The 124,117-nt window shown below is 39.2% G+C and overlaps 9 protein-coding genes and 1 non-coding gene across 12 annotated transcripts; 4 read left to right on the top strand and 6 right to left on the bottom strand.

The window, feature by feature from the left end:
• Nucleotides 1–2,861: 2,861 nt before the first annotated feature.
• On the bottom strand, nucleotides 2,862–49,507 carry kcnh1a (potassium voltage-gated channel, subfamily H (eag-related), member 1a). Of its 2 annotated transcripts, XM_058651813.1 has the most exons (13): nucleotides 49,240–49,507; nucleotides 45,376–45,402; nucleotides 42,381–42,504; nucleotides 36,662–36,768; nucleotides 36,203–36,331; nucleotides 34,731–34,849; nucleotides 33,224–33,616; nucleotides 22,888–23,045; nucleotides 19,984–20,255; nucleotides 14,693–14,892; nucleotides 11,922–12,174; nucleotides 7,676–7,872; nucleotides 2,862–5,320 (listed from the first exon to the last, which is right to left on the bottom strand). In XM_058651813.1, the coding sequence occupies exons 1-13, from the start codon at nucleotides 49,310–49,312 to the stop codon at nucleotides 4,451–4,453; spliced, it is 2,922 nt and encodes a 973-aa protein (XP_058507796.1). In that variant the 5' UTR covers nucleotides 49,313–49,507; the 3' UTR covers nucleotides 2,862–4,450. The 2 variants fall into 2 exon arrangements, with proteins under 2 accessions (XP_058507796.1, XP_058507797.1); XM_058651814.1 differs by lacking the exon at nucleotides 45,376–45,402.
• Nucleotides 30,602–33,289, top strand: LOC131474079 (centrosomal protein of 41 kDa-like). Its single transcript, XM_058651819.1, has one exon. It carries the CDS (start codon nucleotides 30,623–30,625, stop codon nucleotides 31,814–31,816), a length of 1,194 nt encoding a protein of 397 aa, XP_058507802.1. The 5' UTR covers nucleotides 30,602–30,622; the 3' UTR covers nucleotides 31,817–33,289.
• Nucleotides 49,508–52,853: 3,346 nt separating the features above from the next.
• mrpl57 (mitochondrial ribosomal protein L57) lies at nucleotides 52,854–55,205 on the bottom strand. Its single transcript, XM_058651821.1, has 2 exons — nucleotides 55,070–55,205; nucleotides 52,854–53,618 (listed from the first exon to the last, which is right to left on the bottom strand). The coding sequence occupies exon 2, from the start codon at nucleotides 53,600–53,602 to the stop codon at nucleotides 53,291–53,293; it is 312 nt and encodes a 103-aa protein (XP_058507804.1). The 5' UTR covers nucleotides 53,603–53,618; nucleotides 55,070–55,205; the 3' UTR covers nucleotides 52,854–53,290.
• Nucleotides 55,206–55,628: 423 nt separating this feature from the next.
• Nucleotides 55,629–62,613, top strand: LOC131474077 (cytochrome P450 3A27-like). Its single transcript, XM_058651817.1, has 13 exons — nucleotides 55,629–55,773; nucleotides 55,865–55,958; nucleotides 56,236–56,288; nucleotides 56,814–56,913; nucleotides 57,144–57,257; nucleotides 58,662–58,747; nucleotides 58,827–58,966; nucleotides 59,048–59,172; nucleotides 59,790–59,874; nucleotides 60,835–60,995; nucleotides 61,299–61,525; nucleotides 61,952–62,114; nucleotides 62,207–62,613. The coding sequence occupies exons 1-13, from the start codon at nucleotides 55,700–55,702 to the stop codon at nucleotides 62,279–62,281; spliced, it is 1,497 nt and encodes a 498-aa protein (XP_058507800.1). The 5' UTR covers nucleotides 55,629–55,699; the 3' UTR covers nucleotides 62,282–62,613.
• A 138-nt stretch (nucleotides 62,614–62,751) lies between these two features.
• On the top strand, nucleotides 62,752–69,899 carry LOC131474076 (cytochrome P450 3A56-like). Of its 2 annotated transcripts, none has more exons than XM_058651816.1 (13): nucleotides 62,752–63,143; nucleotides 63,251–63,344; nucleotides 63,483–63,535; nucleotides 63,762–63,861; nucleotides 64,895–65,008; nucleotides 65,766–65,851; nucleotides 65,951–66,093; nucleotides 66,649–66,773; nucleotides 67,075–67,159; nucleotides 67,968–68,128; nucleotides 68,230–68,456; nucleotides 68,966–69,128; nucleotides 69,218–69,899. In XM_058651816.1, the coding sequence occupies exons 1-13, from the start codon at nucleotides 62,962–62,964 to the stop codon at nucleotides 69,233–69,235; spliced, it is 1,551 nt and encodes a 516-aa protein (XP_058507799.1). In that variant the 5' UTR covers nucleotides 62,752–62,961; the 3' UTR covers nucleotides 69,236–69,899. The 2 variants fall into 2 exon arrangements, with proteins under 2 accessions (XP_058507799.1, XP_058507798.1); XM_058651815.1 differs by having other exon boundaries at nucleotides 69,236–69,899.
• Nucleotides 69,900–70,350: 451 nt separating this feature from the next.
• Nucleotides 70,351–85,255, bottom strand: desi2 (desumoylating isopeptidase 2). Its single transcript, XM_058651820.1, has 5 exons — nucleotides 84,662–85,255; nucleotides 77,123–77,195; nucleotides 76,640–76,733; nucleotides 75,255–75,396; nucleotides 70,351–73,500 (listed from the first exon to the last, which is right to left on the bottom strand). The coding sequence occupies exons 1-5, from the start codon at nucleotides 84,698–84,700 to the stop codon at nucleotides 73,225–73,227; spliced, it is 624 nt and encodes a 207-aa protein (XP_058507803.1). The 5' UTR covers nucleotides 84,701–85,255; the 3' UTR covers nucleotides 70,351–73,224.
• Nucleotides 85,256–85,614: 359 nt separating this feature from the next.
• On the bottom strand, nucleotides 85,615–91,117 carry mtrf1l (mitochondrial translational release factor 1-like). The gene is made up of 8 exons (XM_058651818.1): nucleotides 90,168–91,117; nucleotides 89,925–90,004; nucleotides 89,683–89,787; nucleotides 89,385–89,463; nucleotides 88,272–88,432; nucleotides 87,898–88,015; nucleotides 86,765–86,901; nucleotides 85,615–86,078 (listed from the first exon to the last, which is right to left on the bottom strand). The coding sequence occupies exons 1-8, from the start codon at nucleotides 90,643–90,645 to the stop codon at nucleotides 85,866–85,868; spliced, it is 1,371 nt and encodes a 456-aa protein (XP_058507801.1). The 5' UTR covers nucleotides 90,646–91,117; the 3' UTR covers nucleotides 85,615–85,865.
• A 2,365-nt stretch (nucleotides 91,118–93,482) lies between these two features.
• fbxo5 (F-box protein 5) lies at nucleotides 93,483–97,891 on the top strand. Its single transcript, XM_058650849.1, has 6 exons — nucleotides 93,483–93,639; nucleotides 94,347–94,988; nucleotides 95,589–95,759; nucleotides 95,947–96,037; nucleotides 96,582–96,803; nucleotides 97,177–97,891. The coding sequence occupies exons 2-6, from the start codon at nucleotides 94,378–94,380 to the stop codon at nucleotides 97,432–97,434; spliced, it is 1,353 nt and encodes a 450-aa protein (XP_058506832.1). The 5' UTR covers nucleotides 93,483–93,639; nucleotides 94,347–94,377; the 3' UTR covers nucleotides 97,435–97,891.
• Nucleotides 97,892–107,246: 9,355 nt separating this feature from the next.
• On the bottom strand, nucleotides 107,247–112,853 carry vip (vasoactive intestinal peptide). The gene is made up of 6 exons (XM_058651860.1): nucleotides 112,354–112,853; nucleotides 111,279–111,383; nucleotides 110,885–110,989; nucleotides 110,040–110,165; nucleotides 109,079–109,190; nucleotides 107,247–108,945 (listed from the first exon to the last, which is right to left on the bottom strand). Coding segments are annotated over exons 1-6 (459 nt in total). The 5' UTR covers nucleotides 112,356–112,853; the 3' UTR covers nucleotides 107,247–108,936.
• A 9,446-nt stretch (nucleotides 112,854–122,299) lies between these two features.
• Nucleotides 122,300–122,372, bottom strand: trnar-ccg (transfer RNA arginine (anticodon CCG)). The gene has a single exon. It is a non-coding gene; the product is annotated as a tRNA-Arg (tRNA).
• Between the last annotated feature and the right edge of the window lie 1,745 nt (nucleotides 122,373–124,117).

Consider the following 124,117-nt stretch of genomic DNA (forward strand, 5'->3'; position numbering starts at 1 on the left):
TGTAAACGTATAATTACCACATGTGTTTACGTCTAGGTCAGAATTAAAGACAGACTCATGTGTTAACATACAAAAATGTTTATTATGAAGAGCACAGTATGTCACAGTTCATAACAAAGACTTGTTCATTGTGCTTGACGTTTCTCATCACGTGACGTGTGAACATGGCGGCGAGTGCATATCACATACAAAATGTCCTAAACGCTGCGATGATCGTCTGTGCATATACAGTGGCGTCTGCTGGTGTGAGACCACCACGGGAGTCAGCTGAGACTGCGTTACATTTACAGTGAACCACCGAACTGCTTTTGTGAGGTTGGGACACAATCATTTGCAGATGCAACAGTGGGAAATATCCGTCCCTACCTGCTCTACTGACACAAGTCCACTGTGTGTGTGTGTGTGTGGATGATTGCAGGTATGTCATGTCATGTGAGTGGAGAGCGATGCTTTTTCTTGAAAAGGAGACTTTATTTTATCAGAACATGTTTGTTGTTGAAAGCTGTTTTACGATGTTTCGAACACACACACAGGAATATAATGAAGGCACAGTGTTTGCATGCTTCTCAGTAGCAATTAAAAGTAATGACTGTAAATGAAGTGGAAGTGCAGTACAGTTTCTTTTCTTCTTCTTCATATTTCTATCTGCCCTTGCTGATTAATATTACAGCACATCACCACATATTGCTTTCAAAGACCTCGTTTCTGAATGTTAGAGTGCACCTTTATCCTGCGTTAGTCACTGTATTTATGGCATTGGTTAAAAGTGTAAGTAAGTTTAAGTGCAATCCACCTGCTTTATCTTTGTTGTTGGACATAAATGTTAGATTTGTATGCTGGAAACAGATTTGATTTTGACCTTTTATTGCTTTTTAGTATGAAAATACTCTTATCTGGATCTGTTCCTGTTGGATATTGAGAAAATATTATATTTATTTTAAAATAAAACTCATAATAATACAGTACCACTGACATAGAAGACGTTATAATTTAAACCATAGAGTCTAAGATTGTGTCATTCACGTGCCATTGAAGTGGGACAGCGCTTTATTGTGGATAACATGAAAATACGATAATTGACATTTTTCCCAATGAATCAGTGAGTCACTAAAGAAAATCATCTGCTGTGTGGGATTAGTGGAAGTGAATTTATGCCGATAATGGGACTGACATTTTTTAGTTTTATCACTGTAGTGTGTAACCTTTCAACATCAATAAATAAACAAATGTCAAATGACTAAACCTGCTCCACACCACTCTCTGGTCCTCAGTAAACCATCTCCACTGACAAAGCTAATAAAGTGAGACAGAAACAGGCTCTGGTTCAGGAATGAACCCTGGTTCTCTGAAGCACGGCTGAGGTAGTGAGATACTGACACAAGAGTTGAATGAAAACATTTGGAACATGGACCTAGAGTGGTGTTTTTTTCACAAAGCTCAGCAGCCTGACCTGAGGCGTGGGGTAAGTTTCGAATATGGGTTAATAACGCTACCGTCAGTGTTTAGTGTCAACAGAAGTTACACACTGCAGATATAGTTAACACTTACTTCACCTCCATAGTAGAGCTGAAACAATGACTTGATTATTAATCAATCACTAAATTAATTAATTGTGAAAGATACAATCTGTCAATAAAACCATTCATATTCCCACACTAAAGTTCAAAATCTATCAATGTATTCACTTCCTGATTAAGAGTTAGATCTGAAGAGGATGGTTAGTTGTGTCCAAAGCTCAGAGATACCTTAAATATCACATAACTGGCTTTTTATTGACAAATAAAACCCTGAAATTGAAGTTTTCATTTGCATTTTCATCAGTACACATTTAGATAAGCGCTAAATATGTGTTGTTTACTTGTTGTACATGCTGTCAATGTCAAGCTACTACAAAGAGCTCAACACTATCATCTCCCGTTATAAACTAAGTAACTTCCCTTTTTTCTGTTTTGTTAATTTACCCGTGGAAAAATAAAAATTAATTTTAATATTTTGTTTCAAGAGTAGGCGACTGGATGTGTAATTTGACATTCGTCATCTTTGTGTGAACCTTTTGTCAGCCTCAATCATAAAGAGAAAGCATGAATAAATGAGTATTAGAAATTCTTTTCAGTTTTAAAAATGTCAAATATTTAAAGAGTGATTGTGTCGCTTTGATAAAAAAAAAAGACATTTTAGATCCGTCTTTCACTCTGTGTCACTGTCACGCCGGTTTCCTCCCTCATGAATTCATTCAAACATGCATGAGCAGCCTCTTTCTGCATTCTCTGGGACAGAGATGGTTTTAGTGCTCTCTAAGATCTGAATTCTCCATAAAAGCAAACCCATAAAGAGCCACAAACACCGGCTGTGACCCAAACGGGTTCTCACTTCTGTTATGACATGCCCATTTATTTTTAGAAGGCTGAATCTTTGATGGAAATGGGGGCTACATAAGAACTGAGTGTCTTCTCCTCTCTGCTTTTCCTTTGTCCTGATAAGAAAGATGGCATGCAAGGAACATAAATTACCTATATGAATAATAAATAATATAGAATAGTGGCTATTGGTTTTTGCAGGAGCAGTGAAGCTGCTGCTTCCACCGCACATGCTTTCAATTCTGTGATCAGTTTAAAACAAATGTTTGTTGTAGGAATACAAAAAATTAAGTTTATTGAATGTTAGTTGAATTTTGTGGTTTGTGTAACAGAATAATGTGCAAAGTTATTGCTAAATATCACATTTAATGGCTTTGCTTTACTTAAAGTGTGATGTAGCTTTCATGAAGGACTTCATTTTGTTGCCATTCCAATATTACAATTTCATTTTGGTTAAAAATATAATTTTAGACGTAAAATTGTTTGGTATTACATATCTTATATCTGAAACAAGCTTTATGTCAGAGGAACACTTATTTTCTTTAAACTGGACTAAGTTCTTGTGTCATTTGGTTTTCTACATGTAAATAATATTACTCAATTACATCTTTGTTTTCCCCTTTCCTTTATGGAAGGTCTCAATTTAAAATAAAGCAATAACAATCAGTGTTTATATAAATTAAACGTGTGAAAATAAAGCATGTTTTTTTTCAGTTGGTGTTCAGACCAATGTCATAAATATAAATAGTAGTTAGATGCAGCATTCATTGTCAGATGTTGGTCATTCACTGTGTCGTGGAGTCCAGGCGGTAATGTTGTCTTTCAATTTCAGCCAAATTTAGGGAACACACATCAGTCATCTTGTGTCCTGTGTCTAGATGGGAGGATGTGTGTGTGTGTGTGTGTGTGTGAGTTTAAACAGACACAATAAATCATGCATGCTAACTGGTGTAAGAATCTACTTCAGTGACCATGAGAGGAAAAAAGCGTCCTCTCTAAAACAGTGGCTCAGTCCACATATGTAAGTTTGCCCTCAAGAACAAACCTGCTTTCATTTTACATAAATAAATAAATAAATAAATAAATTCTATTTCAGAAATATCATTATTATGCAAAACAGCATTCCGTACTATGTTCATGTCAGTTTCAAACACGTGAAGGGGTACGGCCATAATCAGCACCACCGGCATCATCAAAGCTAAAATGCACGACTGTCATACAGTCAACACACAGTTGTGCTGTAGACACAGTATTCAGGGTTGTAGTGTTTATATATGTGAGAATAACAAATATTAGATTGGAAGAGAGAGTGATAACTAAGTCACTGCTGCCACATTAGTTAAAATTGCCTTCCATTTTTCATCACGCACATACATCCATGGGTTATGGAAATAATGCACTCTGTTGAAAGATGTCTTTGAAAATCCGATTGCTTGGCCAGAGTTATCTGTTGTATAATTCATAACAATCCTGGCAGATGATATAATAAAAGAATTCATCAGTCGCTGAAGGAAACGACTCAGAGGCCGCTTCAACAACTGCAAATGCAGGTTCTTTTTTACTGTCACTGTGAAATAATGCAAGTAGCGTGACGTGCGGCCTCAATTAATAAAATATGCACCATCTGCAGTTTGAGGCGCACGTCTGTTTTATGTGACATGCAAAGAATCTCATACAAACGATTCAATAACAAACCTGTGGATCATGCCGTTTCTACTGGAGCTTTCCGACAGGAACACGACTCCGTTCCTCTACAGATTCTGGACTGGAGAGAAAGTCAAACCGCTGGAGCTCAGTTTTCCATCATAGTGCAATGAAAAAATACATCCAACTTATGTACAAACATAGAGCTGTCATTTAGAAACCTCCGACACCGAATCTGAGCTGTGACCTGCACTTTCTAACACGACTTTCCCTTTATTACTGACAGGTTCACCGCTACAGCAAAGGCTGGTGTGTCTTAAAGACCACACACTGTTGCCTAAATCTAAATGGTGCGCCCGTTGCAGCCTCAGCAATCCAAGTAATGTGGTATATCACAGGATTCTCGCTGAGTTCTGAGATAACTTGTTGCCTGACGACTATTGCTGACTTCAAGAGAAGATATCCTCTTTGTCTAGTTCTGGTGAAGCAGGTCTAGAAATGTCAAACAGATGCTGTGGAGAGCCAGAGCTGGATTTCCTGGCTTTGAGGAGTTGAAGTGCTTCTGTCAGTTGCGCCTCCAGGACAGACATTCGAACATTCAGGCTGTTGATGTCGTCCTTCAACTCCAGCTTCAGCTCCTGAAGTGAGGCCTGGAGTGTTTGTTCGGGGATGGGGTAGAACGTGTGCCTGGTGTCCGGGGGCTGAACTGGACTACGGTCCTGGGGCGTCAAGCGGAAGTCGCCCACTTTGTCCAGACGCAGTTCACTTTTGGTTATGCCGCTGTCACACGAGTCGGTCTTTTTCAGAGAGGTTTGTGATTCGTGCGTCTTTGTCCGTTCAGGTAAAACCTCCATGGACTCAGCTTTGGACACTTGGTTCCAGTTGTCTCCTTTGGCCATAGACTCCTTGAAGCGACCCCAGCCTTTGGCTTTAACTGGTTCCGCAGGTCGACATCCTATCAGAGATATTGAAGACGGCACCTGCAGCTTTGCCGTGTCTGACGGAGAACACTTTGGAGGTGTAGAAGATGAAGGAGTCGAGGATGAAGGCGTTGCCGGGCTTTCAGTTACTGTGACAATGCTGGTCGTCGTGATGGCTGTTTTAGCCATGGGGACGTCCACATACATGGGGCCCTTCTCAATGTCCTGCTCATCGAGCTGCGGTTTCCCGGTCGCCATACGCGCTTCCTTCTGCTGCCGAAAGCGCTGGAAGAGTTTTCGCACCGGGTGATCTGGCGGCAGGTTCAGCGGGGCTTCGTTCTTACGCCTCCGTCTCTCCTCTTCCTCACGTTTCACATCGCTGATCTTTCGGAAGACGATCTACAAGACAATTTAAAGTTTGGATGACTTAAACGCCGTTATAATGAAAATGAGTTCGAGTTGAATGATCACAAACACTGTTAGAAGCAGAGCAGTGAAAGTGATTCTGAGATTTCAGCAAGTGTGTGCTTTGTAAATGTCACCTTAACGAGCTGATTCCACAACACAGAGACACATCACGCACATCATACCTCCGGCTTCAGCGCGTGAACATAAAGTGTTAACTCGCCAATGCAGCTGCTGACGGACAGTTGGGCTCGTTGCGATGCATCGTTCATGCTTTCTCCGTGTTGGAAATAATTCAACAAACTGTCCAAACTCAAGGTCCAATTACTGGAATTTGCTGGAGCTGTTGACGGCCCCGTCGCGACTTGCAAGAATGTGTGATACTTGATTGTCCAATTGACAAGACTTAAGGGTGAAATCAACACTGCAGCTACAGCCTGTCAGAGAGGCTTAGACCATGTCATCACTGTGAAGCTATTGGAAAAGTAGATGTTGAGTTTAGACTCAAGTATAATTGTTTTTGATCCTCAAGGTTTTTATTTGTCGAAGCAATGCATGGATAGATAAATAAAGTTGAGAAATTTCAAGAAATAACTTCATTTGGCTTATTGCTGAGAGTAAGAGGATCAATATAACTGTAGTGTGTTAGCTTAGCTTAGCATAGTGACAGGAACTTTTTTGTTGATAACAATCCATATAAAAATAAACAACCACAAACAAAAATAACTCAAAGTGTAGTTGTACATTCTGGGATTACTATGCTGCAATGTGTTACTTTAGAGCCAGTGCAGATATACAGTACCAGCAAAAGGTTTAACTCAAATTTTTTTTTTTTTTTAAAGTCAAAGATCTGCACAAAAATGTATCATGTTTCAGGTTTTCAGACCAAAAATATTAAAGGTTCCTCAAAAAAAGTGGGATTGGGTCATTTTTAACTGTCGTGTAAAGAGTCTGCAATCTGGAAAACCAAATGACGTCGTGTTTGTCCTTATTGTTTTTCTTTGATCACATTTCGTCATCCACCGTTTTTCCAGTTCCCAGCCATGACACGTAAAAAGCATTTATCATAAAAGGTGGGACGTACCATTTTTCTTCTCAGTCTCATTGCGGCACAGTTATTACAACTTAAGCCACTTGGAAGCTGAACACATCGTGCTGGTTGAAAACCTCACCGTGCTGCTTCATTTCTGAAGGCAGCGCTGGGCTCAATATTCTGCGCCTCTCTGAATTTCCCTGTTGTGTAACATTCACAAAGTATGGGACCCTGGTGAATAGTGAGTTTAAAGCAGCAGATGAGATCGCCTCTTCATATGCAGCAGGCAATTCAATCTCACTTGTGCTCTCCAGGGCAGACTAACCTTATGATGAATGAGGTAATGATTGGTCGCTACATCACAGCTGTTCATTTCTGAATGAGAAATGTGAGAGTGGCTTTAATATATGGCGACTCCTTAATGCAACTATGGTTTGGGATGAAGTGGGCTGTGTGTTGTTTTGCATACGTGAGCTCTGGCTGTAGGTGTCTGCCAAATCCACGCTTGTGTTGCAAATAATCCAGACATCATTTCACATTTTTTATCAGGGAATGAAGAAACTGGGTAGTTATGGAAATTATTTAGAGAAAAATGGTAGAGGAGAAGATGAAAGCAGTCCTCAGATCCTTTACTTATTTGAAAGAACTGAGACAAAATCCATTTCAAACTAAGTTTGAAGTATTAAATGTATCTGTTCAAGAGAAAAGACTTACTCTGGAGGAAGATAAATCAGTGGGGTCACGATGCGGGGACATTTTTCAAAAGGTTAAGAAGAGAAATATCTCTTCAGTGTCTTTTGAAAGATGAGCGTAATTTCTCAAAATGTGTGATACAACCTTTTTTTTTAATAATGTTTTATTTAAAAAACAGAACAAGCTCAAAATATCCTCCGCTTGCGTCAGTGTTTGTGTAAGCTACACTAACCAGACATAAGACTTATGGCTATCAGTGGACTCATCTAACTCTCAGCAAGAAGGAAAACGGAGTTCATTTCAAAGAAGCCTACAGTGTCTCTCTGACAAGATCACACGTTCACAAACACCACAGCAATGGTGACAAGACAACAACACAACAACTGTTCATTTTAAGTCCAGCCTCTTATTAAAAATAATGTTAAAAAAAAGAAAAAAAAAAAAAGAGTGGAGAATCCAATTAATCATAATTCAAGAATCAGATATTATGATGAAGAAAAAGATGTTCTGCAATAAATCTCAATGAAGGTTGAAATGTGTTTAACTATCCTTAATTTAATGGGCTGAGCAAAGTGAAAAAGCGTCATTAAGAGTATAATGTTCATATTGAAATAGTCACTCACTCTTTTCCGCAGGTTGTAGGTGAGCAGCAGATTTCTGGAGAAGTGGTTGGAAAAAGCCGTGTAAAACTCCAGCACCTTCTGCAGAGCGTCGCGTTTTATCACGTGGAGGTCGCAGTAAGTCAGAGCTCGGACGTTAGCGCACGCTTGAGCCAGCGTCACCTCTTTCCAGAAAACATCCCCGAATACATCACCTTTACCTGCACACAGAGAAGACATGATGAAGACAGGCTAAGACTTCAGATAAAGAATGTTCTTTTTACTTTACTTTTGTTGTTGTTGATGTTGTGAATCTGCGTCTGTTTAGTATTTGTGAACAAAAATTATGTAACCATATATATGTATGTATATATATATATATATATATATATATATACATATATATATATATACATATATATATATATGTACTGAGAAACACAGAGTTGATAGGATTAATCAGCCATGTTTGAACTCATAACAATGGTTTCCATTTAAAAGTTATGTACCACTGCTTTAATTCACTATCCAAGATGTAACCTGTGAATCACTTCAGGCTCTATTAGGGCTCCATCCAGGTCAGTGATATCCACTGGATTCTATTACTAATCTACTAAGTGATGCCAAGAGAAAGCAGTAGTTGGATATTGATGAACAGCCCAGATGGCATCACATCCATTATTTACTAAAGTCAATCATGTGGAAAATTAAAGGCATCAAATAAGAAAAAAAAGCTCCTGGGACCAAGAGCCTCTTGTGCCAGTGGTGCGAGGACAGCGATTTGTTTTTATCGGATCTGGATAAATATGTTCAGCTCTTGGTGCAATGAACGGCATCTGGTTTCCCTGTTATCCACAGGAAATCTAACAACCTGTCCTCCAACTGAAACGTACATATAGGTCGTTTTAGGGTGGAAGTGGTTGCTGTTATGTATACAACCGCTAGGGGCGCTAGTTTTGAAAACGTAAACATAGGTCGTAATTCCTTCATACGACCTATATGTACGTTTCATTGGAGGACAGTCTGAAATCTAATGAGAGTGTGTTCCTGTGTCTTTTCTCAATTGTCTAGATGCACCAACTGTTTCTTGCTGAGCAGGTAACAATAAGTAAGTAAGTACAGTGTGATGTTGATGTTGTTGTTTACAACATGCTGCAGTCAAAAATGACACGATGAGACAACTGAGAGACTGAATACAAACAAGAAACTTTGGCCAAACAGAAAAGCCAGTGAGTTTAAACTCCCTGAGCGCTGAGGTGATCACATTAGATTGGGGCCGCCATTCCCTTTAGTAGCTCTTCTGTTTTCACGTTGTCATTTGATACATTGTTGTTATGAAAATATTCATTATAGCCAGTTTTAATTAGAAAATCATCTTGTGTTTATTGCCCTGCAGAGGCAGAAGAAGAAAGTAGGATTATTACATTATTTCTAAAAGCATAAACTCATTTTCACACAAGTTTCTGAAACTTTTTAGGACGTCATTATTATTATTATTATTATTATCATTATTATTATTGTTATTATCATCCAGACAAAGCTACCTAAGCAGTTGGTGAAGAATAGGATGCAACCAGACACAGTAAACATTTTTCTTCAAACAGCAAAGCTGAGAAAAGTGGAGCTGATAATCACTTGTATTTGTTTTGATTTCTTTTTCTTGATTTCTTTGAGTTATTCAGTCATGTCAGCAGCTCCCAGGGTTTGGTTGCTTAGAAATGGTGTGCACATCAGAAGCGCAACTCCTTCTTAGATACATGTTTCAAGTGTTCATAGATGCTGCATGTGAACGGCCTGTTAAGATCTTTATGTTGTTCCTGCAGTGTGTGAGTAAAAGTTAACAGTAACATAAACACATTCAGGGTTGTTTGGATTACTGATGGTCAACAATGGTGACGTGGACTAAGATATTTAAACCGTTCACCAGCCTGGTCATGAATTACTGGTGGAGAGATGACCGTAGAATTTGTCCTGAAATCTAATTCCATGTCTTTAGTGTTTGACATGATGAAGGAGCATCGCTCCCTGCTGCTGCTGTTGCTGCTGCTGCTGCTGCTGTTGCTGCTGCTGCTGCTGCTGCTGCTGCTGTTGCTGCTGCTGTTGTTGCTGCTGCTGCTGCTGCTGCTGCTGTTGTTGCTGCTGCTGCTGCTGCTGAGGTTGGTTTACTCTGATACTTTCTGTCCAGATCTAATTATCCTCAGGTCTATGTGGGTCGGGTCTCAAATTAATTTATGCACATTGGCTCTGGGTGTTTTTCCCCACAGTGTTGATATAAGGGCAGAAGTTTGTAATTTCTTTTTGCAATATAAGCTCCAGGTTTATACACAATCTAAATGTATAAATATTCAAACCCATCCACATCCTCTATTCTAAAAGACAAAATGATCAAATTAATAATGTAACTCTTTTCCTCCGAGAGATGTCCCAATATCAGGTTGAAAACATAAAGTCATTGTATAACCCACTTAAAAAACAGTGTGACATGGGGAAGGTTTGTTGAAGCAGAAGCCTGGAATTTATTAATTATTAAAATTAGATTTTTTTAGTTAACAAAGTTTCCTGTGCTTGAGTGCTAACCAAACATATATACATTTGTGTAATGATGTGCAATAGGTTTGTGTGCAGTTCCACCAGAGTGCAATATTTTAAGGGACTGTGTGCAATCAAGAAATTATGCAACAATGTGCTTTATATTTTCTATAAAATAAATATTTTCTATGACACTTTACTATCATCCAATGCCACTTATTACCAGCTGTGTATGTATGAGTATGTATGTGCGTACATGCGTGGTTATGTGAGTATGTACGTACATGTATTTCCTCCGTTATGGAACGTTTGTATTTCAGTGAGCTGTTTTTGTTTCCCTGAATGTCTTTTCATTTTTATCTCTTATAACATCAGCCTGCCAAGGGACTACAGGTGGAAATCAGCCTCAGGCTCTAACCTGGCATATTTACATTTCAATGTTTTTTAATATACATTGTGCCTTTCTTTAAAGAACTTTTCATTGTGTTTTGTGATGTTTTGTATCTATTTTGCTGTAGAGTGTTATGTGTGTTTTTTTTAAGACACTGAAAAATATCTTAGCCTATTGTTTAGTCATGTGATAGGGCTCCACAGTGCGACTAAATGCTTTTTTTTTGAGGTACACGTTTTCTATCTGCAAATGCAGGAAATGTAGGTACAGCTGAATTTTGTGCTGGTGCACTGGTGATACATGATTCTTATTAAAATAAATAAGAAAACATGTTTGCCTTTTGTACATCACAAATCCTAATGTGTTTAATGCAAAAACTTTCTTCTACCTGTACTTTTTCCCCCATTTCCTTAATCTATGGAAGGTTAGAGCTACAATGTGTTTTTGATTAAAGCTGCAATCAGTAAAATACTTTATACAGTCCAGAGCTGGAACTGCACAAAGAGCTGAGATTACCACCACAGCCACTTAACAACTTTATAAAACTAACAATTGATCAGAATAACATCTTTCATCATCACATTTAGACAAAGCAACAAAAAAACTGAACATATTGTAAAGGTGGGATAATCTGAGTAAGATTAACGGTGTTAAAAATCAAACACAAGTAACTAAAACATGCGATACTCAAATTCACTGAATGAGAGTTGTAGTTTGAAAGGGCCCGACTAAACAGACCAGTGAGGATCCTGTATCTGTGACAAACTCTTTCACAAATCCTCAGTTTATGACTCAGCTGAAATTGATCTCCACACACGCAGCTCAGCTTTCACTGCAGTCAGACAGAGAGTTTATAAAATGCTGCTGTACAGGAGGAGAGGGGGGGGGAGGAGGATTTACTCACTCTGATATTTACTCTGACTTTGATAAAACACCACGATGCTGGACACCAGTTTTCATATCAGCTACTCAGATTGCTAATTCCTGACATTTTAAATGTAATATTTGTCAGCTCTTTGGTGAAAGATGAAACTTATCTTAAAATGATCAACATCATTTGTTAGAACTGACTGCACACTGTAATCATTCCCTTCCAAAAATTAGTTTTATTCTTGTTGTTTCAAATGCAAAGAAATATCTTTAGATGGATCTTCATCGTCAGCACTTGTCAGTGTGTCAATAAATTATAAATTATATGATGTGCTAAGTTTCTGTTATGATTCTATTTCAGCCAATTATCTTGCATGGTTTCTGTCTGATGGTCCCTGGTTTCTTCATAAAATGTTAAAATGTTAATTTAAATTTCTTCGTACTTATGATCAGGATGTTATTTCAAAGCATTTAACTCACCTAAAATGGCCACTACCTCGTCGTCCTGGATGACCTCCAGTGACCCGGAAACCACAAAACAGAGGCTGTCCACACTTTCCCCGGCGTGGTAGACCAGGTCTCCGGGAGCACAGTGGATGGCCTGGAACTCCATGGCCAGGGCTCGGAGACACCCGTCACTGGCCAGCCGGAAAGCTGGGTGCTCTTTGAAAACCTTCCGGTTGAGATGGACGCAAATGTCCGCCCTCATGTCCTTTGGACAAATCTGCAAAACCTGGAGACAAAGAAGATTATGAACAAAATTATGAATTATATTGTTTTTTTTCGTCAACATATACTGACGCTGTCTTTTCAAAAGGTCACTCTCTCTATTAGGTTTGGCAGACGCAGATTCGTGTGTTGCTATTGTTTCTGACCGAGGTTGAAGTATTACAGATTTACTTACTACAGTCAAATACAACAGTATTTGCCATGAATTACCTTTCTGATCTGAAAGTTATTTCATATTTCTCGTGATAACGTGGAGGAAAAACCCTCAAAAACCCAAGGCGGCTGCTGCTACAATTTAAATTGATCTCTGTGGGGAAACAGTGTAACATCATTTCTTTCTCATTTTGCCTTGTTTACAGCTGTGCACAGAAAGGAGGTTATGGAGAAATATAGCCTGCAGCTTGCTGCTGAATTAAAGTCCAATATTCATTCTCTTTTGGTTTCCTACCAATTTTAGCTGCTGAACACCACGTTCCCCAGCCAATCGCTAACTTGTTCTGTCTGCTGCGTAGTGCTGAGCAGGTTGTCGTCGGTGAGGAATTTTACCTTTTTTACCTACCTATGATTTTAAATGTTGGCAAAAACTCCTTGTGTGAAGTTGTATGCAGCTCAAAATTTGATATTTGTCTCTGGCAGACATGAGATTATTGTCAATTGAAGACAAAATAATTTTATATAGACTTTTATATTTACATCAGGATCTGGGTCAGCTCTACAGTGGCTGCTATTTTTAACAATATCCCACAATAGACAAACTAAACATCCTCGGAGTTTTGGTGCTAACTGAAGGCTACATAGTTTCTCCAACACACTTGTAAGGGAACAGTTATTTTCCCTGTGTTTTCTGCATCATCAGTGGACGTTCAAGGCTCTGTTTAACCCTTCTATCGCCGACATGATTTCATGTCTTTGATTCCAAAGCTAGGGACTGGCGATCTGTCCAGGGTGTACTGCGCCTTTTGCCCTATGTCAGCGGTAGAAGATGGATGGAAGGATACCCTGAAAGCAGAGAAATACAGCTTTGCACCCTTTTACTTGTAATTACGGTAGCCCTCAAGACTTCTGCGGAGCAACCGTTCCCATCACAGTTTGTGACGTCGAAAGTTAAAGTTATTTTAGAAACATTGAACATTTTTTGACAATTCTACAGCCATAAAATCAAAATTAATGCAGGCGGCCTGAATATCATGATGGTCATAAGAGGGTTAATGAGCTTTAATGAGCTCAAAACCATAGAAATGCACTCTAACCTCCAATTAAATTAAAAAAGTATGTCACTTTTTTAAAAATACATTTCTGTTGTTTTAGTTTCTGTCATGAACAAACATGTTTTTTTTTCCACAGAAAACACATTTGGAGCTTCACACTTTTTAATTAGCTTTGGAAATAATATGTCACTATGTCTAATTATTCCTCAGATGGAGCATATACGTCCATATGTGTGTGTGTGTGTGACAAACAATATGTTTCACAGCTGATTTTCACGTGAAGGTCGTGTCAAAGTCCACCTGTGTGTCTGCTGAGTGTCACTGTGAGGCAGCATGTTGTTCAAGAATGTCTCATCCACAGGAAGCCAAAGCCATCGCATGGACTCTTTGAAGATCAATGTCAAGAAGACGGATTATATGTGCAATTTTTTGCCTCTTTGCTGTGACCTGAAGCCAGACACATCAATGATACAAGGATTTCATGTGTTCTTAGTGAAGAGGACACAAACAACTGTGTCTCTGTTTTGATTTGATTACAGATGAACAATTATTGCACGTTAAAACATTAATAGCAGTAATTCTACTTCAAAGGGAAATTATAATTTTTTTACAGTTTTAGATACTTTCTGGATCTAAATCAACTGGGGAGTCACCAGCAAAGTTTTTATTTTTTTTCTGCTTTCAGCTTTAAATCTTTCATTTTCACACAAATAAATCATTTCAGCATCTTCTGAATTAAGCAGGAAGAAAATGGACTGCTTTTATATTCAATATGATATGTAATTCATTCTTATTTCACAAATGATGCTACATTTGTACAAAATAAAACACTTATATCATGTTTTAAATAACAGCTTTATAAGTAAAAATCTGTTTTCTTGTTAGATACAACAATTCATCTTTTTGTCGAGTGAAAGAAATTGCAGCACATGGTTAGTTTGGTTTGTTTAGGGTACAATTTGGACACAGGGAAACTGTGTGGCCCCGTACAAAGGTGGTAATAATAATAATAATAGTACTGATGAAAAAAAACACCACTTAGCACATTTATCAGCACTTATTATTATCATAGCTGCTTGGTTTAATTCATACAAATACCAAAGAGTGAAAAACAAAGGCTTGTGTATGGGGTCAAGAGGTTTTTGTAGAAGACTTTATTTACATTTGATTAAATCATGTGGATTCCAGCCACTTAACAGAGTGTGTGTGTGTTTCAGTAATTGCAGTGAATTTCCATCACCAAAGGACATAACACCCTCAAGGAGGACGGTTTAAAAAAACATTAACCCTTAAAGGTGATAAAGTTGAACGCACCTTTTCCGTGTCTATTCCCCGCGACATGGACCAGGTGGAGGCGATGTAGTCCATCACTCTTTCACTCAGGCCCTTGGGCACCTGGTAAAGTTTGAGGAAGTCCCGGACACTGTTGAGCATCTCATGGTAACGATTTGTGTTGGCGTACATCTGCTGGAAGATGGTGGTCACGTTACCAAAGATGGTGGCATAAAGCAGGGCTGTGGGAAGGACGAAAAGAAAGAAGATTTACTTTGAAAACTCATATGACGTACATGTAGATCATGTTTTCTTGCTGCTTAAATGGGGACTTGACCTTTTTGTGGTTTAAAATGATGCCATTTGTTTTTGGGATTGGGTGTTTTTTTTATTTCTCAGATCCTCCTGCAGGTTTTTCAATGATTTGCTCAAACTGCAGAGTTTAAATTAAACATGAACATCTATACAGTTGTTTGTACTCATCAGGACTTTCAAGGACATAAAAAAACCTTTAAAGGGCACAAAAAAACATGAAAAGACTAATATTGTGTCATGTGTTGAGATACTACTATAATAATATATAATTACAACTTCTTTTCGCATGTCTGTGTGTCAGAATCCATTCCCGTACAGTCGTATTGTACTACACAAGGACATTTTTCCTTTGATAGAAGAATGAGAGGAGAAGGAAAAGGATCTAGCATTCTATCTCTGACGTGGATGGGTGGTTGAAGCGGTGAAACAGCTGGCATGTGTGTGGATCAAAGCCATCAGATGTCTACTCTGTATATGAGTAGCGTTCTCTTGGCAATAGAGCCCTAATTAGCCCCGCTAGAATGGATGGAGAGGAAACACGCCAGCCACACATTTCAATTATCCTCAGATGATGACAGTAACCTGTGCATGCAGTTGTGTGTGTGTGTGTGTGTGTGTGTTTGTTTATTTCACAGTGCACAATCTTGAATCAAAGTGTTAAAAAACTGCACTGGGAATAATGCTAATTAAAAAGAGCTCAGAATTCCCTCAAGGACGAGGAGAAGCACAACTTCCATCGCCACTGCTCACTTGTATGGAAATGCTGTCAAGCATTGTTGCACAGAATGAATTCCTCCATCACCTGTTTGTTGCAGCTTTTGCACATTCGAAGGCATCAAAATCAGCGAGTCGACACATCAAGAAAGCTTGTTAAGAGGCCTGAGCCTATTAAATCTAAAATGTTTTTTAGAAGTTGCCAAAGTTTTGGGATGACTAAGAGTGTTTCAAACCTGAGTGCAGATGGTGACAAATGCTGCAACAGAGGAAACTCAATCGTTCTCAGGGGACCGAAGCGTCACCGAAGTCCCCCAACATTCCTATTTAGTTGCTGATGTGCACAACTTTGTAGCTGCATTGCTTAGCATCCAACAGCTGGCTTGTTCGAAAGTAGTTAAAAGACAGTTGTCAGGAAACTCAAGCCCCAGGCCAACAGTTGCTATAGAAACAGGACATACTGTACGTATAGTGCCCCCCTTCTCTTCCCCATGCCAACCCCCGAATCCCTCGTCACACTGTGATCTTCTACTGCCAGCACCGATCCAGTGCTGATGGTAAAAATAGAACAGTTTCAGGGCATCAATATTTCATAGAGAACAACCATGGACTACAGTAGATTTCATCAACAACGGAATTCTCCCGAGGCTGTTTTCAGATATTTACACTTTAGGATGATTTGTATCTCACAATAGCAGATTTTAAGCAGACTGAGGTGTGCGGATGACTTTTTGCCAGCTCCCCCGAGATTGTATTCATAAAGCAAAACTGCCAAAAAGGTAGAGGGGATGGGGGGGAGGCGGAGCGGTAATCATCCTCTCGATGCAGGGTTGAGATTGTGGATGAAATAAAAGTACAAGGCAGGTGAGGAGTGATTGCAGAGGGAGCACTGTGCTAAATTGATCTGGCAGTGTCAGTTATTGCTCCGAGGTGTTGCTCTCTGTGTGCAGTCACACATAATGGCACCATGCTGTACTCTCCATTATGACACACAAGATACTGTATAAATGTTTAATACCGAGATGTGGGATGAGGAGCGTGCTGTGAGAAATCTGCCTCCTTCAAAATAAAATAGATGTCGACCGCAAAACCGCCAATTCTGTCACATTCACAGACAACGTTTACACGCTTAGTCATTTTTTTAATAATGTTTTTCAGATTTTTTTACTGTTTTTCTGTGGATTTATGACTCATGTGTTTCGGTGCCAGTGGCCACAAACGCCCGTTAAAAGGCCTTTTCTGAGGTACTTCACAACACACTAGACACTTGCGTGAGTGACGCATCTCAATTATTCAGCACAAAATCCCACAGCAGACAGACACACTGGTGAGAATAACAGCTTCTACTGTACTATGTCACTGTATTTAAAGGGGGATGACAATGTGCTGAAAAAGACTGAAAGGAAAATGGATGAAAGCTGTAAAATAAACAAATAGAGTTCTCTAATATTTACAGGGATCTACTCGTGCTTTACCGACCGAGCTGTTGGTGTTGCCTGACATCTGCTTTCCCATGTATAACAAAAGTGCAATGAACCAACAACAGCAGGTACAATTTGGGAACTTCAAATCTGAAGTAAAAACAAATGCACTTTCAGGCCAGCTGGAGTACACACACAGCCAGATTTAGCAGATGCCAATTTGTCCTGTCCCATTTACTGGCATTAAAAAAAACAACTATTGATGCTCCAATTAGTAGCTAATGGGTAATTGTGAAAAACTACAGTAACCAAGCTTTCACTGCTGCCATCACTTATAATTTCATATTTTTTGGATGAAGTGATAAAAATCAGGGGTTTCAAACATGCGGCCCGCGATTTTGTAGTTCCAGATACGTGAGACTAAATGTTTTGTGACTCTGTAGGTTGTAATGCACACGTGAGAAACGGTAAACAAGCATAATATTGTTGAAATCTTAGCTTTTTCATAAAATATACTTCATTAAATATAAAACAAAGAGAAACATTTGGAGTTCTTGTTGCTTATAGGTTATTATGTTATTATTTACTTGAGATTAAATTGCACTGCATGTGGCCCCTGAACTGAAATAAGTTTGACACCCCTGACATACATACTGGTAAATGATTTTTAAATGATGTAACAGATGATGTAATAGCAATTAGAGCATAGCTTTGTTAAAGACACCTTTCTTCATTTTCTCCTCTCCAAACGGGAGTGTGTAACCTTTAAACAATAAACCGATGTCCAATTACACTCAGTACATTGACAAATGAGTTCACACAATGCTGATTAAATCCATCAGCTCCACACGACTCTCTCTGTTTCTCAGTATTGCAATTTTAGATCTCGTGTTGCCCAGCAACATTTCCACGCGGCGCACAGGAAGTGATTGGGTTTACGACAACACAGACAGCGTCACTGAAAACACAAAGAAGCGTCCATGAAAAGTTCCAAAAGAGAATTCTACTGCTCCAAAGACCCAGCAGGATGACAGGATGAATGTGTCTTGTCCCTGCACTGCTGCTGCTGCTGCTGTTGTATACACAGATAAGCTCCCTCACTCAGGTCTGATAGTTTTGCTTGACAGAGACAGTTTTTGGATGAAGGACACAGCATACATAATAATGTGAGATGGTTTCTGTTCATGAAGACCAAACCGAGACAGACTCATGACATCAACAACAACAAAAATAGCTTTAAATTCACAACATATTAGTATACGTTAGGGCTGGGCGGTATGGAAAAAAATGTTATCACGATATGTTTTTCCATATTGATCGATCTCGATTCTTATCACGATACGTAGTTTTTGCAGATGCTGCCAGTGTGAGGGACATCCTGAAGCTCAAAGAAATAAGAGATTCACTGAAACTTTATAATAAAGTTTAATAACATAAAAAACAACTTATTTAAACAACTTAAAAAACAATTATTAAATAATAATGATCTCAAATATTTATAGAGGCAGCACAAAACCAAACTAAGTTAACATGTGGGTCACACCCTCCGACACATTCAAGTGCTAAACAAAGACAAAATAAATGTCAAAACTAAACCACTATAATACTATTATATTAGTTTTTTGGAGGCATTGAAAAGTGCAAAAATAAAAGGTTGTGCACATCTTTTGTAATGTAAACATGAGTCATCTCCCTTTACACAATAATACAAGCTCTTACTTATTGAAACATTGTATATAAACTAACAGCTCTGACAACTATCACATCAAATTGCTTTGGCTGGACAGTGAACATCTCCAGTACAAAAACAGTAAACATGGCCCTGGCACAAATGCTACCTGAAAGATTAAGGTAGATCTCTAGAAATATTTTAAAAGTAGAACGAAATCTGAGCCAAAATTGCACAATATGTAGTAAACCAGTCAGTTATTCTATCATTTACCCCATTATAGGTTTTTTACAAGAAAGACAAGTCTGTCCACCACATCTGGCTTTAAAGCAGCGAGGCAATAACTAATAGCGCTTGTTGTTATATTTTTGCTTTCCGCTATCCGACTGGATAGATTTTTGTTTCACAGAACCGCTCTCGCTAGCGACGCTAACGGCAGACGTCGTGCTGGCTTGAGCCGGCAGAGTCACACTGTCAGTGTAAACACTGAGGTGGCGCCGCCACAGGCGTTGTGTTCCCCGTCCTGGCTGCTACCAACCGCCGGCATATTTTACAGACCGGCCTCGCCTGCTCCTGGTCGCTTTTGCAGTATCCAAACCACGTCCACACAATTGACGTGTCTTCGCTGTTTTCGGCATTATTTTCGCTGTCTTCGCTCATTTTTTCCTTATTTCTTCAACTTCTTTCCTGCTCTCTCTCTGGTTGGAACTTTAGCGATGCTGCTCACAATGAGAAGTGGGCGTGTCCTACTGGCATACGGCAGCCGACAGACTCTGATACTGTTGTTGTTGCGCTTACTTTTTCATGTGATATCGAATAATATGTCCCGAGCTTATTATCGAAATCGAACAAAAATGTATCGCGATCCCGAATCGAGATCGAATTATCGCTCAGCCCTAGTATACGTTACATTTTCCCCTCTCACATTTGACATTTACATGAGAACACGTGCACATTATCACGTTCATGATACAAAAGAAATCCAGCCTGAAGTTCCGGGACTAATCTTGATTCAGCGTAAACAGATTATCCTAGGTGGATACACATGTCCGGCTCAGCCAATCATTGGCGTGTATTTTCCTGGACTTCAATGGCTCTGTAATTCATTTACTCACCTCCTGGCAGTGGACTGTGGTTTTAAAGAGCACATATCAACTTCTCATGTGTCGTGAATTTGTAGCATTAGAGGGAGAAGCAAAGACTCCATCACTCACATCCGATCATCATCATGGCCACGGCAAAGATCTTCTCTCCGTCTGTCGTGGGAGCGATGTTACCGAAGCCGATACTCGTCAGGCTGGTCATGGTGAAGTACAGCGAGGTGATGTAGACGGAGTCCTTGTTTGGACCGCCCTCCCACTTCCCGGAGCCGCTGGCGTTGAAGCGGTACGGCGTGCCGACCGTCTCAGCCAGCTGGTAGAGCCAGCTGTCGCTGCGCACGATGTTGGTCTCTTCATCGATAACTTCGTAGTCGCCGATGCTGTACCTGCAGGGTACATAAGCACAGGTTAGACAGTAGTTCACTTCATTTATATCATAAGTTGAAACATTTCCATATTCTGAATGAATGAATCTTATTAAATCTGCCCCTTTTGTCACAATAGATACTTTGCAGAGAGCATCATTTATCAAACAAACAGAAAACGACAAGCAAGCAACAAAAAAAACTACAATAACTACAGGCTAACACAGCCTCTAACATTCTAGACTTAGTTACCAACTTGCAATTATCAGTCATGTTTTTAACCTGTCCTCCCAACTGGTACCAAAATTAACTAACTATATTTCCTTATCGTACTTATTTTAATTCTTTTTTATATGTAACACTGGATTTAAATTGTTCCATAAACTGACTCCTATCACAGAAATGCAGATTTTTATTTTTTTTTAAAGATCTCTGTTCCTTTTAAATGACTGTGAACATAATTTGTAAAATACTGTGATCTACTAACTCCCGACAGTACAAGACAGTACATTCCGCACTCACTGACCAAAGGATTAAACTTCTGTGAAAGTGGAAGTTTAAATCAAGACCAAGAGCCTTCCAACAATGTATACTACACCCTACTGTAGCTGGTTATTTATGAAACTCCTGAGTTCATATAAATCTGGTGAATCTGTTGAAGCAGCAAAAACTGTTGGTTCTGCTCAGGTTGAAGTGGTGAATATATTCTTACATCTGCTGTGCGCGTGGACACCTGTGCTTCTGATCAAACCATTTCTCAGCAGGAGAGAAGCTGAGAAATTCCTCTTTTTTTTTCCTCCCATCACAATTTGCTTTTAATAATTCTCGATGGCCGAGGAGGTAAAACCTGTCAGCACTTTACAAGGAAAAGGAAAAGAAAATCCAAATGTTAACGGAATTTGGTAAAACAGGATTATTATTCCGATGGTTTCAACGATTGCTCTTGTTATTTGCAGTGTAAACAGTGGCAGTGACAGGGAGACAGCGAGGCTGCTGCTGCTGTTATGAGCATGGCGCAGCTATTTACTGCTCTTGTCTGACTTGATGATGGTTCAACTTTTCTCAGCACCATGACGCGACTCAGCATGTGACCATGGCAACCACAGAAAGCACACAGGAGATGTTTTCACTGGTGTGCAAGTGTGGTTTTGGAGCAGAACTGGCTTTATTCATTCATTTTATTCAAGTGTCTGACGGTCCGGACCTCACAGGAAGCTGAGATCAAAAACACCCACTGATGTCTTGTAATCCCATTAAGGACGGGTTGTTGCTTGTGTTTGTTGGTGGTTATTTTGTACAGCAGAAACTATGTCAGTATATTAACATGAAAGGACACCAGCAAAGGCTCATTATCAACTATCAAACATGTTTTTCACACTTTAATGAATGCAGAACACTGAAGTGCCATGATGGTATCTGCAAAACACTGCGTGTGTGTGTGTGTTGTTACACACGTTCTCATAAACATAATAAACCAAACAAAACACATGATGGAAACTTAATGCTTCCACCACACTTGCCCCCTGTAGAGGAGCAGATCTGATTAGACTTTGGAGGCCCATGCTCCATAAATTTGCATATTAATGAGGAAAAACGAATTCTCTTGAAACCACTATAACTCTTTCAGGCTTTATGGTGTGAAAACATACAGGTTCCATGCTTGAAGACAAAGTTTGTTGACAAGAAATTAACTTCCACATTATTTAAACCTCGGGATTAATGTATGCCTGTAATAGCACAATGCTTTCCTCATTTACATGCATGAATAAGACAAGTCAAAGCTCAGTTGTAATCCATCTTCTACCACTTTATCCTCCACATGAGGGTCGAGGGGGGGCGCTGGTGCCAAGGTCAGCTGACAGAGCGACAGGCGGGGTTCACCATGGAAAGATCGCCAGTCCATCACAACCATCCACTCTCACACCTATGCTCAATTTAGAGCGTCCAATTTACCTAATCCTCATAATGCATGTTTTTGGACTGTGGGAGGTAACCGGAGAAAACCCACACACACACACACACACACACACACAGGGACAACATGCAAACTCCATGCACAAAGGCCCTTGTTCCGACCAGGTCGTGAACCTGGCTCCTCTAGCTAAAGGCAAGAGTGTCTTCTTCCTCTGGTGGCTTCTCCCTTTAGGGGTCTCCACAGCAGATCATGTGCCTCCATCTTGTCCTCTCCCTTGTGTCCTCCTCTGTTACACCAACTGTCCTCACGTCCTCCTTTACAACATCCACGAACCTCCTCTGTGGTCGTCCTCTTTTCCTCCTGCCTGGCAGCTCCCTCTTCAACATTCTTTTGTCCAATATAATCACTATTCCTCCAAACCATCTCAACCTTGCCTCTCTTACTTTATTTCCAAACCGATCAACCTGAGCTGTCCCTCAAATATGCTCACTTCTAATCCTGATCCTGTCCGTCCTGGTCACTCCCAATGAAAATCTCTGCCAGCTCCACCTCCACCTCCTGTCTTTTAGACGCTGCCACTGTCTCCAAGCCACACATCACAGCAGGCCTCACTACTGTCTTGCAGACCTTCCCTTTCACTTTTGCTGCAATATATTCTGTACATAGTAAAATCAACTACAGGGGGCGTCCCGGTGAAAATTAGAAAGTGAAAAGTAATAATGGATGTCATGAACGTACCAAATGCAGGCGAGCCAATGAGCAGCCAGTCCAAAAACACACACCAGCAGGACCAGCACAGCCGCCCCGTACTCGATGTAGTGATCCAGTTTACGGGCGACCCGACCCAGACGGAGAAGCCGCACCACCTTAAGTGAGCTGAAGAGACTGCTGATCCCCTACGACAAAGATGGCAGAGACAGACAGAACAAGACGACATTTTTACTTATATTATATTTTGAATACCCAGCATGTGCTACTTCAACACACAGAGCCCAGACTTCTACACATCTGGCATCTACACAATATACTAAATCACTACATGTATAAATGCATAGCTTATAACCCACTATAATGTTCTACACAGCTATGAGGACATTTATAAGTGTTTATTAATGTAATTCTCAGCAATTATAAACTCTTAAATGTATAAGTGATTGATAGAATTACGGCTGGTTCGTACTATATTTCATTTATTATCCTCACACGTTACATTAAATCTGCTTAAGCAATGCTCATATACTGCTTAAATATGCTACGATATTGTTGAATATACTTTGAGTGTGGTGCTACCTTTTGTTTTAAGTTGTTATGTTTCTATCTACCTCTTTCTGTGTTGTTTTTACTTTGACTTTGACTTGATTCTTGACGTAAAGAACTAGGTGTAAGATCTACATGTGATGTTTTTCCATTTGCAGCGCTTCTAAATATTTAAGCAAACTTCACATTAAGGCGATAGCTGACTCACATACACGAAGCTACGCCACATTTACAGCAAATTTACAGCATTGCAAACATGTTGACACACAAGTGCATGGACCCTGTTAAGTGCTCCAGTGAGTGTGATATAAAGATATATAGTAAACACACAAACACGTATCATAGTGTTAAAATGCATGAGTGGATTCCCTCTCTGTTACATAACTAGCAGCTCAGTGTCTGCTCAGCTTAACTGTGCATTCATACACCCACTCAGTGATCAAGCAGACAACTGCAGTCCCATCAGTCTGCTGCTGCTATTCTCTGCATGTGTGCTTGTGTGTGTGTGTGTGTGAGAGAGAGAGAAAGATATTGATTTTGCTAATGTGCTGCGGTCTGCAACGCGAGTCGACCTACAACTGCAGCGCCTGCTGTCACTTGATCTGGTCTGGCTGCCTGTCGGACACCTCTGCTTCTCTAAAACCACTTTACTGACCTGAGCTCTGACACAATTCAATTACAACTGCAGTGGAGCTTTCCAGTTCTGCTCCAACTCCACTCAAACACACGCTGAAACGAAGGTTACAGAGAATAACTTAAAGGAAATAAGTAAAGGAGGTTTTATGAAAAGACATTTTGCGAATGTGGCCAAAAAAAAATGTGCACAACGTAATACTTTCAAATCAGTCTCTATTGATTATTATCACAATAAATGTCAGATAAGTAAATATTGATTATTTTTTTCTCCTGGGTGAAGAATCCAGTTACTTGTGGATATAAACGTCTTAATGAGAAAATATGGGATAAAATATTCAAAGCACACATATATATGTATATATATACATACATATATATATATACACTTATATATAAACCTTGTAATATTCTAACTGCAGATAATGATAATTGTAAACGTTTCTTTTGTTAGATAATAAAGTCAGATGAGACTTTATTGTAAATGTAGAGGCTATAGCATTAATTTAGCTTAGAAACACGTCCTCAAAGTTACGACACAGTTATCAGTGCCTGAATTCATCGAGTATAAGTCATTAGTGTGCGTGCAGAAACCAACAGCAAAAGTCTTTATGCTACATTAAATGGCTCTGAATCGTGTTAGTGATGTTTGTCTGACAAGCTCTTACTTTACTTTAATGCTGCCGTGGTTCAGTCTCACATTTGTAGAAACACAACCTGATCAATGTCTCGATCTGTCGTGGATGAAAAAACCAAAAGATTTACTTTCTGTGACGTTCATTTCAAGCTCTGATGTGTCGGCTGTCGTGCTCTCGTGCAGCACGACAGCTGAAGTGTGTGTGGATGTCTTTGTCGTTTGTCAAGTGTGCATACGTGACTATCATTAAGATTAAAAAAAAACAAACAAACAAACACAAAAACTGTTCATTATCATATTCTGAAGCATAAACTGAGGCCTACTTGAGTGACAGCTCGGTGGTTCCAATTCTTCCCATCACGTCCCATGCATGAACACAGGCAGGTGTGGATTTGGGTGTGGGGGGGGGGGTTCATGCAAACAGAACAGAGGGATGAAACAAAATTCGAAGCACATGTAAGAGAGAAGACACTCAATCAGTGGTAAGAGATGAATAAACACATGAGAACGTTCAATTAAAAAGATTTTAAAATAAAATGAAACAGAAAAACAACCATACAGTATCTGTGTGTGTGTGTGTGAAGCCTCTGCACCACGAGCAAAGCATGCAAAGACGGCGCCATCACTTCTACCTAAAAAAGGTGGACAGCAACACAATGTGGATCATTTCAACACTGACAATAACCATGAATTCCAGTCAGTCTCAAGGTGACATGTGCTGCTTTAACATCGACAAGAATAACTTTGACAGCTGCCCCTTGTTAACCATTGTCCCCTCCCCTGTACCCGGCAACATCAGCCATCAAAGTTATTCATGTCAGCCGTTAAGGCCTGTAGCAACAAGACGTTTTGTCTTGTTATTTACCCGGAGCCATGCTGAGACACAGGAAGATGATTTTTTTGGAAATGGACACTCACAGCTCGGATGTGGCCAAAAACATTCAGGCAAAAGGGGCAAACAAACGCCACAGACAATACTGTACAAAGCACATATATGAAGCTGCAGCTGATGGTTATTTTCACTGTTGATTCTGTTTGCAAGTGATTCATTAGCGTTGTAAGTGCGAAAGTATGAACTCGGACTGGCTGAATGTTACAACCCCCAATTGAACCAAGTCCCCATTTGTACCGAGTCTAGCGGACTATTAGGTGTGAATACGACTTAAGATAATGAGGGAATGTGCATTTGTGAATCACCTAAAGACTTCCTAATTGCTTTTTATGGGATTTGGTGTCAGGAAATGCAAACAATGGCCATTTTTAACTTATAATGGTCCAGTGTGTAACAGTGTGAGTTAAATGGCAGAAATTAAATAAACTACCCACAAATATGCTTGTATAAGTCTAAGATCCCTTAAAATACGGTTGCCCTAGCCTTAAAATAAACATTTTATATGTACTTTAAGTCTTGTTTAAGTCTTTAAATCTTGTTTTGGTATGCAAAATCGTGGGTGGGAAAGGGAGGAGTCCTCTGTTGTTACAATTTGCATTCTCACCATTAGACCCTGGACGTTAAAATAGGTTTTGTCCATTTAATGACAAAGGAAATTGTATTGAGTCCTCAGCATTTGGCGTGAAACAGGGAATAAACTCAAATTACATTTGGTGTAAAAATACACCAATAATACCAAAAACATGGAAAAAGTGACACCAGCATTATTCTTTGAATCAGAAAAAGTGTTGTTGTTTTTCTCTCTTCTGCTGATCCCAGACTGCTGGTGCGGCAGCCACTTGGAACGTGTCAGCATTTCAGATGCTGAAGTGTTGAAAGACTAGAAAGGCCCAAAATGCTTGAGCTGCAAATACAACTCTGATCACTGTGAAACAACAAGTCTGGTTTTTTTAAGCATTATTGCAGCGTTTCATGTTGCCTCATCCTGCAAGAGCTTCACAACAGCCCGAGAGACGATGTACACACTGTGCTGCTCACTGTGTGACACACAGCATCGTTAAATGCCATCACAGCACTTAGCACAAACACACACACACACACACACATCATGAGACATGTCACATTTAAGCGCACACACACGCACCCACACCCACACACAATGATGCATTGATATAATGAAAACCGGCAAGTGCCGGACACTGAGGATCCATTTAATCAGTGAGCATGCTTGTGTGTGTGTGCTTTTCTGGCATAAACACTGACCTTGTTAGGACCTATAGTCCTCATGGAGACCAAAACCTGGTCTTAATGAGGTAGAACCTCAATTGTCAATTAATGGTAATTGGATAATGCTTTGTTTAGAAAGCACAAATGAATATAAATCGGTGTGAGTCCTAAAAGGATAGCCGTGTGTGTGTGTGTGTGTGCACAGGTATTACTAATGTTATTGTTGTTAAAAAGCAAGTCCCCATAACGTAAATTACTACATTTTAAATGTAGGTTGAGGTTAGGATTAGGATTAGGCCAGTAGTAAATATGGTTAAGGTTAGAGTAAATCTCCGGGAAATGAATTTAAATCAATGCAATGTCATGGAAACCGGGTGTGTGTGTGTGTGTTCGTGTATCTATAGCTTTTGACTGGACCTCACTTTCTGTTATGGTTGAACACCTGATTTCAGACCTTTGCGCAAATTCAATTTTTACATTATTTTTCAAACGTGCGACCAACGAACGCAGCATTGACATCAGCCTCATAATTTCGCCGAGCAAAAATTTCGACTGTTTCCCGATGGATTTCCCGGTCGATTTTCGTGAGCGATTTTCTGACGATTCCACAGCTAACCAATCAGAACAAGAACCCTGTTCTTTTAATAAATAAGAAAAAAACAAGCTTCAGCAGCAATAGTTTTCTGAGCTGCTGTCTTCGGCTGCTGCTGCGTGTGTGTGTGTGTGTGTATGTAGCCTGCTCTGATCTGATCTGCGATTTTTTCCCCCTCATAACTAATTAGTTTCTTCACATCGCTCTTGATGTGCATGGGAAGATGTGTCGTAATTTGCGGCCAAATAATACACACTTTTGTCCCTTATTTTGCAGCATGTCCAGTGTACAAAGACCTTAAGAATTAAGTTTATGTCAGGGGTGGCATTTAGTTGTAACAATTAAGGTAAGGGTAAAGGGCTAAGGAATACCTTATGTCTGTGTGTCCACTGAGATAGCTGTACAAGAATCTATGTGCGTGTGTGTGTAGTGTCAATCAGCAGCTGCGGATACAGTATGATGTGAGTAAATGTGTTCTAAAACAGGTTTCACCAGCGAAAACATCATATTTTACCACATTTTTTGTCATTAATAAAATAAAGGCATGTCAGCACAACTTCTGCACAACTGTAAAACAAAAAAAAGAACACCAGCAGCATGCAGTCTGCTTTGTCTCCTGTGTTGAGACTGTTCAAGTTGACCAGTGTTTCCTCAGTAAAATAACACATCTTAATTTGGAATCACAGCCCATGTTTTCCCATGACTCTGTCCTTTTGTCAGCCACCATGAGGTGCAAAATACAGCAGAGCTGTGGTGAGAGAAACTCAGTTTACTCATTTTCAAGCACATTCCCCAATTAAAATGTGCCAATTATCTGAGGATCCTGTGACAGTTTTCCACTCTGTGCTTAAATTCACAAGTAAACATTATCATGCTGCTCACTCAGGCTCATTTTCTTCACTGACACAACAGAAAACACCAAGTGAAGAGGACCTGATATGGACTACAGTGGTTATTAAATGTGGTCGGGTGCCGGCACGGAAACCTAATAACCTGTCAGCCCCCCTTAAAAGTGATCACATCCAGAATTTTAACTTCGCCGGCGAAGCACAAGTAAACATTTTAGAACTTATTACAAGTTACATAAGGGGGCTGTTATGAGGTAATAAGTCTCTGCTTTCATATAATGTCACACGTACTGGAAAAGTTAAATAAACAGAATAACTCTAAAGCTGAATGCTGATCCTTCAACTTTTAAATTTAGTCCTTATAAAAAACTCACTCTGAAAGCGTTGTTAAGAAATTACTAACTGTATTTGCCACAGGTAGCGGTTTAGCTTAGCATCATCTTCACCAGCCAGATGCTCCTGTTTGTTTTTCTAATATTACTTTCCTTGTCCATGATTGTAAAGTCTTTTGTTTAATTAATTTTGTTTAAAAAGTACAAAAAGTCACATTATTGTGTTAACTTAAAAAAAACATTTGGCTATGTTAACAAGTTTTCCCTGTTTAAAGAATAAATATCTACAAACAAAAGTAGTTTTTTGAATCAGTAATCTTCTTCTAATCTAATAATAAGCAGGTGATACACTGAGAGGTGTAATACTGCCTTCCACAGGGGAAAAAAAGAGTTAATATTCTTTATATTCTCACAGAAATGCTAAAACTGTCTTATACTGACAAGGTTGAAAAACACAAAAGCCTCAGGTCAGTCAGTTCAACAACCACCGTTCTCTTTTGAATTGACCACATGAAAATAAAGCATGTTCAATTGTTTCTGTCCACACTGGCAGTCTGACACAGACCATCTTGGCGTTTTCCTATCATTAATCCACACCGCTCCAATCTCAGTCTATTTAGACCGACCTCATCCCGTACCTTTAACTTCACTGAAAGGCACTTATTTCTAACGGGCTGCAGACAGCGATAATGCTGACCCTTCTGTTCTCCCGCTCCTCTGTCTCATTGCATTTTCTCCAGAGACACTAACACATTCATCCACTCCTAGACTAACCTTTGGATCTAACATTTTAGTTTATCAGACGTTTTATTTCTTTCAACTCCTTAGTGTCCAGAGACCAACATAAAAGTACAGTCCATTTCCTCAACCCTGAATAGGCAACATAGGATTTTAACAACCCGGTCAGGACGAGCCATTGATTTCCCGTCCTTCAACACCATCATAGCAGGTCTCACCTTGCCAGACGAAGCGGTCTGGACCAAAGGTGAGGAGGCAGAGACAGATGATGAGGCAAAAGCACACTGTGGGGGTTTATTTACAAATATTTTCAGTGCTAGGCAAGACATGCGTCACACACACCGGCCTCTACCAGAACAAAATATCAACTGCCCTGCTGAGGGAAAAATCAGCGCCAATAACAGTCACAAAGAACAGGGGTACATTACAGTGCCCTATATTACAAACCCTGATACAACAGGAAATACGTCGACATAAACAAAAATACTTAGACTCAGATAATCTAACTGCATAACAGTTAAATATATCCTCACACATTAACTCTCAAAAAATCTGTACTAAACCTCCCACCCCTGCACAACCTTATCCGATGGAACCCTCCTGGAATGATAAAGAGCAGTTTGTTTCCCCGGGGACTCTTTTACATGCGTTCCCTGGGAGGCTGAGAGAGGAGAACACAGGTAAGTGCATGTGTATTTCTGTAAAGTGCTTTAAATAAGGTACAAAATTACTCACAGGTGTCACTCAATCCACCCGCATAAAAAACACTTACTACAGAGCAAAACACACAAATTAACAAACACTGCAACAAACAAAAATGAAATCGTGTCATCATCATGCCTTGCTGGAAATGTATAACCTTGGTACCCAGATATACTGGGATATGAAAAATAGCTTTTCCAATTACAACTCAAAAAAAGGTATTGGAGACTAAGAGGACCTCTATCACAGACCTGACCAAAAAAACTGAATCATAATCTGAAATGCAAACCCTCTGTCTGATCAACAAACATGGAAAAGTCACCCTTAGAGAGTGGATCCTTAGACCCATCTGAGTAAATCTGATAACATTATCTATCTTCTAGGAGACATAAGCCCACTTTTGGCTCAGGAGGAAACCAGAAGAGAGACCACATAGATCCTTGACTTTGGAACACCTATGTCATCATTGTGAATGGTCTTGCCTTTGATACGATGATAAAAGCGTTCAAGTCATCAGCATGACAAAGGCAGGCAATAACGTCAATTGTCATAAATCACCAAAGAAACACAAGTCCTTTTTTGTATTACCACAGACATAACAGAATCTTTTAGATCATGACGCTCCATTCTGACAAAGAAAAAAGAATACAGAAAAACTCAAAGTATCAGCATGTGAAAACCAAGTTGGATACAGGATCTAGCCTTTCGAAATATATGGAAAGGCTAGAGGAGAGGAGAACATACTTCAAGAATCGTAACGATGAAATGTTCAAGCGGTTAAAGGAGACAACATTTGGACAAATGATACTCCAGGCACACTCTTCAGGTTCAAACCTGTTCAGTCAACAGGATGTAGGGGACACCTTGGAGATTGGGAAAATAGGGCACAGTGCTATGTCAACACAGCTTAGTGTTCTCAGCTGTGCTGGAGAGATGAGCCTGGAGAATGAGGACCTGGCCAACAGGCCCTGTCCCAACTGTCCCTACCTGCTGCTGGACGTACGGGACCAAGACGATTACGACCGCTGTCACATCATTGGTGCGCACAATTTTCCAATTATCATGCTATCTCGATTCAGGGGCATAAAAGAAATTTGGGAATATAAGAATATACCAGGAAAAATAATCATTTTGTATGATGAGGATGAGACCATTGCCAGTCGGGCGGCCACAATCATGTGCCAGAAAGGATTTGAAAATGTCTTCATGCTGTCTGGAGGTCTCGAGGTAATCGCTAAGAAATTTCCAGAAGGGATGACGACAGGCTCCATGCTAATATCACATCTGTCCTCATCCACTTCCTCATCTGTGTCCTCGGCCACCTCCTCAAAGAAGAACTCTTTGCAGCAGAGGCAGCAGCTGCCATCTCAGGCAGAAGAAAAGAAGTGGTGGTTTACACCACATGACCTCTACAAGATCCAGCAGCAGCTGGGCGAAATCAGCTCCCAATCCGGAGCAAATAGTGCTGGAAGTCAACAGAGTTCTGGTCTTCAAAGCAGTAGATCCGTGAAATTGTCCAGCCGAACATCAACCATCCACTCCCAGTCGGGACCTGGACCATCCAGAACCCAGAGTCAACAGACTTCCAAGATTTCAAGCAATTCACCCTCAGATTTGCCCAACCTCACGTCAACCACCCTCTCCCAGTCTGGACCGCCCGGTGTCGAAAGTCAACAGAGTTTGAAGCTTCAAAGCAAAAGACCCTTGAAAATGTCCAGCCACGTATCAAACACACTCTCACAGTCTGCGGCGCCCAGTGCCGAGAGTCAACAGACTTCCAAGATTCAACTAAGGGTACCCTGGAAATAACACCCCCAACCCTCAGCCACACAGATACATGCAATTATAGCATAATCATACAAATAAGTGTATAATCATAGCCTTGGAATAAGCCTTTTTTATATATGAACTTGTAGGGGCCTCACTTTACAGAGGTCGCCATCTTGCGCCGCAACGTTTCATCAACATATCTTGATTTATGTGGCCATTACCACATAAATCAATAAAAAGAAGGGAAACAGCAGCAAAATTGGGAGACTGAAAGTGAGGAGATTGTGTTGTGAAAGAGAGTTCACATCATTCTGGTCTGCAAAGGCCACCGTAGCTCCCTGACATGCTTGGGAAACGGGGGTGAGAGAGTAAGCAAGCACTTGTATTATTCCCAAGGCTTATTAGTGCCCGCAAGAGAGCTCAGGAGAATAGAGCTGTGTGTTAAGGTGGTTCTGCTCCTGACAATCCGACAGCAGCTCCATCATCTGAAATGAAATGAGCCAGTACCAACAGAGCACCCGTCTCACAATATGCAGCAGAAATATCAGACTTTCTGTCATTTTGATTTAAATTACTTACAGAGAGCTGTTATTGGACCTTTTTTTTGGTTCCCACAGCACACATCTGAAGCAGTTAATATAAGCAGTTTACTATTGTTGTTATTATTGCTTGCTTGCCAGTGCATATGTATTGGGAACACTGCACTGACCACTTTATTAAAAATATTACACTCACACTAATCACTTTACCAGGAACACAACACTGATTGGTTTATTGCAAACACTACTGACAGTGATTCCTTAATTACAAACATAATTCTGATTGCTTTAATGAACAATATACTGACACTGATCACTTAAGCACTTAAGTGGTCACATCATTAAGCAGCTTGACAGGATACAGTCTTCTTGTACCTATGCTGATGCTGTACACACACACACACACACACACTCCCTCAGTCAGGTCTGATAGTGTTGCTTGACAGCACCCATTTTGAAATGAGTGGATTTTCTTTAATAGAAAACACAATGACTCCTAATCCTGAATAAATCAAACTACTCATTACATTAGGTTTTATTATTTGTGCCTCCAATGACTTGATATGTGGTCATAACTTGTCAAAACAAATCATCAGTCATCAAAACATAATGACTTGCTGACCATTTTCTATTCAAGAATCATACTGTGGCATCCTTGAACAGAAAATGAGCTGCAAATTACCAATACCATTCATCATGAGTGGGAGAAAACGTTTTTAGATTGCTCTGCTGGTACTGGCTCATCTACATTTTATAAATTTTTTAAGACTTGAATAATAATTGAAATGCTAATAGATTATATAAGTATTGTTAGTATTTTACGATTGATCGTCTACTGAATATCTGAATGGCTTAACCTCGTGTGCGCCAAACATCCCCACAAACACACGTGACCACGGTTACTCACCTCATCGACGTTCTCAAAGGCGTTGATGACATCATAGGGCAGGCAGGACAGCAGGTCAATAACAAACCACGTCTTCAGGTAGTTCATTCGAATCAGCTTGGGGTCCGAGATGACCTCACCTGCGGGTCCAACAAATGTGGTGTGGAAGTTCAAAACGATGTCCACCAAGAAGATGACGTCGACGATGCTGTCCACCACCAGCCACGTGACGTTGTTCTGCTTAGTCTTGAATGAGACGTTGTAGGGCACCATGATGGCTGTGTAAAAGGTGAGGATGAGGATAACCCAGTCCCATGTGGTCTTGAAGAGGCAGTAGTGCAGGATGATGTGAGGGGGGGTCTTGGGGGTCTCCTGCTTGTACTGCGGTAGGATATCCGAGCCAAGCTGCAGGACCTACATGGGGAGCGTAATTGCAAACAAGAATTATGTCATACTGATGGTGAGGTGGAGGAGGTCAACTGTTCTTTAGAAGTGCTGTGTGAATATTGTTCCTGAAATTGAAATTGTTACTTTTTATCACATTTTTAACCCTCTTCCCATCCTAAAGTTGTCTATAGGAGTCTGTAGTTCTCACACATTGGGTGTGTGACCATAGTCTTCACAACAAGCCAGAAAAGCATACAATCCTGAAGCAGAAACAAGTAAGTAACCTCCACTAAAGATGATGACTTCCAGTGTTTTGTGGCGGAGCTTTGATGAGAGGACCGATGGGATATCTGTTGTTTGCATTTTGTCAAAGTGTAGCCTGCGGTTCATTTTTCCCCAGACTTAAACACCTCAGTTGGCATATGTCGGGGGAAAAGCTGCACTCGCACACAACCGACAAGCAACCAGCGTGCACGTTATGTGCCTTGGTAATTAATAATAATTATCTGGCCATGCACATGTATTTGTCTTGGTTGATCACACAGATGGTTGGACTCGTGAAAGCACAGTGACTTAATGAACAGGTGTATTCTCATCCAAATGTCCAATTTCCATGTCTCTTCCCGTCTTCTGATTGGCTGGAGCTAAACACTCTCTCATTAATAGTCCCCAACACCGATCCAACATTGTAATATCTGCTTCATCTTGTTTTATTTTAAAAACTAACATTCTTCTCCTGTCATTATTCCATGTCCACCAGCTTGAATTCATGTCCTGCTTTCATTAAGCCACACCTGTAGTATTATGTCTTCCCTCAGTCAGTCCCTGCCAGTTCATCGATTCACTCTTGCCCTGCTGCAGTTGTTACATACAAGTTGAATTGGCTGTCAAGCTGACAAGAGCTGACGGTGCTGCTCACACCAGCCTGACGAGGGCTACAGACGGTTATCGACTGTGAGTCTTTGACATGGTGAGAAAAGGTGTTCGTCTTGATAAAGGTATGCATCCTCTAAATGCTCTACTGATGTTTCCTCTTCCTCTTTACCGACAAATGACATTATTACAAAGCAACTTGAAATGATTTGGGGGGGGAAAAATCAAAGCGGTTGATAATTTTGTGGCAAATGTAGACCCTTCGTACCTCAGCTAGGCGGGAGTGCTTGTGGACGTTCTCTCCTTTGTGAACCGTGGGCTGCAGCTGTTGTAAGACTCCTCTGCTGCTCGTTAGAGCTCGTGTGAGCCGAGCAAACTTTCCCCAGCCTGAAAGATTATAAACACAGTCAGTCACCACAAACTATAAAAGTGCGATTTTCAAGATGTTTTTGTGCAACTGGATATTTTCTGAGGCTATGACAGGCTCTCTGTCACAGTCTGGCACCTGCAGTATTGCCTTGGCATCAACAACTTTGAAGAGGATGTGTATAAACTGCTGAGAAGGACTTTGTTTGTCTGAAAACTGCATCAAACAGACATTCAAAATGACCCCACAGGATTTTTAGATCTGTTCTTCCTATAATTGTATAATTGTATAATTGTATAATCTCTGGTCGGCTGTAGTATTTTGGTTCACCCTCGTAAGTGTCATTTCAATCCCGTTTTCCACTAGCGCTACTTGACTCGCCTTGGCACGGCAGTTATTTTGTGTTTCCATTGGCAATAGTATAGTTTTTTTAGTACCTGCTCTGGCAAGGTTCCAAGCAAGCTGAGCCGATACTATTCATGATGTCATCAGACTGCCGTCACGAGAAGAGGCACGAGCAAGACGTTCGACACAAGAAAAGCGAACAATGCCAAACTTTAGATCAGTTAAAAAGACTTAACAATCCTGAAAACATGGGTTCATCTCCAACAATTAGCAGGGAAATGTCTAAAATCATCATTTAACAGAGAAGTCTGGTGTATTAAGCGACAGCACTGCTGAAAGCCTGTGATCACAGACCCTGCCGCTGTATTTCAGACCAGTGACTGTGTCACACGGAGTCTGACATGGAGGAAGCACTGAACACATCTTTATAATTAACTGATTCTAATGATTCAGTTACACTGAGTCACGGCAATTTCATGCAGCCGTGCTGTGGTGACTTTGCCTACGTAGTGGAAACACAGCATATGGCTGCAAAGCACTTTATGGCAAACAATATCGGTTACTTTCTGCTCAAGGTAGTGGAACATTTGTCCAGACTTCTCGTTTCTTTGTCTTTAAGGGACTAACTACAGCCACTCTGATGTCTGATGCCTGTACCTTTACTGCCTGTTGATGCTGAAGCTTGAACTACAATCTCAAGCTCATGTCACTACTACTTGTTTGTAGCTCCTCTCCTGTACCAATTCAAACTGATGCCTATCTGACGTTGGCAGTGAAAGTCAATTCTACTTCAATGTGATTGACCTTCAAAAATCAACAGTCACATGGTCCAAGAAATCTTTTGTGTGTGTTTTCGTGAGCTCACAACCAGCATAGCGAGGTGTGTATTTGACTGACTGGGATTAGATCACGGAGGTATTTGAAAAAGTGCATTGGGGCATTTGATGGCCAAACACAGATGAAAACGTAGCGTTATCAGTTTTGATAGAGGGCATGAAGTTGAACATATTAAATGAGTTGACTCAAACCTTTGGAGGAATCATCTTCAATGGGCTGTTTAAAGGCTGTTATGTCACTGAATGTGCAAAGGAACAGGACCACTTTCTCCTGTTCATTTCGAATTGGAGCAATCTTCACAAAAAACCACACGGGCGTCCCTGAGGCAAGAAAAAGAGAAGACGTACATTCAGCTGCAACATCTGATGACATAGATTATATAATAATACATAGGAAAAATAAATCATGGTCTTTGGTGAAATGTGTTCTTCTGCAAGCAGAGCAAGGTTACACCTGTGAGTGGAAACAAACAGCGTTTGCACATTTCTCTGGTCCAGCTCTTGACCAGTTCTGTGGAGGTAGAAATGTTCTGGGCTGCCTTTGAACTTGTCTCTGTACTTTACACAGGCTCGGAGAACATTTGCATGACAAGACAATGGATCATTTGATTTCTCCCTTTTGGTAACATACGTGTCACATGTGCTACTTACTGTTCTTCTTGTACATGAGAATCTCAAACGAGTTCATCTCATAATTCTCGAATGTGAGTCGCACTTTTTCCGTGGTGTCCTTGTCTGTGAGCTCCCCGTACATGAAGCTGGAAAACACAAAAGGGAAAATAACCATTTGAATATTTTATAGATCCATTCTTACACTGCAGAGTGCAAAGGAAATCTAAAATGTTCCAATAAATTAATGAGTTTTCCGAGCATTGCCTCGTTGAATTGTGATATGGCAATCTGCTCTCGTTTGCATTGATAGCACATTTGTACATCGTCATACTGAACTTCAACCTTATACTTCTTTTTCAATAGAAATAGAAGCAATACAATGAATAAAATGTCATTTATCAATAGTTACAGCTAAATTGTGCAGACCACTTACTGATTCCCAGACCTTTAGAGGGGAGAAACAGGCTACATTAAAAATAGAGCAGCAGTGGATTAACACTCATTGAAATATATCCTGAAAGTATAAAGAAGATGAATGTGATCTGGTGTTTAATTGGCCAAATGCAAAGTACCTCTCAAAAACAAATTAAACCTGAGCATGGGTCAAAAACCATGAGCACATTTAACCACGCTGCAGAAACATTCATCTCACTTTGCTTGTTACTGCCACCCTCAGTAGCAGCGTGTTCCAGCATGATCTAAATATAACTTAGTTTGTTATGAAATACAAGAGGAGGGCTAAATTTAATGAGACTACACTCTGACGCTGCAGAGACTTTTTACACCAGTCCTTGATTAAATATCCCTGATAAATGTCCTCTCGCTTCTGCGTCTTCAAAGAAAAACGCTTGCGTACTGCGTTTCTTGGCATGCATGAAAAACTCCCACAGGTCCGTCACTGTATATTTACAGGATGTAACATAGGCGACGTATACATAATTGAAGATGAATGGTTTAAAATAAGATATGTGTCTTATCCACACACTGGGAAAACTGTTTGGTTATTATTAGACTTAGACTTAAGCATTCTGGGCCAATGAGTATACAATTAATGTTTGAGCCACAATCAATATCAAACGTCCACAGTCTGAATGATTAATGGAAGATATTTCTTATTTTGACAGAAATTAATCTACATGTCGTTGGTCCTAAACTTTAAATTCAAATATGTTTGTAAAACAAACAAAGAAAGCTTGATTGAATTCATTTATAAGAATAATGAAATAAGGCAGTAAACCACCAAGAAACAAATGTTAATAAAACTAGTATATGAGACACATTATTGCTGTTGCAGTTTTACAGCTGTAGCTAAGGTTGTGCTGGTTTTGGAGCAGTAAATACTGGACTGCACATGACTTACTTTTCTGGGGTAATGAGAGAATCTACGTAAGTGCCTTAAGGCTAAAGTTTTGCTATAATTTCTGCCTTCAATTTACGTCTGGTCTGATGAGATAAATGCTTCACTGCAAATCGCAAAAGGCTTCAAATATCAAACTACGATTTTTTTGTTATTCAAGTATGGAAAATATCTAGATGGGGATCTGTATTAAAACTATAACTAACTGAATAATAAACTGAGGCTTTACTACAGCTTGAAGCTTTAGTAAAAGATGATTTTGCAAATCAAATTGCAGTCACAAGATCTGTCAGAAAAATCGTAGTTTGATATTTTACCCAAATTGTTCAGCCTTACTGCACATATTTGTAAGTTTAGAACCACAGCTAAAGGCAAATCATATTTTCATCTATTTTCAACAATGGAAAATGGACATTTGCTGTGCACCATGGGTGCATCCAAATGTCCATCAGTGTTTCCCGAACCTCAAAATGATGATTATGTCTTGTTTTGTCCACAAACCAACATAGAGCAGCAAGGAAACCAGAAAATAGTTATGTACAAGAAGCTGAAATTCATCCATCCATCTTATCCTCCACATAAGGGTCACAATCCCAGCTGAGATAGAGCGAAAGACAGGGTTCACCCTGGACAGGTCGCCAGTCCATCACAGGGCCACACAGAGACAGACAACCATCCACTCTCACACTCACGGACAATTTAGTGTCCAATTTGCCTAATCCCTAAATCTGAATGTTTTTGGACTGTGGGAGGAAACTGGAAAAAAAAAATAACATGCAAACTCCATGGAGAAAGGACACTTGTGAGGAACCCGGGTCTTCTTGCTGCCAAGCCAAGAGCGCTAACCACTACACTACCTGTGTGACTGAAGCTGGAATCACACGTAAATAATAAACTCACTCAAACCAATAAATTGAAGACCAACATAGTTGACAATTAATGATTAATAACTGATAAATTGTTGCCACCCACACACCAGATGCACTATTATATAACAAGGTGTCGATGTGATGTGAACAAATGACATTGGTGCAACATCATCTTCAATATATGATAGTATTTATACTAAACTAATGTAATATCACAATACTATTTACATAGCATTGTGATATTACGTACATAAATTCAGATATGTACAAAAAAAAACACAATGACAACATTTTTAGATGTTCTCCTCCAATAAACAATCCACTCCATCTACCAACATAAAAATAAGCCTTGAACAAAGTGTCTCACTCACACTGTTCAATATTTGTATTGGCAAATCATCTGAAGCTTATGTCTGGGGACCTGCGAGGATAAATCAGTAATGGCTGCAGTCTTGGCTGTGACAAACACCATCTCCCACTAAAAACAAAACCTCCCACGCTTTTCAAACCTGGCAGTAACGACTGTGTCCATGTGATCTGATTAATACGGTGGCGACATACAACACACGTCCCAAAACGGTTCACTCCAACAGGAAGGCGAGTCACTTTTTATATCTCGATGCCTACTGGGGAGTTTGCCCGAGGGAGACCGTGTCCACAGTTTATTGTAACAGTCGCTGGTATGGAAGACGTTTCAGTTTTTACAACCTGATTACATCACAGATTTGATTTCCTCTGCTGAGTTGAGAGATGCACACTTCCTCTCAGTTACTGTAGGTCCAGTAGGAAAAGCAACTGATGACAACCAGAAAACGGAGCTCTTAAAAATCTGTTTCTATTCAACTTAAGTCCACTGTGGAAGTCCATGACCTTTATTCACATTTTCATTATGTATGTTAATATCTGTGATTGATCATTGAAACTGATTTTCCTTTGAGAGTCGCAGGGGAAACATTCAGTTCATCTCCACAAAGAGATAAGCTTGTCTCAGCTTGTCAGTAATGGTCATTTTCTAAATGACCTATTACATAACAGACCAAAATAACTTTTGCTGGTGGCTAGTTAGCGCCACATCGAGTGCCATTTCGTGGCTTTTTACCGCCCATAAACTCAAAATATTTTATTCTTAAAATGACAGAACATAAATTGTTTCTCCTCTTCAGAAGGTTTTGTTTTTCTTGATGTTTTCTTTCCATTTGTGGGTCAGAGCCCAGGTTTGGGGACTGTGGAACATGTGCAGAGCACCTAGGTCAGTGAAATTGTAATTGGACTCCAGACCGCATTACCTCAGTGTGATAGTCCATCCATCGTCTACCTCTTTATCCTCCACATGAGGATCCTAGGGGTTGCTGGTGCCAATCCCAGCTGACATAAGGCATAAGGCAGGGCACACACCCTGGACAGTTCATCAGTCCATCACAGGGTCACATAGAGACAAACAACCATTCACTCTTACACTCACACCTATTGTCTAAATAACCTCTGCATGTTTGGGAAACCGGAGAACGCAGATAAAACCCATGCACACATGGAAGAACATGCAAACTCCATGCAGCTCTTGTCCCCGGCTATTTTTGCTACAAAGCAACAACAGCTAACCCCTGCTCCACCGTGTGGCACATGTGCTAGTCCAACTTTGACAAATTTGGTACAAGCTGGACTAACGTGTTTGTGTATTTTCAAAGTCCTGTTTTAGTTGTCATAATTGGATTTTTTCTAACGTCATGTATTGACAACCGGGAAAGGTCACCAGCAAACGCAGAAAAAAATCAAACTCTCATTCACATCCATGGTCAATATAGAGTCTCTGTAACTGCTTTCAGACTTGCAGAGATTCTCTGCATAACACAAATGTCCCCAGAAATCACTCTAGAGCATCTCCTGCCAGCTTCCTATGGTCGCTCAGGGTTAAGGTTGCTTTCTCTGGTAATGTCCGAGGGTTTCATGTGAGAACACACCAGGAGAAACTTCTCAGCAACTCAAGAAATTCTCCTACTGTTGCAGACAGTCAATCAATAGATACGCAGGTGTCCAATGTGAACAAACAAAAAACTCCTGAGAATGCCTGGACCCAAATTGTTGAACAAGACATGAAGTTCATGTCTGCAAGTGTCTCAATTCCCTATACTGAATTAACAGTCTGCATGTTTTTGGACTGTGGGAGGAGGGAGGCGTCGCAGAGAAAACCCCCACACACACGGAGTACAGTATAAAACATGGACTCAAACCAGAAACACTCTATACACACACTTCTCTGCTCAGCCCTTTAACCAAACAGTTGAATTCCACGACCGCCTTTAAAACAGTTCACCAACCATCAGATGGACTGCTGTGAAACTGCTGTGACGCTTGGCGATTCCCTGGAGTTTCTACAATGAGGTTGACATTTATGTTACCGAGTTAAATCTCTCATCAACCATCAGACTGTCATAAAATGTGGCCAAAATTGAACTTCATAGATCCCTTAACATTTTATTTAGTGCCAGTTTATACCTGATCGGTCTCCACTTTCAGGTTAAATAGCCAATTAGGAAATGTTACCAGGCTTAAACAGCAATATATTATATTCTACCACATTCTGTCATCCCTTTAAATTAATAAGCATTACATAAAAAAGAAATCAAATCTGGAAACACTGCACACAGGGGACGTGGGGGCATTCAGTGACTATTATCGGCACAGTCCATCGTTTCCTTAACACTTGAACCGTATTACATTATCTTATATGAGCATCTTGATGGTTATCAACTGGGTGTTAGGAGGCGTAAACACGAATAACAGCAAAAGCACAGAGACATGAAAATATCTTCTACACCAGCATAAACAACATTAACTCAATTTTCAGACGCAAATACACATCAAACCTTCAATCAAAATACTGTGCAACCGTCCGTGTCGACATGATGCAAGAATCTGAGTGAGAGGCTGTTTACTGCAGGCACTAACAACATAGTAAATCTAGTGAGGTGTACACTGGGATTAGTTTCGCTTCACCACACAAAATGGAGCTCATCCAGATTAGCGAGACAGCCGTAGCCATGGTAAGTTTTTATTTTGCAGCGTCACGTTAATCTTTGGAGTTTTTGTAATCGCTGAACTTGTGTGAGAATATCGTTTGAGCAGCCGAGAACCGGGGCCACACGGTGGTGTAGTGGTTAGCACTCTCGCCTTGCAGAGTTTGAGCCCCGGTTGGAACAAGGGCCTTTCTGCATGGAGTTTGCATGTTCTCCCCGTGTGTGCGTGGGTTTTCTCTGGGTTCTCCGGCTTCCTCCCACAGTCCAAAAAACATGCAATGTGGGGATTAGGTAAAATGGACACTCTAAATTGACCATAGGTCTGAGTGTGAGAGTGAATGGTTGTTTGTCTCTATCTGTGTGTGGCCCTGCGATGGACTGGCGGACTGTCCAGGGTGTACCCCGCCTATCGCCCGATGTAGCTGAGATTGGCACAGCACCCCCTGCGACCCTCTGGCGGAGGATAAAGCGGTAGATGATGACTGACTGACATCCGAGAACCGACTCCCGTTGCCTACCTGCAGGTGCTGCTTTTCTGCATCACCTCGGCTCGGTGGTAACCCGACAACTTGCAGAAACCGTCATTGCTGTAGACAATGGGCCAGTCCACTATCTGAGCGTTTCCCAGCACAAAGTTGGTATCTGTTTGAAAGTCAATGGGAGAGAAAAGGGTGAGAGGCAACGACTGTAAACAACATCATACTCAAAATTAATAATTAAGCTGTTTACATCGGATAGAAATCGAAGACAAGGATTTGATGGAAACTAAACTAGGGGGTTTTTTCTAGAGGAATGACAAATATTAGCGTAAGAATAGTTGAAGTTAAATTATAAATGTCTGACCTGAACTATTTTAAAGCTAATTCAATGAGGAAAGATTCAGTTGACCAATGAACAAGTTTTATTTCCAGAGGAGAGAAAGTCATATTATACTGTATATAAATGTAAAAGACCCCGACATGACCCCACACAAAGGCATCGTGATTGAAAGAGATCGAGGCTGTGAAAACCCCAGGGACTAGACACTGATGGTGGGAGAGATGTGATCAAGAGGATCCTGATGATCTGAATGACGGTGATGTATGGACGGACTAGCTGGGCTCAAACAGGCCACTGATATGGAGACGAGGTGAGTGGGACGGAGGAGGCAAATGACAGCTGACGAGGGTGATGATGATGATGATGAGGAAACCGATTCAAAATTTGAACAGCAGTGACGTGATCTGACGATTAAGATCGTGGCACAATGAGACTGGGTTACAGTAAACACCCTCAGTCATGACGACGAGAAACATAAAATGATGGCGACGACTGTGAATGAATGGAGTATTAGGGCTAAACATTTAATAATTTACGAATTATTACAAATTACAATTGCAAAGGCTGCAATTTAATCATTTATTTGTTACATGTTCTGTATTCTACACCAATTAAAAAAAGCATGTAATGCTTTAATATTGTTAATTGAGCCATATTGAACTGAAGATGGACTTAAATAGCAATTGCAAAAATGTAGACATTTTCCCCACACCTTTCAGCTTTAAGGAAATTTAAAAGGTGTAAAAATGTAATTTTGTTTTCAGGAATGAATCCATGTTTTTAATGAACAAACTAACACTTTTTGGTTTTTCATGATAACTAATGGCGACCACAGACTCTCCTACATGTACATGCTTGGAAAGAAAGAGGGATATTCAGCTGCAACGTGCAACTTCACCAATAGATGTTTCTAAATCCTTCACAATATACCATTTAAGTAAAGTATCTGAGCAGTTGTCATTTAAAAAGTTACAACTTTCAGTGGCAAATATGAGAGTGGTCAAACACTCTACAATTTAATTCAGATTTTTGTGTATTTTTGTTTGAAAACTTGCAGTTGACATAAGTTCTGCTCTTATAAAGAACCACTAACTCTACCTTTGAGAGCTATTAAACACTAGATTTCCATTAGTGTACTTGATGGTCTGCGGCTCAGGATGTATACACAAATGTGACCTAAACATCAACTCTCGCTTCCTTGACATTTCTTATGAGTTGCTCATTAGCTGCCTTCATGTGCTTGTGCTGAGTATGAATTAGGCCTCATTAGCTGTTTCAGATGTGTTTGAAGGAACAACAGTAGCTGTATTTCCTCATTATATGGCCCATTAACACACAGTAGTTATTATGATAAATCATTCCTCAATGGTAAATACAGTGAACTAAAAAATTAAGGCCTGCTCTCATCACTTTTAAATGTCATGGTTTTAATAGAGTACATTAATTCTCATATTGTGTATTTGGCTTATTCAAATGTTGGCCAAACGCATTCATGTGTGTAATGGTGATAAATTTTAATTCCTCTATTTTGCTTCATCCCGTTTATGAACTTCAGTGATTTTGTAACCACGGTTCACATACAGTTATGTGGTGTCATTACGTAACCCTGAAATGGTCTTCTTGTTAGAATAAGGGATGAACACTGATATTTTTTGTTTTTTTAACTGGCTTTATGACTCAATCATGACAAATAAAATAAGCATAATCTGTCAATATATATATATAGATTTGTATACACACAAGCCAGCGGAGATCCAATAATTACGGATACATTAATACTGAATTCTTACGCCCAATATGAGGATTAATGCATTTCACATCCAGTGACATTTGACAATTAAAGACAGCCGATATGAATAATATTAATGTATTTGGCAGTAAAGAATAATTTATCATCATAATCACCCTCTGTGGAGTGAACCTTTTAATAAACGAGCCTCCACTATTGTGTCAACCAATCGATTATATGAAAACAAATGGAAAGATCCAAGTAGTTTGTCTCACTACTTTTAGCCTGTGAGCGATAAGGTGAATTAAACTGCTGCGGCAAAAGCAAAATTATTCATTTAATTCATCATTTGCTCTTCTGACTGTTTCTTTATTTTAATTGTTTATGCAAATCCATAAAATCTATTTTGATCTGGAACTGGGACCAAAAACTATGAAGATTATCACTTTTTTTGGGTGGAAAGTATTCAGTTAGGGAATATTATGGACATTTTTAAAAACTAAATAATTAAAGAAAATGTCAGTATGGAAAAACTAACAGCAAAGTACCCACTCAAATTACGACAAAGTGACAACACGGGGGTACAAAAATAAAGAAATTAAAATAAAACAAGAACACATAACGCAAAGCACGCACAGATTTCATACCACAGATGAACGCATGTCAACACTGACAGATGACACAAACATGGTCACACAGACGTTCCATGCCAACGTGTTACTTTACAATGATCACAAGGATGTTAAATATTTTCCTTAAAACTCTTTATCGGTGGATTTGTTTATTCTGTGTCGCAACACATTGTCACAAACCTTTTTATACAATCTCAAGGTGTCTAATTAGTCAAGTGCTTTGTAAATTAACAGCATTTGGTATAGAACACTCAGTGAACACATGACAAAGAAACAAAACACAATGTCAAAAGGAAAAACAGAAGCAGCACGCCAAACTAAACATCATAGTACCTGTCTGTTTATGTGACAGTGTCCAAACTGAAATGTTTTGGAAAGAAAAAGGAGGTTAAGAGATTACAGTGAAAAACATCTGTTGAATGTCAGGACAAAAACGATGGGACGTGTCAGCCAGAACAGAGAGAGACAGGTGATTACAACAACAGTGCTGCAAAACCAGCAAACCTCACCCACTATGATGTTCTAACCTGACCTGACTGTTTCTACAGGCCAAAAACAACTGTCAACATGTTTATCAGGTCTTCAATGATAACGCCATTATAACTTGATTCATACATTAATTGCAAACTATTCTGATAATTAATTAATCAATTTAGTGTTGAACTCCTTGTTAAATATGAATATGTTCTGCTTTCTTTGCTCCACTGTGACAGTAAACTGTACTTCTTTGCTTATAATATATTTAAGGATGTTCTCATTTTTCAGTTTTAGATGCACTGACTTGAAAATTCAACCATTTCCAGCATTGTATGGACAAGTTCATTCATAATAAATTATAAAATGAAAGTAATCACTAGTTGCAGCCCTATTGTTAATTATCTACCTACCACCCACCTACACCAATTATTTTGTTCAAGTTAACTTAAGCACACTTTTACCAGTAAATTATGCACTGATTAATTTTTCGCAATAATTATTCATAATCCACCCACCCACAACTCTATTGAACTCTCAAACTCAACCTGCTATTAATCTGAAATATGAATGACTAGAACTACTGCCCTATCATTACAGAATTTAAGGACAAGGCCATTTTGCCATTGAAAGGAAAATACTATAGCTATTTATTTATTTTTGTAATTATCTAATAATTTAAACTAATTAAAGCTATTTTAGAAGTTCATCTGGGGCCAAAACTACACTTTGTCCTTTTCTGGGGGAGCCACTGGCGAAATTAAAGTTTTAATATATACATTTTATACATAAAAGTTTTCGTCTTAAAGCTGTAGTGTATACATTTACATTCAAACCTTTGTCAGATGAGTTCACATGATGCTGATTAAGTCCATCAGCTGCACACTACTCTCTCCATGTTTATTTATCAAATCACAAAGTGATTCATTTCATGTCAAGGCAAAAGGAAAGTTTTGAAAGTGAATTCTACTGCTGCTGTATACACACTAATGCTCCCTCAGTCTGGTCTGATTGTATTGCTTCAGATGAAGGACGCAGCAGCATAATGTCACATCATCTCTGTTCACTGAGACCGAACAGAATAATAACATCAAAATCAACCAAAACTTACACACTGTAGCTTGAAATATTAATCTGTAATGTTATGTAATTAACAATGAAAAGACATGGGACAATGCTCAAGACCCAACAAAAATGAATTTGTCAGATGTTGGCTCTGATGTGTGAGTTAATATTTTGCATATTAGCTACATTTAGATGGTCCAGTTCTCGGGTGCTGGCATTGTGCATGTATCTTCATGTTAAAAGACTCTAGGGGACAGGATGCTATTAGTCGCAGCCACAGACTTTACAAAAAGCTGCACATCGTGATAACAGCTCCCCAAAAGTGAGGTCAAAGCATCTCAGTCTCCGCCTGGTGACTCAGATCTGACACAAAAATCTGATTTTAAAATCAGTTTTTACACAACACACACAAACTAGTGACTAGTGACTTGATAAAGCAGCTGCAGAATCAAGTAGTTTGTTGTTCAGTACTTCCTGCATGAATGGAGTGCAGAACTGAACTCCTCTGTTAAATATTCATATTTTAGCCATTTCCTTGCTAAATGTTGGAGATTAACTCAAGTTTTCAGGATTTCATTTTAACTGATCTACAGTTCGGCATTGTTCAGTCACACTCTGCCAATCAGTGGCCGGCAGTCTGTGGACGTCACATTTAGTATCGCCTCAGCTTGGGACCTCACTAGATCAGATACTAATAAAGTACTAGGTATCAGGTACTATCGCTTATGGAAAAGCAAAAAGCCGAGCTGTGCTGGGACTGCAGTGTAGTGGAAAAGAGCCATAAGTGGTCCTAGATGAAATATACATTCAATATGTGAGCATGCAACATGAGTCAATGGTCAGAACCCATGTGGCTTCATGTCCCTGCTCTGTTGAAGCACGCAAAATCAAAGAATAATAAAGGAGAGTGCAGTCCTCTAGAGTCTAGGGTCACTCACAAATGTGCTGCGATTAATTCTATTTCTGAATGTTTCCAACTGGGGATCAATAAAGGTACATCTTATCTTATCTTATTACATAAATACCTTGTGCTTCAACACTGAGTGGTTTCACACGTTGTTGATGGTGCATGTAAAAGCCATTTGAGAGGACAGTCATGGTCAGTTGCAAATCACTTGTATGATTGTAAACTTTCAAATGTGATGTTTATTTCACCAGAACAGAATCCGATGGATGTCCCTCCACGTTACATAACTGCAGACGTCTCCATGTTATTCCTTACACTTAGACTAGCTAGTGAACTGCTGGACCTGAACATGAAAATCTGGAATAGTCATTCAATTATAGCTTGAAGCCGGTTATTCTTCGATGACAGACTGGAAGTCACATGAAAAGGAATGTGTCACTGTTTGTCAACGCCCACCCACTACTGTGTCTCTCGCAAACCTCTTCACTGTTTCTCGCTGGCATCCTGCAGATTATAGTCTTGGCTCTTTTGTTTCTGGAGAGATTTACTCCTCACAAATCCACGAAACACCCAAGGTCATTAATATATGCAAATATTTTGTTTTTTCTTTTTCAAACACCTTGGTGATTTAAATATTACACGGATCACCTGGACTTCTGCATGCACCCTTTCTGTTATAACAGACTTTAATGTGAGTGACAGGGGTACAAATGTTAGTGGTGCCCACTACGTGCATACAAACATGCAAAATCTAGCTGAAACTATTATACTTCAATCAAATTAACTAGTGTTTGTCCAGTGTTTGTTCCTAGATGTGGCAGTGACGGTATCTGCAGCATCTGCAGGTCACATAACACTGACACCCATGTCCAAAATATTGGTCAGCTTTCAAATGTCGTCACATCTGAACAGCAGATTTACATTAATCTGAAGGGAAGTTATTTAACTACTTCGTTTTGACAAATTCAGTTTAGAAACAATTGTGTGTGCTGAAACTTTATTTTTAGATGCTTGTTAATGATTTCAAATACTTCAACAGCAGAAGGTGGAGTAAGATGTTTTTTTAATGACTTAATGTTGTTTTGATGGCGATATCAGTCACGAAATTAACAAATACAGCATTCAGCCTTTCTCCAGAGTCTCTTGGCTCATTAAAATACATAACAAACAACACTCTAATAATAATTCAAGGCAATTTGTAGCTTAAAGAGATAACGAGGTGGACAATTTAAAACGAATTTAGTCTGCTGCTTCCAAACTAGAGATAAAGCAGAGCTGTCCCAATAATAATAATAATAACAACAATAATAATAATAATAATACCTATACATTGTTTAGAAAAACAGTTAATTATATATTTACCTGCTTTTACATAAAGACTGTAGCAATCAGAAACCAGAATATACATTTGTGTTCTGTATAATTATTCAACTACAACAATTATTCAATTAACATTTGCAGAGGTCTTACACACACGCACACACCTGCAAGGACTCCCAATTAGTCATTATGTGAAAATGCTAACACTAATCAGCTTAATGAGGTTAGTGTGACTACGTAGGTAGTAACTGCAGGAGTTTTGTTAGCTACGCAGCTCAAATTATTAACTTTCAACCACTAATTGATTTTGTTAATTGGTGAACTTCTGTGTTGCGACATAACAGGCTGGTTATTGTTTTTATTTGTGATGTTGTGTTAGTGTTTGCGTGTTAAATAATAAACGGGTGCAGTAAATGAATGCTCCTTCTTACCGTTCGAGCGTCTCACGATATTCTCCAAAAAAGTATTCTGAGGGGCCACAAGTCCCCTCCGGGCCCCCGCCATGCTGCGTCTCCTCTCAGTGTGTGCGTGAGCGCGTCCTCCTGTGTCCGTCGCTGCTCTTCATGTCTTCTCCGTGAGTGTGGACACGCTGCGTGGACGTGGAGGACAGGGCCCGTCTGTGTGCTCCGCTCCGCTCTGCTCATTAGCCTCCTCCTCCTCCTCCTCTTCCTCTCTTCTTCTCAGCTCGGTGCGATGCTGTTGGCGCCTCTTTACGCACCTCATCATCCAGGAGAGGAAAAACAACGGCTGGGCTCAGCGCGCAGGAGGAGCCGCTGCTCTGCTCCACCTCCAGGACCTGCAGCCCCACCTGCTGGAGGCAGACGCGCGGCACCAGGATAATGAGACTGAGCTGAGACTGTGGCATTTTTTGTCATAAAATAAAAATGATAGAGTCCAGGTTAGATGTAACAACCTACCCAAAACAAACCTTTCTTTATATTTGTGTTTTCTTTAAATTTCAGTATGCCGAGGTGCTGTCACTGCCATTGGCAAACCAATTCCTCCAATGTTTGTGTTCCCACACGTGCGTTACACAGACCACTCTGTACCTTATGGGCCAATAGGAAGCATTGGAAGTGGAAATAAATCAGGATGGATGCAGGAAGTCGATTTTCTCATCTTCCTTGGGCACTTTGCAAACCACACCAAGGTAAGCCCTGAGAAAAACGTGCAACTTCTCCTGGATAACCACAGGTCACGCTTGTCAATTGCAGCTATCGACTTCTGTGAGACCAATGGAATTGTGATGCTAACACCAACCCCCCCTGGACCAAGAAAAATCCCTGCAACAGGAAGTAAGAGGAAACAAATACTCACTGACACACCTGTAAAGATGGCCCTCAAAGAGGAACAGAGAAGAAGTTTTGACAAGATAAAACAGCACTTGAGATTGCCAGTGTATGGTCTGAGCAAGAAAAAAATAAATAATCTACTGGCACAAACTAACAACCTCCTATAGGCTGTCAAAGAAAACAACAGGAAAGAAATCTTGAATCTTGAAGAAAAACCTCAATCAACTCAAAGCCAAAAGAAGATTGGGTTTGGTGTATAACCTGTAGTCTGTGTGCACATGACGCCTGCACTGTGCCATACACACACCATCACTGTGAGTCTGATGCTGACTAACAACTATTCTATTCAGTTTTTATCTTCAAATGTCAGTCAAAGACCTGAAGACAATTGTTGAAGCTGGTGCACATTTACACTTTCTACTCAGTATTAGTTATGTTCAAATGTTGACGTAAGAGACACACACACACACACACATACAAAAATATAGTTGTTGAAGCTGGTTTTACATTTGCATTTTCACATTTTGTCATTTAAGTGTTAAATAAATAAAAAAGACTTAATTCATGTTAAGTTACATTTCCCAGATTGTTACAACTAACCTATGCTATGGAGTAACTTGGGTCATATATAATATCCCATGTTCAATCTTTGTTTATGCTGTAAATATCAAGCCCATACTGTATATATATTCTGGAAACAGTCTATAATGTTCATTCTTTTTTAACTTTTTATAGTCTTATTGTTAATATCTTTCTTGGAAATGCATGTTTATTATTAATTATCTTTATCTTTACTCTCTTTGCTGCTGTGACTATGTACATTTCCTCACTGTGGGACTAATAAAGGACTATCTTATCTTATCTTATCTTAACTTATTATCCCTGGTCTCCTCTACTTACTGAAACACTGTACTTGCATTTTAAACTGCCTCTTTTTTCTTTTCTTTTTTTAACCAACCAACATAACAGGTCTTTTGTCAGGTCGCAGTCAGCAAAGGTGTAAAAAACAGGTGTAAATGATCAAATATTGAATGATGGCTGAGTTGCTGGTTTCACTGTCACACTATACTGAGCCGTCGTAAACACCGGTGGTCAAACACATCCATACATCGACTGTATTCTACTATTTCAGAGATAAATTAGTCTTTTTACTCTCGTAAATGTCTTAATTGATTGTTAAATTCAAAATGTAGATTCATATTAATGATTATTAACTACTTAATTAGCCAATTTGCTTATTAATGTATCTTTTAATTTTACTCCACTGCATTTAGTTTGTACAATTTAGTTGTTGTTGTTATAATTTACAAACATATTATATCACTCTGTTCAGCTGAATATTTGTGATGGTCTGTGAGCATGTGCACATTTAAATCTCTGCTTCACAAATGTGGCGTATACAAGAATGTACACAATCCAAAGTCCTAAGATAGGCCTATAGATGTGGTACTTGTATGATGCAGATACTGTATTTTACAATCAGACGTAGATAATATTTACTTTCATAGTGATATTTAAACTATAACTGTAACTCCTCTGACTGAAATATTACAATTTTAACAATTGAATGCCTTAATATTTATTAATATTTCAAAAGCCATTGTTTTTAGCTAAATTGTCACTGAACTGATGTAGCACAAATATATACACTACAGTGCAAATTACCTAATTTAGGAGCAATACTGTTCATTATTTCTGAAAGCATATTCATTTGTTCTTATAGTGCATCTAAATCTGCAGAGCTGATTACAATGGCAAAATGTGTTAGAGGAAGGAAAGCTCTGAGCAGTCAGTTCAGGAGGATTCTGGTTAAAACTGCCTGCAGTCGGGTTCTAGAAATACAGTATGTGTCCCTGAGGAGCAGTGACTCTGCACCATGTGGGCTTTTCCCTCTGATTCCTGCAGTAGAATTCACCCTCTCAAAGACACAATTTATCCAAACAGCTCATTAATCCTGTTCAATTATTTTGGACCCTGCAGTGTCGAAAACTCACGCAGAGCCCAAATCATCTCTTGTGGTGATGACATTCACACCAAATTTAAACAAAAAGCCCAAAAAAGGTCCAAATAGAAAACACAAAAACCATCTCATTAAAGTATCTTTGTTACACCCCTGGTGTCTTGGTCTTTCCTGTTGTTTCAGGTTCACATCACACTTCTTTAAAGACTTATATACAGAGACCAGCAGAGCTCAGACTAACCCTGTTAATTTGGATTAATTAAAGGTCCAGTGTGTAACAGGGTTTATTGGCAGAAATTGAATACACTTCCCCAAAGGCTGTTTGTGATGAAAAATCACTCAAAATTAAAAATCTTTGTTTGGTTTTTTTAGGCCCTTTTCACTGACAGGTATATTGATTATACCACACTATGACTATATACAGCCACACCATGTGTTCATTTATGCGTTTACAGCTGTAGATAGAGCTATCTCTCCCTGTGAACATCAGTAGGTAGAAGGTGCAGCATTATCCGAGACTCACGACTTTTAAAAAGCTTTACCGAGTGATCACATATGATCTGAATTTGTGTTGTAATACAGGTTGTGTAAGGTCAATAACTGTTATCAGACAAGTCATAAACACATCATCCAGACAGTAAAAACAAACCAATGATTCAGAGAGGGTCATTGACTTGCATTGAGTCACTACAGACCCATTGAGTGACATGATGACATCATGTCACCACAACCCACGTTTCCATAAATTACAGCAGGTCTGACAAAATCCATGAATGGAGTAAAGCCATTACCATGAGTGTCAACAATTTATTAAATGATGCATTTTTTGTTTTCCAAATGTTAGTTTCAGATATATCTGGGTTTACTGGCTGCCAACTTCCACATAATGTGGAACACACTTCAGCAGTTTATATTATTAGTGAGATTTTATAAACCAACCAGTGCAGCCTGGATTTCTCAACATGAAACTGTATTTGCTTAATTAGCTTGAAAATCAGTAGCCACAGAGCTCATTATCTGCAGAGCCTGTACTCTATGTGGAGAATTACAGACCTGTTGCAGTGCAGATTCAGTTTTTGTAAGAAAACGCACACAAAGACAGAGTTTACATTAAAATTAAAACTGGTAACTAAGGTATTGGTTGTCAACAGAACATCTGCCTAATGTTATTAACAAAAAGAGAACATGTTGTATTGTCATATTTGGCAAGTCCTTGCATGTCATTTCACATTAACTAGACCATGTCTTTGTGATTTTGAGATGACTCAGATGATCTATAAGGTTCTTGTGTTCTGGAAAATTGTTGAACTTGGTTTCCTTGATCTTGAGCCAGTTCTGGGCTCTGCGCTCTGCAGCGTGACCGTGCTCCTGCTCTGGAGACATGTAGGGTCGGCTGATCCAGTATTCGTTCTCTGCCTCAATCTCCAGACGCTTCACAGTATTGCGTTTCATCTGCCATGTGATCTGTCGTGGACGCCGGTACTTTCCAATCCACTGTTTCCCAGGAATACCTTTCCTCAGCAATGTGAGGGTGAGAAACATGGCAGCTGATAATTTTCTGAAAAGTAAAAATTGAACATCATCAGTGATATATGTGGCAATAGTGGTATTTTTCACACCAAAAAAACTCATTGCTGCTATGTAAAATACCACTCTTTAGACCACAGGCTTGTCGGTCTTCAGAGGTTTGAGGCCCTTAAAATGTTTGGGCACACCCAAATTAGAGCCTGAGCAAGAATGTAGGAAAATATTCAAGTAAGCAGATGACAATTTAAATGTAACAATGCTTAAATTTAAGTAAGCAGATAACAATGAAATATAAATATTTTGCCCTTCCATACATGTTTGGACTAGTGTGTACCAAAGCCACAATCCAAGATGAAACAACTACCATCCAAGAATACATCAGGAAGATGGTCCGTAATGATGACCGCCTAAGTGAATGCTTAAACCCAGCAACAGAGAGGGGGAGCCAGAAAGGCAAACATGGAAGTACAAACCCCTACATGGCATGTTCCACCATCAAATCTAAGTGGCTGATATCAGCAAAACATAACAATAGCTGGAGAAAGCTGGACTGAAACTGATCATGGCTGCACAGGAACAGGTCCCTAAGCACTAGATCAATAGAGGTTGGGGTCTATTACACCAGGCAGGACCCAAGGTGTAAACTGTGTAAAGATGCCACTGAGACAGTGCAGCACATCACAGCAGGGTGTAAGACGCTGGCTGGGAAGGCCTACATAGAACACTTCAACCCAGAATCGAGATGGAAGACACCTGCAAATGTGGGCTAGATCGTATGGGACTCACAGATCCAGACAGACAAACTGGTAGTGGCTTATCAAACAGACACAGTGGTTGTCAATATGCAGCAGAATAGGGCAAGAGTGATAGATGTGCCAATACCAAGTGACATAGGATAGGAACACTACGAGCTGTAACCATCAAATTGGGAGAGTGGCTCCAACAGCTTACAGGAACAACATCTGGGATCTTTGTCCAGAAAAGCAATAATATTACAATACAATCATTATTTAATTTAATTTGTTCCCTCCTGCACTACCCAACAAGCCTACACTGTATTTTATTATTTTTACGTCATGTAAATTGTTAATATAAAAAAATTAAGAAGTATGAGTACATCACTTCGATGTAAACGAGAGCATAAATGACTTCTTTAATAATAAAATGTAATAATTTCAGTCCACACACCTACACAATATACACACACACATACACAAACGTCTTTATTTTTCCTAATAGTCATGCTACTACTGTTGACTTGACCTTTATACCTACAGGTTTTGCAATGGATTTGTTTATTTGAACTTACAACTTTTATGACCTAAAATTGAACTATGACCCGAATTTCCAATGACACTGTGTGAACGTAGGGAGCTACGTGATGCTAACTTAGCTTTAGCCGAGACCAAGGGCAGCTCGAAAAGGACGTATATGTTTTACTTTTCATGCTCATACTAAATGATACGCCGCTCTCTTCCTTACCTCGTCTTCTTCCTAATACAATGGGAGCTCTGATTTTCCAGTGACAGGATGTTAAACCGTGCAGAAAAACACAGATAATCACAAAACTGTGTACATGTGTGTAGCACTCTGAGGCGGTGCAAGTCGGTATTAATACTTCCGGGTTATCTACGGGAAACAACAAGGCTCAAAAGCGTTCATATCAAATAGTTGTTTTATCAATATTCTTACACCCATTTGTTATATTTCTCACCCACTGTGTTAAAGCAGTAGATAATTTCTACTGATAATATAACGATAATTATAATTAATACACTTGTTTTGTTGTGTTAAAATAACATAAATAATATCTATCACTTTAAGAAAAAAACATTTCCTGCCTCTTTACTTTTCTTTCTGCTGTTTTTCCTGCCATTTGTGCGTTTCAGAACATTAGTGAATGCAAGCAAACATAACATTTAACAAAATAATGCAAATAAGTTCGTTATTATGTTTTATTTGGATCTGTTTGGTCACCTCTTATCATGTGCTGAGCAGTCACTCCTGGCTCCTCCCACTGGGCATGACTTCAGATGTTTCTGTTTTGTTATGTTCTTCCCTTTTCTCATTCCTCGGACATTTTATGTCCAGCTCTGTCTGTAGACAGTCAAAATGTTTGCCTTCACATGGTTTTCAGCAGTAACTTGGACTTTAGTGGCTCTTTTTTGCACCCTGTTTTTCCTGTGGTTAGTTGTTGTTGTTTTGTTCACTCTCCTGCAGTGAGTTTTGCAATACTGATTCTCTTTCTGAAACTAAATTGTCTATAATTAATTATAGGTATGGCATCCGGCCTTATATGTTCTTCAAAAGGCTTGGAATACCAGGACCAAGGCCTCTACCCTTTATTGGCACACTTCACTTGTTAAAGAAGGTATGGTATACCGTATAAATAAGCACTCATCTCTCCTTCAAATAATTAATAAAGTATTTTGATTCTGATGGTTCTTATTCTAATGTTGTTATTTAAAATGAGAGTTGATGATATTGACCATATATGACCATATCATGTACTGTATATACATTCATTTACAGACAATCAAAGCTCATTTTACTAAAACAGGATTCAGCTGTCTTTATGTTTGTACCTGCTCTGTGCCCGATGATCCTTTTAACAATTTGTAACTCATATGCCCGATTATTTCTTATAGGGAATTCCAAAGTTTGACAGTGAGTGCCAAGCAAAATATGGAGATTTCTGGGGGTGAGTTGTTGCTTCATTTTTAACGGGAAATACTAGGAAGGCATCAGAGAATTCATTTAATTCATTCTTTTAAATATTGTTTTACTACAAACAAAGGTTTGTACTACAGTACTACAGACAAATTAAGTTAAAGGGGAATCTCTTCTGGTGGGCTGACATAAATTAAAAATTAAAATGTGTTGGAACATGTTTATTATTATTGTGAAATTGTAATCTGCAAAAGAAACTAGTAACCTTAGAGTATATACTGTATTAAGTAAATGTCGCACAATAACATCTAGTTTATTGGGTATTTATTTGAGTAAATGGTATTGTGTATCTCAAATGATCACAGATGAAATAATAACACAACTAATTAGTAAGTTTAAATAAGTAACTATAATCAATTTTCATCCTGCCACATAAAAATACAAAGAAAAAGGTCCTCGTTTTTTAAAATGTAATCAACATATAATAGATCTAATTGACTGTTTGAGCTGACACGGTTGCTTTTTACGCTTCAAATGTTGTCCTGTTGTTGAGCAGATTGTATGATGCAAGTGCACCAATGTTAATGGTGGCAGACCCGGAGATCATTAAGACTGTGTTGGTGAAGGAGTGCTACTCTGTGTTCACCAACCGCAGGGTAAGAGACCCGCCATCCTTCATTCTGAGATTCAGCATGCTGTGTTCAGAAACACAGCGACATTTGCTAGAAGATTTTTTATGAAATGTACATTTCATAAAAAACAAGTTCCATGCAGCACTCGGACGAGACGAGCTGATGCAAAAAAGAATCTCTATGAAAATCATTTCCGTACAAACATGTAAACAGGAAATGTGGATATTCTTCTTTAACTCTGCTCTTCTTCTCAGGAGAATCTCATAGAAGGACCTTTTGATGATGCACTTACAGGGGTTAAAGATGATAAATGGAAAAGAATTCGGAGCACTGTATCCCCATGCTTTACCAGTGGAAGAATGAAACAGGTTGGAATCACATCTTAAGTTCCTCTGCCGTATACAGTATTTACAAATCCTTTTTCCAGATGAGACTTTCTCAAAATGCAATTAAACCCAAATGTGTAATTTGTTAAATCTCTTGAACCCTTAGTAAATGGATAAAAGATTTCCAGCGTAGACTGGTACTTTAAATGCCATCTCAGAAGAACACAGACTGTGTTTGATGTGTGAACTTGAGAATGACTGAAAAAACTGTACACTATAGTATCGGTGATTCACTGACCATCATATGTTGGGTGCACATTTAAACACAGGATCCAGGCAGCTTTCCAAGTTCCAATATTTGATTTCCAAGTAAACGGTAGTTGGTGATGAGGGGTAATGGTGGATGATTTTGTCTATTTGAAAATGATAAAGGAAATATTACAATCTAGAAAGTATCAAATATACAATACCAAATGAGGTTGTCTTAGACTTACATCAATAATGCATCCACTCTTACTTTCCTCTCTTTAGCAAAGGATTAAACTCAGGAATCTAGTATAATGAAAAACAAACAATACGTAAATCTTCAAACAATATGTAGTATCAACCAAATGAATCATTAAATGAGTGAACGTCCATAAAACTCACAGCCAGTGTCCCTTTGTTCTCGTGGATTGTTAGGAGGGAAAATAGGGGGGGTCAAAGGGCGGAAGGGGTGGGTTATATAGAATTAGGGGTGTGGTCCAGGTAGGTGTGGCAGTGATGAGGAGACAGGTGAGGTGGAGATTGGGATTTTAACAATGACATTCATAGTTTGGTTTTTATTTACTGTCCTATTTATGAGGACTTAACAGGTTTTCTATTTATTAACTCACGTACTTATGACGGTAGGCAATGTAATAATAATTTAAAACATTGATTACACGATTACAATGATTCTTGATGAACCACTGCATCTCCTCTTTTTAAATGAATACAATCAATCAATCAGATTGTATAGAAACTGTATGATCAGTCAGTCACATGGCAGCAACTGCACTGACGCATGAAGACATGGTCGAGACAAGGTGCTGAAATTCAAACTCAGCATCAGAATAAGGAGGAAAGGTGATTTAAGTGACTCTGAACATGGCATGGTTGCTGGAGCCAGAGGGGATTTCAGAAACAGTTGATCATACTGGGATTTTCATGCACAACCATATCAAGGGTTTGCTGGGAATGGTCTGAAAAAGAGAAAACTATCACTGCCAGAGGTCAGTGCAGAAGGTCAGTTTCATTAAAAGTAACTCAATCCCAAACCGCCGCTAATATTAACACTCAAATACTAAGAATGTTCACTTGTTGTTGAGTATTTCTACATTGTGGTATTTGCTTACTTTAGTGTCAGTGAGTCCTTGTTTCACTACAGATCATAACACGTCCTCTTCTTTCTGTTTTTGCCCAAAGGTTTTCCCCATTGTGGCTCAATATGCAGAGCGACTCATTGAGAAGATTCGGCAAATGAAAGAGGACGAACAAGTGGATGTCAAACAGTGCGTTTTTCTGTCAGCAAACCATTACATTTTAATCATGAAATGAACAAACATGTTAACTCTATTTTTCCTACCACAGACTTGTGGCTCCTTACAGTTTAGATGTTGTGACCAGCGCCTCTTTTGGTGTCGATGCAGACTCCCAAAATAACCCAGATGGCCCCCTCATTGTTCATATCAAAAAAGTCATGAACATTAATTTTATGCTTGTATTCATAAGTATGTTCTCTACATCATTTATTTCTATTACATAAGCATCACTGCGTACATGTCTTTTTAACACGACTGGTCTCTTTCCAGTGATGCTTCCGTTTGGTTCTCGCCTGATGAATCTTCTAAAAATTGAAGTGATGCCCAAACTCAGTGTGGATTATTTCTACAACATCATCAAGGGATTTAAAGATCAGCACTGTGAAGAAGACACGGTAGGTTTTTAACCTTATCTTTCAAGTTGGTGGAAAAGTTTGATGCCACTTCTATTACATATGAAGCTTGGACCCAGTTAACTTGGCTTGAAACATCTCTTTCACCAGAGCTTAACCATATATCATGTTGTTTATTTGTTAAATTCATACAAAAAGTGTAAAGGTGGTGTTTTACATCATTTAGACACAAATTACTACGAGAAAAGCGAAATTCACAGAAAAAATAAATCATGACACTGAGACCAGCTCATGTTGTGCAACTATTTAACTGTTGAAACATGTTGCAAGAATAGTCTTGTTGAAGTTTTCTGGGTGAAGCAAATAACTTTTGGAAGTATCCTCCAATGTGAATAACATTTTATCAAAAATAGTTCCACTGGCTTTAAATCCTAGAGTGGAAATTTCTAATCTTGTCACAGAATCTGTCACAAATTATAATGCAAAGTCCCATTAAACATTTATTAAAAACATTTTCACACTTAGTTTATGTTCCTCTCACCAAGAAATTGATTTAGCACTATGTTAAAGTGCTCCTATTAATCGTCCAGTGTTTGCGCTCATTCAGATGTATTATCACCCACACTTTAATGTGTAGTCATTTTGTAAATTTGACCTAGAGCCGAGCAGACTTCATGCAGTTGATGATTAAGAGCGAGATTCCAGAGACGGAGACACAGAGTAAGGAACAACAACCGAGTAAAGGTACTGTAGGTTTTATTTTCAGCACATCTGCTTTATTTCACTCCTGAGGCGTACAGAAGCGCACTGCATATATTTGAAAAAAAACAAAAAAAACTCTTTCTGAGTAATTTTAGAATTCATTTCAAATGCATCATCTTGTATCCATGGAGCATGCCATATCTGTCCAACTGATCCTGGAGAAACATTGCTATGTCTAACAGATCCAAATGAGCTTTCCTTCTGAACAACCGCAAAGTCCTCAGGTGCCTGCGTAAAGTCGACAAACTAATGGTCATACCATCTACAGCAGGGGTCTCAAACTCTAATGACCTGTGGGCCACTGACTGTCTCGTCTGGTCAGTCGGGGGCCAGTCAAGTAAAAGAAAGCCCAACTTTTTTGAGAGGTGGACGTTATGAGCTCAAAATTACATATCAATGTGCCGTATTAATTCCTTTTATCTTTTATATGTACTCTTGCCTCATGTGAGCTTTTCTGTCTTTTATCCATTATTCTGTACAGCACTTTGGTCCACTGTGTTTGTTTTGTGCTTTACAAATAAAGTTGGATTGGATTGGATCATTTCAAAATATAGGTGCTTGTTTTAATATGCAACAATAAAAAAAAACATATTTATGATGCAAAATTAATCTATTCATTTAAAAATAAAAACATATAGAAATGACTCGTTACAACTTGATATTGTTTGGAGGGCCGTATGAAATCGATTGGAGGGCCACATGTGGCCCCCGGGCCGCCAGTTTGAGACCCCTGATCTACAGTATGTGACTGAAGGACAGGACTATATATCAGAAAATTCTCCAAAAAAACAACCATGAAAAAAAATAACTCTGGAAAACAGAAATAATTACTCAGAAAAACAAACCAATTTTTTTTTTTCAAGTGAATGCAATGCGCTTCCGTAGATATGGACCTACATGACCTATAATAGCCACTTTTAACCTTTTCATCTTATGCTGTAGGTTTGACTGAACGCGAGATCCTGTCCCAGGCCTTCATTTTCATCTTAGGCGGCTATGAGACCACCAGTGTCACCTTAGCTTACATCCTGTACAATCTGGCCATCAACCCTGATGCCATGCACAACTTACTGCAAGAAATCGATGCCAGCTTACCAAGCGATGTACTACCATATTTCATTTTCTTCTGTAAAGTCCTATTTAACTGCCCCTTTTATCAAATGAGGACATGTCACACAGCCTCATGAGCCACATCACTGTAACAATCTTAAATCAAAGTGATGTTTTTAACAGCATGAGGGCAGACATTGCTGCATTTTAACATGCTTTTCATTTATTTGGCAAAAAAAAAAAGGTTATCAACTGTTAACCGTTAATCGGATACATTTCTTACATATAGCACCTTTAACATTCCTCATGTGTTCTCAGAACTGAGCAGATATTTTTGCCTTTTTTCTCACCTCTAGGCTCCAGTTTCGTACGAGGCCCTGCACCGCCTGCAGTATCTGGACCAGGTTATTTGTGAGTCGATGCGTTTGCTTCCCACTGCACCGCGGCTTGAGAGAATGTGCAAAAAGACAGTGCAGGTCCACGGCATCACCATCCCTGAAGGAACCCTGGTCGGGATCCCTGTGTATATGCTACACAGGGATCCTCGTTTCTGGAGCTCACCTGAGCTTTTCCTACCAGAGAGGTAAATATGCCTCACATGATGGACAGATCCAGGAGATTCACTCTGAGAAGCCAATGGCTTTGGATACTGTTGGTGTTTTGCAGCTGAGACGGATCTTCAGTGTCAAATAGAGTGCTGAGAAAGAGTGAGAGATGGACAGGTAGAATAGTGCTGAGGGTTCAGAAGGAGTAGGTTGAGAGTGTAATAAGACTTCCTTTCTTCCTTGGATCTTTTCTGATGTAAACACTGACCTTGTCGGGGCCAGTAGTCCTCATGGAGACCAAAGCTGTTCCTAATGAGTCTGATTTCTGAGGAGGTTTAGGCTTAAGATTTGCATTCTGCTTAGGTTAAGGTTAAGGTTGGTCATTAAGAGGGATAATGCTTTGGTTAGGCTGTCCAAATGAAGTCAGTGCAGTGTCCTATAGAAGTGTGTGTGTGTGTTCGCAGGTTCAGTAAAGACGGTGGCGAAGAGGTGAACACATATGCGTACATGCCATTTGGACTTGGGCCTCGAAACTGCGTTGGGATGCGTTATGCTCTCCTTGTCATGAAAATGGTCCTTGTTCGTATCCTGCAGGACTACACTGTGGAAACATGCAAAGACACCATGGTGAGAATTAGGGCAACATGTGTGTACAATCAGACTCAGGGACACTTCTGCCGTCATGTCCCCGTCCCTTAATTTTCCATCTCTTCCTTTAGATTCCCTTGGAGTTCGACTGGAAGCTCCAGCCGATTCGACCAATAAAACTCAACTTTGTTCCCAGACAACGTTAGCCCAAGAGGGAAGAGCTCTACACATGTGTCACCACTGAATTCCAGCCAAAGTCACCATTTTGTAGTAGTAGCTGTTCTTTTAGTGTTTTTAGCTGATGAAATTTAAACATGTGAAGCTAATACTTCAATGGCTAATACAAGTGAAACTTATTTTTAAAACATTTGATTATTCCTAAAACTTCTGCCCCTCCTTTTTACATGTGCACTTGCGGGGGAAGATATATCACTTTAAAACTATGGAGAAAAATAGAAAATTGTAATAATAATCCGTGTTTTATAGGTGTTTATAGGTATTGTGTGTTTTACCCACAATAAAAGAAATGTCAAAAATATTTACTTTGTCTTTTTTCTCTGATAATGATTATGTTTAATACATATCTGTCTGTCTGTCTTTTAGCAGAATTACTGCTATTGGAACTAAAACTATTAACTTTTGGAGTGGACCCTATTATGGGGTGCACACATGATGCTTTTTCATTTCCTTCTACATTATGAGTTACATTTTTGGACCTTTTACAAGAAATAATACAGAGATCCTCATAAATATAATGCTAATATCCATGCAAAATAATCTGGATTTCATGACTTTCATGACATAAGTATTTATGTTGACCCATTCTGTTAAAAAAGCAGAGCTGTTGGTTGAGTATGTAAATGATGTTATGTAAAAAAGTTGATGGATGAGGAATGTGTTCTTGCAGCTCGTTTTCATTTACAGCTCCACCATGAGTCTCCGATACTTCCTCATTTCTCAGGCAGTTTGTGTCACGCTTTGCATCGGCACAGTCACAATGTCGGTCCTCACATGGTTTTCACCAACAACCTGGACTTTGCTGACTCTCGCTTTCACCCTGTTGCTCTTGTGAGTAGTTTCATCTCTTTTCATCAACTATCAGTCAGATGTGTCTTTGTCTATTGTAATGCTGATCCCTTTTCCGTGTAACTGATACTAATTCTGTTTTTAAAAAGGTATGGCATTTGGCCTTATCATTTATTCAAAAAGCTGGGAATACCAGGACCAAGGCCTCTGCCTTTTGTTGGAACACTTCCATACTTTAAAAAGGTATTTGGTAGCTGAGGGTGAGACTTGATGATGTTCCTTATGTCCTCATCACGTTTACATTTGATGACAAATGTAAGTCTGCTATACTAACACAGTTAATCTCTCTCTGTTAACACATGTACCTGATATTCTTTATAGGGGATTTACAGCTTTGACCGTGAGTGCCAAGACAAATATGGAGACGTCTGGGGGTGAGTTTTTTTTGCCTCATCTTTAAAGGAGAACTCCTACAGATACAACTGGTTAAATGTGAGATGTTGTATCATATATTATAAATAAAATGATAACATTTCTTTCTCTTAAAATTAAATGAACATATATTTCATTGATTCTTTGAAGGTAACACCGTAACAATATTTCTGTTTAATAACCGGCTCCCACTGCTTCATCCTGTGGTGTTGTCGTGTTTTGGTGCAGGTTGTATGACGCTCGGTTACCAGTGCTAATGGTGGCAGACCCTGAGATCATTAAGACTGTGATGGTGCAGGAGTGCTACTCTGTGTTCACCAACCGCAGGGTGAGAGACCTGTCATTCTTCATTCTGGAATTAAGCGTGTGGTGTAGTCAGGGACACAGCAGGAAGATTTCTCTGAAATGAACATGTTGTTACAGGCAACAACTCTTTCAGGTCCCATTTGGAAGTTTCAGCACAGGAGACGCACAGGTGCAATTGACCACATTAACGATGGCTCTGTTGAGTTCACGCGTGAGGAAGCTTAATCAAACGCAGCCATCGTTCATTTGATTATTTACACCTGTGCTTTTCCTGCTGTGACCTGTCATATGGCTGCTGTGCAAAGGGCCCATTATGTAGAAGAGGGAATTTACTTGGTGTAATTCAAGTCCACGTTAGATACGATAGGTAAATTAGATTGTACGCAGCCAGCGTCAGCTTGTATGGAGTCTGTCTTATCTGAAATATCTGGAAAAAAAAACCCAGAAACACACACATACACAGAGGAAGAAGAAGTAAGCGACAAGGTGTTAAATGTCGTCACAGATAACATTCACCACTGACTTTGATATGACACTTTACTTTTACTGTTACTCCCGTTGTCAGGGTGTTTTATAAAGTTTCTATGAAGGAGAAATGTGTGACTGCAGATTGTAACAAATGTTTTTTCCTCCCTTTCTTATGCTCTCATGAAACTAAGGTGGCCTAAATTATTTATTTGCATATAAAGTTTCCACTTCAAAACATGGTTTGTCCATTCAGGCTGCTGTAGAAACATGACGGCACAAAATGGTGGCCTCTGTCAAGCAAGGTCTAAAATATACAGTATATACTGTACATATATACTTTACATATACATATGAAAGTCTTATTTTCAGCAACACTTTTTATTTTAAAGCAGTACAACATACTATATTCCATGTCTCCAAATAAGCCCTCTTAAATGTTACACACTGAACCATTAGATTATCAGTAGTTTTTTGAATATCATATTATGTATAACATCTGGATGTTGTCTATACACCCTCTAGTACAGACATTTAATATGTGGTCACATTGAGTGGAGTTCCCTCTGTAACTGTGCTCATGTTCACAGGACACTCCTGCTATGGGACCTGTGGCTGATTCACTTACATTTGTTAAAGATGAAACGTGGAAACGGATTCGGGCCACTGTATCTCAATGCTTCTCCAGTGGAAAACTCGAGCAGGTCTGACATATGTGATCATATCTGACCTCTGCACTAACCATTTCCTGCTTCCTGCATGTAAAATAGTGGTAGTGAGGGAAGTTATCTTTGACAGACATAAATGTCCACAGCACGTCGTGTGGCGACTGTTTCCGGTGATTAAACTGTAAATTCGACTCTTGCCTTTCTGTTAGTTTAATTATTTCATCTTATCTTGTCCTGTCCGTCAAATAACTTTATTTATCCGTTAGGAACTCAGCAATCGACATAATGTTAGACATAATGCATGTGAGCACTTGGACTGTGAGTGAGCTGTTTTTCAGGTCTGAGGGAGAATTACTATCAATATATGTTTTCCCTTTATTCTAGTTCTCATGGTCCTATGATTTTAATGTACATTGTCTTTTAAAAGGCGCTTTTTAAATAAAATGTATTATTATTTGATCAATGATAATAATAATAATAATTATTATTATTATTATTATTATTATTATTATTAATAACAACAATAATAATAATAATAATAATAATCACACTGATAATAATAATAATAATAATAATGAAAGGTTATAACAACTCAGCTTCAGTGACTTTTATCTCTATGTATCTTGAGCTTCTATCCTAAATCCTAAGCTAAAGGATTGTAGTGATGATATTCTTCTCACTAAAATTTGTTGTTGAGTATTTCTACATTGTGATATGTATACCTCAGCTTCCCTAACATGGGTGAGTCTTTATTTTTCACCTCTGATTATGACACTGCTCTTCTTTTTTCTAGATTTTTCCCACCGTGGCACCTTATGCAGACAGACTCGTGGACAAACTGGGGCAACTAAAAGAGGAGGCACATGTTGATGTCAAACAGTACATTGCACCTTGTTATCCTGTTATACAGCAGCAACTTTTGACACTGACATGAAATGAGCAAACGTGTTAAACAACCCTTCTCTTTTTGTGCCACAGGTTTGTGGCACCTTACGGTTTAGATGTCGTGACCAGCGCTTCTTTTGGAGTCGAGGCAAACGCCCTGAAGAACCCCGATCACCCTCTCAGTGTTCATCTCAAGAAGATCGTGAACTTCAAAGTTTGGCCTTTACTTCTACTAAGTACGTCCTTGCACAACAGAATGTGGAAACACACAAATGACTAAGTGGCTGTTTAGGGCCCTGAGAGGCCACAAAGGTGCCCGAAGAGTGCTTCACAGTTGTAACAGCAGAGCGTTTTTTAATTAATATTACATTATGTTGAAGATGACAAATGTTTTTTTAACTTAAAGAATGAAAGCAGTTCCCAAAGTAAAAGCCATTTAAAAAAACTGAATTTAGAGCAGGTCTACTGCAGGATACAATTTTTTTTTATTATAATTATATATGTGTCTTCAACATCTAAACTACACAACAGGGAATGAGTTGAGTTGAGTTAAGGATTGAGGTGAAGTAAAAGCAGCAGAGAACAGAGTCAATTTAATTCAATTTAAAAGCAGGTTACAGTTGGGTCTGATTTAATTGTAATTAGAAAAGATTACAAGTGGTGGTGTGAAGAAGGATTTAGTCAAATTCTAGTTAGGATGATCTTCATCCTCCTTCCACTCCTGATACAGACTTGTACAGTATATGCACTTTCTTGTCACATTCTTGTTAATAAGTCTGGTCTCTTTTCAGAGATATTTCCATTTAGTGTCCTTCTGTTTAAACTCCTGAACGTTGACGTGATTCCCCGCCTCAGTGTGGATTATTTTTACGACATCATAAAGAGATTTAAAGACCAGCACTGTGCAGAAGATACGGTAAGATGTTAGTCTGTCAGAATGAAAAATGAAAGAATGGCTACTCATTTTGGGGGAAATGCACATATCAACAAGTTAATAATACTTAAACCACTACGCTAAAACACTACTCATGTCATGTCTTTATTAATATGTATAAATAGTTTAGCTCAGTATAAAAAATCCTTCATCATCACCTTAAGTTGTGCTTTTATATACACTGTGCCGACCTCTTTGTTGTATTTAGATATTCCACAGTATACATTTTGCAAACCTCATAAATCATGTCAAAAATGTTGACTGTTCGCTGTGCTGAACTTAGAGCGGAGCAAGCTTCCTGCAGGTGATGATGCAGAGCGAGATTCCAAAGACGGAGATAAAGAGCGAAGAGAAACAGCCGAGGAAAGGTACGTTTCCACTTTAGCAGGGATTCAGGAAACACCAACAGTCAAACTCCATGACCTAGTTTTTGTCCAATTTGTTCTTCACCCTCATAGAGTCCACCGGGGGACACTTGAAATGAACAATGAACTGTCATTAAAGCTGCAGTGTGTAACATCTAATTATACACAAATATCTGCTACATTCAAGTTATGTACCAGGGACCGCTGCTGCTGTTTCCTTCACCACGCAGCTCCAAGCTTCCTGGATCAGATTAAAATGCAGACATACAACAGACAAGTTACTGAAGCATCGTTGAAAGAAATGATCACTTCTCTCTCTCTCTCTCTCTCTCTCTGTGTAGGAAAGACAAATGTAGACCTAAGTGAGGACATTTTTGGGAAAGTGAGGACATTTTGGCTGGTCCTCACATTCTGGCACCCTTTAAAATAGCTTTTTGAGGCTTTATTTTTTGTGTAGTTTCATTTATTCCCTCTCAGCATCTGAAGTCTCCCATCTGTATGAACAGCAGTAACTGAATTATATTCAGAGTGTGCTAATTGTGGCCATTTACAATACAATGTCCCCACTTGCTGGATTATTATGAAATTACACCCAAACATGGGTTGAAATGATGGTGAATGGATTTCAAATATTATTCTGGGTGCAGTTTTTTAGAAGAGCCCCCTGTACGTTTCCTACCTCAACTTCACTCACACTCAGTCTGTTATTTTTCTTGTATTTATGTGTGCAAAGTAAATAAAATAACTACTATGGCATGTCAGAACGATCCATAATAACCACTGGTAACTGTTTCACCTGATTGTGTTCTAGGTTTGACTGAACATGAGATTCTTTCCCAGGCCTTCATTTTCATCTACGGCAGCTACGAGACCACCACCGTCACTCTCACGTACACACTGTACAATCTCGCCACCAACCCCAAAGCCATGCACAGCTTGTTGCAAGAAATCGATGCCAGCCTACCAAAACATGTACAGTGATATATTCATGCCTCATGTATTCTTCTGTGAAGCTTTCATTTTCAGCTGTTCAGAAGTGAACAGCTCCTTCTTCTTCTTGTTTTCACCTCTAGGCTCCAGTTTCATACGAGGCCCTGCTCCGTCTGCAATACCTGGACCAGGTCATTTGTGAGACGTTGCGTTTGATGCCTCCTTTGCCTCGGCTTGAGAGGATGTGCAAAAAAACTATCCAAGTCAACGACGTCACCATCCCTGAAGGAACCTTGGTTGGGATTCCCGTGTACGTGCTGCACAGGGATCCTCGTTTCTGGAGCTCCCCTGAGCTTTTCAGACCGGAAAGGTAAAAATGCAGAAGAAACAAACTGCATACTTCTGTTTCTCCACAAGAAACTGCAATAGTGAAACATAAGAAAGGGGCCACACGGTTGGTGTAGTGATGACTGACCCTGGTTTGTGACCCAGTTGGAACAAAGGCCCTTTCTGCTTGGAGTTTTCCCCATGTGTGGGTTTTCTCTGGGTTCTCCGGCTTCCTACCACAGTCCAAAAACATGCAATAATGGGATTAGGTAAATTGGACACTCTAAATTGACCATAGGTGTGAGAGTGAATGGTTGTTTTTCTCTACGTGTGTCCCTGTGATGGACTAGTGATCTGTCCATGCTGTACCCTACCTTTCTCCCTATACCCCCCCTCCTCCCCATGTGAAGGATAAAGAGGTAGAAGATGGAAGAAAGGAGACATTCATCATCTTGTCTTGTCCAATGTTTTTAAATGAATATGACAGGAAGTGTTGTCACATGTGGAGTAGTTTTCATTTGTGTGTGTGTGTGTGTGTGTGTGTGCGTGCAGGTTCTGTAAAGACAGTGGTGAGGAGGTGAACCCGCACGCGTACATGCCATTTGGCATCGGGCCTCGCAACTGCGTTGGGATTCGTTACGCTCTCCTCGTGGTGAAAATGGCCCTTGTTCGTATCCTGCATGATTACACTGTGCAAACATGCAATGACACGATGGTGAGATACAGCAACACACACACACACACACATACAAAAACACATTAACACATGACCTTCATGTGTTTGTTCTCTGATTTCATTTACAGTTGATTTCCTTAATTTAGATTCCTTTGGAGTTTGACTGGAAGGCCCAGCCAACTCGGCCAATAAAACTCAAGTTTGTTCCCAGGCATTCGAGGGAAAAGATCTCAACATAATGTGTCACTTCTCTTTCATTATTTAGCTTTTTTTTTTTAAAATCACTTTACTTACATATCATCTTGAATGTTTCTCATGTCCTGATATTTAAATATATATATATATATGTATACATACCAGGGTACTTATATATATATATATATATACATATATATACATATATATCTAAGTACCCTGGTAATGAGCTGTTCATCTGAATCAGGTGTGTTGGAGCAGGGCAACATCTAAAACTGAGGACCAGGGTTGGGGATCTGCTCTGTGGCACACTGTCACAACCCAGCTCATACGCCACAACAGAAACACCAGTTTTAACTTAAGAATAATATTATTTTAATAAATAATATTAAAGAAAACACCAAAGTAACACTGAATATAACGAAAGCCCGACAGGTCACTGGGAGCCAGGTGCTCCCACTTGTGTTAATTAACTCCGCCCACATACCTGCGCTACAACTAACAAATAAAAAATACAGCAGGCCTTGCTGGAGCAGGAGGGCTGTGAATGTGTTTTTTTTTTAATCCCACACAAAGCTGAAACAGAATATACAATAAATTGTATATAAAAAATCATTTTTGCATTAATTGTGTTTTCTTCCTCTTACAAAGTTCCTGCAAAGTCATTTTGTGGCCAGTGTATCATAGTAGTAGAGGATTTTGATACTCAGTCTCTTTCTACATTAATGTACCTGTATGAGTGTTATTTACTTCTTTATAACAACCACTTATAACAGGCACACATCATCTGTAGCATCTGTATCATCCATGGATATTTGTCTATTTGACAAATATCCAGCTGTTCAGATACCAAAGATTTAAATGCCTCAACAAAATTAAATACAACATAAACTGCTTACAATAAAAGGTGTATTTTTGTTGTTCAGAAGCTAAATGAATGTGGCAAAAGTACTTTTTTTTATCTGACAATTTAAGATTATAACTATGAACTTGTGTTTCAATTGAATAGGCAAAGTAGGTCACCAATAAACCAACTAATCAGCAGAGAAACGACACGATTCAGGGCTCATGTTGTAGATTTCTCTTTAATAACTTTCCATCAGAGTACAAATCTTGTTGGCTCCACTGAAGCCTCTTGTGAAAAATCACAATAAACCAGCTGAAGTCTGTGTTTTTCCCCAGCAGATCAAATGAAAGTTTTCCACTTTACATTCATAGCTCACACACGTGGCAAATGACACTTTGATAGGACATCTATGACTGTAAATAAAGTAAAAGAATGAGGGCTTTTTTTTTAAATCATAAACAATACATTAGCAGTGATTGACATTAAATAATGTTAAATGTTGTTTCAGATTAAATCATCACATCATCAGAAGCTATGAAAGTTAAGGGAAACCTCAGTGTCTCTGTGTTGAAATACAGATGAATAACAGTACAAATATCAGCCAGCAGGAGGCGCCAATACGAGTGTGTGTCAGTTTGTGTCAGTGCATTAAGAATTCAAGTTTATTAAGATTTACAAACATAAAAAGAATCATTAACATGAATCCCATAACACACTTGAATCCTTTTTGCTGAAAACAACAGAAATGTGGTAAATATGCTGGTCTCATATGAAACGTTGTTATTGTTGCACAGTGTGTCCTGCTTTCACACTGCTCCCGTTTGGTTTATTTCTCAGGAAACAACGTCATTAAACACATCTGCCATTGTGCCAAAATATTATAATTGTAAATATTTGAAAATAAGGATCGAGAAAAAATGGGTTTAAGAAATCCAAATGCTTCAGTTCAAGTCAAAACCAAAGCCGGCAATGTCAATGTGTGTGATGTGTCGACGTGTGGCCCCGTTGGCAGCTTGTTGACCATTTAAAATCCAAGTGTACACGTGCCGTACACACACACACACACACACACACACACACACACACACACACACACACACACACATTCATGCAGAAACCGGAAAAAAAGAGCAGCACGGGCTCATATACAAACACCCACGTTGTAAACAAAAGCTTTTTTTTTCTTTTCTTTTTTTTAAATCAAAGAGTATAAAAGTGTACTCTGCTCTTTAAAAAGCTCTATGGAGAGACTACTGCATTAGAAAAAGGAACAACGACGCAAACATAAACATGTGGGATAAAAAAATGTCTTAAAGGATTATGTTACAAAGCCTTTAGAGTCCTGAGTTTATCAGACATAAACAAAACAGACAAAAAGGCTAGAGTCCATAGAAACAATATTTACATCAAAATAAACACAAGCCAAAACAAAGCTTTCCTGCTCGTCCTCAGACCTCCAGCACAACACATCACCTCAACAACACGTCCAAGGCTCTTGTTTGGGATAACACACGTTACGCAGCATACGTGGTGTTGTCAACAGCATGTGTGGAGTTTGAAGTCAGGTGCTCATCATTTGAGTAAGCAGCATTGTCTTATAAAAGGATTAGTTTACATTTAAAGGGGATTCAAAAGACAATAAATGTTGATTGCAATTGTTTTTTTCCCCCCCTCAACGTAATCTGTAAGTCTCATGTTTCAAAATAAAAAAAAACCTTCAAATGTGTTTGTGATTGCTGTAATGCTCCAAATGAACACCAGTGGGCGTCATCACACCCATCCACCATACACTTGACAAACGCAGGTAAAGAAGAGACATTTTGCTTCACACTCACAAATTATACACACGTGCACAACTGGGAGCAGACCAGTACAACCAGTCTTCTGCTGGGTTGCTTGTAGGTAAAGTACCTTGCTCAAAGGCACCTTGGCAGTTGCTACTAAGAAAGATTTTTACTGTGTTTTGTTCTGGGGCTTAAACCCCATTAAGTCGCTGCCTGAAATGTGTTTTTTTTAAATTATTATTTGTAGAGTAATAACCATTTGTGACTATTACATTATAGGCTGAAGCGTTTTCAAAGTCTGTGCCACTGTTTTATTATGTCAGGAGTTATACCATGGCAGGAAGGATGTTAAGAGCTCTTACGGACAAAATGGTGACAACGAAAAAGGAAATTAAAAAGCATTGTGTCTTAGGAATTTCCTTCCACTTTGACACTTGTGTCTGGATCAGTTTATTTGTGTGTGTGGGTGGAGAATGAGGCTGATTGTAGCTGTGGTTTAAGTCTGTGCAGACTTTTTCTCTCTGTGAGAAAAACAATGAAACTAAAGACTGAGGTCCTGATGCAAACAATGCAGTTTGAGGCAAAGTGTTCATAGTCTAAAATCGTCCACCCACTGCATCCAAAATGATTCGGAACATTTTCAACCATAGCTGGAGCAGGAATGTTTACCAGCCACAGTCACATAATACCAGCAATTGAACGTAAGTGACTTTAAATTATTGATCAAACTTCTCACTCTGGTGCTGGATTCTCACTTCCACCAAGTTGTCTCTGAAGTTTAAAACTGAAAAATGCACAAAAAGGTGGTGCATTTTAGGCCCACATCTGTATTTCGAAGTCTATTCGACTTCGACAGTTTAAGAACTTAAGAAACCAGAGTCAACAACTTCTTAAAAGGTCTCTCCTTTGGTGTGAACTTGTGGTTAAAATCTGACGCAGACCTACATTTTCTTCCTCAACATTCCCTCTATCTGGTTTTAGCACCAATATCTGGATGTGGCTGGTAAATGTTCCCAAATTCTAAAACACTGGTTGGAAAACGAATGAACCTTCTTTTATCCTTATCCTACTTGAGGGGGACAGACTTCGGATTCTGGATGCGATGATGAGATCTGTCAGCCACGTTCACAGTTCAGAGTTGGTCCTGCCTTTGTCAGTGGTGAGGTGGAACATTCACTGCAGGGATTTGGTCGACGCTCTTACCCAGAGCAGGTAAGGGCGTCGCTCGAGGGCAGACTGACTCATTAGCGGCTGTTCTGCGTCCCGATTGCATGTCCAGCCGCGCGGTTCCCAGCAGACCTTGCGCCTTCTAACGGCGCGGCTGGTGACGGGAATGACGAGGCAAGGAGGAAGGGCTGGAGGAGGACGAGGGTAAGCACGGCGACATGGAGGCCAGGGAGGCTGTGGCCACGACGTCCTCGGCCTCCTCCAGCTCTCCTCCTCCGTGTAGTTCCTGGCTGACGCTGGACTGTAAGGCAGCTGGGGTCAGCCACTCTTTTGGCAGGCAACTCTGGAGGAACGGCACGCAGGAGCTGAAGTAGGCGAGACGGTTGACCCAGCGAGGGATCTCCCTGCCACACAGGATCTGAGGAGAGAAAGAGCAAAGGAGGGCGAAAGATTTCATTATAATTCTCAAAACTAACTAACTGAAACATAACTTCAGACTTTGTCACCACACAGGTAAACCTTACCAAATTTGAGTGATTCAAAAGATCTTTGAGTGTTTGAAAATGAGGTTTTAAATCATGTAGAATTCATGATTTGCTAACATTTTCACCACTTTGCTTGTAGTTTAACGACTTATTGCACATAAAGAGAGCTAGTTTAGCAGCAGCCCTCCACCCTCGCTCTCTCTTCCTCTTTATCAGCAGGAGACCGCTCCTCTTTCTGTTCTTCTCTACTTCATTTCCTCATCTTTAGGGATTGTCAGAGCTTTTCTGTGTGTTTTTACATCCAGGTACATTTGAGGGACAAAGCTAGTTTAAACAAAGACAGTGGTGTTGGAGCAGGTGCAGTGACTCACGACGAAACGGAAGACCACAGATAAAGACGCTGAGAGGTTTCATATCGACACCGTGTTTGAGGACGAGTTGAGCCAACTATGGCTCCTGTGTTTCATGAAGCCATATTTTTAGACACGCCTAAAGATTTTTTGGAAAGACAACTGGAGAGAAACTATTTTCAGATTTATCTTCAAAATTCTTTACTCTACACATGTAATTTTTTCCACATGTTCTCAGCCACTATTTTCTAACATAGGATAATGTGTGAAGACAAGAAAGGAGCTGATCAAATACTCCTGAGTATTTTCTTCATTTCTTTGCTCTGGAGAACAAAGAAATCATTCAAAGTGAATCATTTTGGTTTGTGGACAAAACAAGACGTTTGAAAACATCATCATTTCCAGGTTTGACGAACACCGATCAACATTTTTTAAGGTTTTCTGATATTTTATGGACCACACGATTAATCGAGAAAACAATCGAGATTAATGGATTATGAAAATAATCGTTAGTTGCAGCTCTAATATGAACATACTGCATGTACTTGCTGGTGCAGTGGTATCACATCTTGACACAGAAAGGTTTTTGTGTGTTGTCTGCTTTCCTGAGTGACACAGAAGCACGTGGTGTGTTTTTTAAAGACTGACATCAGAGTCAGGCTCCTCACACATTCTAATCGTTTCCCTGCTTCATCTGTCAACGCTGCAACAACTGTCTGTGTGTGTCCAATCCTTTTCTCCCCAGTCTGTTTATGTCACAACAGCACTATGTTAATGCGGTCGCAGTCAATAGAACCAAATGTATTCGTGAATATAACAAGTTTAAACAATGGGTTTATGTGTGCATAGCTTCACATGTGGTATATACAGTACAAAGGAGTGTGTGGTGTGTTAATGTTTGCCAGCTGGCTCTGCATGTCTGGGCTTGTGTCAGTGTGTGTCCTAATCCCCATCTCAGTGCTAAATGCTAACAGTAAAGACTCCCTGCTCATTAGTCACACCAGGATAAGCTGCTCAACAGCAGACAGACACATACACACAGAGAGGTCACTCCGTTCACTTGCACAGCGTTATCCCTAACCTTACTCATCACCAGTTAATGCCTCACCCTCACTCTAACCTCACCACAATTCAACACTTAACCCTAAAGGTAAAAAATCAGGTTCTGTCTCATTAAGACCATGACTGCTGGTCCTGACAAGGTCAGTGTTTATGCCGGACAAACACATACACAAAACCAAACACACCGGCACTGAAATGTGGTGAGAGGGATAAAGATTTTTCTTTACTTGCTGAAAATAAAGCAAGCTTTTGCGTGTGGGCGTTTGTGTACTTACCTCTGAAAGTGCTGAGGAGAAGTGGTTACAGTTCTTGTGCATGAGATGGTAGGCGTTGCCTTTGTACTCCTTCCCCATCTCCTCCACGATCCTCTCTACATCCTCCTCTGTGAAGTCTGTGCTGCCCAGGACTATGGCTTCTCTACAGAGAGATGATGAGTGTGGAAAAATCCCAGAAGGCACACGTTACTTAAATGTCACTGGATGTACAAGAATGACTCCAGGGCTTTTGTTTCCACCTCAGTGAAACAGAAAATCAAATAAACAAATCAAACAAAACAACCTTTTTCCCCCAATTAACAAAATCCTTCACTGGACAAGACGCGTTGTTTAAGCCCTGCCTCTAGTCTCCGTACTGACTCAAGCCACTGTCAAACTAAATGGGCTGATTATGTGCGTAGTCTTTTGGGATCTATGTGCATTTATAATGTACTGTATATATCTGTAAACAAGCAGTGACCATGGTAACCATTTTGTGTGAAGGACAGGGAAACGCAAACTCAGCAAAGCTTCCATTAACTGCACTGATACGTCCGTTTCATACTTGAATATCATTTGTTGAAACCATGCATGACATTTTATTGATCTTTTAATTAATCACATCATCATGGTCTCAGCTTATCTGCGATGACATTGAACTGTTCAACAAATGAATGCTTTGCAGTTTTTCAAGATCAATGTGGTGGGATTTAGTCTGCGAGGAGGCTGAATTTGATGATATGGTGGCATTTGTGCCAGATGATTCATACTTATGGTATAGTGGCCTGCATGGAGACAGCAAGTGTGTGTGTGTGTGTGTGTGTGTGTGTGTGTGTGTGTGTGTGTGTGTGTGTGTGTGTGTGTGTGTGTGGCAGAGTGTGTCTAAAGCCATGAGGCAGATCAACTAGAGCAGAAGTAATACACAGCAGTACAGTGGCTCTGAGCAGACAGACAAACACAAACAGAACCTCAGCTGATTCAGAGATTACAACAACATATTAAAATGAGTGGGTCCACTATGGTCTCACACTGCAACACACTTTACCTAAACTGCAGAAAAAGAAAAAAGAAAAAAACGACACTGTACTGCACTCATGTGCATAAAGCTTTGGAAACGGCAGATAACAAAGATGCTCAATACCTTTTTTACATGTTTCACAATTGACAAAATGTATCAAGACATTTTTTAAGAATGATTTGCTGTTTTCAGCATTTCAGATATAACAATTGTAAATGTAAGACCTTATGGACAATCGTGATGTCACCTCGAAGAATATGAACTCCTGTTTTGAAGCCACAGCACCATGTTGACGTTTTTAAACAGAAATTTCAAAGATGTCACCTGCCATCTACTCTATGTAAAACAATCCGTGCCATCGCTTTGACACGAAACATCTTATACTCACTTGAACTTAAAGGTGTCGCCGAGTTCAGTTGCATCCCCTGGTGTAATCTCAAAGATCCCTGAGAATGGGTACGGGTGTCCTCCATAGGCAAACTCTAAACACGGGAAATATGAAAGCACATGTTTGAAAATGTCTATTTGCAGAGTTCATACAATGCTGATTAAATCTATCTGCTCCACACAGCTCTGCCTGTGTTTCTCAGTATAAGGGTATTTAGAGCTTGTGTCACCTGGCAACACCCCTGCTCTGCACACAGGAAGTGATAACAGGCAAAAATAATGACATCAACAACAACAAAAAAAACACCGAACGATCCACACTGGTTAAACAGTATGATAACGTGCTTCTACACAAAGTCAGACATGTTTGTAAGAGTGCACAGTGACATCCACGCATGTGTACAATCTTCACAGAGCAAAACAGTATCTTCTCAGAATGTAGCTGACCCGACATGTGTGGTGTCATATGTCCGGCTAATCTTACCTCTGCCGTAGACCTCAATCCCTGAGTGAAACACTCCGATGCCAAGAGTGCTGGTGAACTCATTGATCCAGTACTATAGGCAGAAAGGGACAGAATGAAGAATGAATTACGTCTTTGTACATATTCATCACTGCATCATTAACTGTGCCAGTGCAAACAAGAGGCACTTTGACTGTCAACACATGAAGATGGCCAAGAACTGTGCCAGCGTGATACTCAAACTGCTCTCTTCCAATAAAATCCCCCATATTATAAGTATTATAAATATAATAATTACCAATTGATAGATTTATCAGACATAAAATATACTGTTATTATTAACTAGGACTTTTTTAAAGAGTAATAGTAGTTAATTGAGAAATTGACCCCAAATATTTACACCAAAACATAAAACAAAGCAAAGCAGGAAACTCTTAAATCGACAGGCTGCATAACGCACATTCTGCAGTTGGGCCAACATATACAGTATATCAATATATATCTCCATTATGATGATTTTTTATTATAAAAAAACAGGTACAGAGACAAATCTGCATTATACAAACAAGTCTTTCAGCCCTTCACTCTATCTTTGATTAATACCACAGATATTTATCATTTGTATCTACCTCTTGATGAGAATACTTTATTTTCAGTATACATGGTGCATATTAACATGCATGTCCCACACAGCCTATGTTAACAGTTAACAAGATGAACATTAACCAATAATGATGTACAGCTGATATATCGTTGTGTGCATCCCCATGGATGAAAAATGTATGATGTAATGTTTACTTGGAATAAAACACATCACTGCAATGACACAGGTGGCAACAACATCCGTGTTAGGATCACACGTGTAACCTCTTACTGTTGAACATCGTCATCGTATTGGTTTGAGTGAGTCAGAGAAACCCGAACGTGGGGTCATGAGACCAACTGTGTCCAACAAACCTAATGCAGAGAAACCTACTGGCAAACTGAATTAACCTTTGCTGCTTATTCAGACTCACAGAGAGGGTGACAGTCTGTCTGACACTCAACAATCCCATGAAATAAGATCTGTGAGCCTTGTGGAGTTCACACAAGATCCCTAACACACAAAGACAACAAAAGAAAAGCTGGCAAACACACAATCAATAACTGCAGCAGCGCTGATGTCTGACATGACTGCACATCTTCAGCGTATCTGACAAACATCTTGTGGCTGTGAGGTGATTGGCTGCTCTGTTGCTCGGCAGATTTTATGTGAAAGAATCATTTTCTTCAGACAGGACAAAGCAGAACAGAGCTTGATTTTTCATTTAAACACAAGAAAACAAAAACAAAACAATATAAAGCCGTAATATCTATTAGATTACTTCTTTATTGCCGATAACAAACTTAATTTCGCAATAAGTGGTTGGTACCATGGGGACTCTGATAAAAGCTGTCTACAAGAGATAAACAAAGTTCATCCGTTTGTATGTGTTTGACTGGGAATATTCAACGTGGAGTTTGCATGCTTGTATCTCTGTGGGTTTTCTCTGGATGTTTCAGCTTCCTTACACAGTCCAAAGAAATGCAGTTTAAGGTTTATGTTGATTGCAAACACAACATTGACTGTAGGTGTATCAGTGTGAGAGTGAATGGCTGTTTGTCTCTGTATGTTGTCCTGTGACATGCTGGCGTCTCGTCCATGTAGTATCCCCACCTCAACTCTCTGTCATTACCAGACAAACAGCCACTTAGTAAAGACATTTTATTTGCAGTTATACAAATTAAAGAAGAATTCTCAAGTTGAATTTATGGTAACGTTGATAGAAGATTAAATCAGGTTTGATCAGTTTAGTCATAGAGTCATAGAGTCGGATCCTGTATAAATATCTTTATAAATTAGAACTATATTAGGAGTTTTAATGTACCTATAGATATACAGACATCACTGCCATCACTACCACTGGATCAGTTTGACACAGAAGAAAACTTGGCTGCAAACAGATTGGAAACACAGCAGTGATAACCGGTACATGTACTATTCACATTCAGAGTCGCACACAAAATTTACATATACAATAAAAAACCTATTTAACAGGCCGACAACCGCAGATAAATATTCAAAGATTATTCTGATACTTCCTGTCTACTGTTATGTTCTTACTGGTAGCTAGTAGTGGTGGCAGACAGCTGTGTCGACCACACATTTGCACCACACATGATTACAAAAATAGGATCATTAAAATGACATTTGAGACAGGTATGGTTTTTTTGTTTGTTTGCATTTCAGTCACCATATTCAGGTCTTGTTGCAGATATTTCAGTGTATGTTGTCGTACTGACTCCACAGCGTGAAGCTGCAGACAAGTGTCACCTCTTGAACTCCTGCTGCAGCAGCATGAGATGCAAACTGTTACGGGAGACATAACCAGGAGGAGCTTAAAGTGGCTAAAACATTAGTCTGATACAGCATCCTTTGTACAAATAATTCTTTTCCATTTATTTTACCATCAGTGACAACATGAAACAAGATAGCCAACATGTTTTTGTTCCTTAACCATTCCAGTCTGATGTTTCATGCTGCCGACTGTGTCTGTCTCCTGACCTACATACAATCTGTTTGATGTATTGTTTACAAAAAGCCTTGCGTCAGGGTCAGCAAAGACAAGGAACATTGTCCCATTTGAAGAATGTTGTGAATGCATGTGACCCAATCCTGCTGTAATGTTTATATGTTAATGGATAACCCATTTTCTGGACATTAGATGTCAATTTATTTTTAGCAAGTTATTCAATTTTCTGTTCACAGGAAGAACACACAAAGACTATATAGTACAGTAACACTCCCACCTCCTACTCCTGGAGAAATAAGACTCTTACTTCAAAGCTCGTTAAAACAAGCCTCCTCCTCTTCCTCCTCCGCAGCCTTTCAGACCGTGCCGAGCATGTGACAACGTGATAGTAAATGCGTCTCGGTGAAATAAAGACAGATAAGCAGAGGGAGATGGATGAAGAAAGAGGAAGCTCTTATACTATGTCTTTATATGTAATCGTTTTACTTCACGCTGCATTTCTGTGCGGTTATTTCTTCTTTTTTTTTTGAAAGATTATCATCTCTGACCGTGTTAGGCAGGATGATCAGCGGGGCCGTGTGAAACGTTGTTGTGTGTAGCATGTGCATTACAGCACAACCGGAAACTGAGGGAACGGCCACTGGCCACATGGTTTAGCAGGAGGAGGACAGGTGTTACTGATCACATTAACGACGGCTCTGTGCAGTTCATGAGCGTCAGGACGGTGAACCAGCTGTGCACCCTGAAACTGAAGCTAAATCGAAACACATTGCAATCATTCATTTTATTATTTACACCAGCCTGACTGTGGCCTGTCAAAATGGCTGCTGTGCAAAGGAATCATTGACACTTATGGACATTATAGTGGCAGTAGTTGGACCATTAAAAATAACCATTCTTGCTCACAGGTTGCAACTCAAGTTTTCAAACAAAGGAAGATAATATTTCAAACTGTATGAAAATGTAATTACCAAAAACAAACAGGGAGAGAATAGAGAGTAGACATTTTATTATGTCTTTTGAGTGACCGTACGTGGGGATGAGGGTAAATTGTCATTGATGCATTACACATTAGTTCCAGTACAGTTCAGTCACCTATAATGTTTTCATTTGTGTAGAATAGGGCTGAACAATTAATCGAAATGTTATCGAAATTACAAGAGGCACAATATTTGTTAAAGCCTAAATATAATTTTAGATGAATTGTTGTCTTGATCTATGCACGTCTTATTCTACAGACTGAAGAGAACATCTGTGTTTCTCACAGATCTCAGACAAATGTCACACAGCAATCATTTTAAAGGTTTTTCAAATTAAAATTACAAGAATGATGTAAAAATGACCATTCCCTCTGATATCGCGAATCACATCTCAATTGTAATCCCTGTTAAAATAATCACAATTAGATTAACAGGAGTTAATTTAAAGTCAACCAGCTACATCAGCTTAGCTGTCCCCTTAAGGCCTCAAAAACACCCTCCTGCATGCATGACTTGCCTTTGACATACAACAACATAACATTTTAAAACCTTCTTAAGCCTTTTAAAATGAAACTTATCTCAAAACATCAATATCTGCAGCTGCTGTGCCAAATGTAAACATTCAGTGTACGCCTGTTTGAGATTCACATCAGCTTCAGTGCTTGACATGACACGTGCACTGGCTAGAATGGTGTCCCTGAAATAACCCCACACACCTCCTACCTTGTTTATTTTAGTCTTGACACACGCTACCATGTAAAGTGAACTTTCCAAAGACAGACCTGGAGTAACGACTGTGGCACGTCCCTTATTGATCCAGAGCAGCATCCACCAACACAGAATAAAACACAACCTTCTGTGGTCAGTATCTGGCTTGAACCTAATGTCCAGACATATTCCCTCACAGATACAGTAGTCCACTCGGTGCGGGAGGCAGGCAGGCAGGCAGGCAGACAGACAGACAGACAGACAGGTGGTGTGTAGATAATGCCGTCTCATTAGAGCAGTGTACTGAAGCACTCAGAGCTGGCCAGGAAATCCACTTAGCAGAGATGGGAGTGGGACGATGGGGAGAACCTGACAGACTGGGAGTTGTAGGCGGAGAGAGGGTGAGGGGCGCCTCTGCTCACGTCTGCACAAATATTCCAGAAAGTCATGTGACATTATTGATCCCGTTGGAAACAGGAAAACTGTTTGAATTATACATTGCTCAAAGCAGTCCTTCAGTTAGCACACTCGCAGCCACTGCTCATTATATACTGTGAATGTCTATAATTGCGGTGGGGATCCGTGCGTGCCATCACTGTCCTGTCCTCTGCCATTATCTGATCTTAACAGTTTCCTGCTATCTTTCTTTAGCGAAACAGTTGGTCACTGAACCAGTCACTCACCAGTTCAGTAAGCCAAACTAAATAAGGCCCTGCTCTGGAGTAGTTGGAGCGGTAAAGTTCTCCAGTAACAAAAATATAATAATAAAACAGTTATACTGTTTCAAAGACATGTTGCTTTGATTTGTATGCATTCCACTTGAAAAGGGAAGCCTTGGAAGTAGGACAGAAATAGCAGTTAGCCAGTCGGTGAGTTGGTGAACAAACTGACTCCACTAATCACTAAGATAAACAGACAATCAACTCTCATTGGAATTGATCCTGTTTTGACCACAATTAGGTTCAGGTTAGCATCTAGACCGTAAGGACAAGCCAGAGCTGAATAAAACATGTCTGTTATTTGTCATTCAGATCTCAGTTAGTGCGTTTTGAAGATGTCAGAATGAACAAAAACTGTTAAAGATTTGGCCACATTGCTTTTGTTTTCTGAAAGTCAGGTGATCAACGAAAGAACAGAAAGACCAACAGTCGGTGAGTTTGAAACCGTATAGCCCAGAGCCAGTCCTCACTTCAAAACCCCACATCACAGGTCGTCCCTTTTCCTACAGTGCTCATGTCTGAACACACTTATCGAAACACAGGAAGTGTTTGAAGTAGATGCATAAACGAATTAATGAATGAATGGACAGCAGCCACAATCTCTTTCTTTTCAATGAGCAAAACTGGAAAACGAGCCAAAAATCTAGTTCCCAGAGCGGCCTGTACTGCATCATCAAAAAAATATGCATGGGTATGAGTGGATCTGCAAGAACAAGCACAAACCACTACATTCCTTCAATGAATAAAATGGGCAAGCTTATTAGCTCCTTGCATTTGCATGCAAACACACACAAGAAACGCATTTCATAGGTATGTTATAGATGTGTACAGAATGACTAGCTTTTGTGGGTCCCTTTGAGTCGGAAAGTGTGTCAGGGAACCCTGCAGCTGTCCACATAAAGAGAAGTGAGACAGAAAGATAAGAGCTCCTCGGTGGTCTTGAGAGAACAAACTAATAAGGACAGCAAGTCAAGTGAAAAAAGAGGAAGGGGAAATAAGAAGGGGGAAGAGAGAAGAAAGAGAGTGGGGGAGGAAAAAGAAGAAAGACTAATGACAGAAGAAAGATGGATAGGGAAGAAAGACAGGATTGAACAAATGCAATAATGGATATTTAGACATAGGAACAGGCTACAAGAAAAGAATGTTGTACACATTATAAAAAGGAGTGTTTAATGACCCTGTAGCCCCCACTGTTGAACTGTGAATCTATTGAAAACGCCTCCAAATGCTTCAACCTCAGGCCTAAGCTGATATATTGGCCATCAGCTAAAAGGGAGCAAAACTGCAATAAATCAGATTTTAAAACAGGAGTCAAAGAGGAGCAGGAAAATCAATCATGTCTCCAAAGAAAGTTAGATCTTTATATTGATCCGGGAATAAAAACATCTCTCTGTTGTCCTCTGAACTTATTTCAGAAGATATAAAACTAACACTGAATACACAAAAGTCTGAATTAATATTATGGCAAATTGTGTTGGGTTTTTTAGTTTCCACACACATTATCCCAAAGGCTCCTGCTTATTTTATAACCCTTTACCAGACAATTCCCATTTTACGTGTAACCTATCCGACAGCAAATCCATATCAATCAATGATTCATCAACAGATCAGTCAATTTTGAGAACCCCCCTCCATCCACACTGACTCACCCCTGCATGGTGACAACATAATGACTCAAATTCAACCACTGTCTTGTTCAGAAACAGAGAGGTGAGGTAGAGACATTTAGTCTAAAAGGAACAGTGTCAGCTGATGAAATTTCACATCCACTTCAGGTTTAGTAGCAGTTTGGTTTCAATGTAGTCTAGTTCAGGGTAAATTAAACAGACATAGTAGATACATTTGAGTAAAGACATTGTGACTCTTTGGTCAAAATATGCTTGTTACTATTGTGCATGTTTTGGCAACAGCAGCTTAGACAGTACAGTGACGAATTTGCTCCACTCATGATATGGAAATCCAACTTTCACACAACAAGGCAAAGTTAATGTGTTTTATTAAAGTAAACTGTGTTATTTACCACCTTAAACTGACTGTATTTACATTAACACCAATATTCAGATATTATTTCTATTAAAGGAATAAGCTGAATAAGACACAAGCATATTCCAATGACCTAAGATTGAAATAAATACTGGAGTATTCCAGTTTAAGTCCCATAGAATGTTCATATTATGTGATTAACATGAATACTCTATTAACAAGTAATATCAATATTAGTGTCCCTGTACACGAAACAATGTCATTGTAAAGCCTATTTACTCTTCATGTCATGAAAACGTTTGCTGCTTAATCACTGACTCACTTAATAACTGGTAAACCAATGTACTATAAGTGAAACTGAAAATAAATGGACCACATTTGGTGTTGAGAGTGTGTGCCGAATTGAAGATAGGTACATGGTGATTTGTAAATAAGCTTCAGTTTTAAACTTCAGTCTTTCAATGTCTCCTGATATTTCTCACAGCATTAAATCACTGCTTTTTACAAAGTAGTTTGGTGTTTTGTCCTAGAATTGTTGGTGTAGGTACCTCAAAAGACGACCGAAACTTGGATTAAGTCGAAAGAAGGTAAAATATATGAATATATAATTCTTCTTACCATATCATAGACGTTCAGGATGATCGGCTCGTTTGCCATCACTGGCACAAGGGTCTTCCTCCTCCGCACACCCCCTACTACGATTTCTCTTAACGCTGGTGTGAGATCCAAACTCTCGCCCTCTTAAAAATACACCACTCTCCTCTTCTTCCACGACAGCGATCAGCTTGACAATTCGGCTTCACGACCTGGTGACAAAACGTTTGACGTCGGACGATATTTTTCACCGTCCAACAACAACATCTGACTTGCTTTGTCCAAACCCCCCGCCACACAGAGAACCAGCAGCGGAGGAGGAGGAGGACAGCTGAGCCCCTCACTTGTCAAGACGAAGTGACTTGCTAAAGCCTTTCAGCTACCGAGGTCGAAGTGAAAAAGCTGACTTTCCGCGCGGAATTGTGTCTTCTTGGCGCCGCGTTGGCACGGAAAAACTGTAATTTCATTTTCCCCAAAGCCTTAACGGGCAAAACGACATAACGTTAACATATTTAGACATAAAATGACTCGCTACTCCCTTATTTGCTTGCTAACGGTAGCAGTGGAACTGGTAGACAAGATGCGACTAGTGGAGGAAAATTCTGAGAGTGGGCGAGTGGAGCAGTTCGATGAGTACCGCACTCGATTGATCAGCCTGTGGGTATCACTGGGGGATGTAGTTCTTAAATTAAATGCATCACAGTGGATACAGATGCGGGAAACGGAGGGGAATTACAGTAACGGTAACGTTCCGATTGTGACGTAATTGGAGACAGTAGTGACTTTGATAAACCTTTATGGTAATTGGTCTGTATTTATTTGTGTTTTTTCCAGTCTTGATGAACACTCCTGCTTTACACACAGTTTTTGTCATTCACCCATTCACACAGCCCATGTGCAGCACATTTTCTGCCACATCCCACCACTAGTGACTGGACTAGATTCCTTCAGTCTGAAACAAGACTTAACAGACAGTCCATAGTCCCGTCATTTATTGGTGACCAGGTATGATTATTTTAGTTGTGGATATGTCACTTATTTACAAGACATCTACCTGTGTGTCCATATGTCCATTTGTGCAGACATGAGTCGTAGGAAGAAGCATCAACATCCCAGTTCTTCATAAGTTCTCACCACAGAATTTGTATCATTAGTGAATACAGTGTATTCCAGCGTTCGTGTTCATCTCAACCAATTTATCACAAGAGGCAAAAACCTTCCAAAAAACTCATGACCTCTCCTGCTCGTTTTCTCCCAGCAGCTCCATGAGCGTCTCCTGGTTGGAGAACTCCTGCAGTGAGGAGTTCATCTCGTCCAGCAGATCCTCTCCCAGCAGAAAACTTCTGACGTCATGCACGGTCATTCCGATCCGGTGGTCTGTTATACGGTCCTGGGCAAAGTTGTATGTCCGGATCTTCTCCGATCTGCCTTTGGTGCCAACCTGCAGGAGACACAAACAAACTCCCCACCTTTATTTTGCGTCCTTTTTTCCTTTTTTAGCATTCTTTCAGCAAAGAGATACAATATCACATTTTTCATACGCAGTTCATTTCCTTTTTAAAATTGTATTTAGTTTTATTTTGACCATAATTAATGACAACATCTTATCATTCAAACCTAACTTTGATAATATATCACTTGCCTCACCTGTAATGTTTATTATACTTTAAAATTAAGTTAAATTAAATTAAGTTAGATTAAATTAAATTAAATTAAATTAAATTAAATTAAATTAAATTAAATTAAGTCTCACTGAGTATTCACCATAGACTGTTTATAAAAAATTAACATGGTTTTCTGGGCTCCTCCTGAAGCCAACCAGGAAATATTCACCAGTTTGCAAAAACAACTCATTCTGAATGGAAGTCTATGGGGAAATTATGTCAGTAGACATTTTCCTAAAGGGTTATTGGTCTCAATCACTAGTTTTGGGTCTTCTTCAATAGCATGTGATGTTGATTTGTAAATTACGTTCCCATTAAGAAGAAAATGAACGTGGACACCAATGTGACTGACAGTAGGTAACGCCTGTAAACTTCCATTTGCAAACATGACGCCGGCCAAATTGCAAATGTCAAAGCCGATTGTTATGGGTGCCATCATCACTGCTTGCAACCGGGTCTTTACCTGTATTTTACGCTGGTTGTAGCGTTTGCTGGTCTCCACTTCCAGCTTCATGTTGTACAGTTTTGCTCTCAGAGACATCATGGCTTTCTCCCTGTTCTTCAGCTGGGAGCGTTCCTGCTGGCACTCTGCAACCACGCCTGATAAAAAAAAAAAACAGGATTGTTCTCCTTTGTAAAGACTGTAAAAAAAATATTTGCTCAAAAGGGTCCAACATGAATCCAGTTTGGAGTCTTCTTTAACATAAAATAAGTGTGTATTTATGTTTTTGTCTTTGCACCAATGAGAGTTTTTGATAAAATTTTGTATATAAGTTAAGTCTTATCAAACCACACCCAGAGTGCTGATGATGGAGATAAACTTTGATTGTTAGGGTTGTTAAACAACTTGAGTGATAACTATTTTGGAGATAAACTAATGACCCTTTTCAACCAATGACAACCAATATGGTCCCACCTCGCCTCGCCACAGCATGGCATAGGTTGGTTTTCCACTACAAAAATAGTACCTACTCAATGTCGACGGAGTCATCACTGCATGGCTGCATGAAACTGCGGTGACTTGGTTTTACACGCGACACAAACGAGTGACTAGTGACTTGTAAAGCAGTTGTTTTCAGTGTAACTGAATCATTAGAATCAGTTTATTAAAAATATTTGTTCAGTACTTCCTCCATGACCGGAGCACAGACTCCGTCTGACACAGTCATTGGACTGAAATACAGCAGCAGGGTTTGTGATGCAGCTCGCGATCAGCAGTGATGTCGCTAAATACACCAGACTTAAATATTGAAATTTTAGACATTTCCCTGGTAATTGTTGGAGATTAACCAACGCTTCTTAACTGAGCTACAGTTCGGCATTATTCGACTTGATTCCTGTGTCGGATGTCTCTTCCTGTGACAGCGTCTGACCAATCAGTGGCCGGCAGTCTGGCAACATCACGTATAATATCGCCTCGGCTCGCTTGGAACCTCGCCAGAGCAGGTACTATAAAAGTATCTGGTACCAGGTACTATGTGAGTGGAAACGCAACTTAACTGTGCTGTGCTGAGGCGAGCTGGTGGAAATGTGCCATAAGTGTGACCCTGCTAAGCTTAAGTCTAAAGTGTGTGTACTCTGGTTTGCAGTATTTACCTGTAGGCAGATGGACTATCCTGACTGCACTGTCTGTGGTGTTGACATGTTGGCCTCCAGCTCCACTTGCCCGCTTAGTATCTATTCTCAGGTCCTTTGGGTTAATTGTGAAAGAGATCTAACGAGAAGAACATAAACACATAGAATTTACCTGAAAATAAATTAAATATCATACACACCAGAGAAAAGCACTCACAAATTGCCTAAAATTGGAAGTAACACATATTTCATTTTGGCTGGAAATGAAGTATAACCATGAAAGCCTTGGTGTTTCACTTTACCCCCTACTTGTGATATTCTCTTTCCATCCATCAAATTTTCCCATAGGAAAACACCTACTCTGTTTGTGTCACCCATCCATTATGTTATCGTACCTCTGTGGGTTGGGGCAGTACAACCACAGTCATGGTGCTGGTGTGCATTCGACTTTGTTTCTCAGTCTTGGGAACCCTCTGCACTCGATGGACTCCACCCTCAAACTTCATCCTCTTGTAGCTCTGAGGGCCGCTGATACTGGCTGAAGCATGACGTACTCCTAGTCATAGGTGAGTGAAGTACCAATACTGAACATTTTACACACTTCTTTATAATACTGGTCATTCTGTATCATGTCACTGTAGACTGGTGATTGTAGGAGTGTGTGCACTCTTGATTGTTCTACCATTAATTCATTAATCTCTAAAGCTTTGCTGAACGTGTACTGTGCAACTTTTAAATTGAAATAAATGTCTGCCACGTTCAAACTATCAAATTAGTTCACAAAGTGCTGATTAAGCTACACATGACTCTCTCCGTGTTTAGCATTGCACTAGTAACACACACACTCACAAATTATGTTGCATTGTTTGTGTTCAACAACATTAAACAGGCAGAAGAATAAAATTCATCCATCCATCTTCTACCACTTTATCCTCCACATGAGGGTTGCATAGTAGCTGACATAGAACAACAAAAAACCCACCAAAGTTCACACACTGCAGCTTTAAGGGGTTTCCTACACTTCCCAAAGAGTATCTGGCTCCCCTTTGTGCTTGGTGTCAATTATTGCATTGCTGGTTGCAATATAAAGACAGTCAAACAGCAGATGATTCTCTCACACTGTGTAGACCTGTAATATTTATTTTATCTTATTTAATCAACAGGGAAATAAAGGGCAACTAATCTAATAAGATGCTGCTTGCAATTTATCTTTTGGTCTTAGCTTCTGAAAAGGAGGTGACTGTCTTAAAATATTCAAATTTGATTTTTTGATGCAGATTGGCCAACAAAATAATTTTCCGATTTAACTGTAAGCAGAAGCACTTGTTGAATCACAAAAGCTTTGGTTTTGTATACGAAAAAGGACAAGGCCCTTGGACAGTGTGGAGGTTTTCTGGATGCTATGTACTATTTTTTTAATTAAGAAAAACACCAAAAAAACACAGGTGAAAAAAATAAAAATGTGAAGGGAAAATTGTTTGCTATGCTTTAGGTGAACGGCCACTGACCTATATCGCTGGTCATATACTCCAGGATGTCAAATGACCAACCATGATGATGAGCGAAGCCCTGGTACATGTCAAAGACCTTTGGAGACAAAAAAGACATCAGGCAAAAGGGTTATGTTCATGTCTCTTCACTGCTTTTTAATTTAACTGACTTATATAAAATCAGAGGCTATTGTTATTGCAACTACCAACTTATTAAAAAAAATATATTATTATTCTTTCTTGGTATGAATAGCTTCTACTTTCTTGTTCAGGTGTGTATTTTTTATTTTATTTTTTTAAATAACCAATTCCAGACCTCAGAAGTGAATAGCATGGCCTCCTGACCCCCAATACCAGCTGTGACCTCCAGGACGAGGTCACTCATATCAGCCTCCTCTTTAGGGATCAGCAGATCCAGGATCTGATTGATGAAACAGTTTGATGTGTCAGAAAGAAGTAAAGACAAGGGGAAACGCACACATTACAAAACTGGTTGTTGTATATTTATTCATACTGCAGTAGCTTGAGACAAAACTGAAATATAATGCGTGTGTGTACCTTCTGTCTCAGATTTTGAATATCTTGCAAAAAACTGTCCCTTTCCAGCTTGGCCAGCTCTTGCAGGGCGTGATCTTCATCTTTGAGGACAAACAAAATATTTACTAAGGTTATGTGATACAGTCCACAGAGATGAAATTGTCAATTAACGGAAAATTAATGGATGGAAATGTGTAACACATGAGAAGTAAGTGGATTGTTATATTAATTGTTCACTGAGTGGCAGCAGCAGTGCAGACTAACCTTTCAATAGTGCCTCAGTCTCAGCCATCTCTTTGTGTTTGGTGTCTAGTTCTCTGATGCTCTGGATGAGAGGAGCCAGCAGTGACAGTTTGCTTCTCTTGGTCCTCAGCTCATCCTCACTGTACTGCTCCTCCATGGCACTGTGGTTGACTGCTCTCAGACTTTCACTGTACTCTGTCTCCACCTTCTTCAGGCGCTCCAGCAGAGACCTCCGAGCAAAAAGCTCATCCACAGACAGTAGCTTGGCCACCAGCGAAGGTGCACTAGTATGAAGGGTTCTTGTAGTTCTTGTATAAAAGTGATTATGAAATCTAATGGTTTGGCTGAGAGCATTAGGTGATTTTTGAAAGCTGTGTATCAACTGACTGAAGACATGCCGTTTCCCGTGAGTAAGGAGGGTTATAGCTCTTTGGTAAGCCATTATATGACCAGACTTAAAAACACAACTGACCATAATGCGGTAAACACATATCCTCATATGATTTGGTATTGGTACATCACGTTTTCTTTTGCTTCTTTGTCCAGCAAGACTTCATTCAAAAATATGAATGAATTATTATTATAGATCAATATAAGGGAAACTTGAATCAGGGATGCATGCAGTAGACATAATAGACCAACCTGTAAATAAGCAATTTAATAACCACCACCTGAGGTAAGTGGACTTATTGCAGTGAAACCAACAGAACTTTACGTGACTTTACATGTAATTTTCAGTTTCTCGCCACCTACTGTGTGATCTTCAAGTCAAGTCAAGTCAAATAACAAACGGTTGTTGCTTCCCGTAGTTTTTTCTTGTAGTTGAACATATCGATGAGACTATAAATAACGTATTGATAGTTATGAATTGACTAAAGATTGTGGGAAAATATATTATCGAGGCTTGTTAGAAGAATATTAATCCTTTCCTCTCAGGCTGACGGGAGCTGCCATGTTGAATGATGCACGCATGCGCAGTTGAAAAGTCTTCTTCTTGTAAAGTTGAATTGGCCGACGCATTTCTCGCATTAGCACCACCAGCTGGCAAGGCTGACACATGTTTCTTCTTCCTCTTATTGTGGGTGTAGCGCCACCTGCTGCTCCGGAGTGTTGGTCAGCTATTGCACTATGCTAATGCTAGCTCCCGGTAAATAATTCTTTATTAATACTTTGTGAACTACTTTGTGTTTTCTGAAGATTCATGACTGTATTAATGCTTAAAACGTGAACCCCAAGTGTCCTTAGCTCTTATTCCATACAAAGTATTTGTCAGTGATATTTCTGACACTATTATTATGTGTAGACTACTACAGTTTCCTCAACTTGGCAGTGCTTACATAAACCTATTGGATGTTTTCTGATTATTCTGACTGTGCTGTTTAAATGGGAATGACCTGATTTGATTATATTGCAGACTATTTCTTGTTTTCTTGACATTCCTTCTATATTTTTATATTGGTGAGTTAACTTTGTTTACTTGACTATCGAAATCTACCCCCTGTCTCCTTTATGTTGCCACTCCTGTTGCAGTTCCCCTTGTATAATTAAATATTTAGGTCTGTGGTGTCTCTGTAATCTTCATGCCGTTCTTCAGACAATAATCTTTTTAAAAAATAATTGTTGTATTTCTATTTGTATTTGTAATTAAGTTTAGTTTTAAGAACAATGTCAACGTTCTTACACCTGGATATTTTCTTTGGGCTTCACTCATTGCAAGTCTTTAGCATAAACAACATGAAGTGACTGGAGATCTTTCATTTGAGGCCTATGTGTCTGATTTGCCTGTCCTGTAGTTTTCATTGTGTGGGTGTGAAAATAGGACATTGAATTGAAAATAGGACTCGTCCAGGAACTGTCATTGAAATGCTTTGCAAAGACGGGATCCATCCCACCCCCACTCATACACTTCACACTTTCTGTCTCTGCTTGTCTGTCAGTGATCTTAAAAAAGTCTTATCATCTCCTTTTTAAGTTTGTCTTGTGAATACTTTCTTCACTGTGTTTTACATTGAACATCAAAATAAAATTTAGTAACAAGGATTTCAGCCCCTGTGTCTTTATACATACTAATACTAAACAATACTGAGAAATGAAAGTGAAACGTATGCAGGCAGCAAGCTTGAAACACCCCCCCAGTTCCCCCTGTCAGGTTTCAATGAAAGACCCACTTCATAAATTCCAGGCAGGGGTGTGAACTCAACAGTCCTGTGAATGACTGGTCTTTTAGCATTTTCCCTCCCAAACAGTGGGATTCCTTGTAGATAAGAGAGGATTTGAAAGCAGAAAATGTCTTGTGCTATCTAGTTTCAGTACTATATACACATATAAAAATACAGAGTATAATAGTTTATATGTAGTGCCACCAGTTACTTCTATAACTTACATTTACAATAATGGAGCTGTATAACTTGACTATTACTTTTATAATAGAAAGAATGCCATTTGCCAAGTATCATATCAATAATAATGGTTACTAATAATATTTACTATGATTAATATTGGCACCAGCACCCCATGACCCTCATGCAAAGGATAAAGTGGTGGGACATGAGTGAGTAAGTGAGTTAGTATTATTAATATTATCATTTACTTACAATGATTTAAAACATGTTCTGATTAATTTTGTTTAAAATGCATTTAGACGAGTCAGTCAAAAAAAGGGCACCGGACTAAACACACAATATAACAACTACACACTGTCAAGGAGGATAAAACATGTGGAATATTACAACAAGGGAACATCTATGCACATAGAAGGATCATGTAATCAACAGTGACTGAATGAAAACTACTTTGGTGAATGCAATATTGCCAATATAAACAAGGAGTTTCAAAATGCATAAAAATCAACCAACATTTACATTCAAAATGGTTGTTACAAAAATACATAATTCTGTGATTTATACATAAATACTTCAGCAGATGAGTAGCTTCAAAATACCTCTCTACAGAGAAATATAGTCAAGTGCGAGTTTGTTAGGAGGAAAGCTAAATGTATAAAAGGCATATACACTCACTACACAAGCCATTTTGTTGGCCAGTGTACGATGTACCTAATAAAGTGGCCGGTGAGTGTGTAAGTACTTTGCTTCGTGTACTTCAGATACTGCTGTGTGCAACTGTTTGACTTCGATTGTGTTGTTTCATCATAAAACTATTAATACTACAACTACTACTCGTTACACAACACAGTCACTGTAGATGTTTATAATACCGCTATTAATTCTTCCGGGTGGGTAGCGTCATTTGCGCACTGACGTCATTGATGTGGTTCCGATTTGTAGTTGGTTTAAAGGTACGGACTCACTGCGCTGTGATTGGTTTGCGCCCTTTGCGCACGGATTTCAAATTCGCAGCAGGACTGGCGGACTTTTAGTTTGAGGAGGATTTTAAGTGAGGAGGAGCAGGGGGTTCTTAGTCGCCGTGCAGCTCAGACGGTAAAAGGAGGGAAGCGGCTGTCTTGACTGTTTACAACACTATCTGCAAACGTGAGGTAAGAATCTTCACTCAGTTTGTTCCAGTGTCCGCAGAGTTTGTGTTGATATCATCTGTAAGCGATGCTAGTTAGCCCGAGTTATCTTTACTTGCTAGGTCAGTTTTGTGTTCGCCCGCCAGGAAGCTATTGGCATTAAATGTCTTTAAATATAGAGTTAACTTTGCCTCAATATTGAGTGTATTAATATATGATAGTTTTATTAATACTGGTGGTGAAGTAATGTAGCTTCACAGTCGCATACTGCTGCACACTCACTGTACGCGCGCAAATGGAGGCTAGCCGTTGTGTTTTAGCACTGAACATGTATCAGTTAATAATCATATGGTTGTATCACAAAATGAAGTTGCTTTCTAAAATACTAACACATGCATTTCAGAAACGTTTTGTTTTCCAGTCTGAGTTTGAACACATCACTGCTGCTAAGTTTCCGCCAAATCTGCGTCGCGCCAAAACCGAATAGTAGCATAAAGGCGCTGTGTTTCTTAATAAAGCCAGAGTTTATTCTAATAACGTAGTAATGCTATGGCCATATGTTAATTCTTCATGTATGACAACTTCATGACTGACTTTAAGGTAGAGCTAGCTGGGTTTGCTTATATGAGAGATGACACGTTGCTGTGTGCCATAGGCCTGCTATGGCTGCAAGTGATTATGGCGTTTAACAAATATTAAACCTAATCGCCTGGTCTACTTTCTTTTTTCAGGGATCTACACAGAGTGTAGGTTTTACTCTTCATGAGAGCTACAATGAAATGCCCTCACTATAATGCCAGCAAGACCAATAGCATGGAGAAAAGCTCTGCTAACGTGGCTGCTGCTGACTATAGAGGGCTTCACCTCAAAACCTCCCCAGTGAAGGAGCCCATCTTCGCCAAGCCCCAGTGTCCACCTGCAGCACAGACCACAGTGCTGTTCCCCCTCAATGACACCACCGGAGCCATCCACAACAAAGAGAACAGTGCCATTAGCAGGGAACATGATGGGACCCTGGACGAAGGATTGGAGGACAGCGGCTATCTGTCCCTGCACAACAGTAGAATTGATGAACACCATGGTGACGAGGAGGATGACCACATCCATGGAAAACCCACTAGCACCCTGCCACCTTCTGGTGCTCATCAGGAGAAGACAGTGTCACCGCATAAATCTCCCTCCAAATGTCAAAGGAGGACTGACTCTGGCTGTCATATTCCTTTGGTGGCTGCTTCCACTCCTGTTGGTTGTCACAGGAGGAGACTGCTGTCATCCACCCCTTCTGACAATCACAGTGACCCCAACCTGCCTATACTGAAGTTTCAGAGGGATGTGTGTGAAAAGCTAACTGAGGGCTATCGTAAAAATAAGAGGTAAGGTTACATTCTCATATTTTGTATTTCTTTACACCACTGCAGAAGTGTGTTACTTGGTTAGTCACCAGGTGGCCACTTTATTAGGTACACAGGATACCCAATAAATATCAGGTGTGGTTTTCTGCTGCTGTAGACCACCAAAGTAAAGTTTCAGAGATGCCCTTCAGCATACCTTTGCTGTAATGACTGGTTGCTTAAGAGTTACTGTCACCCCTCTCATCTTAAAACTGTTTGGCCATTCTCCTCTGAGAACTCTCTCACTTGACATTTTCATTTTCAGACCATTTTTGTAAACTCACAAGCATGTCACTTTCAAAGGCTATTAAATTATCTTTCCTCCCTATTCTGATGCTCAGTTTGATCTCCAGGTTGTATTGATCATGTACATGCCTAAATGTTCTGAGTTGATGCCATGTGATTGGCTGTTTTAAATATAAGTAAAGCAGTTGAACAGGTGTACCTAATAATTTGGCTGGTGAGTGAATTATGTGTGTATATAGGACTGAAAATCATTGCTCACCTGTCTTCTGTGAGCACTAAAAATCCACACCAGCAGGCACAATAAGTGAACTAAAAAGTTGTTTTCCCGTCTCTCAGGTTTGACTGGAGCATCGTCGCAAAGGTAGCAGAGGATCATATCTTGGATCGGGTGATTGGAGGACATATGGGACTTGAGTATGTTGACATATTTGCATCTCTGTTGTCCAGGAATATGAGAAGCATCCTTGCCAACATCCTGGCCCTGCTGGGAGACATGGACCTGATTAGGTAAACTATAAAGACTTCTAAGTTGTGTTCTACAAGTTACTACTTGGCATCCTAAAGAAAAATAAGAAAGTTACATCAGTAGTCAACACTGTTTTTAAAATAAATGCTATATTTGCCCAAAATTTCTGAATTCTACTTTGTTTCCATATCTGTATTTGACATGTTCCCATTTTTTCTGATCTCACAGCTGTAAGAAAGTGAGCAAGACGTGGAGGCGAATCATCTGTGAGGACAATAAGTCTCTAAACAGGTGTCGGGAACCTGAGAATATGCACAGGGTGAGGAAACGCACACAACCCCACATGAATGATGGTGCTCATGTCTAGGAAATATATGCTTGTGTGTACAAATATGTTTGTGTACATTCTCCTTTACACATGTGATGACACCACATCTGCCATTTGAAAATTATACTGGTAGTTGCACCATAGAATACTTTTCGCTTCAGTCTTAACCCTGAGACTGTAATACATTTTTCAGTTTGTACAATGTAGGATTTCTGCCTTCAAATAATGTCTCCAAGGTACATCAGCTTACAACAGGGTGAATGGCACATATTTCAAAGCCTGAGCAAGTCTCTGTTGCCTGCATTGACCCTATGAGACGTCCATGGGTCCATTTGGGTCCATGTCACATAATGAATTACAACGCTCTACTTTGTCACAGCCCTTAACTGTTGCAACAACTGTAACAGACAACACTGTTTACCAGCTGTAGGGAGGCCCCAAGAGCAAAGCATACATTGTGTTACTTTAAAAGCATTTTTTTTCTCAAATTTAAAATGATAAATGTCTAATTTTTTTCTTCTTTGCTATGTTTTAGGAGTCAACAAGCCCCCTGAGTAAAAGAGATTGTGGTCTGACGAGAGACGTGGCTGTATCCAGGGTGGTGCTGTCCTGCATGCAGAGCCGTGCCTCCGCCAGCAAACCAGCATCCTCTTCTTCCTCAACCTCCCAAAGCTGCAGGGTCACTAGACGGACTGCTTCCTCTCAGAAAGGCCCAGCACAAAACTCTCAATGCACACGCTTCAATGATTTTGTGCAGGTGAGTGGTCAGACAAAAAAAAATCATAAAATCAGTTCCACCCAACTCTCCATGTTCCGCAGTATAGTGGTACTTAGATCTTGTCACCCAGTGACATTCCCGTGCTGCACAGTGGAAGTGGCTTATTTATGTCGGAACATATGGAGGCAACGGCGACATTGTGCGAGTAAACGCGTGTGACTGAATAACATCAATTTGACCATGAAAAGATGACAAATAATGTGACATTGCTTCTGTTCACGAAGACAAAATAGGAAGAGTAATAGCAGCAGCAGCAACACGATTACTAGAAGTTATGCACTGCAACTGATTCATGTACACTGTATTCTTTAAATTTCAGCTCTAACAAATGTCTACTTTTTCCTCCATCCAGGCCGCTGGCAGTCTAAAGCAGCACGAGTCTCTGCGCCCCTGCAAACGCTGCGGTTCCCCGGCAACTCACTCGTCTGAGACCCAGAGGGCGATATGCACACGCTCCAACTGTGGCTTTGACTTCTGCACCTGCTGCCAAGAGGCTTACCACACAACCCCCTGCCGAACGGTGCAGCCACGACCTCACTTCTTCACCTCCAAAACCACCCCGGTATTACCAGGAAGCGCCCGCAGCAAGAGGAATATCAGGCGCCTGTGACAGAGTTTTTAAAGAGATTTTAATCACTGAACGTTTTAACAGTACAGGACAGGACGTCTTTCTCTGCATCGGCAGCTTTTCCAGTAGCTCGGACAGGGACGGCATCATTCTACATATGTGGCTCCTGTACGAGCGCTGTAGCAATAAAATTGAGTGTTACGTGCTGAACTCTGAACCAAGCACTTGTTTAAAACACAACTGGGACAATCAACCAGAAAAGTGTCATCTGGTCAAAACTGTTGTTGTCTGTGAGCAACAAACAAAAAAGAGAAATGCACACTGAACATGTACAGCTTTTATGTTTTAAAGTAAGATGAATGTAAATTTGATGTACTGTCACTTTTAAATAGTTTTGTGTACATGTATATATTTTCCTTTTAAATAAATATTGATCGTCAGGTCTTTAAATGTTTAAATGTATATTTCTATAATCTAAATACATGCTTCATAAACATAACCTGCCTTTGTTGGTCTTCATTTGTCCTCGACACACTGACTTCATATAAGAAATGACACATTTTACAAGTTCTCTTTGGTGATTGGTTGGTCAACAACATTAATCTGTAAACACTTGGTTTATTGATCTGAATAGGAAACATTTGAGAACTCTATTGTGTTGGTGTTTCCTGATGCTTTATAGGTCAGTTGGTTAATCACTCACCTTCTGCCACTTTATCCTCCATGAGGGTCCTGAGGGGCATTGGTGCCAATCCTAACTGACATAGGGCAAAGGTGGGGTATACCCTGGACAGGTTGCCAGTCCATCACAGGCAAAATAAAGACAAACAACCATTCACACTCACTACAGTCAATTTAGAGAATCCAATTCGCCTAATCCCCAAATCTGCATGTCGTTGAACGGTGGGAGGAAACCCACGCACACACAAGGAGAATTTCCGCATCGACTCCATGCAGAAAGGCCCTTGTTCTTGCTTCACCAACTGTCGGTTGATGAATGCTGTTTTTAGCCGAGAAGTTTTTATGTCCTTGGCTGAAAGCAAAGGACAAGAGCAAATGTCTTGATGAGAGTGACTTTAAACAGTCCTTGTTACCTAAAGTTTGCAGATAAAAATCCCATATAAACTAAGAAATGTGAAAGAAACCAGTTGGATTGAGGATGGCTTGTATACTACTGCGCTTCACTAGAAAAAGCTTTTTTCCCCTTTGCATTGTTTGTAAACTAAAACTACTTAAGCTCTACATAAGGATTTGTGTCTTCACACTTCAGCACTGGTCACTTCCTGATATATTTCACTAGAGGGCAGCATTCTCTTAACCTGTACATACTGCAGTGTAACTCTACAGGCACAGAGGTCACTTCACAGAAACCAGGAACTTTTGCTTTCAGTACGCCATGGCTTATTTGAGTCACATATGGAATGAATTTACACTTATAATAAAGATCATTTTCGCAGTCTCATTCCTGAGTGATGAAATGTCATTCATACATTTAATTTAAGGAAGCAGCTGAAATATGAAAAGTTTAAAATGTTGACAGGGACAAATTATAGAGCGGTGACAGTGTAAGGCATAAATAATTGATTTTTTTTTTTTTTTTTCTGTGAATCATATTATTTTGTATCCTGCAGTTGTTTGTACATCAGCCCAGACATGAGCTGATAACGCAAAGACAGAGATGAAGTGAACTCAAAATAACTGATCCAAACCTAAGCTGGTCTAAAATCAGTGTGTTCTTTTCATGCTTTAAAATGGCAATGAGGTGTGACTGATGTTTTATCAGTTTGCTGCAATTTGACCTTTTTCATCACTATGAATCTGAAACACTCACCCACTTTTGGAGGATAAAAATAGCCTCCTGCCCAGGAGTTTGCCTGGAACACTTGTCACTATTTTAAAAGAGTTATGAAGCTGTGAATAGCATCGCTGACATTAGACGCGTACCTCTGACATTTGCAGGCTGAGCCATTTGTCTCCTGTCCTCGTCTCGTCTCTCTCTGCTGCAGCCGAGATGCTCTGTGGTTTCTTATGATGACACACGCTGTTGTGTTTTGAATGATTCCTGTTCAGTGGGACGATCTGTGACATGGAAAAACCTCACAGATGACTCAATTACCTACCATTTAGTCTGAATGATAGACAGACAGACAGATAGATGCCAAGTGATAGAATACTGTTAAATATAAAGTTTAGAATTCAAATTTGTGTTTATTTGTGTATTTATTTGACCTTTATTTGACCAGGTAAGTCTACAATCAACTACATCTGAGTAGTTGACTGTTTAGTTGTTAAATAGAGCAGAGCTTCTCCTATCAGACGAGCATGTTGAGATGCACATGCTTTAAATGCGAAAGATGACCAAAGGCAGTCTCTCCATCTCTGAAATTATCCTGTATTAACGGTCTAATTATTTTTCGACTGTCTTAAGAATATATTCCTTCTTTTTTTTAGGTGACCTTTTTAGTCTCTCTCCCTTCAGTCTGAAATCACACTCAGTAGACTTAATCAGTGTCTCTGGACAGCTAAATACTTTTTCTTCTGCTGCACACATGGTCCTTAAAATGTCTGACTCCAATGTTCAAGTAATAGTTCCCCCCAAGCACAGTCAAGAGCAGTGTAGGGCTTTTATTTTAGAAGTGACTTTGATGACTTTTTTGTCAATTTTATTTATTTTATTCAATCCCACCTTCCTCTGTTGTTGTGGGAATGAGACATGTACAGTATCTCAGATCCAGACACATTTATCTCTGGAAATTGGTAAACCCTTTAACCCTTTAACTATATTTGGTAACTTCCACCCAAAACTGATTACCATGAAATCTGGATTGGGAAACACTGTTCTAGATGGTTCAAAAATAACGTTCCTTTCACTTTATTTGTGTTTTTCTTGTATATTCTTATACATATATATGGGAAAGGAACCACACATGACCTTTTTTTTCAACATGAAAATAAAAACATTTGAAAAATGTAACAGAAGGAAAAAAGATCTCGTTTTTAATTTCCAAGTATTTCAATGAGTGCCCTGTAAAGGGTTAACAATCATGATCGCATCCTGGCATCTGAGTCCAAGCTCCTACCGTCAGGTTGCCGATTTCTCTTGCACAACAAATACTCCAAATCTTTCTTTGGAGTATTTGCTATCAGCTAATATCAGCTATCAGACAACTAAACTCAGATCGATTAATTTTACTTATATTATTATTTTTTTCTTTTTCTTTCCTATGTCCCTGTTGTCTGACGCCCAATGCCTGACATGCTGCATGCCTTCATGTTTGTATGTGTATGTGGGAACTGATGATTGTGTATGGAAAGCTACACATGAATTGCCCTTCTGGGATCAATAAAGTGTTCTGAATCTGAATGTGAATCTGAATCAAATGGTCTTTTTGTGCCACAGTCAGTCTTTTCTCCTCAGCTACATAGGAACTCCCTCCGGCAGCTGACTGTCAACCACGTCCCCACCAGAGTTCTCTGATTGTCCATAAATACTGTAACAGAAGAAAAGGCTTCACTTCTGCCTGTACTGTAAACCAACTGCTTCCAGTTGACCCCTGGCGTGTTTACGTGAAGCGTTTTTTAATCCCACTCAGGCCTATATTTCAATCAACTGATTTACATTTAGCTGAAAGGCAATTATGGAATCATCGATCGATAACACCAGAAATAGTTTGCCTACCCCTGCTTTAACCTTTGACTCACTTAAAAAAGAAAGTCGAGACTTTGAAATACCATTGACAGAAACACAACACTTGTCACAAGGAGCATATGCTGACAGATGAGAGGAAAAGCACCCCCCCCCCCCCTTTTTTTAACAGGAAGAAACACGAAGGACTGAGGACAAATGATCTGAGAGAGAGAGAGAGAGAGAGGAGCTGAAGGTGAACACCCAACATGTAAAAAAAAAAAAAGAGTCACGATGATGGAGCTAAATGGACGATTTTGTAAAACGTCAGGCAGCGGCTGCTGCTGATTAATCTGTGCTGTGGCCTTTTCCTCCCTCAGCGACTCAGGATCATTTATCTGGCAGATTTATTGATCGGGTGCTGCTGCACCGACACACAACTCCAGCACTGTGTCACACCTTCTGCTAATTGTGAAAGTCATTAGAGCTGGCTGCTACATCTCGCTGTGTGTGTGTGTGTGTGTGTGTGTGTGTGTGGGGCTGATAACACTGCTGTATGTCAGTGACAGCGGAAGAACACAACACAGCAGCTGAAGCTCCTCCTGTGTTGTAAAGGCATTTGCAGCAACTTGAAGCATGTCAAGAGTTTGTGGAGAAAGTGTTTTCCTGAGAGCAAATCAAAAGTCTGTCTGTGTCTTTTCCCCATCCTTGTGCCTTCTTGACTCTTTTGACACTTTATCCTCTTATCCTTTAAAGTTCACTCTCTCTCTGTATTTCTTCCCATTTTCTGGCATAAATAGCTCATTTGGGCCTCAAGGCAGGGAGGGTGGAGGGTGACGAGGGTGCTCTGTGTGCGCGTGAGTCTGTCTGTTTCAAGTTGATGACCCTGATTCACAGTGACTTCCACATGTCAATTGGCTGCACGTCAAAGTAAATTGTAAGAAGCCTGGAAAACGAAGCTGTCACTCGATCACCTCCAGGGACACACGAGAAAGAGGAAGCAGGAAGTGAATCAAGTTCCCAGACAGGCATGGCTGGTTATGAACTATTCGTTATTCATTCATTCATTCATAAACACAACATAGTTCTTTATGATTTTTGAATTGTAATCTATCTATCTATCTATCTATCTATCTATCTATCTATCTATCTATCTATCTATCTATCTATCTATCTATCTATCTATCTATCTATCTATCTATCTATCTATACTACTGTATATGCTGTTTATATTTACATGCTTATAAATATTTATATATATAAAATCCACCTTTGACTGGAAACCGTAGTTTCACCTGATTGCACTGACAATAAATACCTTTTCTGTGAGAGAGCACAGGCTCATGTCCAACATCCATCAATGAAAGCTCTTTGGTTGCGGTTGTGGTTTTTTGATACTTCTTCTTGTTCCCTAAACCTTGATGTGTCTATAAAACAAAGTCATACTAATGTTGTTCGAATTGTATCCTTCAAGATCAAATATTTTTGATGCGCTTTTCACAGCTTGCAGACATTTCTCTGGCGCGTACAATGTTATTGTAGCCAATGCAAAGGATAGTAAAAGCAGGACAAACACACACACACACACACACATACACACACGCACACACACACACGCACACACACACACACACACACACACACACACACAGTGTTAAAAGGCTGCACCACTTTTTTCTATTTTTACTCCGTTTGGTCCATTAAGATCAGCAGTGATGAGAGCGAATGAACGAAGCCTTGCCACAAAACAGCCAGTAATCACAAATGTCCTGGACACACACACACACACACACACACACACACACACATGCACGCATGCTTCCACAAAATAACATACCAGACAACAAATGTATCTGATTCACTGTCAATTAACTGTGCACAAATAAAGACACGCTGTTAATGTGAAGGATTTAAAAACAGGAAAACAAACAATTTAGTTTGCACATGAAAGCAAATGTTGTTATGGAAAATACACACAATCGCATCAAATACATACTTACTTTCATACGGACACATTTAAATAATGTTATGAGCTCTCATAATAATGAATTTCAGTTGTTGTATGTTATTAAATAATTAGTTGGTATGAACTGATTTTAATGTCCCTCATAATTACATAAGAATATGTGTATTTGACTCATTTACACTGATTTGTAAATGATAAATATAATTGTTGTGTTTGACTGAACAATAATCAGCTCCTGAAATCCATTGTGTCAAAGCTTCGAGAGCTTTGTGGTTGAAATGTGCAGCATAATGTAGATAAAGCCATAATTTATAGTTCAGTAGCTCTATATACATGTTTATAGAGTTTGTTTTTTTACAGTTACAGGTCTGTTACAGGACAAACAGCACTCATGAAATTCATTTCCAACAGTTAGATGTGTGCAATATGGTCCTTCTGTAAACAATATGTCCTGCTGTAAACATTTGAGTTTTTGTCATTGTTTTGGCATAGATAAATAAAACCCTGCAGTAGTTTGGCCAGTGTATGACTCACTTTGCTGGAAAAAGAGAAGCTTTCTCAAAATTAAGTCTTAAAATCTCAATAAAGTGACTTAGTTTGTAAAACTCATGGCTAGAATAAAGTTTCCCATTATTTCTGCAATATCAAATTGTTGTTCATGTCTGTGATATAGGTAGTTTTACTTGAGTTAAAGGCCTAAATAAATTTTTTCCTGCACATTTACATTTAGCTCAGTGTGTAACTTTGCTTAAAATGTGCTTAAAAAGTAGAAAACAACAACAACAACAACAACAACTGGAGACGTTGCATTTTAGCACTTGTGAGACTGAGACATCTGATTGAAATCAATATGAGCTAATGCTCAATCAGCACAGTCGCCGCCGCCGTCTGTCTCGCACGGTGACACCTTTGCTTCTAATTATACGCTCAGCTGATGTTGATGCAGCCCTGCAGAACATTGTCTATGACATTTATGAGTCAGGTATCTGCTGCCATTTTGACACTTGTAAACACAGTGAGTCACAGCACGGAGAGTGAGCAATTATATTTACACTTCATTCATTTAGAGGAAAACATTTGGAAAATGCTGTTTTTTATGTGTTGCCTAATTATGCTTCAAGGTGCCACTTAAGGTAAAGATGAGAATACCAAATATGGAAATATTTGTATCATGGCTGACCAGGGTCTGTGATCATATGCATATTTAAACTACAACTTAATTTATGTGCATTTTTAATCCCAAATTCTTACAAAAAGACCCAGGTTTACATGTGTGCATGCATTTAAGGCAATAACAAAAACAATATTATTTTAAATAGGTAAAAACTGCCATTTCTGTCCAGAGATTTCTTTGATGCATGTGTTATCTAAAGGCTGGCTAATTTATTTGGTAACCCCAAAAAAGACCTCAGGCAAAGCATCTGTGTTGTGTGTCCAGGTCCAGTATCTGGACACGGTTGTTTTAAATCATCATGGTCATTAAATTACATTAAAAATAGCAGCTAGACAGAAAAGATGCTGAAGCATTGACTCATAGCCTACAGGTAATACAGGTTTCTGCGGCTGTTCTTCACTTTGCCAACAGGTGGCGACAATTGTAGGAAGTCACTAAAACAAGAATGAGGTATTTCGTGACAAAAACAATGAAGTGCTTCACATCTAAGCACTCAAACACGACTGTGTCACAACAGTTAAGACAAGGAGCAACAGTATATAAAAAAGTAAATAAATCAAATAAAATGTGTTCAATCATCGTGAGATGATACTCATTATGCTCTTTTTCTTGCTGCAGGTCAATAAGAATGATATTAATCTTATTAAATAGAGAAACTATATTTGTGATTACATAATAATAAGAATAATTTGTATAGCACCTTTCATACCAACGATTGCAGCTGAAAGTGCTTCAACAACACAGGGTGGAATGATAAGCAAAAGTCTAAATTAAAAAAGTAAAAACTTTTGATACAAAACAAAAGATGCAAATAAAACAGTAAAATACAACAGTCCTAGTTCTGGTTAATAAACGAGCAGCAGAGTTTTGGATGAGCTGAAAAAGTATATACCTTGAGATAAAGGCACGTAGTTTTTCAGCATCTTTTTTTATTCATAAATGGTAGCACTTTAGCAATGTGAAGAATGATGTCTTTATCACCTTATTAATGTGGGACTCTAAACTAAGATCTGTAAGACTTGTAACCTCTTCCCCCTCTCTCTTTTTGTTTTGGGACCAACTAACAGGATTTCTGTTTTGTCTTCGTTGAGCTTTGAGAAGTTATCGGTCATTTGTCCACTGCCATGAGACAGGTAGTGATGGAGTTATTACAGTGGGGAGTCATGACAGAGCAGAGCTTTGGAAACTCACTGTGGCTGAACTGAGAAGTCCAGTAAAGGTGTGAAGAATGATGACATCACTGAAAGCATTCAAACTCTCAGACATCTGCACATGTGACAGCGGGCTGAATAGCAATTAAAGTTGTAATACTTTACGTTACATACGTTACATATTTCTGATTCAGATTTGTAGACCAGGCCAATATACAACTGAAGTTGTCGCTGTCCGTGGTGCTGAAAATGTTACTTGCGTTTAAAATCCTGATTGATCATTATTAACGCCATTCGATTATAAAACGAGGAGAGACAAAGAGACAAGGATCAATTCCCTTTACAAGACAACCAGTTTCACTTAAAATAACCCTTAGCCCTGACATTCAGTGGTTGAACAAAACTAGAAATTTAAAACGTACCTGGACAAAAAAGGTCAACAATACCATCACTGCAGCATTCTAAACAAATACAATATGCTTAATTTTGACAATTTTATCTCTCTTTCATATATCCAAATGGTCTACAAAATTGTTCACAACTTGGCTCCATCTCCACTCAAAGATTTCGTCCACCGGACCTCAGATACGGCCATTAGAGGGCAGTGTAGTGTCCCAATATGTAAGACAGCTTTCGCCCAATCTGCTTTTTCTTCAAAGGCTGTGAAACAGTGGAACAAGCTCCCATCTGAGCTGTTGAGCTTGAATTCACTCACTTCATTTGCAAGAGAAGCAAAAACATGGTTTTTAGATAACCAGAGATGTACACATCTGTGATTTAAGTGATTTATTGAGATTATTGATACGTGATTGACAATGAAGGTTGCACCTTATCTGAATGTTAGTTGTGTGTTGAGTTGTGCTTTTTTTTTTTTAGATCATATCAGTATGTATGCTGTAGGTTTGATAGTGATAGATAATGTATTTGAATGGTGTAACTTGCACTATATATATATCTTGCACTTTGACCCTTTAGGACTACAGATGGAAATTAGCTACTAAGCTACAGTCTGGTACAAGCATCTGTGCTGTTTTATGCATAATGTAATTGTACACTGTCCTGATAAATAAAATGAAATGAAATGTTATTACACAAATGTTATTATTATTATTATGTCTCTGAAGTGGAATCAGCATGACATAGCATCTACCACTGGGAATGAGGACAGACATCTGAACCATGTAACCTACCATTGTACAGCTATTGATATTTATTAAGTGTATTTTTATTTTCTTTCGATAATCTGAACAGAATATTCTTTAAGGGCTATTATTTTTTGTTTATATAGTTGCCGCTTGTATTGTCTATCTGGGTGTAAAATTAAGCTAACCAAAAATTCCTTAGTCAAATACGAAAGAGGTATTTTAATCCCATGGTACTCATGGTAAATTGCAGTGGGAATAATACACAACATCTTATATAGACATTGTGTGTGTGTGTGTGTGTGTGTGTGTGTGTGTGTGTGTGTTTATAGGTCACATATTCAGGCTCTAAAATTTTTTTTTTTTTCGTCTTTTTAAGTTTGTTGAGTCAAAGTTCTGATATAGATCACCTTTTTAGAAGTGACATAAAGTAGCAATGTGTGACATATTTCCAAATTTCACGAATTCAATCTGATTTTAAACATTTTGAGTACTTTTGTCCTGAATAAAAGTATATAAGACACACTATATTGCACATTCTTATACCCTCTGTATATGTTTTAACATAGTCATGGAAAAAAGCAACCAAAATGCTCTGTGTTCTCAGGGTTAAGGAAACATATACTGTTCTGCTATCAGAAATGCCATCAATTAAAAAAGTAGAGTGCAACAATAGAATGCAACAGCACTATAGACTGTTGCATACAGTCCCCTATTGCAATCCTGTGCACTTGTTGGGAGGAATTTAGATGCAAAACTGTCAAAAGACATCAAACAATGAGTCAGACAAAACAACTCAGCTTTGAAAAATAAACCAGCATCTTTTATTTAATGAGTGGTGAACATCACTATATGCACTACAGGCAGGTCTATGCACATTTATAACATCTTTGCTCTACATATTGAATAGTATAAAGTGATTAAATGCATTTATGTCCATTTAAAATGTGTTCCCCATTCTCCTCGTCTTGTTCTCTGTTTTGTCGTCATCACTCAGCACATAGATCATTATTGCGCCATTGGAAATTAATGGGACTGTTAACTGTTAGATTTGGATTTACAATGGTCTGGTAGAGGTCGTTTACTCTTATTGCCCCATGTGTATCAGTACAATAAATCAACTTAATATCACCATCCAAAGGAATCAATCCAATTTTACACGATAATGACCATATATGTAGATGGGACAATAGAATTAAAATAATAAGTAAATAAGCAGTGACTTAACTATCAGCCAATAATGCTGGAGTTCTGTATTGAACATTTCCTTAACATAAAATAAAATAAAAAGGGTCTTTTGGAATTGAAAAGTCTCATCAAATGTGAGTCAAAGAAACATTTCCATTGATGCTCCTGAAAATAAATAGAACAAGATAGTGACTATTCATATTTTGCACCACTGAGAGTTAATGGAACACGTCCTATTCCAGTGAAATTCAGTGGGACAGTTTTCCCAATGAACATGACTGTTCTAATGTTCAACAGGTCAAATGTTTGAATTAAAGTCAATGGGACACATTTAACTTCAAAGTAATAGGTCAGAATTTCCTTTAAAACATAATTTGGCAAAATTGTTCCACTGAAAGTTCATTTTATACAATCATGTCTTACTGTCTTATTAAAAATAAATGGGGCAATAGTTTCAAAGCAGTTCTTCTTCTGAAAGCTACTTATACTATAGCAGTCATTACAGATGATTTAGAGAAGTGCCTTTAATAATGAAAACTCATAATGAGCTCATTTCATTAGTCAATCTGAAGTAACAAATGAATGAAAATGAATGGGACAGCTTTTCTATCAAAAGTAAATCTGAGGTTAAATGTTCAACTTAATATAAATTTCCCTCTGATTTTAAACAAATATTCCATTTCAATTTAAAGTTTCTAGTGCAATATTTATCTTGAAACTCATTGTGACAAACATAACATTAAATACTTCATTTGACTTTACTTTCGCTGAAGGTGTGGACATCTTCTTATTCTCCATTCAACACAAACCGAGCAAGTGGTGGCCGCATGAAAAGAACATAAAAGAAGATCCACTGAAAATCAATTGGGATATTGAAAGTTCTGGTCTAAGCACACTACTGACATTCAATGGGCCAAAGGTTTAACAGAACAGGTTTTGCTTTTCATCTATTGTTGCTAGGTGCCATCTTCACACATGGATTGACCAAACTGCACGTGGACACACATGTTGCTCGGTGCAGCCCCAAAAAGTCTCTGGGCAATAAAATGTAAGTGATTAGTACTTTCTGTGTGTGTGTGTGTGTGTGTATACTGTACATATACTGTGTAAAAATGTACTGCATGTATGGATAGATAGATAACCACATTGGAGAACACATCATCATCATCATGGGTTGGTTTGACTTTGGCTGCAGTCCTTTGGAATAATACTGTGTTGTTGTTGTTGTTGTTGTTGTTTTTTGAATGGGCAATTTCATGAGGATGAGTTGAGGTATTTACTTAAGCACAGGCTCCTCCTCAAAGTGGCTGCAGGGGGAAAAAAAAAAACAGGGAGAGGGAAGAAGAAAGAGAGAAAGACGTGTTGGACAAGTGCACTCTCATTTAAGACGCCAATATGTCGTTGTGTTGTGTATGAGTGCGCATGCATGTCAGCACCTACCAGAGGAAAGTTGTTTAGGAGGTGATCTACGTTGATGTCGTCGTAGTTCTCCTGGAAAGTGTTGGGATCATCCCTGGATTCCTCTGGGTCACTGGCGCCAGGATCTTCTAGGCTGTGTGCAAATACAGACGTACAGTTTTATTCCAAAGTGTTGTTCTGAAAATTATAACGTGGCACCTCACAAATGAATTGTTTTCTTTTACCTAAATAACTGATTCCTATGTGTTCAGACTTACACATACATTACAATGTACTGTGCATTTTACGTAAATCACACAGCTGATGGAGTTTCACTTATTTTGGGTTCATGAATTTGCTTTCAGGATACATGTGGGGTGTTTTTTTGTCTGGTTAAATCTGTGAAAATGTGTGGATCAATAGATTCTCAGAAAGCAGCAGCAACCAGATGTGAGTGAGTAAAGGCTGCTGCTGCTGTATACACTGGTTCATCAGAGATCGTCATGTCCCATTAAAAACCCTAGCACCTCTTAAAGGGGCTTTACGTAAGATATGCAACAAGCAGTCTGCAATCCAAATGAAAAATATGTGACTTGTTTTTTACTTCCTTCCTCTTTCACTCCAGAGACTTTTTTTTGAGGATTCAATTCCACACGAACCAAATTACTCATGTACGAGGCACTACACTTATATACCCCATAACCATAAAGAGAATTTGAAATTGTGAATAAACTGGTTGTTCCATCATCGTCAGTGACCATTTAAATTTAACAAGATTATTTAATCTCTGATGATTTATAAAGTATGTGGAAAATAATTCGCATTCTTCATCTTCATTGAAAATCCAACACATTTTTACTATGGTATTTTCAGTGACTCCAAATGATTACAGAGGTGTTTTCTTGCAATGTTACATTCACTAAGTCTTTTTTCTGTTTTCTTTTACATATACAGACAGCTTATGTATATGGAACAGTATGAAAGGTGGAGGATTCGTTCCTACCTTCTCTTTCCAGTTAAGACTGAGTTCAGGTATTTCTTGACGGCCATCTGTTTGCGGAAGCGGCTGTAATTGTCTGTGAAGATGGCGTCTGAGTGACGCTTCACTGGCTCCTCCATCAGCTCATCACTGGACAGAAGAGAGGGGAGATCATGGACAAAACAAAGAGAAGAATGAAAGTGTCACCACAGGTCAGAGGGCAGCAGGTGTCAGTGCAGCTCAGGGTCTGTGATTCATTGTGTGGATGTGTGTGTCCCTCGTGGCTGTGTAACAAACATGTAATGATGCAGTATAATGGCATAAATTAACCTTTAAAAATGTTTATTCAATTACAAAATGCCTCATCAAGCCGGTCGAGTTCTTTCATTGTAAATGTCAGAGGTTCTTTGTGTGTAACATAAAAGAAAAAAAAGTTGACCTGTGTCTATAGAGAATAATACATTTTACTTTTACTATTGTTACAAAAGTTACAACATGTTTTGACAAGTAAATCAAATCATTTGTTCCTAAAGTATATAAAAATCATTTAAAATGGAAAATGTCTACTTGAATTTACATTTAATCTACACTTGTATTGTTGTCTCCTGCCAATCATATTTACTGTACTTCAACACCAAATTCCAACTATCCTTATCACTTACTTTGAGGTGGAGTTGATTTCAGAATTCTAGAACCAAGCTGAATAAATATGGTTCCAGTCTGCGTTTGACTGGTCTACCGGTTTATTTACCATATACCAATAAACAAATGAATACCCGACATCCTTTTTTCTATTGATCGAAGGGTGAAATTCAGCCGTCTCCTCGCCACCCGCCCGCCTGCAGCAGCAGCTCTCCACTCAAACGTACCTGACCCGCTTCCCGATCAGAGACTCCAGATACCTCCGCGCTGACAGTTGCCCCAGGAGTTTGCTGTATCCACTGGTGAAGAGACCGTCCGCGTGTCTCGTCGGTCTGCAAACCATCACATGACACATGATCAATGTCTGAGCACATTTGACAGATTAAAAGTCAAAGAAAATCAACATGGAGCCACGCCTGCATCATTTGTGGACATAACTGCAATACGGATGGTATCATCTGGCTCAATAGCCTTTCACTTAATCATTTTAGTGTGAGTAAAATCAGCTCCATCAACAGGCCTAACAGCCAATTTATGGTAATAATTAATGATCAGAAATGTAGTAGTTCTAGTTCCAATACTCAGTGGGTTTACATGGAAGGAAAACAAGCTTCCTCTCACCTCATAGATGTGTATGGCAGACTCAGAGTCCGGGAGTACAACACACTGCACAGGGCTATGAAGAGAAGCAGCTGGGGGCCGGTCCGTTGTAACATCGCTTTACACCTGAGGATGGAAACGGTGTCGGGTTATTTTCTCCTTGACCTGAACACAGTACCACTCCACTCTCCTTCTCTACAGTCTGTAAGTTTTATTCGTGATCTTAAATTACAAAACAAAGTAACCCCTTTATTCGAAAATTGGGATCAGTGGGATCCAATGCGTAATTACGCGCGGCACTGTCCAAACGACAAAGGTAGACATACATTTAAGCTGTTCATGTTCCCACTTGATGTGGAAATGTAGAACTCTGTGTGCGTCTTTTCAGGATTTTAGCCCACTCGGCTCCCTAAGTCCTCACAACAAAGATGTTGGTTTTGGGTAGCACTTCTTGATTTATTGTGATTTCGGACAGAAGAAAGAAAAGAAAAACTCGCAGAATCCACTGCGTAATTACGCGCTGCGCTGCACAGGACACAATACTATGATGTTGCATGATGTCGATGCAGCTGTGTTGTTCGTCTCAGTTAAAAACAAACACAGTTATACATTTAAGCAAGACATTCCCCAGCCAAATTAAGAATGCATTTTTTTTTACATTTCTGTAAATTCAGTCTTTCCTGGTGAAAATCTTAACCAATCCAACTCTCATTTACTTAACAAGACACAACATTTTACCCACGAAGCTCTGCCATTATGTTGTTCCTTGATAAACACGTTCATTTACAGATGAAAGGAAAGGAACTCGCGAAATATAATGCGTAATTACGCATAGTGGGAGGATTTGAGTTAAACAAACCCCACCTTAACCTAATAATGTAAACTCTGCAGTTTAATTGCCACGTGCTGCTCAATATATATATATTTACATTTATTTTTCTTTTACATAAAACGCAGAAGTACCCTTTGGGTAAGTGTTCTCCAAAACCTGGCAGGAGTGCGCAATGACTAGATTTTATAAGACAATAAACGGAGACAATTGAGAACGCGCTGTCTAACAGAAATCTTCAGTTTCTATTATGAAATGAAATCTTACATGTGCTTTGGAGAAAGTTGTCTGCGTTTGGCTCTTTCCTCTGCGCGCTCTCCAAAGTCCTGATCTCGCGCTGGTGTTGTAATGTCCACTCTGTTGATCCGATGATTTCTGACAGATGCGTCTTTCTGCTCGTGCTTTGCTCCGCTCCGGTTTTATACACCTGGATGATTCTCACGAAGCAGGAGGGGACATCCGATTCAATAAGGGGCCCGAGACGTCAGGCTGCTGCTTTCGTCATTGGTCTTGCTCATGCTCGTAACCAAACAGACATGTTTAAATTGCTGGGAAGGTTTCTCTTTTTTTCGTTTTCTTCCAATTAATTGTGGGAATAACAAATTTATATGCCACGGTTGACGCCGTTGACTCATCCGATCATTTTCCCTGGACTCATCTCACTTCAAACATGCGGTCAGAGGGAGCCAGGAAAAGAGGAAGTGACAATTAGAAGGAAATATACATTAAATGAAAAAAGATGATGAGACTAGAAGTTAACTGCAAAGTTTTCTGCAGATCTGCTGTAGAACATGGGCGAAGAAGGGAAAGAGAAGGGGGAAGTTCAAGGCTGTCCTTTAAAGATTAAAGAAATAAATTATCCCCATAAATAAAAGACCAGGCTTTCTAAAAGCTGTTATACTAACAAATTCTTCTCTATTCTACTTTAACACATACTATTTCAAGATCAGAGAGCTACAACTGTCATATTTCTGGAGGAAAAAGGTTGATAATATGCTTCTGCTTTGACTGCGAATATATATTTAGCAAAATGTTTTGTAATGCCGCCATTGTGTTATTGCAGGTGCTTCCAAGACCTCAAATAACACAAGCCCTGCCTTGAATGCACCTCAGAACAAATACTGGGCTCACTGAGCGAGCAGATAACAGCTGCTGCTAAACTGGATATATAGAGCATCAGAAAACCTAAAAAGCCTCAATACCCCTTTGAAAACTGTCACAACCAGAGCAGAAGAAAAATGACGGCCTGCAGTGGAGATAAATATCAATATAGATGTCTGAAAACAGAGAGGAAGTTGACCACAGAAATGCCAGTGTGAGTGTTTTTCTACTGGACAGGGAAACAACATGGGAAACTTAGCTATTGGTGGATATTTAACATGTAAAAAAGTTTTTTTATAGTCTATATCCCTTACCTGGTTGTTAGCCACAAAGCTCTGTTATGTTGTTCCTTGACAAACAGGTTGATTTATTGTGAATTGTGACAGGAAGGGAACTGGCAAAATGTGTGTAATTTACACACAGCGTGAGGATTTATAACGTAATAATGTAAATCCTGCAGTTTAATTGCCACGTCCCACATATCACAAACCAAACTGTGTGGCTGAAAACAGAGAGGACGCTCTGGTTGTCTCCTCTTATCCTGTGGAAATTCTCTGTTTCTGCTCTCAAACAAACTCACCTCCACTTTAAATCGTCACCTGTGCTGATGCGTGAAAATCAACCAAATATGCACAATGTTTATAAAAAACAAGACAGATAGTGGGACAGTTATGTATGTGTATGTGTTTGTGCATGAGTACAGTGTTAACCACACCCCTGCAATGTTTTGAACAGTTTTAAATGGTACAGGTCGCTGTTGTTCATATTTTACATATATCACCGTCATATTTTCCAATGTGCAGCTTTAATGCTTTAACCCAACTTGTGTCATGGTATTTTTGTTGTTATTGGACTGAAAATATGTTTTTATTGACTTAATTTTATGCTTTTTACGCTGCAATGACTGCAAATGCATATACCACAATCTTGTTATCGCCTGCTGCTGCCATTTATATTCATATCTTTACTCCACAGTAGTGAGCGCGTGTATATCTGATGGTGCTGAAGACTGAATAAAAACACGTGGATCCTGCACGTTACCACCTTAGACAAATACAATCACATTTATGAGGGCAGTGGCAAGAAACTACCTAATTCAGGTGGCTGGGTTTTACAAAAGAGCATCAGACTGAAGAGTCTCTGAATCCACCCACCGCATCGCAGATGATGAGTCTGATTTTCACTGCCAGAATGGCACATGAATTACCTGTGACGTTGGCTGGCACTCATTAACTCACTCACTCATCCATCCATTTGAACCTACAATAGTGAAACAGTGAAAAGGGAGACTGAGGAGCTTCAAAAGGGAAAAAACCCCAACAACAACAGGGTGGTCATATATTGATAAATAACAATAAAAGAGCAAAAACACAACAAATGATGAAACATGTACTGTAATTACAGACAATCAATGCAATATTTATAATAATAAAACAGTTACTTGTATGGGTTTTCAACAAAAGGTTCATTGATTTACTATTGAATATTTGAAATAATTTTTGTTTATTATTAATATTGGTATCATCATCAACTCCATATGCACAAAGAAAGACGTCACATTTGCATGATATATCGTATTTAAAGTAACTGGTATTGCAGTTGATGAACATCTGCATTAGCTTCTGTTTATTCTTCTTTCACTGTTTTTTGAGTGTTTGTATTGAGGCTGCATTAATCAATATTTTGACATTAAGGTCAAATGTAAATGGTATAGTTTAGTTACACGGCACATTTTAGAGTCATGTCGTTGTTTTGATTTTATGATCAACAACAGTCAGACATAATAATCACTAGTAGATGCACAAAGTGGAGCATTTATTAGCGAAAGAGCTAAACGTACTGACTATCTCAGAAGGTGGTGGAGAGCAAAACAGAGCGGAAAGGGAATAACACTCTTAATCCTTAGAACACCAAGCATTTTGGCTGCTTTTTTCCATTACAATGTTAAAACAGTTTATAGAGAGGCTATAAGGATGTGCAATATAGAGTGTCTTATATACTTTTTTTTGGCAATCCGATGAAATTTTTTTTTTAAATTGGACTGAATTTGTGAAATTTGGAAATACTTCACAGTTCAAAGTTCACTTGCCTCATTTTTATGAACAAAAAGAAAAGAAAAACTGTCTATTGTGTGACTTCTGCACAATTATTGCTACTTTATATCATTATTATATAAAAATGTGATATAAAATTAATCATAACTTAATGATTAACTGTCTCAACAACACAAAAGAAGAGAAGTCCATACAAGGAGTTGTGCATTATTCATTATTTGGGTGCACCTGTGTGAGCACTAAGGGTCAAGGTCAACGAAGACATGATGCCAACTAAATTACATCTCAAGTGTGAAAATACTTGACTTTAACCCTTTTTCATGATTTTTATTGTGAAAACAAAATATTCAGTTCAATTTATTGTCTATACATTGTGTAAACCTGGTGTGGTATTTACTGTAAATGATTTATACAGTAATGTTTTAATTATAAAGCAATAAAAAAAGCACTGGGACAATGTAATTTTAAATTGAATTCATATCTCTGGCTGTAAGCTTCTTCAAATCGCAAACAATATGGCAGATTTTTGTAAGTTTTTATAATATAATGGAGAATGATTTGACCTTGTGCAATGCAGATAATTGAAAGATACGTGATGAGATACAGTAAATGAAAGCAATGTGTGAGCAAGGGTTTTCTGGAAAATGTGATTCATTTTCCCCTTAATTCGGTTGCTGTGTATGTGATGGTGATGATGATGATCACAAATGTTATTTTACCTCTACTTCATGACAACAGTGTCTCTGGCCTTCACGGGTCATTGAAATCTCCTCCCAGTCAGCAGATCACCTCCTCCTCCTACTCCTCCTCCTCCTCCTCCTCCTGCCTTTCTCAACCATGATGGCACCATTGGAACCTTAATGTGATCAGTCCAGAGAGAAAGTAGATTACGCAGAAGTCCATGGGAGAAGGAGCTGGTCTAATTGACAGCAGTGATTGGAGACAGATCCCTGCAGGAAGAGGAAGCTGATGGAGGAAACATCAGCATTATTATGGTGATGTTGATGGAATGTACAAAAAAGAAAGTTCCTTTACAAAAGGACAACTTAACGCTGTACACAGATGACTGAAGACAAAAAACTGTCTTCTGCTCCGACGACTGCTGATACCAATACTACTATTACCACCAAATCCTCTTTAATACCCATTACATTTACTTTTAATATTATATCCACCACAAATTTAGCAGAATTTGGCTGTCTTCATTTACCTAATGTAAATATACAACTCCTTTTTACATTGCTGCATGAATTAATAAATTAATGAAAACTAAACTACCGTTTAAAAATTAAAACCACACGTTTGCCAAAATCCTACACAGATGTTAATATTGTATATATTTACTTCTTATATATTATAGCATATTTAAGTCATACTATATGTTGTATTGTCTCTTTTTCACAGATGTTTGAAGACTGTCAAGTAACCCTTTGGTGATTAACAGACAGACAGATGTTCCTTGCATGTGAGGATGACCGTGTGTGTGTTGTTTATTACAGCCAGGACCTTTAATATGCTTGTTAATTATAGTTTCAATAAAAATGTCTCCACCTGATGCATTTGCTTGATTTGCTCCACGTCTGCAGAAATGCCTGGGCCTGAAACTTCACCTGGTCTGTAATAAAGAATGTTTTATGGGGGCAACATCTGTGAGGGGACACTTTCAGCTTTTTAACCGTCTGTATGTGATACTCATCATGTTGATGTCTTCAGGTTATTGATGTTCTGTCATATCCCTGTTTAGTTAAGTTCACTTTTCTTTTTGTATATAACATGTTTAGTCTTTTATTTTCTGTTTTATTTTGAAACGTACGTCTTGTCTCATTTCAGGTGTATTCCCTTCCTGCCCCTTTTTACCTGCATTGCTAATATTATTGTCTCCCCTGACAGAATACAGTCGCGTGTTCCTTTCCTTCTGTGTTAGCTCATCTTAAGCCAAGTCATTGGTGTCCTAACATTTACTTTGTAGGTTTTGGAGACTTCTGTTACTGATGTCTCCTGTTTTTGTACCCGTCTGATAATTTGGATTATCGACCTGGTATTGGTTGAAGGACTGATTTCTGCTTCAGATTCTGTGTCAGAGTCGTCATTGTGGGTCCAAACATGTGTAATAAGTTGTCCTCACACATTCAACTGCCATAACTCAGTGGAGGTTAAAGGTTATGTTATGCTATTTAAAAAGCTCCATCTTGGCAATGTTCAGTGGCAATTGCCGGTGTTTGAAACAGGGGAAGCTTATTTCAGGAATAAGCTTATTTAAGGAAACGAATATTATGTAAAACTGAAATGCCATAATACTGTTTTGATTTACAGTGTATATGTACAAATGGAACTGGCGACCCTCCTCGCCAATATTCCTCTTTCTGATATGTTTTCTGTTATGTATGCTCTGTGTCTTATATGTCCTTTGTTGTCTCTGTTGTGCTTTCTTGCTTGTGGAAATAACATATATTCGGATTGAATTGGAGTTAATCAGGGTCTATTTTATTATTATAATAGTTGTAGTAGAAATAACAATAGCAATGTTATCATTACAGCGGACACTAGCTGACTGCAACAGCAATGGGCATCGTTTAAATCGTTATATCTCAAACAAGTAAGACAAACGAGAGACAAAGTTTTCACTTATACTATATACTAAGAAAAGAGTAAAAAATCACGGGAGGAATTCAGATCCAAGCGGTGGACGTTTTTTTGAAATGCGTCACTTTTCATCATAACTCTCCCTCCAGACTGTGTGATGAGGGGAATCCCCTGGATTGCTGAGTGCCTCCTCTGCACCACATTATCCAATTAGCAAACCACAGAGCGACGACTCTGATGGCAGATTACTGCTGGCTGTCTCCTTCTCTCTCTCTCTCCCTCCCTCCCTCCCTCCCTCTCTCTCTCGGTCCCCCTGTCCCTCTGACGTGGTGAGAGTGTCAGGTGGAAAGAGCAAGATAAGACAGAAATAAATGATGATAGAAGGAGTGTGAAATAGATTGTATCAGGGACACAAACCAGGTAAAGGACAAGTTCATATAAGTATATATATATATATATATATATATATATATACTGTATTTATATATATATATATATATATATATACTGTATATATATATATATATATATATATATAAACCTGAACCTAAATCAGCTGATGTTATGATGTCAGTGTCTCTTTACATTTAATAGAGCAGCACCAATAAGCTGAGGAAAAATATAATAATTATTTCTGCAAACATTCAAAATGAATACATTATAGTACATTAAGTTCAATGTTTAATATGGATCAATATCTACATCCTAATACAATATAGTGATAAAACACTCTATCACGTGATCAATGGACATGAGGTGCATGACAGGTTTGAATATATCTGACATAAAGTATAATTACTGAAACACTGTTAACTGAAAAAGGGCCTAAATGGAGCTAAAGGCAGTGTGTAACCAACAAATATTGTGATTTGTTTAGCATATTATATCAGATTACAATAAATAAAAAGCGGTGACGCATTTCACATTATAACATGATGAGCATTTTGTACTTGAAATGTATGACATGTATACAATAAACTAGCAAAAACTACTGCTCTAACGTGAGGGGCTCCACATGCATTTTGCATTCTTTTTAATTTGAGATGATGTTGCAGCCCTTCCGTCTCTTCATCTAAATCACACATAAGGATACAAACAATGGTTTCCAATACATAAAGGCCCCGCATATAACACACCTGGCAGTGATCAGACTTTCAGGCTTATGAATAAAATAATAAAATAAAAACATGGGAGACAAAAGCTAATTTGCTAAAAACTGACATACACTATTTACAAATGTGTCTACAAATAAGCAAAGTACATTAGCATACAGAGGATATTGTATTCGCAAAAGGGTCAATAATTAAAACATATTTCTACTACATGTAGTTGAATAATAATAACCATAAAGCAAAAGTACATAACATTTTGGATCATAGTCTACATAGGCTGTAATGTTCTTAATCACTGACCACTAACACTTTTATGATTATAATTATTTCTGAGGGGTTTCTGTGCAAGAATAGATTTGATCTAAGTTATGAAAGAGACATTGTAAAACGAGACAAAGTGAACATGCGTCATCATATGTACAGTGCAGTGACACAGTAAATCTGGGTCAAACTAATAGTGTTTGTGCAGAGGTGACAGTATCAAGGCATCATTCCACAGATAAATGACAAACCTTTACACTCGTCTGAAATGTCATCACAGGTGCCAGAGTCAAACAGGTTTCTGCCTCCCATGTGGAAAGACTCTTCTCCTCCTCCTGTCTCAGTGTGGACCCATCTGGGTTTGGTGAGTGATTGCCTTCCACCACCAGAGGAGATTAGTCACATAAATTACTGCTAAACTCCCCTGATGGCTAAACCTGGTTTTCTGCAGCAGGAGACTGTCTCCTGCAACCAAGAGCTGAAGATGGAGACAACAGGTCATCAGTGCCGGATGAAATGTGGGAAATGAGCAATATTAATTTTGTAACGCAAATGACGTGTTTTCACCTGAGAGCTTAATTGCTCCCCAGTGAACTGGACATGATGGTTTTCTGGACATACGTGCCATTTTCACAAAATGAATGAGGGAATAAACAACGGTGGTTATGTAAATAAAAGTGACAGAATGCAGTTTACAAGTTAAACTGACCGAGAGAGCAGTGAATACGTGATAGATTGTTTGGCCATTCTCTGTTTTCTATAGGTCAAATTTTTTTTAATCAGTTTAAATTTGTTAAAGCTGCAGTGCATTTTTGTTGTCCTTTATGTTATTCCGCCTCTGTGTGGCCTTGGTGTAGCGAAATGATTTAACATTTGTTTACGTCCTAATGTCAAGCAATACTATCAGACCTGACTGAGGGAGGGTTTGAGTGCACAGTGGGAAAGAAGTGGGTGCTTTGATCAGTCCAATTTCCTTCTGAAACTTTTCATGGGCCATGAGCCACTTCTTTGATTTATCAGTCATCTTTCCACTTGTCTGCATCTGTCTTGTGACTTCCCCCCTTTGCAGCAAGAAGGCAACAGTGGGGTTAGTCACGCGGTCGGAACAAGGACCTTTCTGCATGTTCTCCCCGTGTGTGTGTGTGTGTGGGTTTTCTCCAGGTTCTCCAGTTTCCTCCCACAGTCCAAAAACATGCAATATGGGGATTAGGTAAATTGGACAGTCGAAATTGACCATAGGTGTGATTGTAGGTGGTTGTTTGTCTCTATATGTATCCCTGTGATGGATTGGAGATCTGTCCAGGGTTAGGGTTACCCCGCCTATCATACTATGTCAGCTGAGGTTGGCACAGCTCCCCCCACAAACCCTCATGTGAAGAATAAAGCGGTAGAAGATGGAAATTTCAACACCACTATACTGAGGAATAGAGAGAGAGTCATGTCGAGCTGATAGGCTCAATCAGCATTGTGGGAACGCATTTGCGGACATTTGTTTATATATAAAAGTTACACATTACTGTTTTAAACTTTAAATCAAAGCCAAGTCATGCCAGCACTTGGCCCAGGCACCACTGGTTTCTACTGGTCAAGGTATTGGTCTTATAAATAAGACTCCAGTATTTAGCTGTATTTCATTTCACACAACACAGAGAATGACTCCACACACACACACTGTCCCTGGAGGTTCCTTTAATTGAGGCCTTGTTTTTGGTGTGTGGCCCTTTGTATGGATCAATTAGATCCACCAGAGCTCTTCATCACATCCTAAATTAACTAAACACATAAATACATTTGGCCTGGATTCAGCCCCATGGCAGACATTACGTACAGCAATGACATCTAGAGACTTTAATTTGTGCAACACATGCTCACGCATGCACCCACCCACCCACACACACACTCAAACTCATTACCTCTTATTAACCAGCCTTAGTCATGTTGTACTCGGCTATCTATCTATCTATCTATCTATCTATCTATCTATCTATCTATCTATCTATCTATCTATCTATCTATCTATCTATCTATCTATCTATCTATCTATCTATCTATCTATCTATCTATCTATCTCTAGTAAATGTTAATTTTACTGAAATAGATCAAAATGACAATAGATAAATATACAATTTTTTTTGTATCAGCCCTTAGCCAAGCACTATATATATGACATGTTGCTTTACTGTTAAATTACTAAAACAATGAATCAGTCATCAAAATTCTTCTTCTATCTCTGTGCTCCCCCCCACACATCTTTTATCGTTTTGATGACAACTTTACAGGTGAAAATACAGGTAATGTGTTTATATTAATTTAATGTACAAGCATTCAATTTTTCCTGTAGTAGAATTATTTATCCCCGGAATTAACTAATGTTCTGTAATCTGCATCAAATAAATGTATAACATCTGAGTATAAGTTTTGAGTTTGGATGTGTTACAGGCTTTAAGTGTTGAATAACAGGATTGTATCTGATATACTGTATCTATCAACTACATTTTCACTTTGTGGTGGTCTGTTGTGCACCAAAATAAAGCAAACTTTACAGTCACAGTGGAAATGCTGTACTTTTTCACACCATTTCTCTCTGACATCACTGTAACCACCCGGGTTTGCCAAAAACATGCAGATTTGGCAAACAATAGGTAAATTGGACACTCTAAATTGACCGTAGGTGTCTGAGTTGTTTGACTCTAAATTGACCGTAGGTGTGAGTGTGAGAGTGAATGGTTGTTTGTCTCTATATGTGGCCCTGTGATGGACTGGTGACCTGTCCAAGGTGAACCCTGCCTATGTCAGCTGAGATTGGCACCAGCGCCCCCCGTGACCTCATATGGAGGATAAAGCAGTAGAAGATGGATGGATGGATGGATGACTGTAATTCCACCACTGTTCCTCCCTTGCTCACAGATGTTTTAACAGCATTGCAGTAATCAAATTTGAGCAGCTGTTACTGCATGACGACCTCACCTTGTACACACCCAACCTGCTGCAGCTAACTAAGGATAATGAGGTATCTGTTGTGCCGGTACAGACCCTGGAAAAGAAGTTTCACCCAACATATGTCTTTTCTTTCTGACATGGGCTTTCCTAAATCATAAAGCACAACCCAGGTGGGACTTGAACCCACAATCCCCAGCTCCGGAGGCTGATACCTTGTCCATTAGGCCACTGGGTCCTGAATATGCAATAATTAAGCCACCTACGCAATGTAATTATGACCACATATGATAATTTCTTAATCTATCTATCGATCTATGAATTCAAGGAATGTTTTTCTGTTACACGCTTAACTGTTGAACATGTCGTTTGACAGCCTTCAAACTCGGCAGGTGACTTACTAAGGGCAGCAGTGTGTGCAGTGCCGACTTTTACGTTGTTTGGAAAAGAAACTAGAGATATCAGAGTTACTTGTGTACTTTTGTGTTGGACTGTCATTAAAACTTTCTTAAAGCATCAAAGCTGGTGGTTGCCAAAGGCTTTTGCACAGTACAATATGTATAATTTATTACATCTAATACACATATATAAGATGATTGGTATCATCTGTTAGAGTTTAACCTGTGATACCAGATACACTCCCTTTTGTAATATCATGTCTTTAACACGTCACAGTTAACAGATGAATATATTGATAAGATACAGCAGCCTGACCGTCTCGTTCTCTCTCTCTCTGACGCACACCATACAGGGAATTCCACTGTTATTGTCTGGGAGAGGTAACTCAGTCAGACAATATGTGTTGTTGCATGACATCCATCATACACATCAGCTCCCGTAACACCCAAAATCCTCATATCCCCCCCAATTACAGTATTTATTATAACCACCTTTTTCACAGGAGTTACATTGTGCATACAGTGCAGCACCTGTCCATGTGTTTGTCCATTAACAATATAATTTTTTTTTTAACAACAGATTACCTGAATATATTATTATAAAGCTGTTTCCTTGCTACCCACAGTGTGTACCCGTGTTGATTCCTTCCAGCAGCTCCAGGAGAAATACAGACTATATCAAAGACAAAGTTTGACTCTTTGTGTAGACCTAGCTCCATCATTTTGAGACTGCGTCACCTGACAGACATCAAGTACCCAAGTGAAGGTTGTGCAGTTTCAGCTATATATGAAACACTGATGCGTCATGGATAATTGGAGATGAACAGTACAAAGGAAGACTGGGGGAAAATACACAAGGATATAAATAGCAGCGGACATACGGGACAGGGGTTTAAAATATCTTAATACCTGTTTTCCATTGTCTTGCTATATGGCACTGTTTGATACAATTTAAGATAAACAGGTTACACTACTCAAAGGTTGAACTATAAACTATAAATTCTCTCAGGAATGTAACCCTTATGTGGGAAGTGTGAGCAGACAGAGGCAGATTTTTGCACAGTTATGCATTATGCCCTAAACAACAAGACTTCTTGGCTTCAACATTTTCTTTTTTTCTCACAGATGTACTCTGGGCGATACAATTATTTATTGTATGTTGTGTAGGTTATACTGTCGTTCATTTTAAGCTATTTAGTGTGTGTGAATGATTACCCCTGTACAAAGACCCTTCTGCACAACAAATTCCTCTGTACTCAACATGGCAATAAAACTTCTTGAATCTTAATATAAGGTACATCGAAGAACTCGAAACACCTGAGCAGAAGTGAAGTGAGCTGAATCAGCTCTTATTGTTCTATATTGTTTCTAAAGGAGTGCCTTTCTAGTGGAGAAAAGTAATGTAGGGCCCTATAAAATGCCTTAGCAACTGTGTTTCCTATGGGTGCCCTTCCAATTAAAAAGGCTGTTATGAAGTTCCCTACTGTCTCTACATGACAGTGTCACATGCAAAGGGAAATTTTATTCAGTGCTGCATAGAAAATTCCCATCTCGGTGAAAGAAAGTGATGCTGTGCTTTAAAGGA

This window comes from Solea solea, chromosome 15 (assembly GCF_958295425.1).
Source record: "Solea solea chromosome 15, fSolSol10.1, whole genome shotgun sequence".
Lineage (NCBI taxonomy): Eukaryota > Metazoa > Chordata > Actinopteri > Pleuronectiformes > Soleidae > Solea > Solea solea.

Coding starts and splice junctions, on each gene's coding strand:
- LOC131474079 (XM_058651819.1), top strand. CDS start 30,623: ATGACGCTCCATTCTGACAAAGAAAAAAGAATACAGAAAAACTCAAAG.
- kcnh1a (XM_058651813.1), bottom strand. CDS start 49,312: ATGGCGGGGGCCCGGAGGGGACTTGTGGCCCCTCAGAATACTTTTTTG. Junction 45,403..49,239: donor TATCGTGAGACGCTCGAACG/GTAAGAAGGAGC, acceptor AAAACATTTCAG/TTTGGACACTGTCACATAAA. Junction 20,256..22,887: donor CATTGGCTCGCCTGCATTTG/GTACGTTCATGA, acceptor TGTACCCTGCAG/GTACAGCATCGGCGACTACG.
- mrpl57 (XM_058651821.1), bottom strand. CDS start 53,602: ATGTTTCTCACCCTCACATTGCTGAGGAAAGGTATTCCTGGGAAACAG.
- LOC131474077 (XM_058651817.1), top strand. CDS start 55,700: ATGTTTGCCTTCACATGGTTTTCAGCAGTAACTTGGACTTTAGTGGCT. Junction 57,258..58,661: donor CCAGTGGAAGAATGAAACAG/GTTGGAATCACA, acceptor TTTTGCCCAAAG/GTTTTCCCCATTGTGGCTCA. Junction 58,748..58,826: donor GAACAAGTGGATGTCAAACA/GTGCGTTTTTCT, acceptor TTCCTACCACAG/ACTTGTGGCTCCTTACAGTT.
- LOC131474076 (XM_058651815.1), top strand. CDS start 62,962: ATGAGGAATGTGTTCTTGCAGCTCGTTTTCATTTACAGCTCCACCATG. Junction 63,536..63,761: donor AAATATGGAGACGTCTGGGG/GTGAGTTTTTTT, acceptor GTTTTGGTGCAG/GTTGTATGACGCTCGGTTAC. Junction 65,009..65,765: donor CCAGTGGAAAACTCGAGCAG/GTCTGACATATG, acceptor TCTTTTTTCTAG/ATTTTTCCCACCGTGGCACC.
- desi2 (XM_058651820.1), bottom strand. CDS start 84,700: ATGGCAAACGAGCCGATCATCCTGAACGTCTATGATATG. Junction 76,734..77,122: donor GATTGAGGTCTACGGCAGAG/GTAAGATTAGCC, acceptor TCCCGTGTTTAG/AGTTTGCCTATGGAGGACAC. Junction 75,397..76,639: donor GGCGACACCTTTAAGTTCAA/GTGAGTATAAGA, acceptor ATCTCTCTGTAG/AGAAGCCATAGTCCTGGGCA.
- mtrf1l (XM_058651818.1), bottom strand. CDS start 90,645: ATGAGGATATGTGTTTACCGCATTATGGTCAGTTGTGTTTTTAAGTCT. Junction 89,788..89,924: donor TTCAAAATCTGAGACAGAAG/GTACACACACGC, acceptor TTCATCAATCAG/ATCCTGGATCTGCTGATCCC. Junction 86,902..87,897: donor GATAGTCCATCTGCCTACAG/GTAAATACTGCA, acceptor TTTTTTTATCAG/GCGTGGTTGCAGAGTGCCAG.
- fbxo5 (XM_058650849.1), top strand. CDS start 94,378: ATGAGAGCTACAATGAAATGCCCTCACTATAATGCCAGCAAGACCAAT. Junction 94,989..95,588: donor GGCTATCGTAAAAATAAGAG/GTAAGGTTACAT, acceptor CCCGTCTCTCAG/GTTTGACTGGAGCATCGTCG. Junction 96,804..97,176: donor GCTTCAATGATTTTGTGCAG/GTGAGTGGTCAG, acceptor TCCTCCATCCAG/GCCGCTGGCAGTCTAAAGCA.
- vip (XM_058651860.1), bottom strand. Junction 110,990..111,278: donor CTGCCATACACATCTATGAG/GTGAGAGGAAGC, acceptor GATGGTTTGCAG/ACCGACGAGACACGCGGACG. Junction 109,191..110,039: donor GTCTTAACTGGAAAGAGAAG/GTAGGAACGAAT, acceptor ATTTGCACACAG/CCTAGAAGATCCTGGCGCCA.